This window comes from Drosophila hydei, unplaced genomic scaffold (assembly GCF_003285905.1).
Source record: "Drosophila hydei strain 15085-1641.00,03,60 unplaced genomic scaffold, DhydRS2 tig00008114-arrow-pilon, whole genome shotgun sequence".
NCBI classification, from domain to species: Eukaryota; Metazoa; Arthropoda; class Insecta; order Diptera; family Drosophilidae; genus Drosophila; species Drosophila hydei.
Window position 1 is genome coordinate 5,146,347 of NW_022045827.1, and position 143,151 is coordinate 5,289,497.

Sequence of the window (143,151 nt, forward strand, 5' to 3'; positions counted from 1 at the left end):
TCCCACATGGCCAGTGGGCAAATGCATTAACGAAAGTGCTTGGAGAGCAAGACGACGTAGCTGCTGCTGCAACATAGGCAAAGGTGATGGCTAAGTGCAGCAGCAGCAGTCCTGCCCTGGCCTTCCGTGCGGCATGGAGCCTGCCAGTGGCCTGGTATCAGCATTAAGAGATCATAATTCATATAGCTTGGCTAATAATTCAGTTAAGTTGAAATGCGCAATACAGCCGCAGCAACAGCACCTACACACACACACGCACGCATATACTCGTACACACACACACGCACACTCTCTCACATACTGACGTATAATTTGATTGCTCAACCCTTTATTGCTATTGTGCTGACATCGCACCTTGGAACCAGTTGGAACTAGTGGCAAATTGTTGAAACTAGTTGAATTACTCAACCACAATAGCAGTACTGATATTAGTAATATAAAAATTGTATATATATATGATTAAAATAATAAAATAAAGTTAATAAATATATTTAAAATATTTCCTAAAATAAAAGTTAAGAAACATATTAAAAATCTATTCAAAATTAAATTTAAATTAAATTTAAATTAAATAAAATAGAAAATCTATAAATTGTACAACAAATATATATTTTGGTATTTTTTAAATTCCTTTTTGTTTATATTTATGATTATAAATGTGCTCTCTTAAAAACCAACAAAAAACTTTTAAAAACTAGGAAAAATAAAATCATATATATATAAAATTAATTTAATTAAATGTTATATAAACATACAACTGTTATATGATATATATTATATTTTTTTAAATTTAACTGCTAAAAATTATATTTTAATATTATATATTATTATTATAAATTAAAGAAAACAGTTTAATATTTTCTTCACCATTTAACAAAATTTTGCTATAATAAATTTTATTTCATTTTTTATTGTAATGTATCATCATTCATCATTTGTTAAACATTTTCTCTATAAGCTTTTAAATGTCAAAGTCAAAATTTTTTTATTTAAATTCCAAATTAATACATATTAACATTTAGTTATTTAAAGCCTAGTTAAATTAAAATACTATAAATTATAACAGAAATTCTTAAAATAAAATTTTCTTTAATCAATTTTTTTGTTGAAAAATTAAACTAGTTCTAACATAACGAGTTCTAACAAGGAGGCAACAGAAAAATAGAAAATGGAAAATAGTTATTTTTGGCAGGTGTTTGGCATGGGGTCTGCTGTTAGTCCAAGGGGCTTAGCTTCATTACCCTACTCTCTCTCTCCCAGAGTCGGCTCTATGGCTGTGCCCTGTGCCCTGTGCCCTGCTGTGGTTTTGCCGTCGTTGCAGCAGTTTTAAAGGATTTTCAATGTTCTTGCAAATTAGTTTAATCCAGCGTGTGTGTGTGTGTGAAAAAGTTTATTGTTTTCAGCAGCAGAATTTGCTGCAGCTAAGGTTGATGCTGCTGCTGATGCTGATGCTGTTGTTTGTTGCTGTTTGTTGTTTGCTGTGGCTTGAGAGCATTTCCCCAGCTTAAACCATATGTGTGTGCGTGTGTGTGTGCATTTTAGCAAATTGCCAAAAACAAAAAACAACATTTCAATGCATAAAAGTTGAATTTTTAATATGTGAAGCACTTTTTGCAATTAGCTGGCATAATGAATGCTTAAAACTTGTGCGGCAAATGGCAGGAAATTTGATAGGAAATTGTCGAGGGGTCGTAAATATGGCAATAGGCTCGCCTCAATGAATCAATGAATGTGTCAATGATTAGCATAGAGGACGCACGCAGGACACACAGTGGACAATGGCCAATGATAGCGCAAATGTAAATATTGCACTTAGGCAGACGACCTGCTGCTGCTGCTGCTGCTGCTGCTGCTGCTGCTGCTGCTGCTGCTGCTGCTCCCAATGGACCAGCAATAACAAGCTAATGCAACTGCAATGTGTGGCCAAAAGGGGCGGAGGTTAAGCTGAAGTCCTGTTGTGCTATAATCAGGCGAATGGCTGCCAATGGACACACACAGCGCTCGCCCATTGCAGTTAATTTATTGTGACCAATATAACGCCCCAGTATCCGTGCAAGGAGCACAGAGACAATGATGCTGCCGCCGTTCCTCGGGGCTCCGCTCGGCGCATGTAAATTGAAAATTATGGCAATGCGCAACAAGATTAGCCCAGACAGAGTACAAATCCCCCATTCCCCCCGCCCAAATTCCCAGCATCTGTGCACATATCCAAAATGAATTTATTGACGCCTGCCCTCGCGAAGCACTCGCTGCGTAAACTGAACGAACGACTGACCGCGCCCCACACCCAGCCAAAGTTATGACTTAATGTATTCAGCTATGGACAGCACAAGATATGGCACATACACAACTCAGTGCAGTGCTATGACTGACATATGTACATATATATACAAGCATATATATACAAGCATATATATACAAGCATATATATACAAGCATATATAAATTATATGTTTTCCAGTCCTGTGGTGACTGAAAGTTAGGTTGAGAGGCGACTGTGCCTCTTATTGCTGGCCTCGGGCTCAGACAATGAAATAAGCCATTTAACGAGCAAATGACGGAGTGAATATTTATTTAAGCGGTTTACTGGAAGAACGCTTTTTAACCCTGCTTTTAATTGTTCTTTTTTGAATAATCGAAACAGTTAATTTTATTGGTTTTTCTTATTATATTCACTATTTTTAGTTTTACTTATATGACACCAATTTTTAGCATGTCCTATCAGTACGAGTTAAAACACGAGACTGATCTATATTTTTACAAATCATAGCCTCACCGGCGTAAGTAGAGTTGCCCTTGCCAGGGCTGTTCCTTAACTTGTCTAGCACCCGATAATAAGTGTTGAATAATACCTTACATTAAGTGTTATAAGCTAACTAAGTGTTATAAGTTAACTACCCCCCCCTCAAGTGTAAGGTCGTCCTCGACCGACCCAATTCCAGCGACGACTCCTCGCAAGTGCTTCGCGGACTTCTTTGCGTCGATGATCCACCAAAGAGTGAAGCCAATGCAGATTAAAGCACAGCATATGGCTCCTCTTTCGGAGTGCCGTACAACGACACATCATCAAAGTGCACCATTTCGGTTCCTTGGTCGCATATTAGCAGCGGTGACCAGCGAGTCGGTGCAGGTGTTCTCGAATGAAATCCGCAAGTCGTTCTCATTCACATTCAATACGGAGCAGTATGAGCAGCGTACTGATTCTTCGCTATCGCCGTTCAGCAGGCGCTTACTAAGCTTGCTCTTGCGCCTACGTATGTGGCGTCTGTTGAAGCTGTTGGTGCACGACGTGGACGTGGGCCTTGGCATCGGATGATGCATACCAAAGTTGTGCAGCTGCAGCGACTTGAGTGTGGCTGGCGCCGTCGATGACTGGCCGTGCACGTGCCCGTGATGGCCGTGATGACTGTGTCCCACCACTCCAGCGATGCTATGAGCCGTTACTGGACGAGTGATGTGTGTAGTCTGTCGGCGCGCTCAGCTGGCGATTGAATTCGGCCTTGCGGCGCGTCAAGTCCGTCAGGCAGTATTTGTTCAGATGGCCGTTGCTGGAGACAGGGCTCTTGGGCGATGATGCCAGATGCTGCGTATAGGCCGAAGGAGTTGCTGCTCACGCTTAGCTTATTGCCGGCGTTGTGCAGCAGATTGTTACAGTTCTTGCCGCTGATCTTGGCCGACTTTTGCCCGTCGTCGGTATCGTGTTGCTGCTGCTGCTAGCCGCCCTGTACTCCTTGTCGTCGCTCTCGCTGCGCACCGATGCTCGATACGCAGGAAATGTCTTCGTCTTGCTCTTCAGAGAGCCGTTCAGCAGTAGCTGCTGTTGCCGTGCGGCAACTGCCGACAATGCCGGCAGCTGCAGTTGACGTGACGCCGCTGCCGATGAGGATGAGGATGAGCCGGCAGCCGTGGCAGGTGTCGACAGAGATGGGCAGCGGTTGGAGCAACCTGTGGCTGTGAAACTTCTTGAATTAATGCAGTTGGCGGTGTTTTGGGGATTTCTTGACTTGGTTCTAGTATGGATGAAGAGTCGCTTGGCTCTGCCGCCGCGAAGAGTTCGTTAGTTGTTGCTGGCTGATGAGCTTCTACTGTTGGTGGTGGTGCCGTGAACAAGGGGGTTTCCTCAACGATTCCGCTTGTAGATTTGCATGCTGTGGTTCTGGCTTAGCATCCAACTATGGGGCGAATAGAGCTGTTGCTGGTTCTTGTGGACGACAGGATAAATCGTAATTTTTCTGCAGGCTTTTTTAATTTTTGGGAATTTGGTTATAAAATGTATAGTGTTGATGGATTCCTCTAGCCAAATTGATTTTAAATCTGAGGAGTCCAAAATGTTTGGGCTAACAATGAGCCTTCGCGAGAGTAATAGCAAGCATTAAACTTTGCAACTCCATCGTCCGCATTCTGTTTCTGGACAGTGTTTCAGTGTTTCAAATAAATAAATCAATAAAATCAATTTGTGAGTTTTGGCTATCCCGAGAACTCCACTGACAGCAAATGTTAACTGGTTAAGTTGGTCTTGAACCTCAGTGTTTACTTCTATCCGTCTACTGTTGGCATTCATTAGTCGCATTTCAGTGGACCTAGTCTGCTCTAAATCACCAGCATCGGGTGTACCCGCCACCAAAATGTTTTATAAAAACTATGCCAAGTGGCTAAAGGTAAATAGAAAACTATATCTAACTTATTCGAAATTGCCTAGCGGCTTAAAAAAAAGGTGTAATAAAAAAAAGCAAGGGAGTCATCTTAGGTTGTCCTTGTGGACCACCCTTCCTTTAATGAGGACCTCGGTCCCCAGGTCCGCTTCCACGGCCTTCTCGTCACATAAAGGTGCGAGTTTGTTTCCGAGCCGTCGGTTGGACTTGACCAAAACCTTGTCACCAACATCGAAGACTCTATTCTGCCGCTTTGCGTTCTCCCTAGCTCTGAGCGTCGTCTGAGCGTTTCTGATCTTTTCTTCTATCTTTTCTTGTGGCTCTTGCTTTTTGGGGTGTCTATCATACTTAGCCCTAGCACATGTTTTGCAGTTTTGTACTATTTCCTTGGCAATTTTTGCCATCCGTGGAAAGTAGTACTCCGAGAGTACCTGCTTAACATTTTCCTGTGCAGACCTATGGGCCCTATTATGCTCGACTGTGAGGATTTCCCTTCTTTCTCCAACCGCAAATATGTCCACTACGCGATTTTTGCAATGCCAGAACTTTGTGGCTGGGTATCTTCGCACCAATGCATCTTGTATCATTGCAAGCGTGTGTAAATTACAGTGGAGAGCATTTACGCATTTGGGTGAGACTACATCTTCGAGCTCGTCTAGCAGCGATTCGACGCATGTATAGCTGATCAAGTAGCGTTTCTTATTTCCAAAAAGAATAAAACTTCGTTTTAAGGGGAAACGCGCCTCTTCTAGCACTATCTGGTTTTGAAAACAGTTCAAGGGTTTGTCTGTCGTCTCAATGGTGTTGGTGAGAGATACCTCACTGTGGATCGTTGCTGCGCAGGACTCAATTTCTTGCTCATTTATAGCGTTGAGCTGCTGTCTTGACAAGGCATCCGCAACCAGATTGTCCTTGCCAGGTTTATAGAAGATACGTGCATTAGACTCGTCAATGCGCGCTTTCCACCTTTTGATTTTCGCATTTGGATTAGATTCCGAAACTGCGAAGGTCAAGGGTTGATGGTCAGTGAAGATATTAATGTCTTTCACCCCATACAAATAGTGCCTTAATTTGGCAAGTGACCATACAATGGCCAATAACTCTCTCTCATTGGTTGCATAGTTAACCTCACTGTCCTTCAATGTTCTTGAAATCATTGTTATAGGACGACCCTCTTGAGACAAAACTGCACCTATGCCGTGAGCCGAAGCGTCGGTCGTTAGATCGAATGGCTTCTTAAAATCGGGGTACCTGAGCATTACATTCTCGGATGACAAAATATCGCGCAACTTCTGAAATGCCCTCTGCTGCACTTCAGAGAATTGAACCTTTATATTTCTGGACCTATGCTTACTGACTGTTCCATTTTCACCCTTCAGGATATTCGAGATGGGTCTTGCTATTGCGGCGAAGTCCCTAATGAAACATCTGTAATAACTTGCGAGGCCTAGAAATGATCTAACCTCGAACAGCGTTTTTGGTTCTGGATACTCCTGTATTGCCCTAACCTTTTCAGGATCCGTCGTGGTGCCAGTGCTGGTGACTACGAAACCAAGAAAGTTCACGCTTTTCTTAAAAAAACGTGACTTTTTGACGGAGACCCTCATGTTTGCTTTGTGTAAGCTTTTTAGGACCCTATCCACGTGTTTAATGTGGGATTCCTCATCTTCTGAAAAGATGATTACGTCATTGACATCAACATAGCAAAATTTGCCAATCTGCTCTCGCAGTATGTCGTCGATGGTTCTTTGAAAGATGCTTGCTGCATTCTTTAATCCAAAGGGGAGTCTTTTGAACTCGTATTTCCCCCCGTTTACAGAGAAAGAGGTTTTTTCACGGTCGCGTTCAGCGAGTATGATCTGGTGATAACCAGACTTGAGGTCTAATGTTGAAAAGAATTTGGCTCTCCCCAAATTCCCCAATATCATTGATATATTTGGCATAGGGTATTTGTCCGGCACGGTTTTTTCGTTAAGTTTACGAAAGTCCATTACCAACCTCATTTTCCTATTGCCCGCTTCATCAGTGCCCTTCTTGTCTACTACCCATATTGGGTTATTGTAGGGAGAGACGGACTTTTGAATTATATCATTCTTTAGTAGATCTTTGATTTCTTTATTAACGAAATCAGCCGCTCCCATTGGATATGGGTAAAGCTTGGTATAGATCGGTTGCTCATCTATGGTCCTAATGGTAGCCACGACTGATGTGTTATACGGCAACGTCTCGTCTGGGTCTGCAAAGGCCTTTTGTCTGGTCTTCAGCATTTTCAAAAAAGAACTTCTAACTAATGGGGATGCATCTGCTATTTGTTCAGCTAACTCATTAATTTTTTGAGTCCATGCATGCTCCCTCTGCTGGTTTACAGCAGCCTGTTCGGCTAAAGCTTTGCTGATAGCCGTCCTTATTACTTCCGTAAGCTGATCTACATCCATTCTACCTGATGGTGGGAGAACTGCACAGTCGGAATCTGAGTCGCTAGACTGCCTGCGAGGGTTTCTCTATTGGTTGAACCGAGACATGCGCAGGTCAGTGGTCGCGAAAAATAAAACGGACCGTCAGAAGATGGGTCGAATTACGTCACAGCTCTGAACTACGAGAACTGCATGCACAACTTCAGACACACAGAAAGTAACACAATGTAATTTTATTGACGATCTGAATGATCAATTGCTGCCACTAAAATTCCCAAAGTAGTCACTCTCACTTGGTTCTGATCATTAATTTTTTTTTTTTTTTTTTTTACATGCAATTGCAATATAAAATACTCGCTAGTCCTAGGTATTTTTTTATAAAATAAATTTTAACACTTTTTGTGTTTGAAGAAAAATTTTGGCTAGAGTATCCACTTACAAGATTCAACTAACACAAAACAAAAAAAAAAATCCCTTTATAAGATCTGTCAATTGCAGCTCCCGCGCTGCTGTCTTAATTGTTGTTGGTTGTGGAGTCCGACCACTAGTTGGGCGCCAATTATATGGTTTCCAGTCCTGTGGTGACTGAAAGTTAGGTTGAGAGGCGACTGTGCCTCTTATTGCTGGCCTCGGGCTCAGACAATGAAATAAGCCATTTAACGAGCAAATGACGGAGTGAATATTTATTTAAGCGGTTTACTGGAAGAACGCTTTTTAACCCTGCTTTTAATTGTTCTTTTTTGAATAATCGAAACAGTTAATTTTATTGGTTTTTCTTATTATATTCACTATTTTTAGTTTTACTTATATGACACCAATTTTTAGCATGTCCTATCAGTACGAGTTAAAACACGAGACTGATCTATATTTTTACAAATCATAGCCTCACCGGCGTAAGTAGAGTTGCCCTTGCCAGGGCTGTTCCTTAACTTGTCTAGCACCCGATAATAAGTGTTGAATAATACCTTACATTAAGTGTTATAAGCTAACTAAGTGTTATAAGTTAACTTATATACAAGCATATATACACCCAAAAGTCTCAACTAGATGCGGCCAGCTTGATAAACATATGCAAAAGCTTGATAAAATGTGAACAAACCAATTGAATTTAAAATGTCTTTCCATTTAATTGAATTGTTGCTTATATTAATTAAAAAAACTTGAGTGCAAAATAGATTAAAAATTTTATGAGTTCAAGTCTTTTATATAAAATATATATATTTTCTTTTATATTTATTTTAAATCTAATACACTCCTTAATAAAATCTAAGCTGAGCATAAGGTAAATTTAGTTAAATTTGCCTTAAAAATAAATTCAAATTGAAGTAAATATTTGTAATATAGCAACAGACTCACAAAGTATATAAAATATAGTTTTCTACCCTTTCATGGCTAGAGCTTGAGAAGGCGCTGCTTCTTTATATTTAAAAAAAAAATATTTAAAACGTAAAGATGAAAAGAGCTTATTTATATAAATTAATAATTAAAAAATACAATATATTAATTTTAATAAATACAATTCCAAAAAGAAGAGGAGTCGGTATTTTTTTATATATATTTTTTTTAACTTAAAAGTCACTAAAAAAAAGTTGAAAATCTTTTTATAAATAAAACAAATGTAAATTGCTTAATGCAATAGTCAAATGTCTTCAGCAATTGCTCTCAATGTTTTCTGCGAGCAAACGAATGAATTAATTTTTACTCCAGAGTTCATAAATTTATATTCCAATTATAGAATTTTTAACTCTTTAAATAAAAAGTATTTGCCGACTCACCACGTCCCTACTTTAAGCACAGTCTAAAGTCTATAAGACTAGAGTATCAACAAATATTTCAGGACAATGCTAAAAACCAATAAACTCTTTTCAGTTTGTGAGCGAGTACAAAAATTAGAGTTTATGAATTAGAGTTTAGAGTATAAGAACTTATAACATTTAGCTTAATTTTTAAGCAGTTTTAAAATGTTCTATGGAGCAAGAACTAAAAATATGCGAGTTTTATACTGCTTGAATAAAAAACTTGGTTTTTCTGTTTATAATCTTTATTTAAAACAGAGCAAAAAATATAAGACGAAGGAGAAGAAGCAGGCAGAAGTTGAAGTCACACTTAACGTCCAACTACAGTGAAGACTTGACAGAGCAGATGCATAGATACCTGATATGTCAGCCCATATATCTGGGCAATGTCTGTTTGTCTATCTGTCAGTTGCAGCACTCGAACACTCGAAACTTTTACCAACAGTTGCCACTCTAGAAATTTTCTCTGCGCCGTTTTGACACAGAATCCGACACTCAAGTCAGGATGAGCAGAGAGCGGACTAGGATGTGGACAAGTACTTGGTGTTCATTGGCGCAGCGCACTCATACAGGGGCAGAGAGAGAGAGAGAGAGATAGTAAGAGGGGAGCTCAGAGCTGAGGCAGCCAAGTGCAGCCAACTTTTCAGCTTGCCTTATTATGCAAATGCCTCGACTGAGCAGCCAGCTCTATCTATATATACATATATACATATATATATACAGATATAGCTGCATGCGAACGTCATCGATTTATAAGTTATGCAAGCGCCGAACCAGAACCCACAATCACGCTCTAAGAATCTGTCTGTCGACTACTTTGTAAGCAATGGTTTACTGTTGTACTTCCTATGGGTGCTATAGGGATGCCCTGCAACACCCACCTACCACCGCCCACCGCCCACCGCAATCAGCAATTTTTTATCCAGCAAAAATCAATCTCTTGGCCCCGGCTCGCTCAGCTTCCAATTAGAATGCAGGTTTGTGTTCTTGTTTCTTTTTTGTTGCTGCCCCTTGCAGCTGCTGCTGATTGGTTGCACGCAAACAAAAAGAGGCAAAACTATAACAAACGAAAAACATATAACAAAAACAATAATAAAACGGCAAAAAGAATAACAACATTGTTGTACAATAGTTGCATAGATATACATACATATCTTTTTACAATGCGATTTTTAATCAAAGTTTTTGCCATCGCGGCAGCCGCAGTTAGACAAAAAAACAACAAAATATCTAACAAAAAATTCAAAAGAAAACGCAAAGAAATTAACAATAGAAGCGTAATTGACTCTGAGATACCCTGCACTATACGATATGCAATTTTTATATTTAAAGATATTATAATCTCTAAAATGAAAATAAGGATTTATGAAGAAACGATTTGTAATTCTTTGTTTTCTTACTTAATTAAAAATTTCTTGATTTTTGGCCAAAAGTTTACAGTTTCTTAGATATCAAATATTAATAATATTTAAAATTTTAATATTGTGTTTACTGTCTTGAGACATTTTTAAAATTTTTTAAATTATTTATTTATTACTATTTATTTGATTTATTTTACGATTATACTTAACTACTTCACTATCTACAGCTGTCACTCTTCTGCCCCTCTCTATCTCTCTCGCTCTTTCACCTCAAGCAGCATGGCAACGCCGCCGTGTGTCTGGCAACTCTTACTCTACCAAACTAGCGCTGTGGATCGTTAGCGAAAGATTTTTTCACACACCATATCGATAGCAGCAGCTCACAACTCACATGCAAAGCTGTCACCGCTTTAAAGCTTTCGGCAAAAGCTCAAGCGCGTGTGCTTGATCATTGGATCGACTTCCAAACGACTCATTGGAACTTTTCGAACTTCGAGCGACAAGTTTGCTCGCGCAGCTGCTCAGTCGGTTTTAGTTCTGTTGGAGTAAAGCAGCAACGTTCGCAAGTTGAACGTCGATACAGAAAAGTAAGCACAAAGCAAACAAGTAAAGAAAAAAATGAGAGAAAAAAAAGAAAACAGAAAAAACTAATTTAAATGCAATTCAAATACGTTTCGGCAATTATTTAACAAATGATATAAGGCTTATAACAATATTTCACGCAATTAATGATTAGAAGCGGGAAAAAGTGATAAAAAATGAGAGATACCAAAATGCAATTAGCATGAGTATTAGATAATAAATGCAGCCTGCAAGGCTGACCCAATCACAAAGCACACAAAACAAAACAGCATTAAAAACAAAGCAATACCCAAAGTGCGCACAAAATAATTGAATATGAACTATTTCATTTTGTGAAATGGAAAAATATTTGCCCAGTCAGCTGACCTCACACCCGTGCAACGACGGCCCCCGGGTCTTGTGATCGAAGCGGTTTCCAATTGGAGTTACGCCGCAGTCGCAGCGTAGCTTCACTTTTCCTAAAGAACGAAGGCAACTCCCATAAAATGAAATAGAAGCAGACGGCAAAAATTCAATATGGTGGCTCGACTGTAGCGCACTTGTAGAGCTCAGTCTGCATTTTTCCAGTAGTGCTGTCAGCTGACAGCATGACAGTAGTCTTGTGATCAACGTCAAAAGGCAATTGTCAAAAATTCGAACTCGAATGCGAGAGCCGAAGTTGTGAGCGCTCTCTCTTGCGCTCGCTCTCTCTCTCTCTCCCTCCTTCCCTCTCAATGGAACTCTAACTCTAATTGGTAGATAACACATCTGCCCGCATAGTTTTTTCTTTTCGTAAATCGAAAACGTAGCTGAGAAATACAGCCACAGCTGTATTTATTTTTCGGTTTAATTTTTAATTGGTTTGTCGTCTCAGCAGTTACTCGTGCTCTTCGAAAGTTACAAAGTTATCAATATCGTGGAAGTCGTTTTTCGAACTGCTGCGAAGCTTTGTCACGTGAAATAAAAGCTCTGCAAACTTTTATTCATTAGGAATTTTTTCATTACTAAAAAGTAGCGCTTAAAAGATCTTAAAAAAAAACAATATATTACTTGATAAAAATCCCATAAAAATATGTAAGTGAGATAAATATCAATATCTAGATAATTTTTTTGAGCTAGAATTACAATTTTTTTGGTAGTACGCCTCACATGCGCTCTTTATGTCAGCTGACAGCGATAAGAAAAATTTTTAACACTTATCTTGTATCGTGAGCGAAAAATAATAGTAGTTTTTCATATTTTTAATTTCTCTTGCTTATGCAGTTGTAGAGTCGAAAATAAACCAAAATGTCCAACTTGAAGCGTTTCGATGACGAGGAGCAAGAGTCCAAATATGGACGTGTCTTCGCTGTCTCTGGACCTGGTAAGCATTTCAAAGAAAAATCAAAAAAAAGATAATCATAATATTAAATCAATTTTAAAATGTGCCCTTCAGTCGTCACGGCGGAGTGCATGTCGGGCTCTGCTATGTACGAGCTGGTGCGTGTAGGCTACTATGAGCTGGTGGGAGAGATCATTCGTCTGGAGGGTGACATGGCCACCATTCAGGTGTACGAAGAAACTTCCGGCGTCACAGTCGGTGATCCCGTGCTCCGCACTGGCAAGCCCCTTTCCGTTGAATTGGGTCCCGGTATTATGGGCAGCATCTTTGACGGTATTCAACGTCCATTGAAGGACATTAACGAGCTCACCGAATCCATCTATATACCCAAGGGTGTCAACGTGCCTAGCTTGTCCCGCGTGGCCAGCTGGGAATTCAACCCCTTGAATGTGAAGGTCGGCTCTCACATCACCGGAGGTGATCTTTATGGTCTGGTCCATGAGAACACACTGGTCAAGCATAAGATGATTGTCAACCCACGTGCCAAGGGTACCGTGCGCTACATTGCCCCATCCGGAAACTACAAAGTCGATGATGTTGTATTGGAGACCGAATTCGATGGTGAGATCACGAAGCACACTATGTTGCAAGTGTGGCCCGTGCGTCAGCCCCGTCCCGTCACCGAGAAGCTGCCCGCCAACCATCCCCTGTTGACCGGCCAGCGTGTGCTCGACTCGCTCTTCCCCTGCGTCCAAGGCGGCACCACAGCCATTCCCGGTGCTTTCGGTTGCGGCAAGACTGTGATCTCACAGGTAAGGAAAGAGATTAGCTAGCTTATGGATCATAGCTCACTTTTATAAATTTCACAGGCCCTGTCCAAGTACTCCAACTCCGATGTCATTATCTACGTCGGTTGCGGTGAGCGTGGTAACGAGATGTCTGAAGTATTGCGTGATTTCCCCGAGCTGTCTGTTGAAATCGACGGCGTCACTGAGTCCATCATGAAGCGTACCGCCCTTGTGGCCAACACCTCCAACATGCCTGTCGCTGCTCGTGAAGCTTCCATCTATACTGGTATCACTCTATCTGAATACTTCCGTGATATGGGTTACAATGTGTCCATGATGGCTGATTCCACCTCCCGTTGGGCTGAGGCTCTGCGTGAGATCTCTGGTCGTCTGGCTGAGATGCCTGCCGATTCCGGCTATCCCGCCTATCTGGGTGCCCGTCTCGCCTCCTTCTACGAGCGTGCCGGTCGTGTCAAGTGTTTGGGTAATCCCGAGCGTGAGGGCTCCGTGTCTATTGTAGGCGCTGTCTCGCCACCTGGTGGTGATTTCTCCGATCCCGTTACTTCCGCCACTTTGGGTATTGTCCAGGTGTTCTGGGGTCTCGACAAGAAGCTGGCCCAGCGCAAACATTTCCCCTCCATCAACTGGCTCATTTCGTACTCGAAGTACATGCGTGCCCTGGATGACTTCTATGATAAGAACTTCCCCGAGTTCGTGCCACTGCGTACCAAGGTCAAGGAGATTCTGCAGGAGGAAGAGGATCTCTCTGAAATCGTGCAACTGGTCGGCAAGGCGTCTCTGGCCGAGACCGACAAGATCACCCTGGAAGTGGCCAAGCTGCTGAAGGACGATTTCTTGCAACAGAACTCCTACTCGTCATACGATCGTTTCTGCCCCTTCTACAAGACCGTCGGCATGCTAAAGAACATCATCGACTTCTACGATATGGCTCGTCACTCCGTGGAGTCGACAGCTCAGTCTGAGAACAAGATCACCTGGAACGTTATACGCGAGGCAATGGGCAACATTATGTACCAGTTGTCGTCAATGAAATTCAAGGTGAGTCCAATTAGCACGCGATATTTTAGACCCGAAATGTATATACTAATCAATGTTTTGCTTTGTAGGATCCCGTCAAGGATGGTGAGGCCAAGATCAAGGCTGACTTCGAGCAGCTGCATGAGGATTTGCAGCAGGCCTTCAGGAATCTGGAGGATTAAAGCACGTTGTCCGTACTTTACAAATCTAATCTAATATTGTTATGTAGTTAACTTTTAAAAAAACAATTTGCGTACAGTCCGTACCGAAGTACCGTCAAAAACAACTATTCCGTGCAACAACAAAAGATTCCAAGCGTCCAAAAAACTATTGTTAACATTCCTTTTTGTTAAAAGAAAAAAAAGAACAAAACAAAACAAAACAAATATAGCCAGCGAGATGAAAACATTCCGGCCTGCGGTTGCTTCTTCTTACCCCGCCTCTCGGCCTTCAACAACAACAACAACCACAGCAGCAACAACTAACTAACGTCCTTCTATGTACTTCCATTACCAATACATATAAACACACATACACACGCCAACAAGTCCATACACACACACACACACGCACACATACACACACGCAGATACAAATGCATGCATAGTATTATTGTTTAATGAATGGAAATTCTTTTGTTTATTTGTGAAAAAGTCATGTTTTCTCTTTGTTTGTTTGTTAAACTTATGTAAATATTAAAAGTATGAAATATTAAATGTACGAATAAAGTGCAAACAACAAATACATTTAATGTAATTGAAAGCAGACCTATCTCTCTCACTCTGTCACGCGCTCTCTCTCTCTCTCTCTCTCTCTCTCACTGTCTGGCTGTCGCTTTCAGATTGCATAACGATGTTGACCAAAGTAACTGTGTGTAGCTTTCAGTGGATATGTTGAATATTGACTAACTACGGCTTAAGTTAAGCAGCATAGTATACTCTATAAATATATCAATACGCGGGGTATACTGATATTTTACAGTTTGATAAATACCGGAATATATATTGATGTACTAGACTATCAATCGACTCTAGGCAGATAGACGAACATATAGATGACGCATAACCACTTTGTGAGTTGGGCAACTATAAGTAATTGTTACACATATATTAAATATTTTTAATAATATTTATTAACAAGAAACCCAGCAAAAATATTTCAAAATAGAAATATTTATTTTTATTTTAATGTGTGAACTTCGCTTAAAACTGTAAAGGAAATTTTACATTTCATTACAAATAAATACCTTTACCGTTATTTTCATTCATATCTTGGAGTGAGCTCTGCTACGAGCTATATATCTTATATACAAATAATAGCAATAACATAATTAACCCATTTATATTGTATTTTGAAGTCATAGTTTAATTCTTGAGAACTGCATAGAGAGGCAATATTTAAAAGCGCAAATTATCTTATGACTTTACCGCAGCAGCTACTATAGAGAAGAGCTAAACTGAGAGCACTTGCCCCAAGCTAAGCAGAAAGTTGCAATTGAATTTTGGTTATACTCATGAATGAAAATTTAACGCCCTCTTGTGGGCATGACATATCGAAAATATGCTTTAATTTTTTATAGTTTAACAGTTCAAATACAACAAAGTTACAGTTAACCTGCTCCATTGACTAACCAAAAATGATATATTTAAATATATATGTCACTTGAGGGCATGGCAAGCCGAAAATAGCTTATTTTCCGAGGTTTTTGAGCTATCAGCGCTTAGGCCCTGCCAGAGTATTATGCAGTCGGTAGCGCCCGACTGTGACATTCTTATTTGTTATTTTGCTCACTTTAACCAAGCAGTCAAACATTTTTGTTAAATTCAATTTAAAAAGCGTTCAACATTTCGTTTTCCCATACTCAAAAACATGCAAAAATAGCTAAAAACTTCTTGCAGTTTACGTTATTTTCATAAAATTTCTTGTTTTAATTCGTTTGATTTAATAAATTTCGCAATAGTCTGCTATCTAAAATGGATCTCCGAAAATGTCGCTGTCGTAAGATATTCCCGATTGTTAGGACACTAGAGGAGGGCACAAATACCTCGTTCATCAGCGATATGGTTCCACCGTCGCTGATAGAAATTCAGCAAGAGCCATCCGAACAGAAATCTGAAATACCTAATATTATACATGAGAAAAAGGATCCGAGACCTTCGCTTAAAGTACCTGATGAAGATACCGTACAAAAGGGATGCGTATTCGGGGTGTCCGGTCCGGTGGTCAATGCCGAGAAGATGTCCGGCTCGGCCATGTACGAGCTGGTGCGAGTGGGCCACTACCGACTGGTGGGCGAGATCATACGCTTGGAGGGCGATATGGCCACCATACAGGTGTACGAGGATACCTCGGGCGTCAGTGTCGGCGATCCCGTGTATCAGACCGGCAAGCCGCTATCTGTCGAGCTGGGCCCTGGCATAATGGGCTCCATTTTCGATGGCATTCAGCGACCATTGCGCGACATCAGTGAGCACATGAAGTCCATTTATGTGCCGAAAGGTGTCGATGTCTACAGCCTCTCGCGCTCCTTTGAATACGAGTTCATTCCGGAGAAGAGTATAAATGTGGGCGACCTCATCAGCAGCGGCGACATCTACGGCACCGTCCAGGAGAACAGCATGGTGGAGCATCGTCTAATGCTATCTCCGCGCTTTCTGGGCAAAGTCAACTATATCGCTCCCGCTGGCAACTACAGCTTAGAGGACACGGTCATCGAGACGGAGTACGATGGCAAGGTAACCCAGCACACGATGCTCCAGGTCTGGCCAGTGCGTGAAAATCGCCCGGTCATCGAAAAACTACCTGGCAATCATCCGCTGCTAACTGGGCAACGTGTGCTCGATGCCTTCTTCCCCTGCGTTCAAGGCGGCACCACAGCCATTCCCGGTGCCTTTGGCTGTGGCAAGACTGTGATCTCACAGGTAAGAGATTGACTGGCTCTTGGATCATAGTTGACTTTTATACATTTCACAGGCCCTGTCCAAGTACTCCAACTCGGATGTCATCATCTACGTCGGCTGCGGTGAGCGTGGCAATGAAATGTCCGAGGTATTGCGCGACTTTCCCGAGCTCACCGTCGAGGTTAACGGTGTCAAGGAATCTATAATGAAGCGCACAGCTCTGGTGGCCAACACCTCCAACATGCCCGTGGCAGCCCGGGAAGCCTCCATTTACACTGGCATCACTATATCTGAATACTTCCGTGATATGGGTTACAATGTGGCCATGATGGCCGATTCCACCTCCCGTTGGGCTGAGGCTTTGCGTGAGATCTCTGGCCGTCTGGCTGAGATGCCTGCTGATGCGGGCTATCCCGCCTATCTGGGCGCACGTCTCGCCTCCTTCTATGAGCGAGCCGGCCGCGCCTTGTGCCTGGGCAGTCCCGAGCGCGAGGGTTCCGTGTCCATTGTGGGCGCTGTCTCGCCACCTGGTGGTGATTTCTCCGATCCCGTTACCTCATCAACATTGAGCATTGTCCAGGTGTTCTGGGGTCTCGACAAGAAGCTGGCCCAGCGCAAGCATTTCCCCTCCGTCAATTGGCTGCAGTCGTATTCCAAGTATATACGAGCCCTCGACCAGTACTACGAGGATGAGAGTCCGGAGTTTGTGGACTTGCGTGCAACGGCTAAGCAAATACTGCAGGAAGAGGATGACCTGTCCGAAATTGTTCAGCTGGTGGGCAAAACGTCGCTGAACGAGTCGGACAAGATTACGCTGGAGGTGGCCAAAATGCTGAAGGATGACTTTCTGCAGCAGAACTCGTACAGTCCGTACGACTCCTACTGTCCCTTCTACAAGACGGTGGGCATGCTCAAGAACATGATAACCTTCTACAATCAGGCCATACTAGCGGTCTCAAATACATCTAGCCAAGAGATGCATGTCACATGGGGTCTGATACGAGAGCAATGCAACGAGTTGCTCTACGAATTGGGCACCATGAAGTTCATCGATCCCAAGTTGGGCCAGGAATCCGTGGAGGAGCAATTGGAGAAAACCTACAAAAATGTTCTCAAGACTTTGCAAGATTTGGAAGCCAATGTGTCGTCGTATATATAATGTAAGTTCCTAGACTAGAAATAACATAAATTAAGCTAAATAATTATAACAAAAGACTTTACTTCATTTCAGTATATCTTTAAAATATATTAGAAAATATTTTTAGGTACGTCGCCAAACTCCACTTCAGCTAATTTCAGCTTAAACCGCACTTTGGCTTATTGCATCCTGTAATTGTTTTTTTTTTGTTCGATTTCCACTCAACTCTATTACTCTATTTTTTTTGCATAAAAGTCAGCGTCAGACTCAGAATCAGAGTTAATCCTTTTACCCGTTTGCCATGTTCCTGTTTGGCGTTTTTGCTGGAAATGTTCGATAATTTGCGCAGCGGCATCCAAATGTCGACAAAATTCGTTGATTTATACGAAAAGTTTATTAATGCGCTGCAAGAGCGAGCGCTGCCAGCTGCGCCCACTGCACCCACTGCGCCCCGCCAGCGCACAAAAATTGCAAAGAGAGATCGATTTCGATTCAATTAGTGAAAATTAAATGTAAGTATATGTGTGTGTGTGTGCGCGCTCACACACATGCAACTGTGTGTGTGTGTGTGTGTGTGTTTGTACGTTTGACTTTGCCGATAAGCTGCGCCGCGTTGGGCGTAGGGCGGCTAGGCGTGGCAGGCATTGCGATGATTACATTTCCGCATTCGAGGCTCGGCACCGCAGCCAAGTAACCAAGTCAGCCATAAAATGAGCGCAGCAGAGTGCAGAAGAAGAAGAGCGCAAAAAACGTCGAAGCAAGCCAAAAATCAGTTCAATTGCAAATTGAAAATCCCCTTACAACTTCCGTTTCCGCTAGGCGAGCACAGCGAGAGAGAGAGAGAGAGAGCGAGCGAGCGAGCGAGTGAGTGTGTGGGTGTGTGTGTGTGAGATGGGCCGCTCGGCTGCCATGACAAACGTGGCGTATGAGCAATGCTCACTAATTGGCCGCCGTTCGTTGCCACAGTCTGTGGCACACTAGCCCGCCTCCTGCCAGCCAGTCAGCTACTCCTCTTCTTCTGCTCTTCTTCTTCTTCGTTGCCATTTTGAGTTTAAGCTGTACGCTTGAGCTGAACCTTAATGGACGCAGCTGCAGCATAGAGCTGCCCGCGTGCCTCAGTTGCTCTTCAGGCACGAATCACGCACGACTTCAAGCGCTATATGAAACGTCAGTCGAATCGAACGTATTTCAATATTAGTATTAATATTATATATATATATATTATTATTATATTAAATTTAAATTGTCATATCAGATATCAAGCCTTATCGGACGCACGCATTCGGCACGCGCTCAACACCCGCTGGGAAGCCGCGTCGCTTGGCTGCTGTAACGTTATTGCATAATTTGAAGGGGTTAAGCCATTGAGCTTTAATGCAAAATTTCAATTGAACGTCAAACAGTCAATTCTCTTTAGCGCCGATAATCGTAAAAGGATAATGGCGCTAAAAGCGCATAAAAAGGCGCCGAGCCAGCTTCAGACATAGCCGTGCCAAGGACCTGCTGCGCACCCTAGTGCTGCTTGCATCTGTATTTGTATGAGTGTGCATGTGTGTGTGAGCGAGTGTGCGTGTGTTGGACGCTGCTCGGCAGAAGTGTGCACTCAATTAAGGGATTTTTCGGGCGCAGGCTAACGGCCGTTGATGCTAGCTGCTAGATAAACCTAAAGCTGTGCAAACCTCCGACAATTTCCTTACACAAGCACACACAGACACACACACACACACACACACACACATACAACGAATGGTAAAGCAGCAATAAGCAGAAAAAAAATAAAGAAATTTCATCATAATATGAAAAAGTAAACAAACTGAAGCAAAAACAAATTTAATTCTTTGGTCTCGCTGATGTCTGCTGAGTGGATCAACATGATTTAAAGAAATGTAAGTCTACGATTTAGATGTGAAATGTGACTAGATAATTTAAAGAGAGGAGGAAGTGTAGAGAGGAGCGAAGAGAGAAGAGGCAAGAGTAAAGAGTGAACAGAGAAAAGTGAAGAGGAAGAAAGTTAAGAGAGAAGCCAAAAGTAAGAAGACAAAATGGAGATAAGTAAGATAGAAGAGTGGAGTGAGAGGGCAGAGTGAGAAGACTGGAGAGAGAAGAGAAAGGAGAGAAGAGAGAAGTGCGAAGTGAGAAGTGGAAAATTGGGAAGAGGAGTGAGAAGGGAGAAGTAAGAATATAGAAGTGAGAAGAGAGAAGTAAGAATATATAAGTAAGAAGTGGGAAGAGAAGCGAGAAGATAGAAGTGAGAAATGCGAAATGAGAAAAGACAAGAGAGAAGTAAAAAGTGAGAAGTGAGAAGAGAGAAGAGAGAAGAGAGATGCCAGAAGTGAGAAGGGAGAAGCCAGAAGTGAGAAGGGAGAAGTGAGAAGAGAGAAGTAAGAATTTAGAAGTGAGAAGTGGGAAGAGAAGCAAGAAATGAGAAGAGAGAAGTAAAAAGTGAGAAGAGAGAAGAGAGATGCCAGAAGTGAAAAGGGAAAAGTGGGAAGTGGAAGAGAAGTGAGAAGAGAGAAGTAAGAATTTAGAAGTGAGAAGTGGGGAGAGAAGGGAGAAGTGAGAAGTGAGAAGTGAAATGTGAGAAGAGACAAGAAAAAATAGGTGGCAGAAGAGATATGAGAAATCAGAGAAGTGCACAGAGAAATGTAAAGAGTGAAATCTGAAGAGTTAAGAGAGAATAGAGAAAAAAAAACCCACAGACAGAGAAAGAAGATAGCAGGACGAAGAAAGAAGAGAAAGAGTACGCAAAAAACAGTAAAGGAGAGAAGGAAAGAATAAAAAAAGAATAGAGAAACTAAAGAAGAAAAGAGTGAAGAAGTAAGAGTTAACTCCTTAGAGTTCAAATATATATAAATATAGTTTGGCGTACTCTCCTCCACTATCTCTCTGCTTTACTGTAATCCGCCTTTCTATGCGATTCACACAAACTAAAAACTAGCTTAAACCCTTTCATAAATAAGCAAGCAAAGTACTTTACGCTTTTCCTGTGTACACTTAGGCTTTCTCTATATACTCACACACATATGCATATATCCTTACACATATATAGCTGAAATATAGTGAAAATAAAAAATAACTGTTAACATTATTCATAGTTTACGCATGATATAAATGAAATGCTTTTAACTGTATGCCCAAGCAACGATGCGGCTCTTTGGCTTCCGCTTCTGCTTCTGCTTGTTGTTGTTGTTGTTGTTGTTATTGTTATTGTTGTCAAATGGCCAAAAAGAGGATATCATAAGCAGATGGCAAGTCCTTTAACTGGGGTGTTAGCGTCTTTAGCGACTGGGTTTTTGGTGACGGCAACTTAATTTGCAACTTATACGCAAAATCCTTTTGATTCTGTTATTTTTTGAAACAGGCGAGAGTCCTGTGTGCTGCTCTTGCTGTTGCTTTTGTTATGCTTGATGACGATATGTCCTTTTGCGCAGATTTACAACGCCTGCAGTTATTTGCCAAAGTTAAGCGAACCTTTTTGTTTTTTTTTTTGTGCTTTTCTCGTTTTGTTTTGGGCTTTGCTTGGGCTGCTTAGTTCTGCATGCCAAAAGGGTCCTGTCGCTCATTGTCCTTTTTAGCCGCTGCGGCTGTTGTTGTTGTTGTTTGATATGCTTCTGATTAAGGGAATTTAAATTAAGCCTATGCAAATGCGCCGCTGGCTGTTTTTTGGCTGCTGTCCTTTGGTATTGTTGCTGCAGCGCGTGTATCCTATTTCAAGTACTTGCCACACGCACACACACACACACACACCTCCCTTCGCTCGGCCCGCCGCTGTTGCAGTGCCCAAAAACTTGCCACGCCCCTCCATATATGTCATGCAAAAGTTTAACCATAAAAAATTTGCCAACTGGCAGCTCACAGCAGCCGTAGACAATTGGCCTATCGCTCCTTCATTCACTGAAGTTCTCGCTGACAAAGTCCTTGCCACGCAGATAATGAAATTGTTGTGCGAAGCGAAAAAAAAAAAAAAGAAAAAGCCGCAGCAACGTAGCGGAAGAGCGAAAAGTTTCGCTCTGTTCATCAGGCAAGGCAAACATTTTAAATACAAAAGGATATGCGTGGGCAGACGGCAAATCCTCCCGGCACAGCTCGAGCTCGATCCTTGGTCTACGCCAGCCGCAATGACATTGACGAAACGCTTGAAATTTACTGCGTTCCATTTGCGTTTCACCCAGGACCAAGACAGACTCCTGGCCCATGTTTCACTTGGTTTTTTTTTTTAATTCTTAACGTATTTCAAGAGAGTATAAACACTTTGGTATGAACTATGTGACGAAGTGCAGAAGTGAACTCCTAACTCTTATAATATGAGCATTCTTAAGAGATATGTTCATATTGATATCTTATATTAATTGCTGTGATTAGATTCAATATATCGAGAAGCGGTTAAAAGCTATTTTCTTATATAAACAACATTTTTGTTTGTTATGATGTTCATATTGTTCTTCTACTCAGCAGCCTTCATATTTACTCTCTTATATCCTGAATATACTAAAAATGAGAAATCACTGCTTTGCTCAAAATATCTTTGTCAGACTTGCTAATTAAGAGTCTTTCGTTTGGCAAACTACAAAATTATATAAGCACTGAAATACTTTATCTTTGAGTCGATGGCAAGTCAAAGTTAATTTATTTCTTCTACTCCCAACTTTCAACATGTCTCTAATGCAGCATCATATTCCATATAGCTTCTGTATCTTATGGAAAATGCTCGTATAGTCACAAATATTCTTAATATTCTTTTTTCCCCCTATATCATATGGCTACTGTATCATATGGCAGCCTTAACATAGAGCTACAATATCATATGGTTCCTTATCATATGTGATTGCTGTATCTTATACATCTCTAACTACTACTTATATTACGACTTCTACTACTAATATTACTCACAGCTAAAATGTGAGATGACCCTATATTTCTATCTCTATATCTATATCTTCTTTTGCATATTGTTCATATATCATATTTGCCAGCTCTATCTCATAATTCTCTGATAATCGAATACTACTGGTATGACTCTATATCTCCATATTGCTCTTTTACATATTGTTCATATGTCTATCTTATATTATACTTATATATACTTATACTAGTCCTACTAGTCACTATGTTCATTTTCATATTGTTCATATATCATATGCTTTATCTTATAGCTGCTATATTCTAAAATATCATAAGATTCTTATATGATCTCTTATACTACTTTTACTGCAACTTTATCATATCATATATGTATATCTCTATCTCATATTGTTCATAAAGCAGTCACATTATCTTATAATTCTCTTATACTACTTATACTCGCCTACTACTAATAATATATCAAAGTGCAGCAATAGGCAATATATAATATTGTTCATATATCATATATGAGTGAAATTTATCTTATAGCTGCTATATTCTACAATATGTTAAGACTCTTATATGATCTCTTATACTGCTACTACTACTATATTATCACATAATATGGTTCCATATAAAATATTGTACTGCATCATATATATTAGCTACTAAAGTCTACTAAATTCTTTTTCATTTCGTTTTTCTCCAGTGTCACATAACTCTTATATGATCTCTTATACTCAAGTTACTATATAACATAGTTACTATTTAGACTTATATATTTTTATTTTTATTTTCATCCAATTTCTCATGGCTCCTCCAGTCACAATCATCCTCAAGTGCAGCTATCTTATAAAACTGTTTGAAGTTAAATTTCTATGGATTCCCTAGTGTATTCAGGGTTCATTGTGTCGCATTGTGTTTTATTTTTGCTTTGCGGTTTGCTGCTGCCTCGACTACAGTGTCGCCCAGTCTCTGGCATTGTTGTGTTTACTTATCCCTGTCGAAAAATTGCCGAAAACTTGGGGCTTGGATTTTGCTGGGTGGCAGCAGCAACTCCCAGCAACGGCAGCAGCAGCAGCAGTCATTGCATTTAGTCAAAAGTGATTGAAAAGGCATTTTGTTATAATGCCAACTTAATGACAACGAAATTACAGCAAAAGCCACGCCACGCCACGCCAACCAGCATCAGCAGCACCAGCAATAACGACAGCATCAGCAGCAGCAGCAGCAGCCCACGCGACTTGCCAGCTAAATGAGTTTGAAATACTTTGAGACAAGCCAAAGTTGTTTCGACAACGCACATCAACACAATATATAAAAGCAAAAAGATACATAGATAGATGTATATATAGAAAATATATATAAAAATATGCAAATGCGAAAACAAAATTTCGATTCATAGCTATTTTTAAGGTTTAAGTAACCTACTTTAAGATACGCCCACGGGCGACTTAATGGATGAGAGGCAGCTCCAAAGCTGTAAGATAGCAATTAGCAAAATATGCTATTTCCAGCTGGCGACAAATTGTAAGTCCTTAAGCTCAATTTGGCTGGAAGGAATTGAGAGAGAGTCCTTATGTATGGAATAATCATATGAAAATAACATTTTTGAGAAAGAAGCGTAAGATAAGCTGGCACAAATAAGAGAAGAGGTAGAAGAGGGAGAAGAGAAACCTATTATAAAAAAGCAAATCTCATAAGAGAGAAACTTATGATAAGCCTGATACAGTGATAAGAAGCGTACAATAAGTTGGCAGAAAAAAGAGAGAAAAACTTTTGATTGACATGCTCAAATCAATCAGAAAGAATCTTTCAATAAGCAAATTATGTCAGAGAGAAATTTCTGATAAACATAAGCAAATCACACAAGATAGAAACTTATGAGGGAGAGAAACGTAATAGAATTAAATCATATCAGAAAGAAGCTTCAGATAAACATAAGCAAATCACACAAGAGAGAAACTTATGATAAGCCTGATACAGTGATAAGAAGCGTTGGAAGAAAAAAAGAGAGGAAAGCTTTTGATTGACATGCTCAAATCAATCAGAAAGAATCTTTCAATAAGCAAATTATGTCACAGAGAAATTTCTGATAAATATAAGCAAATCACACAAGAGAGAAACTTATAAGGGAGAGAAACGTAATAGAATTAAATCATATCAGAAAGAAGCTTCTGATAAACACATAAGAGAGAAACTTATGAAACAAACGTAAGAGAATATTTCGATAAGCATACACAACTTATGATAAACATAAGTTAAGTACAGCAGAGAGAAACTTCTGATAAGCTCACATACTTTACAGAAGACTACAATTTTTGTGAACATGACTAACTTATGTAAGAGAGAATCTTGCGAGTGGAGAATCTGCTGATCAGCAAATTGCTAGAGATTGAAACTTTGGATAAGTTAGTTAAGGATCACAAAACTTGTGATAAGTATGTATGAGAAACTTGTTCAAAAAGCATAGGCCGGAAATCAGCTCAAAAGGGAGAGAAACTATCTGTACTAGACAGAGAACTTTCGTACCTACGCCAGCAAACGCTAAGCAGCTCTAAGTCGCAGACAAAAACAGTTTATGATACAAAGAGTGAAGAGAGATATCGAAGCTTATAATCATCACATGAGTAAGAATCTTATGATAAGCAGTTGCAAATTACAAGACAAAGTACGTTGCAAAGAGAAAAAAACTTATGGAAAAGTTAAGTTGAAAAGAAGAAGAGAGCAACTCTTAATAAATATATATTTCATAATCGATTTTCGTGTTTTCACGCTAAAACTTCAATTAATTTACATTTTGATAGCTGCTTTAATGGAAAACTTTTATCTAGATTATAAAAGGCGCTTAAATCGAATTGTTAATCGTTTATCTAGCAGCTGCTTTGCACGCTCTAAAGACGCCAACAGCTAAAGTAAAGTAAAGAGCCATAAAGTAGATTAAATGTGGAATATCCAAAGCTGAATACCCCTTGTAAATGTGGCCTTTCACATAAATGAATGTAAACTGATAACCTAAATTTGTTGCAGACACCCACTTAATAGAGATATCTTAGAGAAGCGTTGTTTATCCACTCAACTGCTGTAATATGGAGCCAACTCAGCTGTGCGACAGATTTTGCATTTCAAGTCCAATATTACGGCCAATGTGTCTGCAAAATTGTTTCAATTATTTACATTAAATAAAAATGCAGCAGAGTATTTCGTTGCACAAAGAAGCAACAAGAGCAACAACAACCACAGCCGAGGCAGGACGCCAGCAACTGCGCTCAGTGCACGTAGCCGAAAAGTATGCTATTGAAATAGTTATGCATCGCTCGTTCACTCGTTTGCTTTGTTTGCCACACACAGTTGGGTGTGTGTGTGCGTGTGTGCTTGAGTGTGTGCGGCTGATTAAGCATTTGACATACATATTTCCTAACAGCGCCTGCGAGTTCAAAGCGTATTAGACATGCAAAAACAACTCGTGCCAACACCAGCTCTCTCTCTCGCTGTCTCGCTCTCTCCCGTTTGCTGTCTCTGTCGCTCTTTGGCAATGTCTGCTCGTTGTCTGTGTCGCATTTTCCTATTAGCAGCCAGTCGAGCAACAATTCGCAACAAAATATGCAAATGCAGCCAAGCGTATGAGCTATAGCCCCCCCTTCTACTTCCCCGTCTCTCTTTCGTATACATACAAAGTTAGAGAGAGCGAGAGAGCGAATGACAGCTCTCTTTCCATTTGCCGCATTGTTTTTCTGTCTGTTTGCTGTTGCCGCCTGAATGATTCGTAGCTGAGCATTTGCCAGCCAAATTTGCAGCACGTGCTTAAAACTTTTTTTTTCTCTTCTTTTGGTCTAAACTCGTTTCACCCTTATCCTTAGCTTTATCCTTATCTCGCCTGGTTCAGTCCGGGGAACTAACTTTCAGCATCAAACTGAATGCCCGAGTGTGTGGCAAGTTTTTGCTCATTCCATTCAACTAACAAGAGAAATGTTATGTTGTCTTTTAATTGAATTCTGGAGACCGCATAACTGAAATCGCAAAGCCAGCCAAATCTTGACCAAAACTCAGATCCAGACCGCAGACAATCGCCATTTGCCATTCGACAGCCAATAAAAATGTTGTAAAAATCGCCAAAACGTAATTTGAACAAGTTAACACAAATTGTTGCCAACTAACTGAATCTTAGATACTCTATCATTTTTTCTAGCCTATACTAAAACTTGATAATCATCGATTTGCTATAAATAGTTGAGAAATCTGATTGAAGACGACTTTCGTTTTCTTATTATTAGATCTATTTCTTAAAGCAGAGGTTTGAAACAGTTATGCCTAGATCTTTATTTAATATGACTGGATTTTCCTTTATGTATATCTATAATCAAAAATCTTTAATAATAATTTCCTATATATATAATACAAAATTAGTACCCAAATAAATTTCTAAAAATAAAATCAAGACGAAATGTTTTTGGAAACAATTTTAGTATATCTATTAGTATATCTATAAATATATATCTATAAGATATCTATAAAAAAAATAATTATTTATGATGATTTCTTTTACCTTAACCTATGTTTTTCCCCTCTAGTAAGTTCCAGAGAAATTCTAAAACAAGCTTTTGGCATATATAGAAAAAAAAATTTGATTGAGAACAATTTTTCGTAATGAACTATTTGAAAAAAAAAATTTATTTAAAAAAAAATTTTTGATTGAGAACAATTTTTCATAATGAACTATTTGAAAAAAAAAAATTATTTTGCAAATTACTGAAATTCTTGCAAGAATTGAATATGCAAAGCTTTCAAAGACTTGAAAAAAAAAAATGCTGAAAAAATTAATGATAATTTTTTATGCAGACCAAACTTATATTTTTTTGATAATCAGCTTAAAGGTTATTATTTTTCTATTTAATGTGAACGTTTTTCACCCATGTTCCACCCGTAGGGGTGATTACATATACATATTTATGCATGAAACTTATTAAGCCCAAAATGAATATTCAATTAATAATTGTAAATTCTGGCATGAAAAAAACTCTCTTATAGAAAGAGCCTTAAGCGGATTAGGCTAGATGCGTGCATAGCCAATAGAGTACGCAGTCCGCGGTCCGCTGTGCCATGTCCGATTGTCGGTTGCAAACTGTATGACAAAGTTATAATGCTCTGCGAGAGTGGGCCAGTGGCTCGTGAGTGAGCAGCAGATTACAAGAGATTGCCAGCTGACGATAAGAGGGCAGAGGTCAGGTCGCCAGCGCAGGTCGGTGCGCTGGGCAAGGAATCCGGAACCCGCATTCAGCAGAGGCAACAGCAACAGCAACAGCAACATGCTCCTTGCCCAATTAGTTAGCGCATTAAACTGGGGATCTCTGCAGCGGGCCAAGGAATTTATTGTGTTAGCCGGCCGAGTTGTGTTAGTGTTAGACGCTTATCGCTGCAACCAGGCACAGGATTCGACTCAACTCGTAATTGACTTGTTGCCAAGTAATCGTTGCCTGTTAACTGCTGTTGTCAGGGGATTATCTACAGTTCAGTTGAAATCGACTTGGCTTGCTCAGAAACCCAGCTCACAGCATCTGCTGGTCGCCTATCACAGCTATCAGTGCGCAGCACACGCTGAAGTTAGCAGCAGGAGCTGGAGCTGAGGCTGAGGCTGAGGCTGAAGCTGAAGCTGAAAGTCCAAGTTCAATGAAGTGAATGAAAAGTGAAAAACAATAAACATGCTTAGCACACATTTTTACTCCTGCTGGGCCTTCAATTCAAGAGCTTTGTTTTTGCTATCCCAAGCCAGTTGCTTGTTGCTCGTTGCTGCGTCTCTCGAGCAGCGTAGCCAGCTAATTGGTTTTTGCATGGCCCAAGTAACGTTACAGCCAATTCACCTGGTCCGCCCCCAAATGCTAGCTGCTACCTGCCTTTGCTCCTCGCTTCACCTATACGTTAACTGCTGTGGCTTTGGCTCGGCGCCCGGAAGCATGCAATAAGCGGTGTCCGCAGCAATCAACGTGCTATCCCTGCTCCTACTCCACCTGTCCCTTGCCCCTTGTGGGCTGCCCATTTTGAAGCATAGCCATAAATGTTACATTTGGCTTTTAGCGAACGTCGGATGCATGTGGATGGCTGGGCGGCGTTGGTGGCGTATATGACTTGGGTTGCCTTGGCTGAGGCGAACCGAACAATTTGGTTTGGCTTTTCTAAAAGTCAACGCCGTGGGGATTACGCAGCCGACTCAGCACAGCTTATGACAAGCCGTGTGCCTCGCCCTCAACCACACACAAACGCAGCTGTGCTGGGCACTGAGCGGCTGCTATCGTGTTTGTATACCCTGTAACCAAAAATAATAATCATTAGGAAAAGTGTGAAAAAGCTGTGAAAATGCCACAGACCAAAGCATTGTTGGCCAATTGCAGCAAACTGTTGCGGTCAACTCATTAAGCGCTATCAACAAATACTTATCCAATTTATGTAATTTTTTAAACTTTTTTATTTTTGCTTAAAATTTAGGCATAGACTTAACTACTAGTTAACTAATTGTCAAGTTTTTAGCTTGGCATGTTAAAGAAATCTAATTATTATATTTTATATTATTTATATTTTTTATTGAGCACTCATATTAGTTAAACCTTTATTATTATTATTATTATTTATTATTTAACTTTAAGATATATCTAAAATCCGTGCTTATATTCTTAGTTAAATATCCAATAAAAAATCTTAAAGTCTTCCCTACTTGATTGCAATTAATAGCTAAATAAATGAGTCTGTCCTGTCGCCTTTGTAACTGTTGTGGTTTGGTTAGTTTGTAGTTAAAATACACCTTTACACGCACGCATACAGCTGCATGCTGACAGCCTTTCGCTTTCGCATAGTCAATGCGCTTTTAAGCGCGCTAATTAAAAATGTGGCAACTGCACACGATGTGCCTTTGGTTTGTCTTGCAAGATGAAAGAGCGCTGCCAGACTACCCCGCCCGCCGTCTCTCTCCCACTCCCTCTCACACTCTGCTCTCTCCGTCTCCTTCCCGCTCATTGCATGTCATTTATCCATAATAGCGTTGCCATCACGTTTTCTATTGCGCGCACTTGCCAAGCGTTGCGTTGAGGCAGCGTAATTAACGCCATCACTTTTGGCATTGGCTGCAACTTAGAAGCAGCTGGCAAGGCCTTAACGGATTCCTCCTCTCCCTCTCTCTTACGCTCACTCACACTCTCTCGCTTGGTGGCTTTGTCGCTGACTGTGCTTGAGTCGTTGAGCTTTTTTTGTTCGGTTTTCTTTTACGCTTTACTTATATTTAGACTTATACTTTCTTCTTCTTCTTCTTTTTTTCTTTCTTATATTGCATATTTATTAAAATGCAGCTCGAGAGAAGCTGCTGCGTCAAGAGCTAAAATGTAATAACTCTTGTTGTGGCCACGCCCAATCCGTTGATGCTACGCTTTGTGCTGCTGCCGTTGATGCTTCTCCACCAAGTCCTCTTTCCACCTTGCTGGCTGCGCATTTGTTAAGCTGCTTTTGAACGCAGGTGTTGCTATTGTTGGCTTAACGCTTCTACGCGTTATTGTGGCGCACATTTTTTAGCCAAGGATTTGCAGCAGGCAAGTCCGAGCTGCTTATTAATTCAAAATTGAGCGCGGCTAATAAGCTTAAAGCAAAGCAAGCCGCCCACTTAAACAGCGCCCCAAAAGCCCACCACGCTCATTCCCCACCTGATGTGCTAATTGTGCGCTAATTCTAATTATCAGCAACACATTCGAGAGGTGAGTTTTGGGCGCTGCTGCTGCTGCAGCGGATGCTAACGAGTGTTTATTAATGGCGCTAATGGCGAGCTGCGCCTTTGATGAACGCCGCTTAAGCACACTCCGATTCTGGTCATGTCCTTTACACTGGTCCGACCCGGCGTTGCTTTCAAAATGCGCGCCACGCAATTAGCGCACAAATATTTCCGCATCTACATACATACACACATACATATATACATACATATACATATATATTTTTTCCACATTTTCATTTTTTTGCCAAGCGACCATAAAAATGCTCAACCGAATTGTAGTAATTACAACAATTTGCATAGGCGGCGAGTGGGCGTGGACAGGACTGGGCAGGGCAGAGCAGGCAGACGTGGCGTGGCGTGGCATGAGAACGGCACGAACGGAAATCAAAAAGCGCAAAGCACAAAGTGTGCTACGCATTTTGCAATTTATTCATGCAGAGACGGCCAAGGCGACTGCCATAAGGAGCAAAGCAAGCGCCAAGGCAGCAGCAGCAGCAGAAGCGAAGCCAACCCAAATGCCGCTAATTATGTAATATGAAAATGTGAGGACAACAACAACAGCAAGAAGGACATGAATCCGGGAAGGCGAATAAGGCCGATTTATTTGCATATGGTAAACAGGCAAAGCGGGCGCATAGCAGAGTCGGACCCTTTTTAGCAGATATACCCTGTGCCCATACATATAAAGAGCTAAGGTGGCTTATGGCCGTAAGTATAGATTTTCTGTGCGTGTTATATAAAGACGGCTGTAAGCCTCTTTGACTTACCAATTGAGCCCATTGCCGGCATTTAAATTCTGTGTGTCAAGTCAACTCTGACATTGGGTTAGCTAACAGGGTATAAGCTAGTCGAGCACTTTATGCTACTTCGTTTGCTCCGCTTTTTACTTGCTTCGCCCATTAACAAATTCAATTAACACTTTGCATTATTCAAGCGCATTCACATCTGTCCAAAAATTATACCGATTATAATCGGAAAATTCAACAAACCAAAAAAAAAAAAAGAGTTCCATCTTAATTACGGCAATATGAACTGATCTTCTATTCAACAACCTACCCTCCACAATTAATGTTTGTTTGCTTGAAAAAATAAAGTTTGGTAGAACTTTAAGTATTTGGAAAATGGAAAAAAAGTTAAGAAATAATCTATACTAGTTTGTATATAAAGATGGAAAATAGCAAATAGTTTCATTAGTATTTACGATTATAAAATATACTTGCAGTTGCTGAGTTGCGTTTAGTTTAGTTTGAGTTTAGATGCATTATATATTAAACATCTTGAGAATATAAATTGATAGTTAGAAATTCCATTCAGAAATGTGAAATAGTTAACGTCTTGGGGAACATTTGTAGAACTTTTTTCACCAATAATCATATCTGACACTTCATACCATCTTAAGAGCTTTAAAATTCGATAAGTATGGTATCGTAAAAATCTAAGTAGCTTCATTCCCAGACTACTATGATAAAGTGAAGAACATTTCAGGACAAACTCCATTTTAGTATGCTTAAGGAAACAGTTTAAGATCTTTATTAGGAGATAATTATGAAGTGAAAATCTTAGGAACTTCGCTCATAAACAATTGCGATACACTGGAGATCAGAAAAAAACTTGATTTTAGCATTACTATGTTATAGTAAATACCAGAAAAACGTAAGACTTAACTTAGATATATCGATACAGTTAAGCAAGATACGTACTTATAGACAATTCATTCCCTTGGCAGCTACAACGTATAGTAATCGATCCGTCATTGACAGAGACGTTCCGTTCCAAATTCTGAAAGATTAGCTTACCTAGAAATTCAAACTAACAGACAGATTTAGATATATAAATATAAAGTATTTATATATATACATCTATATCTTATTCATATCTTATTTGCCTATGTACCTTCATTCAAATGGAATGGAATCTTTTATAGAAATAAAAATATTTAATATCAGTAAAATGTATATAATTAAAATAAATCTTATAAGCAGGCATTACTTTCGAATCGAATTATAGCAGCAGTTGCAATTGAATCAATTGAAATGCAGCTTAAACTTGATTAAAATAAATGGAAAATTTTTAAAAGAATTCTGAAATGTGATAAGCGAATTATTAAAATCCATTAATGCATTTTGCATATTTATGGTAAGACTTTATTTCAACTATATATACAATTGGTATATAACGTGTATATGTGTATATGTGTATATGCATATAATATTTATACCCGAATTGTGGAACTCGATTTGTGATACATTTTTTATTGGCTCACATTAAATGTGAATTTATCAAAACCTTTTGTTTTTTTTTTTGTGTTTTTGTTTTTGCTGCACACTTTTAAAACTTCATTGAGCAGTCTGTGTGTCCTTTTGCCAGGATGTCAGCGAATTAAAATTTTAATATGTATAAAAGATGCCCTGCCGATCCGATAGCCCCGTCCATAATAAAACGAAAAAACCAATTACAATTTGTTAACAATTTCTCGTTTTTTTCTTTCTTCTCTTCTCTCTTTCTCGTTCTCTCAATCAAATTTATTACGAGAGTCCGTGTGCATGTTGTAAAAAAATGAAACGAGATGAAAAGCATATGGAAAAACAAATCTGCAATCGGCGCTTATATTCTTAAAATATTATCATGTCTATAGACTGTGTGTGTGTGTGAAAGAGTGTGTGTCTGTGTGGGACAATTAAAACCATGCCACAATATTGCAGTACACACAGACAAAAGCTGACACACACGCACACACAGACACACAGACGCACATACACGGTTGCCTTGGGGCGGCCTAGTAAATGGTAATCAACGCAAATCCTCCATAGAGCACCGCACACGGATAGGCAATCAGCAGCTGTTGATGGTCCATGGAGAACGCCGTGGCGAATAGTTTCGAGGCCGATATGGCGCACCAGAATATGGCGATGCCGCTCACAATTAGGCCGAGTGTGCCCCTGCAAAGCGCAAAGAGATTTAGATAGAGTGAGTGAGTGGTGAGTGAGTGAGTGAGTCGGTGTACAAAACAGGGGAGCGAAAGAGGAGCTGGAAAATTGAGAGAAATGCAAAGAGAAACATTGGCGGTAAAATCAATAAACAATGCATATGCATGAGCAGCGGGAAAGAGTATACGGCTGACTGAGTGTTTGCCATACAAAAAAAAAACTGTTCACTGCCTATGCGTGTGCATGTGTGTGTGTGTGTATTTTGTGAATGAATGAGCAGGGCAAACAAAGACAGCAGGCGCTGCGCAAAGGATGTGCAAACACAGTCCAACTACAAAGTCCTACGTGAAGAAAGAGAGAATGCAAATTTATATACACTTCATATATGAGCTAAGCCCACAAGAGCTTCAAGCTTCAGATGGCTTAGAGCATTCAACTAGCCCAACCACCCAATCATAGTTAAAGGAGATCAGGTTGAGCTATTAGTAATTGGTGAATTACACTGATAATGTTGATTGATCATCGATTGATTATATTGTCGATTCTTGAGACTCCAATACTATAAATTTATATTTTTATTATATTTATATATAATTGCAACTATATTGAAAACTTTAAATGAAACTTAAATAAAATACACTTTAACACACGATTTTATGAGAAACCTGACAGATTCACTCTAGCAATAGTTCCTGTAAATAATATATAATATAGTAGGCTGATATTTCGATATATTAATAGATACGAGACTTCTTTTATATAATTTCTAATCAATAACAATCTAGAACCTTCCCATACCAAGATGAGTAGACGATCGATAACTGATTCATTCTCATCTTAACCTGATAAGCTTCTTTAATTAGTATGTTAAATAACTGTCGCATATTCCTTAATCTTAAACTGAAATTCATTGCACAACAATAACTGCTATATAATTTATATGATATAGTAGTCATATTTGTGGATAAAAGTTTGCCTATAAGTCAACACTATATAGAACTCGATGCCAATATATGAATTGATTGAGACAGTAAAAGCAACCTTTGCCAACTGCTACAACAACTCATATTCAGCAGCTGAGTTCTCAGCATTTGCTGCCGGAAGACAACTTTGCTGACATGTCAAGCAGAATGTCCTGCAGACTGACAGAATCAGAAGGAAATACAATGCCATTTGAAGGCGCATATAAAAAGCTTTTCAAAAAGCTTTCAATTGATTGCTTTTCATTAAAAAATATATATATTTAAAGTAAATGTAATTTCTAAGAATAAACTGAATTAATTCATCACTTTGAATACTTTGCTTTCGCTTGACATTTAACTAAGTTAAAATTGATTTAGCTTTCAGCAGAAGTAACTTTTTTCCTCTTTTTTCTTTAGCATAATCTGGCCAACAAACTGTACAATCCGCATAACAATCTATAAATAATTGTCATGCGTTCAAAAGGCCCTGTGTGTGGGTGTGTGTTTGTGTGCGTGTGTGTGCGTGTGTGTGTGTGGGAAAGGTCTGACTGTTCCATTTAATGGATTGCCTTTTTTTCGCTTCATTTTCATTTTTATACTCGTTTTATTTTTTTTGCGGTCGCCTCGTCGCCTGGGGTCACCTGGTCCCACAAACTGTCGCAATTCGCTTTCATCTGACCATGTGTATATACATAACCTTAGCCACCTTAAGCCCCGACCTGTATATTGTTTAAATTTCTCTCTCTCTCTCGTTGTTGTCGATTGTGCCAAGTGATTTTTGGCTTAGCTTAAATGGATAGCACGCAGGGCCTGGCAACTAAAACCAATCAAACCAATGCGCTGTAAGAGCAGCCGCACACACGCCCACACACACACCCATGCACACACCCTTGGCAAACACGTCCACCAACTGCTGCCGTCTGTGTAATTTTTGTGCACTTTTGCATCACCAAACAAACTCAATTAAAAAGTCTGTCTAAAAAATCGCAAAAATATTTACTGTAAACTTGCTGGACGCTGCGCGCGGGCTGTCCAGTTGCGAGTAGAAGTATATGAACATCAACAACCACGCACACACCCCCACTCAGACACACACACACACACACACACAGGCACACAAAGTGCAGGCGTTTAAAACCAACAAATAAAAAATGCAAGCAAACGGCCAACCAAATGGCAATTGGGCAGCTACAGCAAAGAACTCGACGAAAAAAAAAGGCTAAAAAAATTAAAGCCCACTTCGAAATGGGGCGAAAGGGGAGACTGGGGCTTGGGCAGGCAGGCAGGCAGACAAAACGCTGCTGGTGTCGAGTAAGCTTGGGCAATAGTTGTTTTTCGTGCGAGCGCCAATTGAAATTATGACGTGCCAGAGTTCTGGCCAAAGGCTCGATAGGATTGCTGGCTGTTAGGGGGGGTAGTTGGAGCGCCGAGGGTCTCGCCACTGCATACGGGCTTTGGCACAGCGCACGCAACATTTGCGTGATGCTCTTCACAAGGGAAAATAACAAAAAAAGAGAGCAGACTAATAGTGTGCGTCTTTAAAGTGGCTAACCAGCAAATACCCTGTATAGCAAGGAAACGAGAATCATTTAAGACTTTAGTTATATCAAAAGTAACATATCCTACACATGTCTAAGCTATACGTGTGTGCATATAAATTTGATTACACTAGCTCTTATAATCCTCGAGATATGCTCTCGAAACTATATTCCAATATAAATAATTATAGATTTCTTAGAAATTTGTTAGCTTTAATGAAAGAAACTTGAGATGTGTAATAGGAGAAGTCACTATACAAATACAAAGTTTTTAATCCCTAGGGATTTTGACATAACAGAGACACAGACAGACAACAATTAGTCAGTTCATGGACATTATATAGTTAAGTCGAAGTCATTGAACTTAAGGTTTATCGAACAGTCTTTAAGATCTCATTTAACATCTTTATATTTATCTGTTCTACATCTAACTTTCATCTAGCTGTGTGACAGATGCAATACTACCCTGCTCTTCAATAACTACAGGGTATCAAAAGGCAAACTAGCGACTACACATACACCAAGTGCTGAACACATATTTGAAAAGGAAAATACGTGGCCAGCTCTGGATATCCGGACACGGCACATCACCCGCTTACTGTGTCTTTCACGCACACGCACACACACACACATGTAGCTCTCTTTGGCTCTCTTCTACTTTTTTTTGTGGCCTTCTCCACTTGCAAAAGTGGCGCGAAAATTAAACGGCGCAAAGCTGGGCGCTTGGTAGCAATTTTTTCATTTTCTTTTTTGAGGCCCCCAAAGTGCACTAAAAGCGCAAATTAAGTTGCCTGGTTTTTATGCAGCTACAGAATTAAAAACCTGTGTTCTACATACGCCACGATAATTAAGAAAAGTCAAGGAATGTAACAATGCATGTAACTGAAAACCATAAAATATGCAAGTTTATTAACATGTGTAATGCAAAATTATCCATTTGATAGCTCAAATGGTGTGGGCGGAGCGGGTGGAAGCTATGCATGTTATTGTATGTAAGTACATGAGTGTATGAGTGCAATGCATGCATGCTGTGCAAGCGTATGCGTGGTATCTATAGGTGTCTATCCACACACATGGATGAAGAAATGTGTATGTATGGGTCTGTGAACACGTATGTGAATGGGTGTGAATTTATACGACTTTATATGTACATATTAATACTTATATATGTATGTATGTATGTGTACACAACTCTGACTATGTATGGATGTATGTATTTACATATGCATGTTTAGGTATGTATTCCTAAATGCAAGTATGTATGTATTTATATATATATATATATGTATGGATGTATGCATGTATGTATGTAGGTATATAAGTATGTATTTGTTTATGTATGTATGTATGTATGTATGCATGTACGTATGTATGTATGTATGTATGTATGTATGTATGTATGTACGTACGTATGCTTGCATATGTATATATGAATATCTATTTATGTACGTATGTATAGACGTATGTATATAAGTATGCACACATACGTAAGTATGTTCTGTTACACTGACCAACATCACAGAGTTCTCAAACCCCGTAATGCAAACGGATGCGAGTTTAAACATCCTACTCTGTAATTCTCTTGGTAGAGCCAACAGAATTGCAATGTTTTAACTAAAACTATTTTACTTATTCAGAAGTTGTGTGGCAATTAAATTAACTTTATCTCTGCTAAAAACTATTACTCTAATTAACTTTTTTCCCTCTTTTTCATTCGTTTTCACTCCACTGCAGTTGCTTTAACTTGTTCTTCAACTTTATTTCCTATGTTGCTGAAAAGTCTGTCTGCTTCGTCTACTAATACATGCTAAAAAAGAGTCTCAATTCTAATCCTCAATATTAAATTGTATGATGAACTCTCTGGGAGTCAATGTGTAAACAATCGTTAAAGTAATCGTAATCAAACTAGAAATATTTCAAGTTTCAATAATCAAACAAGGCTAAGTAGTTGAACGTGCTGCAGTCGCAGCTGGGCTGACTTAACCAAAGTTTGTAATTACGGCCGGGCACACAATGCATTGGCAACTTTTCAATTAAAAACATAAATACAAATCGAGAAGGAGCAACTGGGCGGAGTTTGCCGATATGGCTGAATGGCCGACGAGTGGGTGGCTAGAAGGCTAGATGGCTGGATGGCTGAAAGCCAGCCAGTTGTGTCAACAATTACTTACTGAATGGTGATTAAAATGTTGATGCCCGACAGCACGACCATGGGCAGCAGACAATAGCCCAGCACGGAGGCAACCGCCCCAAAGGTCACTTGCGACCGTGTGACCATCAACGAGAGCAGACAGTAGAAAAATATGCAGCCCATGACGCCGATGCCGTATATATATGAGAAGGTAACCTTTCCGCTCTGTAATATAAAAAAAATGAAATGGGAAGGGCAAAAGCGTAATGAAAACATAGGCACTATGTAATTAGAGTATTTTTCGATTTACACACCAGCAGCAGAATGCCTCCGAGTGTCAAACAGAATACCAATGGCCCGGCCATGTCCGTGTCCTGGAGTATTTGTTGGTCTGTGCCGCGCAACGGGTTCAATACGGCCAGCGTCTAAAACGAAACGGAGAGCGAGTTATTGTGTAATTCGAAAGCAATGTTATTAAAATTAAAGCAAGTGAAGGATTTCGCAACAGTATACCGCCATCATCATTCACAAGCTGCGGCAGGACACGACACAATTCATTTGTTCGCACACACACACAGAGCACAGCCATAAAATGGAGCCTAAGTTCCGCTTTTTGAACAGTTGCTCTGTGTATATATGTATTTGTATATGGGTGTGTACACTCGCACAGTGAAATTTGAAAAATGGAAATTGATGATAAATGATATTGCTGACCAGTCAGCGAACCAGAGCACCGAACGACCCTGTCAACATGTTTGACGCACGAGAATTTAGACCACGAGCCCAGAAATAAATGAAACAACAGGCAACCAAAAACAATCGTTCTTTACTAGAGACAAAAACTCACACATACACACGAGCACACAGACACACACACACACATGTGACCCTGTGGCAGGTCAGTTGACTTTAACATGAAATCCTTGTAACCAATCCTCTTTTGTATCCTTTATTAGCTGAAAGCTAATTTATAGGCGATATTTTTGAATTTTTTTGTTTTTTATATATCACTATTAATATAAATAAACCTAACGTTTTCTTTGTTTTATACTATCTTATATTCTTTATTAAAAATCTGTTCAGCTTAATTTATTGGCCAGTGTTATACGGCCAACAGAGTTTATTAACCAAAAATATGACTAAGCTAGATTTTATTTTCTGATTGAAATTTACAAAGTCAAAAAATTTCGATACCTTAAAGTTTTTATTTTATAAGTTTTCTGACTTTTTTAAAATTTAAAAATAAATAAAAAAAACTTAAACGCTTTATTTTACGTTTTTAAAGTTTGCCTTAACAAATTTAATATATATTTCTAAAATATCTTCGGAATCTAAATTCTATTCAGAATTTATATATATCAACTAAATTACTGGGAAAATACCGTAATAAATGAATAAATGCATTCATTAAAATATTCACGCATTTAATTACATTTAAATTTGAAAACAATTTCGAGCATTAGAAATAAATCTAATTTTATTTCCAAAAGATTGGTTTAAAATTTATTTTAATTCCTTGTTTGGCCTCGTTCTGTACCCATTTGTCGTCGCTGTTGAATTCGGTTTTTTTCATGCAATTTAATTAGTATTTCACTTAATTTTTATTATGGCAACGGACTCATTAACATTTTCATTTTTCAATTAACACAAACGTAATAAATTCCGCAACAAACAAAATTAAAAAAAAAGAAGCAAACTACAACAACGCAAATTTTCCACAAAAGGCAAAAATGTGGAGAAAAGTTACATAGAGGAAAACGAAGGAAAAAGTTTAATTAAAAACACAAAAGTTGTTTTATTTATTTAAAACACACAACAAAACAAAACAAAACAGCAACAGAGCAATGAAAAAATATGTCTTCATTAACGACAAAACAAAAATAAAATTACATAAAAAAGCCAACAAGTGCAGGCCAACAACAATGCGAACGACCAAAGCGCAAAAAAAAACGGCATCATGCAAAAGCAGTGTGCAATAAATAAATACAAAAGCGAAATGCAAAAACATTTAAATTTCAATTAAAACTGAGCGCGGAATAGCGCGAAGTTGGTCGCGGTAGAAAGCTCGGCCTAGAGTGGACACACTCTCCCTTTCCTCCTCTCCCGCTAAGTCTCTTCAACTATCTTAACGGCTTTCCTCTCGTGCTCTAACTTCTTCCCTGTCTGGCACACACAATTTTAACTGCACAAATTAGAAAACTGAAAACAAAAGCGAAGTGCGTAAAAGCAAAACGAAGAATAATGCAGTAGGTGAAGTAATTGCGCATGCAAACAAAATGAGGCAGTGCGAAGCATCTCACCAAAGGAACGAAGCTCATTAAATATACAATTTACCGAGATGTGAAGTTCTCTTCAAACACACAAAACAAATTGCTAATAACTGGAAAAGCCCAGGCTTACCTTTTGGAATATATGATTCGGATTGATGCCCAGTTCTGAAATATACAATAATATATGCATATCATAAGCTTTGCTTACATATAAAACATGTGTTAAAACATCTTACCTTCTAAAAGCGGCGGTTCATCGTCAAATTCGTTGCCAGAAGACGCTCCGCCGGCTGCGCCGGCCTGCTTGAAGGATTTCTCCTGCGCAAAGCTGTTATCTGTGTAGGCGGTTGGATCGTAAAAGCCCCCAAGACCTTGGTTAGGTGCATTGGTATAGGCCACATCATAGTTTGGCGGCACCGTCGGCTGTGTGTTGTCGAAAGTTTGGAAATTGCTGTGACAATCAAAAAACAGATACAATTCTTAAGGAAATTGAAATGCGTTTGCGTGTCACACCAAGCTTACAGTTCCTGACCAAATTCTGGCACATCAAAATTGTAGCTGGCATCTGCTGATGGCCCGGAGGCGTAAAAATCATTCGGTCCACCAAACTGTGCCATGATATAAACACTAAACAATATTTAAAGTTATAGTTAATTTAGAAATACAGTGCAACACGTCACTGGGAACGGCTGATTGCCATTCACCGGTAACATTAACATCTATGTTAACGTAAAGCAAATTCTATGACTGTTAAATAAAGACCAGTGCTGTAAAGCGACAATGTGGCGCATAAATGTTAAAATTTAAATGTAAATTATGTAGGTCTTATTTTAAAACACTTTTAATAAAAAGACTTCGTGTAATATTAACATTCATAATACATTTTTATTTGCATAGCTCCATTTGTAACATGCACACAAGTTATTCCTCAATTGGGGCTACGTAATTATTGCATTTGTAAAGGTCTATAATATAGATAGTATTATAATTTCGTATTGTATTTAACTTGTTGTAACACGCAATGGCAAAAAACATTAAATAAATTGTTAGTAGTTTGTAGTTACAGTTACGTAGAGAACACAGTTAGATAACTTTACGAATTTGTTTTACTAACAATAAATAGCAGTGAATTATAATTATGTAGGTATACATATATCAACATAGATAATTTAATATATATATATATATATTATATACTCAAATATATATATATGCATATGTATGTGTATGTTATTTATATGGCTGGTTTAAGTGGACAACATCCTTTCCATTTTTCCTTTTTTTAGTTTTATATTTTGTTTTTGCGCTATCGGCTAATTATTGTTCGTCTTTCCTAACTCTTTGTTTTGTCATCTTCGTCGTCGTGTACATGGTTCAATGTTTCTTTTGTTTGTAAATCAAGTGAAACTCTAGTCCTAGCTGACGCAACCTTTTCTAAACTGTTTAACTTAATAATTAAATTGAATTCAAATATCTTATTACGCATTATGTATATATGACTAGCTTGATGGGGGAATTCGAATAATAACCTAAACTTTGGTTGCTTATTTCGTTTGGTTTTTTTTTCGGTATTTTTCCTTTTTGGTATTTTGCTTTTCTTTTTTTTTTTTGTTTCTTTTTGCCTTGTTCATGTTTCAAGTACACAGTCGCGTTAGTGCGATTAGTCCTCCAAATTTCGGAAGGCCTGCTGTAGATCCTCATACAGCTGATCGTAGTCTGCCTTAATCTTTTGCTCACCATCCTTCACGGGATCCTAGGGAGAGTAAGTGAGAGAGAAATTCATTATCTAGCACACTTTCTCGATCAATTGAATTGCTCACCTTGAATTTCATTGAAGACAACTGATACATAATACCGCCCATTGCCTCCCTGATCGTGTTCCATGTAATCTTATTGTCCGATTGGGCGGTCGACTCAACGGCATGACGCGCCGTCTCGTAGAAAGCTAGAATATTTCTCAACATGCCGACAGTTTTATAGAAGGGACACACTCGATCGTATGGCGAGTAGGAGTTCTGCTGCAAGAAATCGTCCTTCAGCAGCTTGGCCACCTCCAGGGTAACCTTATCGGTTTCGGCCAGCGACGCTTTGCCCACCAACTGCACGATTTCGGACAGATCCTCCTCCTCCTGCAGAATCTCCTTGACCTTGGTGCGCAACGGCACAAATTCTGGGAAGTTCTTGTCATAGTATTCGTCCAGAGCACGCATATATTTGGAATAGGAAATGAGCCAGTTGATGGAAGGGAAATGTTTGCGCTGGGCCAGCTTCTTATCAAGACCCCAGAAGACCTGGACAATACCCAAAGTGGCGGAGGTAACGGGATCGGAGAAATCACCACCAGGTGGCGAGACAGCGCCCACAATGGACACGGAGCCTTCGCGCTCGGGATTGCCTAAGCACTTAACGCGTCCAGCGCGTTCGTAGAAGGTGGCCAAACGAGCGCCCAAATACGCCGGATAACCCGAATCGGCAGGCATCTCAGCCAAACGTCCAGAAATCTCACGCAAAGCCTCGGCCCAACGAGAGGTCGAATCGGCCATCATAGCGACGTTGTAGCCCATATCACGGAAATATTCAGAAAGAGTGATGCCAGTGTAGATGGAAGCCTCACGAGCAGCTACGGGCATGTTGGAGGTGTTGGCCACCAGTGCTGTGCGCTTCATGATGGACTCTGTGACGCCGTCAATTTCGCAAGTCAGTTCTGGGAAGTCGCGCAATACCTCGGACATTTCATTGCCACGCTCGCCACAGCCGACGTAGATGATGACATCGGAATTGGAGTACTTGGACAGGGCCTGTGAATTGTGCAATAGTGATAAGGGATGCCAGGAGTTCGTCAATCTCTTTTAGCATACCTGCGAGATGACTGTCTTGCCGCAGCCGAAGGCTCCAGGAATGGCTGTTGTGCCGCCCTGGACGCAGGGGAACAGCGAATCGAGTACGCGCTGTCCAGTAAATAGAGGATGATTGGCCGGCAGCTTTTCGGTGCAGGGGCGTGGCTGACGCACGGGCCACACCTGCAGCATTGTATGTTTTGTGATCTCGCCATCGAATTCCGTCTCCAGCACAATGTCGTCCAGATTGTAGTTGCCCGCTGGGGCAATATAGCGTACGGTGCCCTTGGCACGGGGCGCCACAATCATGCGTTGCTTGACCAGTGTGTTCTCATGGACGACGCCGTACAGATCTCCACCCGTGATGTGGGAGCCAACGCGCACATTCAAGGGATTGAATTCCCACATTTCGGAACGGGACAAAGCGGGCGTGTTGACGCCCTTGGGTATATATATGGAGCTGGTCATGATGCCAATGTCTCTCAGCGGACGCTGAATACCATCGAAGATGCTGCCCATAATGCCAGGACCTAGCTCCACGGACAAGGGTTTACCCGTGCGCAGCACCGGATCACCGACTGTGACACCAGAGGTTTCTTCGTACACCTGAATGGTGGCCATGTCGCCCTCCAGGCGAATGATCTCGCCCACCAGCTCATAGTAGCCTACACGCACCAGCTCGTACATAGCAGAGCCAGACATGCACTCTGCTGTAACGACTGAAGGGTGGGTTGGGAGGAGAGAGTTATGTATGTAGGGGTCAGCAGGTGAAGGACAAAGGTGACGTCTTACCCGGACCAGAGACAGCGTACACGCGACCGTATTCGGATTCGCGGTCCTCGTCTTTGAATTTCCTCAGGTTAGACATGTTTGAGGTGAGTTCGGTTCAACAGCAACGGTCGAAATTCGTTTGCTAAGCAACAATAAAAAGAAAACAACAGTAAATGTATCTTTTTTTTTTTCATTATAAACAAACACACATTTTGCACGCTTGTTTTTGTGACAGAAATGATGAGAGGAAAAAAAACTAGATGGCGCTGCTGTGGGCAGTTGCCAAGCAGCCCCCAGTGAAAGCTTCAAACCCCCGCAGCAGCAGCAGCCAACGATCGATTTTTCCACACAAATTTCACGTTTGTCAGCCACAGTTTACATGAACAGTTTTTTTTTTAATTTAACTGTAACTATTATCACTTCATGAAGCCTTGCATATTTCTAGGCACTTCAAACTATTCATTACTTCTATTTTTTTAATGCAAGCTCATTAACTTCCTAGTTGGACAATCGCTTTTACTCACATTTGTTTTAGCTCTTATGAAAATTCTCAGCAGACTGAGTTTCTATTTTAATCTAGATTGGCAGCGCCTCAAATTTTCCAATACATTAGGAAAATTCTTATCGATTGTATCATATAACTTATAATCGATACTCGATAGTCATGCGCGTCCCTAACACAGAATGCTAGAAGCACTATGAATACAAAGTTTATTCAAATAAGATCTAATTATGTTATTTTTATTTGTTTATTTATTATTTAAAATACTGAAGTTTATGTATTTTAAATTTAACGCTTACTCATATAATTATATGTCTATAATATCCTTATGATACAATATAAATTTAGTTATATATTAAATTATATTATATGCGGGCTATTTACTTATCTTAGTTTATTTCAAGTATCGTTATGAATGCTTATTCATTTAAATATGTTTGCTAATAAATAATTATGGTTGCCTGACGCAGCTAATATTTGATATGTGCAGATGCACCCTAAATATGAACTGTTATCGAAAGAGCGAACCAAGCATTTAGCTATCGATATGTGGACTATCGTGCATTTGGAGCTAGTTAAACAGTGATTCACATCTCTACTACCTTCTCGGCTGCAAAACAAACTTCTCGCGAAAACAGGGGGTCAAGTGAATTTAAGAACGAGATATATCTTTAAAAGTACATCCATTAAGCTTGTCGCACTGCAACGCATAACACAAACATGTGAAAGTGTCGAACGCAAGCTGTGGAATATTGCGTGACGTGCCCAGACAGATTCAGACTCCGGGCAAGCAAATTATAACCTCAAAGTCTCGACTGGACGTGGGTGCACCTGCTTCGTACTGCAGGCGCTTGGGGAGTTCCCCAGACCCAAGAAACTATTGAACGTAAACATGTCAACATCTTCGATTGTGCAGCAGTTCGTCAACGGACTGAAGTCCCGCAATCGCAATGTCCAAAACAAGGCGGCACAGGACCTGTTCCTGTATGTTAAAACAGAGCTGCGCGAAATGTCACAGGAAGAGCTGGTACAGTTCTTCGATGACTTTGACCATCACATCTTCAACATGGTCAATGCAGCGGATATCAATGAGAAAAAGGGTGGTGCCCTGGCCATGAGTGAGTAAATAATTGCGGTGGCTCCCTTTGAGCTATGTGCTCAGTTAGTTAATGTTCTTTTATTGCTTTATAGAGTGTCTCATTAGTGGTGACGCTTTGATAACACGCAAAGGCATCTCACCCTACCTTAATCGTCTACGCGATCTACTGCTTATCAACGATGTCTCTGTTATGGAAATTGCGGCTCGTTCGCTCGTCAAGCTGGCCAATATGCCAGGGTCAAAGGGCGCGGAATCATTCGATTTTGATATAAAGAAGGCATTTGAAATGCTCAGCGGCGACCGACAGGAGGTGCGTAGCAATTAATATATGCGTACTATAACAATTATTAATCTAATGTTCTCTTATTTTCTATAGTATCGCCGTCATGCAGCCGTCTTTATTTTACGTGAGCTGGCGATTGCGTTGCCCACGTATTTCTATCAGCAAATTCTAACGTTTTTCGATCATATTTTCAATGCCATCTTTGATCCGAAGCCATCGATACGTGAATCTGCTGGCGAGGCATTACGGGCCGCACTTATCGTAACTGTCCAGCGAGAGAGCACAAAGCAATCGAGTGAGCCACAGTGGTATAAGATCTGCTACGAAGAGGCCAGCAACAGCTTCAACACTGATGTACTTCCTGGCAAGGAGCAAAAGGGCATGACACGCGACGATCGCATACACGGCGGCCTTATTGTCTTCAATGAGCTCTTTCGTTGTGCCAATGCGAACTGGGAGCGTCGATATACAACGCTAAAGAAACTGTTTCCCAAGTCGCATCACAACAAGTTCCTGGACACCACCAGCTCCTCATCAGTTGGCAGTCAACTGACCACAATTGTGCCACGCCTCAAGGTGCCTTTCGTTGACAAGCTGGGCAGCACTCATCTGCAGATGGATAGCGAGCAGCATAATGGCATTGGCAACAAGCTGACGAGTGTAAGAAATAAAACTATACCACATTAATCAAGTTACAAGTAACCAATTTAGGAGGTATTCTTTATTTATTAGTCATTGATGCCATTGTTATAAATATTTTAATTTATATAATAACATCTCTATATGATAAATATAATTAATTCTTTCTTTTTGTTTACAGCACAATGTGTTGGACTCAGCGTACGCCCACGAGATACTTAAGGAACACTTTATAACCATATGCGACAATGTGTTGGAGCAGCGTTCATCAAAGTCGCCGTATGTGCAACAGGCTCTGCTCCAGATTTTGCCACGTTTGGCTGCCTTTAATCGTGAAGTGTTTGTGGCACAGTATCTGAAGACATGTGTTGCTCATCTGATGGCCATATTGCGTGGCAAGGAGAAGGATCGCAATGTGGCCTACATTACCATTGGTTACATAGCCGTCGCTGTTGAGACCGATATAGATAAACATCTAAAGCATGTTATGGGTAGCATTAAACAGGCGCTGCCCGCAAAGGATTTGGCTAGCAAACGCAAATCGCCCGTTGATCCGTCTGTCTTTGCCTGTATTACGCTGTTGGCCCATGCTGTCAAATCGAAAATAGCTGAGGATGTCCATGAAATTCTGGAACAGATGTTCCACACGGGTCTGTCGCCAGCGCTGACTGTTTGTCTGCGCGAATTGGCCGAAAATGTGCCGCAATTGAAGTCGGCCATAACGAATGGTCTGATTGGCGTGCTCTTCCAGGTACTGATGAACAAGTCGGCGACCATACCATATGCCACAATGCCTCTGATTACAATTGATGCCTCGCTGATGCTGCAGACCGCCGACAGCGCCACAATTGTGTTGGCTCTCCGTACGCTGGGCACTTTTAATTTCGAGGAGCAGAATATGCTGGACTTCGTGCAGCGGTGAGTGCATTATTTAGTCTTTGGAGGTATTCATTAACTCACATAAAAATGTTTTAGCTGCGCGGACTTCTTCATAGTGCACGAGCAGCAGGAAATACGCCTGGAAGCAGTGCAAACGTGCACGCGCCTGCTCAAGCTTGCTGTACAGTCATCAGAGAGTATGGAGAACTCCAAGACGTTAAGCGACACTGTTTCACATGTGATTGAACGCCTGCTATCTGTGGCCATCACTGACATGGATTACAATGTACGCATCCGCATACTTCGCTCATTGGATGAGACTTTCGATGCTAAGCTAGCCCAGCCGGAATCACTAAATGCCCTGTTTATAACACTGCACGATGAAATCTTTGAGATACGCGAACTTGCCATGGTCACAATTGGACGGCTGTCCTCTATGAATCCTGCCTATGTGATGCCTAAACTTCGCACTACCATGATTGAGTTGCTCACGGACTTGAAGTACTCTGGCATGAGTCGCAATAAGGAGCAAAGCGCGCGTATGCTGGATCACCTAGTCATTAGCACACCGCGCCTTATATCATCCTACATGAATCCAATACTTAAAGCGCTAGTGCCTAAGCTGCATGAGCCAGAATCGAATCCTGGTGTAGTGCTCAATGTGCTGCGCACGATTGGAGATTTGGCCGAGGTCAATGGTGGTTCCAATGAAATGGAGCTATGGGCAGATGATCTTCTCTCCATATTGCTCGAGATGCTGGGCGATGCAGGTAGTCCGGACAAGCGCGGCGTTGCGCTCTGGACGCTAGGGCAGCTAATCAGTGCAACAGGTCGTGTGGTTAGCCCCTATCACAAATATCCGGTGTTGATTGATATACTGATTAACTTCCTCAAGACCGAACAGCGTCGCTCCATACGCCGCGAAACGATACGTGTGCTGGGCTTGCTTGGGGCTATGGATCCATACAAGCATAAGATGAACAAGGGCCTGATTGATAGCCAAAAGGATAACGTGCTTATTGCCTACTCGGATGGTAAGACAGACGAGAGCCAGGACATTTCCACAGCCGAGCTGCTTGTAAACATGGGCAATGCTCTAGATGAATACTATCCTGCAGTAGCCATTGCCGCACTAATGCGCATTCTACGTGATCCCACACTGAGCACGCGTCACACTAGCGTCGTTCAGGCAGTCACCTTCATCTTCCACACGCTGGGCATCAAGTGTGTGCCGTATCTGGCACAGGTGCTACCCAATCTATTGGACAATGTGCGCACCGCGGACAACAATCTGCGTGAGTTCCTCTTCCAGCAGTTGGCGATTCTGGTGGCCTTTGTTAAGCTGCACATCATTAGCTACATGGATGACATATTCAAGCTGATCAAGGAGTTCTGGACAATCAATACACCGCTGCACTCGACGCTGATCAATCTCATCGAACAGATTGCCGTTGCGTTGGGCTGCGAGTTTCGTGATTATTTGGCGCAGCTCATACCGCAAATTTTACGCGTGCTGCAGCATGACAATTCCAAGGATCGAATGGTCACGCGACGTCTGCTGCAGGCGCTGCAGAAATTTGGCAGCACTTTGGGCTATTATCTGCCACTGATTGTGCCGCCCATTGTGAAGTTCTTTGACTCGCCGTATGTGCCTCAGCAAGTGTCCTTGGTGGCGCTGGAGACGATAAACAGTTTGGCGTGTCAGCTGGATTTCACGGATTTCTCCTCGCGCATCATACATCCATTGGTACGTGTGCTGGACACGGAGCCGGAGCTGCGCGATCAGGCAATGACAACGCTGCGCTCCCTGGTCAAGCAGCTAGGCAAGAAATATCTGGTGTTTGTGCCCATGGTGGAGCGCACCATAATCAAACATCGCATCGTCGATAGCGAGTACAAAGAGCTACTCGACCGCATTCAATCCAATAGCACCTTGGCAGATGCCTCTGGCATTGGCTTTGGCATCGGCAGTGACTTTGGCCAGCGCCAGGCAAAGCCCAAGTACAACGAACCCTTTGTGCTGGACAGCAACAGCAGCAGCAAGAATCTGAAGGTGTCGACGAATGCGCTGCGCACCGCTTGGCAGGTGACGCGGCGTGTCTCCAAGGATGACTGGATGGAATGGCTCAAACGTTTGTCTATCGGTCTGCTAAAGGAGTCGCCCTCGCATGCGTTGCGCGCCTGTTGTGTCCTGGCCCAGGATTACGATACGTTGCTACGGGATTTGTTTAATGCGGCTTTCATATCTTGCTGGACGGAACTCTCGCCCGAGCATAGGTACGAGCTAACACAATCACTTATACAGGCGCTACAGGTCACGGACATGCCAGAGATCACACAGACCATACTCAATCTTGCCGAGTTTATGGAGCACTGTGATCGTGATCCCATACCCATAGAAACGCAGCTGTTGGGCACCCATGCCATGGCCTGTCGGGCATATGCCAAGGCTTTGCGCTACAAGGAGGAGGAGTTTGTGCCGCGCCAGGAGCCGCACGTCTTTGAGTCGCTCATCCATATCAACAACAAGCTGCAGCAGCGGGAGGCAGCCGAAGGTCTGCTAACCACCTATCGCAACTCGGCCAACGAGGGCAGCGTCCATGGGCGCTGGTATGAAAAGCTACACAATTGGGAGCAGGCGTTGCATCATTATCAGCTCAATCTGACAGCTGATCCCAACGATTTGGAGGCTCGTCTCGGCCATATGCGCTGCCTGGAGGCCCTTGGCGATTGGTCCCAGCTGAGCAACCGCTGCAAGGAGGAATGGCCCAACTTCAGTACGGAGGCCAAATCGCGTGCGAGTCCCTTGGCTGCTGTCGCCGCCTGGGGTCTGAAAGATTGGGAAGGCATGCAGGAATATGTACGCTGCATACCCGTGGATACGCAAGATGGCAGCTTCTATCGTGCTGTGCTCGCCGTGCATCACGATGATTTTGAGTCGGCCCAGCGGCTGATTGATGAGACGCGTGATCTGCTGGACACCGAACTGACCTCCATGGCTGGGGAGTCCTATGAGCGCGCCTACGGTGCGATGGTCTGTGTCCAAATGTTGGCCGAGCTGGAGGAGGTGATACAATACAAACTAATACCGGACCGACGCGAACCGCTCAAGTCCATGTGGTGGAAACGTCTGCAGGGCGGGCAGCGCTTGGTTGAGGACTGGCGTCGTATTATCCAGGTGCACTCGCTGGTCGTGAAGCCACATGAGGATATACACACCTGGCTAAAATATGCCAGCTTGTGTCGCAAGAGCGGCTCGTTGAACTTGTCGCACAAGACGCTAGTGATGCTGCTGGGCACTGATCCAGCACTGTCGCCCGATGACCCACTGCCTTACAACCAGCCCCAGGTTACCTATGCCTATACCAAATATCTGGCTGCCTCCTCTCAGCCACAGTTGGCGTACAAGCAGCTGCGTGACTTTGTCAATACGTACAGCGCTCAGTTGAATTGTCTGCCGGCTGAGGCACAGAAGCAGCAGGATCAGCGTCTGATGGCGCGCTGCTATTTGCGGCTGGCCACCTGGCAGAACAAGCTGCACGAGAATCGACCCAATCCGGAAGCGGTGCAAGGCGCATTAGAGTGCTTCGAGAAGGCTACCGACTATGATCCCAACTGGTACAAGGCCTGGCATCTGTGGGCCTACATGAACTTCAAGGTGGTACAATCCCAGAAGCAGGCACTTGAAAATCAACGACAGCAATCGCCAGCGTCCATGGGCTTGGGCCTGGACAGCGAACGTCTAATCATACAGCAGTATGCTGTGCCGGCGGTGCAGGGCTTCTTTCGCTCCATCAGCCTCATTCGTGGCAATTCGCTGCAGGACACGCTGCGTCTGCTGACGCTCTGGTTTGACTATGGCAACCATGCGGAGGTGTATGAAGCGCTCTTCTCCGGCATGAAACTGATCGAGATCAACACCTGGCTGCAGGTAATTCCACAGCTAATTGCACGCATCGACACACATCGCAAGCTAGTGGGCCAGCTCATTCATCAGTTGCTCATGGACATTGGTAAGAATCATCCGCAGGCGCTTGTCTATCCACTGACAGTGGCCTCCAAGTCCGCTTCGCTGGCGCGGAAAACGGCGGCCTTCAAGATACTCGACTCGATGCGGAAGCATTCGCCCACGCTCGTCGAGCAGGCGGTCATGTGCAGCGAGGAGCTGATTCGCGTGGCCATCCTCTGGCACGAGCAGTGGCACGAAGGATTGGAGGAAGCTAGTCGTCTCTACTTCGGAGATCGCAATGTAAAGGGCATGTTCGAAATTCTCGAGCCGTTGCACGCGATGCTGGATCGCGGACCACAGACACTCAAAGAGACGTCCTTCTCCCAGGCCTATGGCCGTGAACTGACCGAGGCGTATGAGTGGACGCAGCGCTATAAAACCTCGGCCGTTCTCATGGATTTGGATCGTGCATGGGATATCTATTATCATGTGTTCCAGAAGATCTCGCGCCAACTGCCGCAGCTGACGTCGCTGGAATTGCCTTATGTGTCGCCCAAGTTGATGACCTGCAAGAATCTGGAGCTAGCCGTGCCCGGTTCCTATAATCCAGGCCAGGAGCTGATACGCATCAATCACATCAAAACTAATCTGCAGGTGATCACATCCAAGCAGCGGCCAAGAAAACTTTGTATACGAGGCTCCAACGGCAAGGACTATATGTATTTGCTGAAGGGCCACGAGGATCTGAGGCAGGATGAGCGAGTGATGCAGCTCTTTTCACTGGTCAATACGCTCCTACTCGACGATCCAGACACGTTCCGTCGTAATCTGGCCATCCAGCGCTATGCCGTCATCCCGCTAAGCACAAACTCAGGATTGATTGGCTGGGTGCCGCACTGTGATACGCTACATACGCTGATCCGCGACTATCGCGACAAGAAGAAGGTGCCGCTCAATCAGGAGCATCGCACCATGCTGAACTATGCGCCCGACTATGACCATCTGACGCTCATGCAAAAGGTCGAGGTGTTCGAGTATGCTTTAGGTCAGACCCAGGGCGACGATCTGGCCAAGTTGCTGTGGCTTAAGTCCCCATCGTCGGAGCTGTGGTTCGAGCGGCGCAACAATTACACACGCTCATTGGCCGTAATGTCCATGGTGGGTTACATACTCGGTCTGGGTGATAGGCATCCTTCCAATCTGATGTTGGATCGCATGAGTGGCAAGATATTGCACATTGATTTTGGTGATTGCTTCGAAGTGGCCATGACACGTGAGAAGTTTCCCGAGAAGATACCCTTCCGGCTGACTCGAATGCTCATCAAGGCGATGGAGGTAACCGGCATTGAAGGCACCTATCGACGCACCTGTGAGAGTGTTATGTTAGTGCTGCGTCGCAACAAGGACTCGCTGATGGCTGTGCTGGAAGCCTTCGTCTACGATCCACTGCTCAACTGGCGTCTGCTCGATGTGGACAAAAAGGGTAACGATACAACAACCGCGGCTGGTGCCAGCGGCGGCAGTCCAAGCAACTCCATCGAGCAGGAGTCACTGCTGCAGGGCAATCCAGTTGCCAAATCCAAGACCTACGAGGCACAGCAGCTGCATGGCGGCTACACAAATGTAGCCGATGTGACCAACAGCAAGGCCAGCATGGTTATACAGCGTGTCAATCGCAAGCTAACTGGCACAGATTTCCAAATGCCTGAGATGACGGAGCAGCAGCAGGTGGAGCTGCTCATACAGCAGGCGACGAACAATGAGAACCTCTGTCAGTGCTATATTGGCTGGTGTCCCTTCTGGTAGTGCCGACGTGTCCAATCAATCTCCAGGCCATGCACCCATCTGAGACTGAGCGAATAAAACAAATATATGCAGTTACGATTATAAATACGAACACAAACAAACACACACACACAACTAAACACAAAACTATGTATATGTATAATTTATATTAGAAATACGCTTCATTAAAACTTTATTGTAAATTCCAGTTGCAATTAAATTCCAAATTTTGTTAAGCACGAGCCAAGCTGTGGCACCGAAGCAACATTTGGAGTAGTCGCAGCTCGCCCCGTAAGAAAGCAAGCCCAATTCGATGGTGAAACAACCAGCATGTTTGAATTGAAATTACAAAATATATATATATTTATTATAATAACTGAAGTATTTGTGAACGTGAATTTTTACAGAAACATTTTTCTTTTCTAAATGAAATTATACAAAAACAATCAATTAAGCAATATACAATATGTACTTAAATAATTAAAATTATTGCATTTCTCAACATTAACATAAGTTTTGAGAAATCTGAAAATCAACAAAATAATTATCTTTATAATATGATGGACTTGAGAATTTTTAGAAACAACTGCGACTACCCCAAATGGATACCGAAAAATAAGTGAAACTAAATTCTAGCTGCTGATAAATCGCATTTACATATAATAATAATTATAATATATATTTGTATAGAGATATAGGTAGACACTAAAACTGCACATTAAGCTAAGTAAGATTGTAGATTATTGTTTAAGATCTGGTTGCCTTAGCTATTGTTTCGCTTGCCCCGCTGCTCCTTGCGCCAGGCATCGATACGCTGCTTCAGTTCAATATTTGGAATCAGCATATCCTCAGTGAGGTGCTGTCGATTGAACGGATCAGTGCAGCTATTGAGCAGATGCCGCGTGATAATTGCACGATCCATCACCGTGCCAGAGGGCAGCACAACGGGGTCCGACATCAATGTGTCCATCAGCGGATCTTTAAACTCATCAGGCGCGTCGGCGCACTCATCCTCAGTCTGTTGATTAGAAACTGTAAATGGATATACATAAAGATAATCCAATTAATAAAACTCAGATGGAAAGTGTATTTCAAGAGACAAACCATATATTTCATGAGCCCGCTGCGTGAGCGCTTTGAAACGCTCCACCTCCACTCCAGAACGTATCGCAAGGCGTTTAATGCGTGCCGCTGCCTCATTGCAAATTTGCAGATCAAATGAGCGCTCGTCAGCGGCCAATGCCTGCGCAAATCTATCACAGTCCAAGTGGAGATATATATCAAAGATTTGGGCCAACAAACTGCGAGGCTCCCAACCATATTTGGTTGGGTTCTTCACCTTCAGATCGTTGCACTTGGGCCCAGCCAATTGTTTTAAATTAAAGTTAAGCATGGAGCTGAGACGATCGACCAGCTCGGCGCGCATGAACGGCTCCTTAATATCGCTCTACAATAATCAATCACAATGAATACCAAGTTAAATTAGCGACATTCTTAAAAACTCACGGTCAAGTAATGAAATAGATCAACAGTCTCGCGGGCTAATGTTAAATAGGAACGGCATTGACGCTCATCCGTTGCCAGCTGGGTGAGACGACTCTGCTGCTGCTCAGCGCTCATTCCGCTCCAATTCTGTACATCGGACATAAGCTGCTGTGTGAGATGTATGCGTTTAAGATTCTCGAGGCATTCGTCCAGCAAGAATGTCGTATCGTTCATCAACATGTTGACAAACTTAACAAACTGATTACCCTGTCGCGACTCACAGATGACAGCCTGACGGTGTATGGGATTCTCCCACATAGATTTAAATAGATGGCTAATGTGGTATCTGAAAGAAAAGATGTATTATATTTCAAGTAATACTCTCATAGAGACCTATTCAAACTTACCTTATAGTAAACTTATCGTAAAACTCAGTGCTTTGGCCAGTGGTCTCCACATCAACATAAAATCGCATTAGCGCGCTGACCAGCGCATTCTGTGCGAGCACATGGTTCCACATCTATATATATGGAACTTAAGTATTTACTTTTAGTATCTCTCGTATTTACTTACCGCTGTATTAACGGAATTGGCTGGCTTCAGGGAGAACACAAACATCACTTCTACCAGTTTGGCAGTTACATAGGGATTCTTGATGAGATGTGAGGCGCAAACGCAGGTCAACAACCATGTGATGATCGAATGATCGATGCCCTGCCTAATGTCCACATTGGCATGCTGCATGGCAAACAATATGAACTCTGCGATGTCATCGATGTACCACTCGGGCAGTGCGGAAAATGCGTCAGTCGGTTTTAGTTGCTGCACCGGCAGCTTCGAGATGAACGGACCCTCAATCGCACGTCCCTCGAATTGATAAAGCATAAACTCGCACACAGTCGAATAAAATTCAGTGCAGCGCTGCAGCAGCGCGGGATCCAGGAGCGTTATCTCGCTGCAAGTCTTGGAACTGTAAGGGAATACACATTGGTTATCTTACGTTCAGCAGAGGAAGGAAGCAACGAAAATATCATTTCATTTATAATTATATCTACAGTTCATACCGGTTAAGTTTGCGCAGCTGTTTTTCCCATCGCTCCTTGAACTGATTGTTGCGATTGGCATAGCGTGAGTTAACCCAGTGATGCTTGGTACGATCCAGCTCATCAATTAACTTTTGTAGTTCCTTGATGGCGCGCACCTTTTGACGATATCGTTGAATCGCTGGTAAGTAGCCAAGATGATGAGCCTGCAGCGTAAGGAACCAGCATTGCGTCTGGAAATTTACATTCACCGCTGGCGTTGCAAAATTGCGTGCCAAAAAGTTTTTATACTCCTCTTCGCTGTAACGGATTTTCGTGTCCTGCTCGATGTTGACCAGCGAATTGCTGTAGTAGTGGAAATTCGGCTCAATGCGATCTAACTTAATCTTCACCGACAGCTGCTGAAGTACACTCATCAGATTGATGACGAAGCCATCGCGGGCGAGGAGTTTTTCATCGCTGGCAAATTGCACACGACGATCGTTGTGACGCAGGATTTGAGACACGTACTCCAGAGTCTTGGGACGGCTGCTGGCATTGACGCAGAGCGAGTGGAAAACCGTGTGCATGTGAGTGCGCATTGAGTGGAGCTCCCAGCGTAGCCGCGATGTGGCAGTATCTTCAAGTTTGTTTTTGGTTGTGAACTCGGCAAATTTAACATTCTCTTCGGCAAAGAGGGAGACGGACAGAAAAGGGCCCAGAAAGCTGCACTTCACAATTTCTCGTCCCGGTATCTTTGTGCATATGGGCGGTATATAGTTTGGTTGGCGTGAAATCAAATCGGCAATGGGTCGCACATTGCCCACTTTAATAACCACCAACTTGGAAAGCCATTCTATTTGTTGTGTATTGATCTTCGAGCTGCAAATATTACGTTGCATGCCACTGAACAGACCGCGCAGCAATTGGCCGAATATGGTGTCGAAAATCTCACGCTGCTGATACGTTTCGGCCACCAGATCAATGAGGAAGGATTCGCTTACACGGTCCATATACATGAGCTCCAACAAGGTTGACTGGTCCAACTGATAGTTCAGGTTCTGTTGTATGCGATCCGTTAGAACAAGCACAGCAACCCGAATGATATTCGTAAATGCCAATGTCAACGTCTGCTGTGTGCTATCGTCGCCAGCTTGGCCTATTTCATTGGCTCTGCATCTGTTGGACTCGGTTTGATAGTTTTGATAGCAACGCAACAAATGGAGCATGGCATTGTGCTTGGAGGTAGTCACTATATTTAGGGGAGGAGGCACCACGCACGTAACACCAGCATCGCTGGATGTTATATCAGTCTGGCTAGGTGTTGCACTGGCGCTGGCACCTTGATCCTCTTCAGCGGCACTGCTAGAGGCGACTGCATTTGCCAGTATTTCCTGAACTTCGGTGTCGTCGCTTTTAATCTTTTTGGCTGAGGAGAATTCCTTGTCGTCGCCATTGGCGTCGCTCACACCGGTGGCAAGGGGCGTATCACCCTCCACTTTCAAGCTCTCGTCTACCTCATCGTTGTAGAACTTAAACGCCGTCTCTAGCAGCACACTCGTTATAATCGGTTCAAATTCAAAACGTAATTCAGGATAGAGCTCCAGAAAGCTGGCAGTTTGTGCACAAATGATGGAGCCACTACCGAATTCATTCCATGTGGCATTCAATAGTCTCGACAGCATCTGTTCGTTGCGCTCATCAGCGTTCTTAGCTACTGAGGAATTCGTATTGGACACTATTTTCTGGGACTTAGGCTCCGAGTTAAGCAGAACAGCGTTAGGTACGCAGATGGAATGTGCAGTTGTCATTTCAACGTCCTGAATGGGCGTCGATACCACCGATTTCATTTCAACATCCGTGTCCGGCTTGCTGTCCAGATCTGACCATATTATGGACTCTTTGTCGGCCAATGCGTTTGTTGTATCCGTGCTGCTGGAACCGGCAGACGCCTCGCGTACCAATCGCGATTCGCTGGGAACGTTCGCTTGAATGCGAGGTTGTTTCTCTGCTGCCAACGGGGCGACGACACTAGTAGTACTAAGGACGCCACTACGTGCGGCTAAAGTACGCAATCGTCGAGCACGCATCTGCAAATAGAAATTTGGCAACGTTAGACAAGCTTCAGATGATATTATAGAGATTTTATCTGCTTGCCTCTTCGGCGGATAGCTCAGTTACAACGTAGTCTGTAGACGTTTCATGTTGCGACAACGGCATCTGTTCCTCAACATTTGGTTCGCTGGCACTGGGTGACTGTGGTTGCTCTTGTTGTTCATCCATGGGTTTCTGTGATGGCTCCTCTTCCGGCATATCGCTTATTCAGTTGAGCACTTTGGCTGTGTAACCTGGCAGTTCCCGTATGTTTGCTTGTTGCGTAGTTCTTCTGCTGTCCGGGTTAACGAACCAAACAATGAAACGAACCAGAAAGAGAGATCGAGAGAGAGAGAGAAAAAAAGATCGTGAGAGAGTGACTGGCGATTGAGTGAATTGCCACGCGCATTTAACAAATAAACAAAAGTCCAGCGGTCAACGTCAAGTTCACGAAAAGACAATGATTCGTTGTCTGCGCAGCATCCAATTGCAAATGACAACAGTCAGCGAACTAATTTGTTCTTTGTGATATTAAGATTAACTACGCAGTCCATTTCTGACCTATGACAAAAGCCCAAAGGAAGACAACTATATCGAACATGCAGCAGCTATTTATAGTCTCGCAGCTAAGGCGAACGTTATCTGATTGTCAGGCAACACAGCGGACGGGCTACTAATAACAACAACTGCTTCTGCTGGTGCAAGTGCAGTGCACGATATCAAAACAAGTGACAAGTGTATATCGATAGCATTGATGTAGCAATATATAGATTTTTGCGGATTCCTTTCAATATCCATACGTAATTGAAATTGGTTAGATTTCAAGCATGTTGCGCAATTATATCTTTAAAAAGGCCAAGCAGCTGAATATTTTTGACAAGGGCTTTGTTGACAAGATGACATGACAAAATCCTATAATATATGCAAATATTTAAATGCCTAATTATAAAAAACAAATGTTGAGTTACTATTATCGCGACTCAGCAGTTCTCAATTGCTAAATAAATAACTAACAGAAGAACAGTTAAAATCAGCTACTTTATACCATAACCTAACATATTGTTTATAAATTTCTTGAATCGAATTCAAATGTTTTATAAAAAAAACACGTAAACAAGATGACGAATTATCTCTGGTGTCGAAAATCAAATTGACTCATAAACAGTTACTAATTTTGTTAGATATATTTAACAGTTATCGATAACTTTATCTGTGTATATCCTAGAAGCAGCCCACTCATTTGTTAAACATTGTTTGTTTTTAATTCCTTGTATGATTTTATTTTTGAAAGTCCATGCTATATGCGCATTTTGTGGCTAGCTCACTGAACAACAGATATAGGCTGAAAATACGCACTAGCTTGTGCTTACCTGTAATGGCACTTTCACCTGCCGTCACAATGAGAAATTCATGAAAATCGCAAAATGCGGGCAAAGTCTATTGCATTTCGTTGGGCCACTGGCAACGTTTACCGTTTGTGGCGTTGCCGATCGCAACGCTGGCCTTTGAGAGGGGGGAGGATGACGGACGGTGACACGCACAAAAATTTCTCTTTTGTTCTCGCAGAATACCTTTTTGGCCCCGCAGTGCCAATGTTTACACGTTTCTGCACAATTTAAACTATTTATGGCTTTACAATCACAATGCGTTATTAGATGCGCGTGTGCTGAGATTTTGCACACGTTTGCACACGGATTTTCTATAATTCTACTTTTAATTTTTAGACACTGCGTCCGTCAAACTAGAACTAGGATTGTTGATGTTGTATCGGCAGACAGACTAATCGATAGCACACAATAACTATCGATGTTTAACACGATATTACTTACGTTGACAGCCGAATGGCAATGTTAGAAAATATGAACCTATTTTCACACAAAGCAAACCAAGAGAAAATGAAAAAAAAATTAACTGCAAATTTGATATTAAATTTATCATTCACCAAATTAATACTGAGCTTTGCTGCTATTGACTTTAAAAGAAATCGATAGCGCATGCTATCGATACTTGCGCATTTGCGATGACAAGCAACTCGACAGTTTCGTTCAACAAAAGAAAATCATTTACTCCATATTACAAAAATGTTACAATTACTTGCGGAACCTAATTCGAATCCTAAAAGCTATATATATTTATGTTACTAGAAATCCGTATATCTCTGACGTAGGCTCTGACGCTTAGCAACATGATGCATCTGAAATATATAAATTTTTATTTATTTAGTTTACTTAATAATATTAAATTATGCTTGAGAACTTACTAGACGTTGTTGCCTTCGCTCCCGATTTTTCTCATAGGCCTTTAAAAGAGTTGGACACATGCGTCGTATAAAGTCCTCTGATTCCCAAAAGAGACCGCCTTGATTCTCGTATCGCAGCAGAAACTCAACCTAAAAATGAAAAAAATAATTACAAAAATTTAAATTTGAACTTTTTAATAGGTAGCTTGCCTTGCCCGCCTTTGTCTCCTTGCCCAATACTCGTTCTATACCGTTCTCCGGCTTACACTTTTTATAGAAATCATCTTCGTTGTTTTTATCAGCTTTCACCTCACGTTCCACCAGCTGTGGCATATCCTCAATGTTTAGCAGGCCATCGCGTAGTCGCTCGCCATTTTGTTCGACACGCCGCACAAATGTCAGCGGATGCTGCTTTAAGTAGTCATCCGCTTCGGCGATTGTCTTGGCCAAGTTGAATTCCTCCTCTTCCTCATCCTGGGGGTCTTCGTCGTCTTCGCACTCATCGTCATCATCATCCATGTCCATGCCATCACAGCTAAGATTTGCCTTATTGGCACTGTTACGCGTCGAGTGTTTTTTCTTTTTGACACGATTGCCACCATCGTTTGCTTTGACGTCTGGATGGAATCGTACTTTTTTGACACGATGGTCGCAGCTGTCTGTATTGTGTTGCTCCACCATATCATCTATCAGTTGACCATCAGCGATGTCGCTTGATGTGTTCGATGTTGACACCTCTGCCTCCGTTTCCGCCAGTGTTGTCTCTTTGAGGTTTTGGGAAATGAGTTTCACTTTCGTTTCAAATGCAGCACTGGCTGCCGTTGTATTGCTGCCGCTTTTAAGCGCTGTCGAACTTTCACCTATGTTCGACTCAGCACCGGACACATCAGTCTTTGGCTCGCCTGGTGGCGACTCTCTTAGTGCAGCGGAATCCCTGCTGCAGCTGTCTGTCTCCGCTGCGGGCTCCGTTGTTGTAGCGCTTGTCTCGACCATTACACACTTCCTTTGCATTGATTTGTCCAGGGAGTCACTGCCACCAGAGTCATCATTGGACTTCGTATCCATGTGCGGCAGGTGTAACGCGTCCTAACAAAATTTTTATTGCAAACAAATCAGTTGTGGAGCAAATCTGGCATTGCCATTCCGATAGACATATCGATTAATTGTATTATAAAACATAAATATATGGCGCTGCCAACCTGCTCGTAGTTTCTTGGTATATTATTTAAAAAACAGTCGATATACCCTATATATATATGTATATGTTCCAAAGGTGCAACTATATCTTTATTTGGTGTTATATTAAATCATTTCTATAGTGAATATTTTATAAATTTTAACAAATTCAGGTTATTAAAAAATTTCTTTGCCTCTATTAGTTTTTGACGAAAATAATATAAACATTCTGAATTTTGCAGTTTACCAGCCAAGCCAATGAGTAAATCGAAATGAGATTATCTTTATATTGTTTTATATTCTCAAAATAAAGTTATAAACATCAATGATATTGTGTACTAAGGTAACAGACGAGTTGATTTTGATTATTTTTTTGTTTTTCTGTCATTTTGATGTCCTTCATGGCATTTCAGACCTCATTTCCTTCTAAGCCTGTTGCTAGCAGGATCCGTACCGGGGACCACCACAGCAACCACGATATGGCGGACAGGGCGGCACGCAGCTCATACGAGTAACGGGAACTGAAGCGCAACCTGTCCAGTAGTTAAAACAAAAGTTGGTGCATTGAATTCCAGATGGTATGCCGCAGCAGCCACCCGGATTCCAGCACATGTTGCAAGCTTACGGAAATAGGTGAAAATTGGCCAAAAATCTGTTTATGTTTCCAACTTTGTGTCCCGCAGTGTTGCACCAGCGCCAGATTAAAAAACCAGAATTTATATTCTGCTTAAAAATAAAATGTTCTATTTCGAATATTTGGGAATCTACTAGCTTTACCTGAATCTCAACCCAACACACAACGAGCTCCAAAAAAGATGTAAAAATTTTGTGCTGTGCACACGACGGAGTACAAAACTGGAATGCGCTTTTCAGTTAGATGGGGCACCCAGAATATGTTGAAAACATTTTTTAAACAATTCAGAGCCAACTGTGTCGTTTAATCTTTGATGATTCATATTTAAATTAATGTCGACATGTTTTGAAGACTCTTTACACTTATTGCATAGACAGTGCCACCCGTTTCGTTGGTCAGCTAAAAACCACAAATGGACCAAAGCATTTTCTAGTGTTGCAAAATGGCAAACGCATTTGTCCGTTATAGTTTCAAATGCATTTAATATTAATTTTTCGCAGACTTTCAAATTGGGCACCAAAAACGTCTTTAAATGAATTCGAAAAGAAATACGTTTATTAATAAAATATTTTTTATATTCATTTAATATATTTATTTAAAGAAAAATATATTTGATGAATGCGCATTAAATGATTGAAAAGTATTTGTTTTGAATACAGCTCAAATTTAAATAAGAGAATTTTCTTATTATATAAATTGTTCTTGAAAATAAAAAATTAAATTGAAGCTGTAAAATTTGTTGTAAATGCAACTTGTGTTTTTTTATTATTTGATTTTCCTTTTTTTTTTATTAACAATTGTTTTTTTTTGTACATTTTCTTTGTTTAAATTTATGCCATAAATGTGTGTGTGTGTGTGTCTGTGCATAGTAAACAAAAACTAAGTTATTTACACTAAACTAATTAGAAGTATTTTATTGTTAAAGACTATTTCAAATATATATGTATATACATATATACATATATATACATACATATATATATATATATGTATATGTATATCAAAGGCGGTTTCATTTATATTCAATTAAGTTTCTGTATACTCTGCTTTTTCTCTTTTGTTTTTGCTTATATTTTCATGTTTTTTTCTTCTCTTGTTTTGTTTAAATATTTTATTTTTTTTTAAACTATTTAAATATGGCCCCGCTATTCCACATGTGTTCATTTCATTTCCTTAGATTTTATGATAACTTCTGCTGTGTTTTTAGTATATTTTTGTTCTTGTTGCACAGTGTACACTGCGCGACAGAAACAATGTTTGTATATATAGTTAAACAAAACCATTTGAAACTTTAAATTTTCACTATAAATTAATAGCTATAGTACTTATTTAATATGTGTATGTGTGTGTGTTGGCTGCAAAAATAAATTTCAATTGCAAATATTGCAAATTATTTAATTATTTAAAGTTCATCATTTTGAATTTGTTTCTCTTATTTTGTTTAGCAGCTCTGTTGTAAATATGTTTATACAGATATATATATAGTACCATATTCATTGAATGATATTTTGTATTTTATTTTGTTTTTTGTTTTTTTTTTTTTAAATTAAATTTCTCTCTTTTTTGTTGTTGTTTTTGTTTTTAATTTACAATATTCAATAATCACAGTTCCTATTCAAAAACAAATTGTTTAAAAGACGAATTTTGAATTTGTTTTTAGTTTTAAATTTAGTTTTAGTTTTTTTTCTTTTGATTTTGTCATGAACCAGTTTGGATTTCTTTGAAACGCGTTTGGATCTTGCCTTATAGCTAGGTTTGTTTTTAAAATATATTTTTTTGTTCACATATCAAGTGGAAATTTGAATAAACGTTTCGAAAAAAAGAAATTATAATAGCTAACATATTTAGCCACTGGTTAAATTAAATATTTCTTAGCAAATTAATTTTGTTTAGCTGAAACAACTTACAGTTAGATTTAAAAGTGCAGGAACTTGTCCATCTGTGTGTGTGTGTGTTGGCTTTTGTTAGTAACAATTAAACAATAATTGGTGCTTAAAACGACATTCGACAACTAAATACCCAATTAAAAACAAACAAAAAACATTAACAAGCCCCAAAGAATTCATTAAAATAATCAAAATAATAATAGTAATAATAATAATAATAATAATTATAATAATTATAATAATAATAACATAAACATTTATGCAATACGTCAAATACAATAATAATAATAGTTCAAGTTGGGTCCCGGCCACGCCTACTTGCGGTAAATGACTTTGCCCGTCTTGGCATTGACCAGTATCATTTTATCAGTTGCCTCCGCGCACGCCTCTGCCGTCGCTGTGGGCGTGGCGGCTGCTGCAGTGCCACGCAAGCTGCGTCGCCTCAGCCGATCGCTGATGTTCTCCACGCGCTGCTTCTCCTCCTCCACAATGGCCGGCTTGACGCTCAGCGCGCCATCGTTCTTGTAGAGAATGATCTTGGTGCTGGGCTTCGTTGCCGGCTGCAGTTGCTCTGGCTGCTCGCCATCAGGCTCCAGCTGCTCCAGCTGCTGCTGCTGCTGCACATTGGCATTGAGTACATTGTCCTGATTGTTATTATGCTCGGTTTGCTCTTTATCCGCCTGCGCTGACAGTTGGGCGTCCTGTTCCACGCTGATCTCCAGTTTGTCGTAGCAGGTGAAAAAGTCGACGGACTTCAGCTTTTCGCTGGCATTGAAATGCACCGCCGTGTGCTCCTCCAGCTCCGCCTCGTCCGCAGCATTGTAGTCACAGTGAGCGCACTGCAGCGCCTCCGTGCTGGGCTGATTGATGCAGGCATGCTTCTGCAGATGCTGTTGCAGTTCCTCGTGCTGCAGCGTCTCGTAGGGACAGTGCTGGCAGCGCAGCGGCGTTGGCGCCGACTGCGGCATGTCCAGGGAGCCGGCATCGCTGCTGGCATCGGCGGCCAGATCGCTGGTGGCCACCGAGGCGCTCGTTGAGGGCGTCGAGCTGCTGTGCCGCTCCTCGTCGGCATCCTCCTCGGTCTCCTTGGTCTTGGGTGGCGTCAGCTCACGCGCCACTGCACCGGGGCCACCCGACTCCAGTTGCTTCTTCAGCAGCGAGTTTTGGCCATCGTAGCTGCCGCTCATGGCGCTGGACGAGCTGATGGCACTCTGCCGCAGCAGCTGAGCTCCCAGCTCATTGTCCACCACCCAAATGGTCTCGGGTCCGCTGATTTGCAGCAACTTGGGCGCCGGATAGGCGACATCCTCTTTGCAATTCCTGTAGAGCTGCTGGCACTTCTCCTGGTAGTGCGACATGTGCACCGCACGATGCAGCTGCAGCAGCGTCTCTGCTCCTGTCCGATACTCACAATATGCGCACACATGCAGCTCCTCCGACTCCTGCTCGCTGGGCGTATGCGCCGCCAAGTGCTGCTCCAGCTCCAGCTTGGCATTGCGCTCATCATTGTGCTTCTGGGCGAAGCGAGCCGGACAGCGCGGACAGTAGCTGATCAGCTTGTATTGATATTCCGGCGGCAGCTGCTGGGCCTGCATCTCCCCTGCGCAGCTCTCCTCCAGCTGCATTTGACTCAGATCGATGGCCAGCGGCGCGGTGGCCGGCAGCTGTTGCACCTGCTTGGCAGCAGCCAACTGCAGTGCCACACTGAAATCCAGGCCAGCTCCAGCGGCGGCTGCTGCGCCCAGCTGCTGCTGATGGACGCTGCGCATGTGACTGCTCAGGTGTTGCTTCTTGGCGCAGACGAAGGTGCACAGCTGGCACTCGTACTGCGTGGGCTTGTGCAGCGAGACGTGGTAGTTCATCTGTGACTTGCTTTCCGAGATGTATGGACAGACGGGACACTTCTGCTGCTTGCTCTTCGTGTTGGTGGGCAACTCCTGTGAGCTGTTGATGGCAGCAGCTGCGGCTGCAGCTGAGGGCAGGCGCGTGATCTCGATTTGATCGTTCTGCTGCAGCTGAGCGAGCTCCTCGGCGCTGCTGCTGGCCATGGCATTGGCCGCCTTATAGGCGGCGGCCCAACAGGCAGCCGCCACCTCCAGATCCTGCTGCGTGTTCGCTGCATTCACCACGGCAGCGGTGCTGGCGGAGAGCGGCGAGTGGAGCAGCTGCTCCAGCTGCTTGCTGCTTAGCAGGCCGCTGATGCTGTTGTTGTTGTTGTTGTTGTTGTTGTTCTGGCTAGGCTTGTTGTTGTTGTTGCTGTTGCTGTTGTAGTTGTGTGCTTGGGACTCGTTGCTGGCGCCGGCGCCCTGTGGACGGTAAACGGGCGCAGCGCCGCTGCTGTTGCTGCTGCGCTCAAGGGTCTCGATCCGAATATCCCCGGAATGCTTTAAGCGACAATGCCGCTGTAAATGAGAAGAAGCAGAACACGCAATAGTTGCACAAATTAATAAATTGTTTTTGCTTATATTTATTTAAGTTTTTTTCCAGCGTATTTCTGTGTATGTGTGTGAGTATGTATGTGTATGTGTATGTGAGGATATTTAGTAGCTGGAGCAACAGGTATGGCAGAGCAGCGCAGCGAGCTCTAAAATAATGGGAACAATAGTAAGCCTTGAACATTTCCCTACTATATGTTTAGTGTGGGAAAACTGCAAGAGTTGAATAGTTCATTCATTTTGTAAAGGGCAATACTTAAAATACTGGGAATTTTATTTTTGCCTTTCGTAAGTTCCCAACTATATGTTAAGTGTTGCACAAGTGCAAGAGTTGATTAGTTCAACTAAGGAAATTCATTTTCTAAGTCTTCTTCATACACAGAGTACTTCAAATACTGGGAATAATATTTTTGGCCTCTCATAAGTTCCCAACTATATGCTTAGTGCTGCAAAGCTGTAAGAGTTGAAGAGTTCAACTGAGGAAATTACTGTAGTAAGAGCACTGAAAATGCTGAAAACATTATTTTTGGCTGCGAGAGTTGAAAATTTCAGATGTGGGAATTTATTTTCGAATAGCTGCCATAGCTACTGAAAATATTTTGTTTGCCTTTGAAATATTTCCAGCTACAGTGAGAGTTGCATCAGCTGCTTAATACCCTCTCTTAATATGTTTTTAATAATGTATTTTGTGTATATGTGTGTGTGTAATGTTTATGTGTATTTGGATGGGGAAACCCAAACGAAACACGCGCACCGTATGATTTCTTAACTATGCCCCCTGCATTTTGGGGGGGTTAGCTTGTTGCATGATATTTGTTTGTTTGTTTGTTTTTTTAGGATATGGTTTGAATTGAATCGGTAAATGTATTTTACATTAGTTGCGAAAGCAAGCAAAACTATCACCAATGAGTTCTTATAAGTAAACGTAAACGTATAGCTAAATCGTATATAAAAACATACAAAATTAACAAAAAAAATATAAAAAAATATGGAAAAATATAATAGAAGCAAGACCCAGACACCACACATTTAACATTTAGCATTAGCGTTTTTTCGTATAAAGGAAAATAATAACAAAAACATTTTTTGTTTGCATATTTACCAGCGTTACTTAGGGACTACAGACAGAGATGATTTGCTGAGCAGGGGGCGGGGAACAGATGCACAGATGTCACTAGCTAAATTTTGAATGCGGCTTCTCAAGTGACGGACAAGTTTAGGATATTCTCTTGAATTTTAAGTTAAGTCTTTGCAAATATCTAATAAAAATAACATTTAGCTTGAATATGTTGCTTGTCATAGTTCCGATTGTTAAATATCTTTATATTTTTTTTTTCAATTTTCTTTTTAATTAGCTTCAAATATCAGTCAGAGCAGAGCTGCCCATTTCGTAATCTAAAAAAGTACCAAATACTGGTTTTTAATTAAGTTAGCTAATTTCTAGTGTTGAGCAATTTCGGAATACATTTGAATTTTTGGGCGGACAAATCTCTCTACGTTGAGCTGTTTGGCGAATAGCGTTTGTTTATTGGGTTTTTTTTCGGTTTGTTTTGGGACTCGTTTCGTTTTGAATGGGACAAAACACAAACTGTAAAATGCATTTAAACAAATACCTGGATCACATGCTTCCAATTCGACACCTGATGGCAGTGGCCACAACGATATGGCGACGGATCGCGTCGATCTGTGTCGTTCATCGTTAACAGACTGGGACTACCTGGACTATGGCTATGGAAACGTGTCCCCTGGCCGGGCATGCTCTGTGGCATATACGCTGATGCTGAGGATGGCGGCGGCGACGAGTGCGGCGATGACGCAACAGACGCCGGCGATGCTGATGAGGACGATGCCGATGCCGATAGCGACGACGACGACGACGACGACATTGACATGGCTGGGTTGGATTTGAGATTAGTAGCGTGTATGTGGCCATGGGTTAGACCCGTTGCCTGTGTAAAATAACCATCACCAGCGATGATGAGTTGTTGGTTATGGGCATGTGATTGGTCAATGAGATTGGATGTGGTGCTATTATTATTATTATTATTATTACTGTTATTATTACTCAACATATGAACCAAGGACTTAGCACCAGTGGGAAATGATGTAGAAGTAGAAGTAGAAGTAGAAGAAGATATAGGAGTAGGAGTGGTAGTTACTGGCATAGGCGATGCATTGTTCGTGGTGGTTGAGTTGGTTGTGGTTGTGGTGGTGGGTGTATTGGATGATGCAACGTCGCTCGATGATTTCTTGTGGCCAGCCGCATCCAATCGGAATCCGATGCTGCCATTACCCATAACCATAATTGAGTTACTGTTAGCTGAGCTAGGATTAGTGGCCGTGGCAGTGGCCACTGTTGGCGAAGCACCCGCACCATAGTGTAGACCGTGTCGGGTACGTGGTGATGTGAGCAGATCTTGTAGCGATCTGGCTGTGCTACTACTGGTGATTGTGGGCGACGTCAGACTGTCGGCACTTGCCTCATTTTGACTCGCTTTCTGCTCACCGTGCTCTAATATGGAGGCGGCATTGGCTTTGGGTGTGCTCGTCTTGCCACTGGCTAGCGCCAGGGCCAGACCACTGAGCGCATTCGCATTTGGCGTGGGCGAATGCTGTGCCTTCTGTATGGCACGCTGCAGCAGTCCAGCCGAGATTAGGGAATGTTGCTGATGCTGCTGCTGCTGCTGCTGGTGCTGCTGCTGCTGCGACTGACCGCTGCCGGACGAGCCGTTGCCCGTGGTGGGCGACGTCTGCGACAGGCACATCGCGGCAAATACTTTGTTCATGTAGAGCTGCTGATTGGAGCTAACGGACACCTGCAACGGCGAGGTGCTGCTCACAGCAGCATTCGACTTGGGGTAGCTGGACTCCTGATAGTGTATCTTGACGTGAGCCAGCACAGCATCCCGATTGTGATGTCTGCATGAGGAGAACTGGCATTAGTCTCGGCTCTAGCTGAGGCGTCTTGGACACTCACCTAAAGTTGCACTTGCGGCATCTGTAGAAGGTCTTCTTCTCGCTGCCCTCTTGATGCACCTCGGTGATCAGGTCATCGGTGGGCTTGCCGGGCGGCGTTTGATGTGTGCGCTTCACTGGCGATATGGTCACCGAGGGTGTGATCATGGCCGAGTGGTGCTGCTGCTCCTGCTGCTGCTGCTGCTGCTGTTGCTGTTGCTGTTCGAGCTGCTGGTGCTGATGATGCTGCTGCGTGGCCATGGCCGCATTCATCATGGTCGCCAGCAGCGGCAAACGTATTAGATTGTCAGCCAGCGCTGCATCGTCCAGGGCACTCGATTTGCTGGGCGTCACTGGCTCCAGCGTGATGTCATGGCCAGTGCCAACGCCCACCTTCTGGTAGTCCTTGAGGAAGGCCAGCGATGCCACCTGATTGGGCGTCATTTCGCCCGACTTCATCAGCTTGGGATCGCCGTCCTCCTCGGTGACCTTCATCAAGGTGATGTACTTGTTGTACTTGGTATAGTTGCGTCGACCCGTCTCATCGTTCATCAGCACCTTGGCGGTCTTGTGCGAGGGATCGCGTATGGTCTTCAGGCGTATGTGCTTGGTAATATCCCAGCGCCAGTTGGAACGGTATGAGCATAGCGAGCACTCGAATGGTTTCTTGTTCAAGTGGCCAACGATGTGGACATGGAAACGCGATGCGGTCGATGCCCAGAAGCTGCAGTGCGGACACTTGTAGACCTTCTTCAGAGACGAGTTCGCTGCCTCCTCCTCGGGCGTCATCTTTTTGGTTACCTGCAGTGCATGAGAGAGTCAAATTTCATTTTGACGCATTTGTCGTGCGTGGGTTGCAAGGTCTCAATGTGTGTGTGTGTGTGTGTGTGTGTGTGTGTGTGTGTGTGTGTGTGTGTGTGTGTGTGTGTGTGTGTGTGTTTGTTTGAGTGTATGCACACTTACCTCACCATAACCTGGCGCCGTTTCGACACCATAATAGCTGTTCTCCTCGTTGCTAGTCGCCTGGCTGCCAGGTGACTTGCTCAAGAGATTCACCTTGTCCTGCTGCACCACGGCAGCGGCGATTTCCTTGGCCGCCTTGTTCCAAATGCAGACGCGTTGCTGCTGCACAGCTGCCTGCTGCTGCAGGGCATGCGGATCGGTGCGACGCTCGCAGCTTTCGCCGGAATTCGAGTCGTACATTTCGTTGGCACAGCGTATGACCTCGGCACATTGGGTCAGATGATGCAGCAGATCGGTGGAGGACTTGCAGCGATGGCGGCAGTGCTGGCAGCGTGTCGAGCCCGACACGCTCAAGTTGAGCGCCGAATGCGACTGACGATCGTCGTCGTCTTCATCGATCTCCAAACGATCATCGGCATCGTCCTCGTGCAGCGCCACATCGTCCTCGTCGATGACAACGGCCGAGGACTGACAGCTCTTGCCGTGTATTATCGATTCGGATAGACACTTGGCCACATGGCCACACTGACAGATCAGATTATCGTGCTGGGCGCCCGTCTTCAGCTTGTCGAAGAAGGAGCCGCCGCTCTTCTTGGCCAGCAGACTGCGCGAGGAGCCCATCGAGGCGATGGTCGTGGCGGGCGACAGCTGCGGCACATCCGACTTGTCCAGCATCTCCGAGATTTCCTTCTCATTGAAGAACTTTGAGGCGATCTCCGTGAGCGAGCTGCGCGAGGCATTCGTGTCCTTGGATAGGTTAAGCACGCTACAAGTTGAGAGCGAGAGACGGGTTAATGGGTTAAGTGGGGGATTTCCTCGTGCAGCTTAAATAGGTTTTTAGTATTAGAATGAACTAAAGTTTGTACTTACTCCTTGGGACTCTTCGTAATGGGTATGAGATTGGGCACCGGTCGCAGGGCACGAGGCGTGGCTGTGCCCACGCTGGAGGTGTCCGAGGAGCAGCCGCCCTTCTGCGAGAGATCCGTGGGCTCCTCGTCGTCCTCGTATTTGCTGCGCTTGCCGTAGTGCTCCTCGCCGCTCAAGGCGCCGCCGTCGACATCCTCCAGATCATCGTCCAGATTGTTGTTGTTATATTGATCCTCCAGCTCGGTGGAGTCGCTGAGAAAATAGTCGCACATCTCGCTGGCGCCCACCTTGTTCTGGCGACGCGGCCAAATGGAGCCCGCATTGCCCACGGGCGGCACATGGTGATTCATCTCGTGGACGGTCAGCGACTGTTTGATGTCGGCCGTAAAGTCGCAGGCGGCGCACTTGAAGGCGCCAGCGCCGCCATGGTTCTTCATATGCCTGTCCAGATTCCATTTGTAGGGCGTGCGGAAATCGCATGTGACGCACTTGATCATCGGCATCGAATGGTACTTGACGTGCTTGCTGAAGCGCGCCTTGATGTGCGTCACATAGCTGCACTTGTCGCAGCGGAAGAACTTGGTCTTGCCATGCTCGGCCAGCTCGTGGGCGCGCAGCTGGGTGCGATAGAGCGTGGTGAATTCGCAGGCGCTGCACTTGAGCAGACGATTCTGTGGCTCCTCGCCACCGGAGGACAGAGCCGGCGGCGGTGTGGCCGAGCCGCTGGGCGAGGGCGTTGGCGGCTCCGCTGGCGATGATTGATGGTCGAACGTTTCGTGCAAGTCCAGATCGCGCAGCGTCGCCTGCAACTGCCGACCGTAGCTGGACACCAGCTCCAATTGCTGCTCGCGTTGCTGTTGCTCCTCGCGCTGTCGCTGCTTGTAGGCCTCGATGTCGCGCTGCAGCTTCTGCTCTTGCAGCTGCAGCTCGCGCTTCACCTGCTCCAGCGTGGGCATGTCTGGCACTGACATGGCCAGCGACTGGCCACCCATGACGCCGACGCTCTCCTCCAGCCGGCGCTTGCGTGCCTCACGGCTCATGCCGCGCTTGCCACGCGCCTGGCCATGGCCGCTGGGTATGCCGTCGGTGCAGCCGTGCACCATCTTCATGTGGCGCACCAGCTTCTGGAAGTGGCGGGAGGCATACAGGCAGAGCTTGCACTTGTTTATCACAATCTTCTCGCCGTGCACGTCGCGCAGATGCGTCAAATGGTAGCGCGGATTCTGCGTGAAGTAGGCGCAATGGTTGCAGCTGTAGTTGCGCTTGATCTTGCACTGCGGCAGCCCCTCCTCCTTGGCATCCATGGAGAGCACTACGTGCTGCTGCTGTTGTTGCTGTTGTTGCTGTTGTTGCTGTTGCACGCTGTTAACCACAGCAGCTGCTGCAGCTGCTGCCTGCTGTTGCTGCTGTTGCTGCTGCTGCTGCTGCTGCTGCTGCTGCAACAGCTGCTGCAAGCGATATCTCTCCAGCTGCTGCTCTAGCGCACTCGCCTCTGCTGGCGTTGTGGTCGCGCCTGTGTCCAGCGGCGGCGTCGTGTTGCTGCTGCTGTGCGAATTGCCGCTGTTCCCACTGCCCTTGTGCCCCTGCTCCATGTACAACTGATTGCCGCTGACAACGCTGCGCACGATCAACGTATCGCCAGAGCGCTGCACCATCGACGGCAGATCCATGCTGCTGCACTCTGTCTGAGTGGCTGAGTGTGTGTGCGTGTGTGTGTGTGTTGTGATGTGTGTGTGCGTGTATAGATGTTTGCTTGGTTGTTCCTGATCAATCAGCTAATGTTTAACTGCAAGAGAAAAACATTTTTAATTTGATTAGTTTTAACAATTTTGGAGGCAGGCGTTTAAGCTAGAAGTTTATTTTGGCTTACTTTATTTTCTGTCTATTTTTTTATTTATTAATTATAATAATAGGTAATATATAGCTGTGTCTAAGCTCTTAGTTTTTTCCATTTTTTTTTTTTTTTTTTATTGACATTTAAAGGTATCACAGGCAAGAGCTGTCTCGACAGATCGTCTGTCTGTCTAAAGACTTTGATCTTAGCTTCTTTATGGCAGCACTAAATGCTTAAAACCTAGCCTCAATCAAACAAAATCATTTTAAAGATTAAATTGTTAATTGTTTTTAATATACACAGAAAACTCAGAAACACAGAAAATTCTTGAAATCTACAGCAGAAAGCAGATTAGAAAATCTTAAAAAAAATCTTCAAAAATTACTTGACTGTCAAGCTTTTCACCTTCGCTTCAGGCTCATGCAAAAATAAATTTCTCACATAACTAATTTATACTAATTTTAATTGGTAATTGCTCAAATTTATCAGTTCTTATTTATCAACAGCTTAAATTTATGTAAGCAAGCTGAGCTAGCAGTCAGAAGAGATGCAAACACAACAAAAGGTAGGGAAAATATGATAAATTATGCCAAAGTTTATGCTCAAATAAAATAAGTGAAATTATTTTTTAAAAATATCAGAGCATAAGAGTTAAATTATATATGTTATAATTTAGATTGTCAACAAACAGAATTTATAAAATTATAAAATTCTAATCAAATACTTTGCCAAAGACTTTGCATAAATATTATAAATATATATAAATATATATTATATAAATATATAAATATATTATATATATATATATATATATATTATATAAATATATATAAATATATTATATAAATATAAATATTATAGAACTTAAGCTATGACAACATAATACTCAATTTCTAGTTAATTTAATAATCATTCACACAATTTGCATTCACACTTTCAATTCATGAATAGAAAATGTTTAAGCAATTTTGCTTCAAATATTATAAACATATAATTCATAGGCAAATAAGATCTGCTCTGTTTGTTTAACTCTATTATAAAGTTCATATGTTGTTTACAACGCCTGGGACTAATGCTCTATATGCCATAACACAGCGAGCATAAAGAGCTTATCGTGTTATATATTTTGAGCACCTGAAGCGCAGCTGAAAAGTATGCTATAAAAATGTGAAAACGTATTTCAGGCTAAATGGTGTCTGCGAGTGCATTTGAAATGTGCCATTAAGACTTAAAGCCGTCTTAAATGCAGATTTTTTGGCACACTGCAAACACTCATTAAGGACACGCACACACACACATACAGACTCGTGTGTGCGTGTGTGTGCACAGCTCATAAATATTTCAACGCTTAATGTTCCGGCACATTGGAATAACAGAAGCAACAACAGCAAGAGCGACCCGCCCGAATGATCATCGCTTGGCAGCAGCAGCAGCAGCTGAGCCATGGAGTGGGATTTGCTTGGCTACTGCTGTTTGTGTCTCTCTCTGTGTGTGTGTGTGTGCGTCGCATTCGTTTCGAACGAATAAAGGATATTAAAATGAAATGTATGTGTCGCTGGCGGCCTGCGAGGCCTGCGACAACGCGACAATGGGCCTGCTGCTGAAGCTGTAACTGAATGGAATGTGGGCACAATAAATTCTGCAAGCAATGTAAATTTGAGAGCCAGCGAAGCGGGCGGCGTAAGAAGGTCCTGTTACAGCCACAAATCTCCAGGGCGAATGTATTGTAGTTGGGTTCGGGGTCCCAAATGTGTTACACAAATCCATTTAAGGGCTAATTGGAGCTGCTTGGCTGCCAGCCGGAAATGCCGATGTCTACACATAAAAAAACCAGCAAAAAACAGCAAAAGAGAAGGGCATAAAGCCCGGATTGGGGCATTGATGTGGTGGCCTTTTAAAGTTTATGCCGAGAAAGGTCACCAGCGTGGTTCATTCTGCATGGGCGCACAGCTAGGCAAAATGTGCTGACAATCAACTGGGCAGCAAGCCACTCGCATGTCAAGTGCGCATTATCCTTTTTGAACATCCTTTTAAATAATATTTATATTATTTTGTTTTTGCTGATGCTGTTTATATGCATAGTAAACGACGCTTGAAGTGCTCTCTATTGAATCAATTGTGCAGCTTTCGGCTCACAACTCAATTATTTTTGTTGGCTACGATTATTTTTAAGCTCAAGTTGAGGAGCTCATTAGTAGGGGAAGTGCTTGTATCAGGGATGCCAAAAAAGTCACTTGTGTTAGACTAAAATGTCACATTTTTAATTTCGATTGTGACAGCTTATATAGAATAAATACAAAAATAAAATTAAAAACTTAAAAATAAAATTTTAAATTAAAAAAAAAATTTATATTATTTTTTTAAATATGTATAAATATTTTTTTTTATTTTTTATCATTATTTATCTTTTATTCACACGTATGCGTATGCAAAAAACAATATATATTATATAAAATAATAATAAAATTTTTTAAAAAATATAAAAATATTTTTAAGAATTCTTTATTTTTTTTTTTATCATTATATATCTTTTATTCACGCGTATGCAACTGACATAGAGAGACCTCTCAAACCTTTGAATTTTTAGAAAAATTCTAAATCTTAACTTAGAAGGCATAAAGAGGGAGAGACAGAGAGAGAGAGAGAGAGAGCAATATATATATATATTTTAAGTATAAGTATATATATAAATTATAAGTAACTATGAGATATTTTCCAAGTCGTCCAGGATCTGGGTTCAAATCCTGGTTAAACTTTTGCGGAAATATTTATATATATGCTCCCACAATATCTGACAATAATAATTAAAATTCACATAAGTCGTGATCACAGTCACCGTTTGGCATTGCTGCAGTGCGTGAAAAGAGTTGCTGCTGCTGCGGCGGTTAGGGTAGGGGTAGTGGGCGCTAAGGGTGTCATATCCCTTAACATTGTTGACGCCTTGCGTTAGGCCCATTTAAAATATGCTTATTATGAGTAGGCAACGGCAAGGCTTCCTGCTTATTTGCCTTTGTTTATGTTTTGTTTGTTGTTGATGCTTTTTGTATTTCTTGCCCGAGTAAATACTTAACACACACACACGCACACACATAAGCACGCACACGTGCTGCAGCAGCCGCCGCAGTTTCTGTGGCGCTTTGAAATTTTAATTTTTTCACGCGACGCCTAAAAGTATGCAAAGAAAAGAGTACGAAACATTAACACGCACTTGGACGCGGACGTCGCAACATCCGCTGCCACAGTGACTGTTTGTTTATTTGTTTGTTTGTTCTTGTACCCTTTGCACATTAGAAAGGCACTAACAGCGAGGGTATATTGTGTGTGGATAGCAGCTGCGGTGAGTCCTTAAGAAATTTGCGTCTGTCAATTGCTCGATTCATTTGTCTGCAGAGACGTCTTAAGCCCGTTGTCAATGGCAGAGTTATTCACAGCTTAGCTATTTTATAGTATTATTTGTGGAGTTTATAGTATATATATGCTTATATGTATGCAGTGTATACTCTTTATCCTATCACTACATTAGCTTTTGCATTATATATAAACTAACATATCAATTCACAGCTCAAGTTTCTTCAGCTTGACTCTAGTAGATTCAATTATAATAGCAAATTGGTAAGCTGAATACCTGGTAATTGCGCGTTTCTATAAGAAATATAAGCCATATATTTATTGCAATTTATAATAGCAATATATCTAGAGACAGTTATCGTAGCTAGAGTCTAAGAGAAGAGCCAACCTAATCTCTGTCTATTTTCGTTCTCACTTGCTTAACTTTCGCATAATTAGAGGGTATTTCATAGTCGGGCACTCACACTCTAACTGTTGCATTGCTGTTGCTTCTGACGACGTTTTTTCTGCCTGCGCGGACTTAATTAATCTTGCCGAGGGCTTAGCACGTCGTCCTGTTTGTCCTGTTCCGCTTCGTGTTACTTCTACATCTTTTTCTACATCTTTTGCTTAATTTCTCCTTTTTTAGCGTTCCGCTTAGCCCCTTTTTAGCGTTTTCTTGCTGTGCTATGTTGACTGTTGCCTGCTGGCTTTTAATGAGTGAGAAAACGTTTCAGACTTAGCGTGCAAACGCCCGTTTGATTGATGGGCGAAACTGGCTTTTTCCTTGTGACTTTTGCATTTAATTAAAATTCAATTCGCACCGAAAGCATTGCCCAACTGCAAGAGATATAAATATGGAATTTCTGCTGGCCTTTAAGCCAAATTAGGCAACAAGGATGCACACGGACAAACTGCCACCACGTGTCCTGTGCGCCATTTCCGTGCATCCTCAATTGTTGTTTCGTTTTTTCTTTTACTCCGTGCTGCGGCTTTGCATCCGGTTGGCCCGTTGGCACCAAATTAAAAATGTGTTGGCTACAAATTAACAGCAATGGCAATGGGAACGGCAGTGGCATTGGCAACTGCGACTGCGACTGCAATAGGAAAACTCTTTTCGATTCAGTTGTCGACCCTCGGCGAAATGCTGTTCTCGCACTTGTTCGAGCAGCGCCACTGCTGCACTACAAAATGTTTTTATTCATCATCAATTTGTTTGTTGCTCTTTGTGCCTTAAGTAGTTAGTGTGCAAAAGTTTTTAAATAACTTTTCCAAATAGCCAGCGGCAGCAGCACCAGCACCAGCACCAGCAGCGTCAGCATCAGTTGTTAATTGGAAAATTTAATGCGCTGCAACAAAGCAAATTGCATTTTATACTTTGCTCGCCGAGCCGCGTAGCATTTGAAATTTGATTAAGTTTATCTTATTTCAAATTAACTTAAGCGCAAATGTATATATAAAGACTTTTTGGGATAAGTCACGCGAATATAGACTTATAGTTGAGTTTGTTAAGCGTAATTAACTAGCGACTAATCTAGAACTGGGCTTCATTTAGTTTTGCATTTTATTAGATTAACTTCGTTTGCTCTATCTATAAACTAAGACTTTGATTGAAGTCGAAGTCTTGGCTTGTTTTTTTTTAAATATATTTTCATATCTTTTGTATATAAGAGACAGCATCCAAGAGCAAGCCAATAATACTTATAGAGATTAGATCGTCACCTTGTCTAGGTACTGTAGCTCAAAGAGCTAGGAGAAGGCTCAAGCGCAAACATTCTCAAGGCGTATTTGACTGGGGTTTGACTTGAAATATATATGTATTATATATTTATCAAATTAAATATACATATTTTGAACTTACAGTATCTATAACTCCTTGTTCCCCTAAGCAATGTACTCTCTATGTATTATTTAATTTCTGTTTAAATTGCGTTGCCTCAAAGGCAGCAGAACACTGGCCTGTAACTAATAAATAATAATAATTAGAAAAGCAAAATATGTTTTATTTCAAAGCAGACAATCAGAAATTTTAAATCAATTCACTTTGCACCTTTTGCTTTGACTTTTGCCTTCCAGCAGTTAAAAAATCGAATTGCTGGTTGCCGCTCGGGAACAATGCTTTTATATCATTAATATTTCATAAATATTTGCATACATTTTAGGCATTTTGGGTTTAAGGAGTTTAAGAAGTTCGTTTCAACATATGCTCAGCAAATTGAAGCTGCGAGTTCAATTTGTTGTGTAAAACTTAAAGTTGAACTATGTTAAATATTAATATATTTATTAGATAAGCAGAATACAATGTATTTTGATTAGATATTGAGAAGTTAATGACTAAGTTTTGGCACAAAAAAACTTCATTTATATTTTCCTCTTTCAAGCTAAGCTTAACAGCAATTTTTAGGGCATTTTGAAAACAGTTTCAATGCATGACTTTAGCATCGAGATGCCAAAAGGACTTTAACAAAGTTAATAAAAATAAATAAACAACAACCTAACAGCTCTTCAGAGTTACGTATACGCATACGTATACTTAATATGCTCCAGTGCCTTTCACGTTTAAGTGTCTGCTGCCGACATACGCTCGAGACGTTGTAGTTTCTGCAGTGGAATAAATTTTGTGACTTTGCCATTTCGTATTATGCCTAATTTTATGTTCATACCGTGGCATAAATTAGTCAAAGATTTGCAAAACTAAATCGGGTGGCAGTCAAAAGTTTTCTTTTTGCCAGCCGTAGTCGTAAAACAATAGAATTTCATGAAATTTTAGTTGCCCTCTTTTTCACTTTTTCAACTTTTCGACACTTGGGCAGAACTTGAGCCTTGCCAGAGTTTATCAAATTATGTGGAAGGCGGAAGGCAGGCAGGCGGCAAACGGAATTGCGCTCGGCTATTGCCTGCGCATAAATCGCAACAAATGTCAAAGTTTATTTCCCATTTTTGGATATTAAATAAAGATTTGTCACGTAGACATCGAAGACGACGCAACCGTAAAATTTAAAGTGTTTTTTCGGTTTATTGTTGTTGCCGCTTTTCACTTATTTTCTTTGGCCATATGATAACTGTATTTTCTTCACATTTCTTTTCCCTAACGCTGACAGCCAAGACAGCAACTTATTTTTAAGAAATTCTTGAATGGCTTTGGCCCGCTTTGATTTTCCTATTTTTCGGCAGGCGCTTTTTTCCCCATTTGAAATACGCCTGGGAAATTGACATTTTTGCGTTGAGCTGGAAAACATTTTGGCATTTGGTTTCTAATCTACGCCTCGCGCCCTAAAACTGAATGGCATCACGTCCGTGCTAAGGACCTGCCCCAATTGTGCTGTCTTAAAAGTTGCCCGGAAGTTGTGCGCGCAACTTCCGTTTTAGAATTAAACTTGTATGGTCAAAAAACAAAAAACAAAAGCCCAACGAAAATTTAGACTTTTCCCACACATTGCAATTAGGAAAATACAGTTGCAAAAACTCCGTTACAAGCGTTTTGCCTCCCCTTTGTCCCACGCACACGCTGGCTGTCAGCATTAACATATGTTGGCATATGTTTGTCCAGGAGCTGCCATCGCAGCTCCATCCACCTGCTGTGCCATGTCCATGAATAACAATTCAAAGCCTGCCCGCCCACAGCTGTATGTGTGTGTGCGTACGTACAGCCGCCAATGTTGTCGTGGCCATTACTCATACGCCATGTTGGCAGGAGCTAAAAAAACGAGACAAGCAAAGACACACACACACACTTAATTACCACACGCACACATACGAACGTGCTGCGAGCATGTCAGCATACGTTGTCTGTTGTCTGGGCAGTTCGACAGTCTAGAAGCTGTTAAAAAACGTTTTGACTAACGGTTAAATCATAATAAAACAGCAACAGCAGAAGAAGAAGAAGAAGTAGAAAACCAACATGCAACCGCCAACAACAGCTCAGCAACAACAATGTCTGCACATGTCCGGCGGCAGCAGCAATTGTTGTTGCTCGCGGCCACAGGGTGCAGCCGCAGCAGTATTCTGCGCCCGCATGCACATTAACAGGCTGCCCATGGGCAGAGCTACTGATGCACCGCTCATGCATTGTCTGCACTCACACACACGCACACACATGTAAGTGCATATGGCAGCTAACAAAGCTTGCGGCAGTTCACTCACACATACACACACACATGCGCGCACTCGTGCTGACTGTCGCCGCTTTTAACATCCACGAGATGTGCCTTGTTTAAAATAAAAAAAAACTCATGCTAACGCTTGCCTGCTCTAGCCTCTGCTATGCACTATGTACAGCACTGTCTCTCTTTTACGCACGCTCTCTTTGCTCTGTTTTCCGTTCTGTTTCGGTTTTCTGTTTTCCGTTCTATCGCTGATAGCTCTCGCCGAATGCTTTCTACCGTCACACAACGAAACGCTCTTGCGGTTCAACAACAACTGAGCGCAGCAGACGCCAAGAAGTGGCCGCCATGGTGATTCTGCTGTTTGTTTATCGTGCTGCTGTTAGTTGGACCTCTTTGCCAGCCGTTGCTGTTGTGTTAAATTGCAGATGACGCTCGTTATGTTAACACTGCAAGCTCTCTTAAGAGAGTGACCGACCGCCATGCAACAGTTTCTGCTGCTGCTGTTGCTACCGTTGGTACTGCTGTTAACTAGCACTGTTAATTAACATTTGATGCTAAGAGCAGATGTTAAGGTTGTTAATAGGAACTTTTATTGAATACCAAACGTTAATAATTTTAAAATATTCATAGCAAATTAAAAAATACCGAAAAATATTAAATTGTGCTTGAATTGCAGTAATTATATAACAAATAATTAAATAATTATTGATAACATTTTTGTGCATATTTCGTTAGCGTAAACCCAAAAATAGCGTAAATCCGTTCGCTTAGCTTATGTTTAATTGAATATTCATTTTTTATGAGCTTAAGTTGTTTTTGTTTCCTATTTTTACTTATTTCAATAATTTCTCACTCAGCCGATTGCGAGTCAGATTTCGAAATTCCTCAAGTCGTTTATAGTACTTAATTTGTTAACCAAGCAGCAAAAAGAAAATCCACTTGATAAATGTTAAATTCAAGAACCCTTAAAAAAAGCCGCAGCATCGCAGCGGCGAGGTGAAGCGTGCGACGAGCAAGCGGGCATAAAGTTAAATTCGTGTCCTCTTTCAACGCAATCAACACAAATGCTACTTAAAAATTTATTTGCGACACGCACGAGACCAGCACAGCGCACGGCTGGCAGCTGGGTGGTTGGCGTGTACAGGAGGTAAAGGAGGTGCTCAGAGTGTCAGAGATACCCGTATATCCGAGTGTATCCGAGACTGAGGCGTTGCAAAGCACAAACACTTAGCCAGCCTACACACACACACACACACACACACACCCACACCCACACACACACACACACACACACACACACACACACACACACACACACACACACACACACACACACACACACACACACACACACACACACACACACACACACACACACACACACACACACACACACACACACACCCTGTTATAGAGGCACATTCATATGAAGGCAAAAAAAAGGACAATCAACATTTTAACACTTTAGAGGCAGAGCTCTGTGTGTGTGTGTATGCGCATGTGTATTGGTGTGTGCTGATGGAAGGGTTTACTGAATGGCCAGCTGAAAAATGTGTTGCGGTCATGCATTTTTATACGTTTTAGTCTGGAGCTGGAGCTAAACGTGCGGGCAAGGACAACGGGGCCACAGGGTCGGGCCATGGACCAGGACCACGGACATGCCACAGGAAGCAGGCAGAACGCACAGCGAGTGGCAGACACTGGCCGCCCATAGAAGCGCTTGACATGCTTCGACTCGAGCATTTTCACAAAATTGTCACAGAGCGGGCGAGCGTGTGAGTGTGTGTGTGTCTGTGTGTGTGTGTGTGTTTGGCTATATGATATATTTACTTGCTTTGCAAATATATATAGATATACAAATCGAAAATCAACACGCAAATAAATGCAGACAATTTAAATGGGTGCGAAAACGTGTCACTGATATAAATATAGATATAGATATATAAATGTATATATATATATATATATATATATATATAGCAGTTAGTCTAGTTGGATTTTAATAGCAATTAGGCAGCACACGTGAGAGTTGGCTGGACACGTAGCTTGTGCAAATATTGGGCTATAAAACCAAGGCAAGTTTTTAGCCAAATCTTGGCTGCAAGTTTTGGCGTAAACCCGAGAGCTGAAAACTTTTCTAATCAAACACTTGCCCAGTTGACGGCGCTGAAAACTATGCTACACTCAAGTGCGGTAACTGTGAGTGTATGTGTGTCTATGTGTGTGTGTGTGTGTGTGTATGTGTGTGTGTGGGTGCGGTGTGCATGTCCAACTACTGCCAAAGCTCAACTTGTTTGTTTGCTTGTTGCTTCGTTTGTGCAGCAGTCGCAACTGCCCCGCCTCCCGCCTCCTCTCTGTAGGGTAAATAAAGCCGCTCGATTTGGCCACAGCAAAGTTGTTCGAGTGCAACATGTGAGGCATGTGGCACACATTCAACTGAGCTGGGCCACTCACCAGCAACAGGAGCTGGCCAATGCTCAGAAGCTGTGTGTGTGTGTGTGTCGGAAATGCTGTTAGCCGGCGCATGTAAATGATTGCAGCGTAATGAAGCTGCACAAATGCACAGTAAAATTTGTTGCACTTGCACAGGATATTAATGCCGCACGGCCCCCGAGCGCGGTTGCATGCAGACAGATTGGTTACATAGTCAAGTGCCAAGTGGCAATTGCTTCATTGCTCGATTCATAAGATTATTATTAATTTAGAAGCAATTAATTGGCTATAGAACGCAGCGTGCATAAATTTATGTTTCTATACATGTGTGTGTTGACCTACTTCATTGATTCATGTGTGTGTGTGTGTGTTATTTGCATATGTGCGTAGCACTTTATTTATGCTAACACAATTTCAAATCAACATATGCTGCGCTGCTTCTGCTTCCGCTTCTGCTTTTATGCCCCTCTAAATATGCTACACAAACATAAACAACTTTGAAATGTTTGCTATATGCTGTTCACATTAAGTTTGAGGTGGATTGTAGAGAGAGCGAGAGAGAGAGGGTGAGAAATATGAAAATTAAATTAAGTTTGATATGTGAGCTTAATTGAGATGACAGCGTGGGCGGAGCTGGCTTTAGTGGGCATTAATGAGCGAAATATATAAGGAAATATTTAAAGGCCTACAGAACTAGATCTGTATGCCTCAAGCAGTGTCGCTAGTTCTAAAGAAATGGTTTAATCTTAGTGAATATATATATATATATAATCTTGAATATGTCTTTGAGCAGAAACTAGATTAGCTTAAATAAATTTTATATATATATATTAATAAAAATTTGCTTGCAGATGAATCAAGGTATTGTTTGATAGATTTTAGCTATTTACCCAATAAACATAAATTCATATATATATATACATATATTTATATATCTGCAAACACACAAAATTCAAAGAAAGGAAAGAGTTTAATAAGAGTTTGAAATTGTTGGAAAACCTTTGATCGTTAAGTGACGGAAATGTTTTAGTTTTCGCCTTTATATACGCTAAAGGCGTAAAATAAAATATTTTTTTTATTAATATTATTATTTATTAACATATTAATTCTTATTTGCATAACACTCAAAGGCTTTCCATTAATTCGAAACTCTAATTAAGCTCTTGCCTTTCTTTTGTACATTTAAAAAGACAATAATTTATTAATATATTTTTACAAATTATATAAAATTTTCTTTTGTCTGAGCAGCCAAAAATAAAACAACATGAACTAGATAAATTTGATTAATTTTTTGTTTTTTTTTTTCGTTGTGAGGTAATCAACGTTTGAAGTACGTCGCAGCCAAAGCCGCAAAGGCCCCTAAAAGACACTTCATCAGGCAAGCGAGTGAACAAGTTGCTGCTGCTAGGTAACGCCCAATATACACCTGCACAGCCACACATAAACGAATATAGCTACAGGTATATGTATACGTATATATTTATATATATATATTGGTTTTAGCTTTGGTTTGGTTGCTTGAAACAGTGCAAGGGGCGTCGGCAGCGGCCTTGTAAACACGTTCACAGTTATAAAAGCATATAAAATTTCCTATTTAACTTCCGGCATGTTTCACACACACAGAGAAAGGCAGAGAGAGAGAGGGAGAGGGGGGGGGGGGGTGAGGAGGCGCCTAACACACACTTAGAAAGCCCATGTCATGTGCGGCCGCTGACATGGAAAGTCTAAAGAAAACATATCCGTGACAAAGTAAAGTAAGCCAGCTGCAGGTGCAAGCAACAACAATAATGCCTCTGGTAGTTTTTGCTCCCGCTCTGACTCTCTGCTCCGCCTCCGTTCCTCTATCTCTCTCACACACTCTCGCTGTTGCCATGTCTATCTTGCACTTTCGCTCTGCTGCTTGCTGCTGGCTGCTTGTCGTCCTTCGCCAGGCTTTATTCCATTTGCGGCGCGCACAAAGCTAAAGCAAAGTTGGTAAGTAAGTTGCAAGCAGCACAAAAATTGAATTCAGCTGCAGGTGGCAGCAAGAGCAGCAGCAACGGCAGCCGCCACAGCCACCACAGCCACCAGCCGCACCTTGAGCAGCTGAGCTGGGCTGACAGGATGTGTGACAGTCTATTGAATTGAGTTTGCTGCGTGCCTTGACAGCCACAGGATTGAACGCTCCCCAGTCATACAGCGCTTTAATATTTAATAAGCTGACTTTGACTACCGGCAGAGACATTCAACTTGGCTAGAAACGGCATAATATATACGGGCTCTACGTGCTTTATGTCTCTATCTGCCGAGTTACGCAGGGGCAGCAGCAATGGCAGCTCGTGCATATTAAAGCAGCAACTTATATTTTATTTATGCTTCTTATAAACTGCAAATTTATCCAATTAGAAAAAATCAAGGTCTACCGAAATGCGCAGCTCTAAGTCACCTAGAGAAATGCTGCTTTGCTCATAAATTCTGTGATGTCTGTGACTCCTTCTTGTGGGTTTTTATGAATTGAAAGCTGTGACTGTGGCTTGTAATCAAAACTATGACAGAAAAGCTGTGACTTCTGTGGCCATGGCTCTAAATTGTGAACTTTTAATTGTGAGGAATATAGAACTGTAACTAAATAGCTGAGGTGACTGAGGCATTCACATAGAACTAGGACTAAGTAGGCTTATAACATGAGCAAAGGTTACAGATATAAAAATGTTTGCATAGGCAGCTGGAGCTGCTGCAAGTAGATCATTTGATTTGTGCAATAAAAAGAAATCAATTATGGGAATGCGTTAGTTTCAGTTGTGTCCAAACAGTATTTTTTGAACATTTATCAAACTAAAGTTTACTAAAGTACTTTTGACGTGTTAAATTTGAGCTTAAAATCAGAAAAGTCAAATCAAAGAATTGAGTTAAAGAGAGAGTAGTCAAATGCCAGACTTGCCAAAGATACGGATATTTGACAATTCAATTGAAAAATATCTTAAATAAAAAATAAAGATTTTTGTAATAGTTTAAACAGTGTTTTGCAAGAATGCAAAAGCATTTTAAGAAATTATAACTAAACCTTTAAAATAAAATAGTCTTTATTTTATGGTATATCAAGCATTTAAGCGCTTTCAAATGTCTCAAAGATCCCAAGATTTGGTACTAATTTAGCTGCTTAGAGACGGCTTTCACGCAGCAAAAATGTGTGTAAATTTGTATTTGAAATGTTCTTAAAAATTTAAAAGATTTGAGATTTATGATAATTTATTTTCAATTTAAGCAGATTTTAGTAATTTTTTATTTTCTTAAAAATTAATAAACTTTGCTTTGTGACTTTCAAGCTGTGTAAGTTTTTGTTATATATTTTTATTTGTGCTGGCATAAATAAATTTCTTTTAATAAATTTATAAGCTTAACTCAAGTATCTACAGCTTTAGAAATGTGCAGAAATGGGCGCCTCACAATAATTTAACACGTTGCAGACACAGCCTTCAGCTTTAAGAGCGCATAAATGTTTTAATTATCTGCAAAAACAGCAATACACACACATATATACATATATATATATATATATATACATGTAAACAGATATATCAGCTCAGCACTTTTTTTTTTTGCAATTCATCTTGAACTATTTGGCAAGATTCATTGTCAAAAGATTCCCATTGCTGAACTCGAGCAAGCTGTGGGCATGTTGCAAGGACTGCTCAGCCTCATCGGCTGCTACAGCAACAACAAAAACTGTATGCCGACATTTGTCGGGGCACGTTCGTTGGGCTTTTTTTGCGTTTGTCGGCTGGCTGCCAAAATTGTCGGCACATTAATCATAATTTAATGATTAGCGCAAGTTTTGTTTATTAAATATTCCAGCGGTTGAATCTTGTTGCTGTTTTTGTTGTTGTTGCTGCTGCTGTTGTTGTTGTTATTTACGAGTGCCGATGCCACGCGTCGATTGCTGGCAAACTTCAACCTCATAAATTGCAATTATTTCAGCAACGTAATAAACCAAATATTCAACCAATTTTTTATGGCCAACGCCTTTGGCCAGACTCCAATTTGTGGCGCAACTGCAACGACTGCAAACAGCTGTCAGCAAAAATCTGCCAGGCGACAGTTTTCTAAGAATCTTACAACAACGAAAAAGAAGGAATATGTTAAAGAATTTGTAGGGTGGCACGTGCCTGCCACTGATTGTGTCCTTTGAGCAGTGACTCCTTTGAATATTTTTTCTCCTTATTTCATAGCCAGAGCAAGACAGAAAAAAGCTGGATTCTAGATGTATATAAATATATATATATATAAAGAAATTGAACTTGTGGAATGATTCCAAAACTCTTTAAGATGTCTTTGAGTTTTAATATCTGAGCATGCATTTCTTTATGAATTTTAAGAACTGAATCGTGTGCTGAATAAAACTTGTAATAAATCTAACTTAAGAATCTGCTGGCTTTTTATATAAAATAACAAATTTTAAGTCTTTATGCATTATTAAGCTATTTTTTAAAGAATAATAATAATAATATAGTTAGCTTTTTCACATACTTTTCCCTTAGTAAGTTATGCGAACACATTGTTTACTGCATTTTCCAAGCTCTGGCACATTAAAGATTAATATTTATTATTAGCACAGAGCCTTACTCTGAATTGCTTGAATACGTCATCTCTTGGACGCAGCAGAGACTTTTTACAGTGAATCAGCAAGAGGGAAGAATTCTTATTTATATATTAGAACTTTGTTTAAACAGATGATTTTTATGGCAGCTCGAAGATCCAAGCCAAAGAAAATATGTATAAGGAAAGGAATGGATATATATATAAGATATTAATACTGTATATAAAAAGTGACAGACTGACAGACGTCTTTAACAATTCGCACAGCACTGTTGAAACTGCTGAAGAGGCTTAACTCTAGGCATATATTAGTTACCTAACTAATAAGCCTTCTGCAGGACGATCAAAAGATTGTTTTAAAACAAGGAAATCTTTTCATCAATCTCTTATAATTTATAATTAGCAACAATTAATATTGTGTTAACACCAAATTAACTCATTTAACAAAGTACCTGCTGTGCAGAAATTTATTATGCTATATATAAAAGTTATATGACTAAGCGCTACTATATAAAGAGTAAGAGTACATACAAAGCATTTACTACAAGCTGCAGGCAGCGCGATAAAAATCCACACAAAGAGAGCGAGAGAACATGAAAAAAGAGAACAAGAATTTGCTGTTTGCTCAACAGATGCAAAAGTCACGAATGTCGCATGACATAAAGCAAATGTGTGCGTGTGTGTGTGTGTGAGTGTTTGTTTGACATTGGCTTGATTTGTCGCAATACGGGCGTATAGTGTGTGATAGCAACTTGGGGCAGCTGGGGGCTGCGAGGGGGGCAGCCAGGGGTCGCTGGGAACGCGCATCATTCGCGACGCTTTGCCAACGGCCAGTTAGCTAATTGATAATCAAACAGTAAGCCGAGAAGTCGACTGTACTTGAGCGGACTGGCTGGCCAGGTCTAATTAGGCGCGCTTGTAAGGTCAGCGCACAACGTTGCGTATGCGCAATGTGCAAATAAGGCAAAGTGTGAGCGCAATATTGCGCATACGCCGCATGGCCAGCGCCTGCAACCGACAAATGCAGCTGCGAGCCGCAAGTTCAAGTGCATTGCGCATACGCATACGCATTCTACATTAATTGAGGGCAAACGTTGATCGGATCAATGTCATGGCATGGCATGGCATGGCTCTATGGCTACAGCCTATCTATATAAACTATATATATATTTATATCTTTGGCTGGCTGCTGTGACCGTGGCAACATTTAACAAATTGCAATTGGTTCAAGATCAGCGGCGCAACGTTTTGTTTTTGGTTTTCGGTTGACGGTTTGTTTTTCTTATTTCTCTGTCCATTGCTAACCTTGTGACAATTGATTTTTGCTGCTCAGCGAGCGCAGCGCAGCAAGTATCGAAGTAATTTTGTGGTGTGACTGAGTCACAGTTTATTCTTGCAAGCTGTGTCGGCTTATCAGAGCAGCGTAATCCACTGCTGTCGCCGCCCCGCATCTAAGTCATTCGAGTCGCTGCTTGGCATTGTTTTTGGAAATGCGGTTGCACTTGGCTATTAATGTGCCGCAGTCACAGCCACAGCAGCAGAGCCAGGGCCCATCGAAGACAGCAGCAGTGAGCTGTCGATGCGCATCGAGGCTGTCAAGCTGTGCGCTCTCTCCCTCTCTCTCTCTCTCTCCTTGTCAGCTACTCTAACTTTATAGCCAGCTCTTTCATTCATTGCATTTTCAGGGTCGTCACAGCTACAATGCATCTAAGTCAACAGATGTGTGCTAGACAGCTTACTCTATACTAGAAAAACCAGACTGCTGTGCGTACAGGGTATGTATATATATATATAGCACATAGACTACTGCCATGCACATGGCCAAATGGGGTGCTCGGCTGACTTTGAAAAGCGCTTTGAGTGACAGCCGCTTTGTTGACGCGCTATAAATATATGAATAATAGCATTTTTAACTGCCTGAAGTAAGCGAAATTCATATATATTGGCAAGCTAAATTGGCATGAAAATGGCCAGAAAAGTTAATTAAAGCTATTGGTTTTATATAACAACCTAAAGGAAACAAAGAGCTTTTACTTGATTTAAGTTAAAAATTTAAGCTGCATTTAAATACGAAATGCCAAATGCATTTTTTGCCTGCAACATTTTTACTTCGACTACTTTGATTTAGTTGCACAATTTCATGCTTGAATAATAAATGTAATTTTATAATATTTCACGAACCTGAATGATAAATTGCACTGCAAAAAAAGACCAAGGAAAATAAAGAATTTCAATTAAATGAAAATTGTTTTTTATGCAGCTCTCAGTGCTTTTGTATGTTGCACATGCAAATTAATGGCAAAGCATAATAAATGTATATAAATAGCTTTATTTATATATCACTGATTTATATATAGATGCATTTATATATGTATGTGCATGTGGGCCATCAGTGGCAATCGAGTTGGACTTTTAATTTCATTTTATGGCCATGCACAGCGCTTGATTAATGACTGCAGACGCAGCTCTTATAGCAGAGACTTTAAGAGAAATGCTATATTAATATAGATAAGCGAATGGCTATAGAAGTGCACAGATCTAGGTGCTTGAATCTATATAGCTTAGCTTAAGTATCATTAGGTAATATCTGCTCGAACATGTTGCCTGCTTATCGAACATGTTCGCTGTCCGGCGTCCAGCTATGAAAGCCTCAAGCTGCCTTTTGTCCAATGCCAATCAAACATGTGCACGAACTTGACTTTCAATGTAAAGCGAACAAGGCGAAAGCGATGTCGACGTCGCCGCTAGCTGTGATCGTTGCGACGGCGCTGCCGCTGCAGCAACCTTGACCCGGTTCTTGAAACTGCAATGGCAACAGCAGCGGCAGCAGCTGCCGTCACTTGTGCAACATTGAGAGAGGCTGCCAAACGGGTTTGCCTTAGCCGGCGCAGAGAGTGACTGCGCCACGGACCGGCAAAGAGCGCGACAGATCGTACGATGCGTCGACGCGTCGACGCTGCGCATGCGCAAAATTTACAATTCACTGTGACGCTTCGCGCCCGCCTATCGCCTGCCCGCTTGCACTTGCACGGCCAATTGGTCGCTTTAGTGAATTGGCAATTAGCGCAGCGCAGCGCAGCGCGCAGTCATTTTTTATGCTCATATTTACATTGCACGCACACGCATTATTAACTATTTTTTTTTGTTTTTTATTTTATTATTATTGATGTCTTAATGTGGCTGCGGCGATGGTCATCCAGTTGACCAGGCCTGGAGAGGCAGCGGCATTGAACGTGGCTTGTTTGGCAAAACGGGGGCCGCGACTGTGACTGCGACGGGGTCTGACGTCAGCGCGCATGGGCCGCCTGGCCGCGAAGGTCGAGGTTAATTAAGTTGTCTTTGGCCGTGCATGGCGACCTTGTTGCCTTGTCTCGTTTGCTTTGCGCTGCGGCTGCTGCTGCAGTTTGCAATCTTGACATTTTGGCTCAAGTCGCTCCTGTCACACACACTCTCTCGCGCTCTCTCTGCGCCTTAATGCATTATTAATTGTTGCAAATGAATGCAAACTCTGCTGCAGCAGACCAGACAAGCGCTCGCACTCACAAGTTAATTGGTTTACAATTTTATTAAAACTCAATTACATTGCGGCTCCGGCTACGTGGGGGGCAAAGGTTATAACTGGAGCAACGCAGCCTGCACTCGACCGTGGCATTTGGTTAAGCTGAAATGCCTGTACGTGGAAACGTTTGCCGTGGCGTTGCGACTCCTTGGCTGCTTCTTCGCTTTTCCAGTTCTCTGCAATTCGCCAATTCTCAATTCCCAGTTGTCACGTCGCACCGTAGCATATTTCGTATTAAATTGTTGCTGGCAACGTGAGTCAGTTTATTTGCAGCAGTTGCTTTTGTTGTTGGTTGCACGAATGACAGCTTTGCAATTTAGTTGCAAATTGGCAGTGAGTGCTGAGTGGAAGGCGACAAGTTGCCGAAGGTAGCACCAAAAGAAAGAAATCAATGTGCAACAGCGAATGTGCATAAGAGTTGCCTCACAGCCAGCTGCCAGGGCGCCTGTGTGTGTGAGTGGGGCATGCAACTAAGTGGAAGGCTGCACACTTTGTCTGTGTGCGCTGCGTTCAAATGGAACAGCAAAATTGTCAAGCAAACAATATCAAAACTCTCCTGGGCCAAATACCTAAGGACCCAAGCGGCTCAAACAAGGTTAAGCTGTTTAGAAAACATATTGATTACAAGTAAAAGAAAACAGTCTGAGTTTAACTGAGCAATTTAGCATATATATATATATCTTATAGTGTTATATGTAGTATTTTAGATGTTCGCACAGTTAGAGTTTGCTTAACTTTCTATAGGCTTATGCAAAAGCAAAGTCTTTGCTTTCATTCAGTTTATTTCGCAGTAAATAGCGTGAAACATGAGTGAGAATTTATAGCCATCGTCAGCTTATGCCTAAGTGGAATTTATAATGAAGCAGAGAATAAGTTTAAGCAGCCTTTGCCTCAGCTAAAAACCAACTTCAAAACGTGAAAGAAGTGCCAGAAACAAGCGCAAGCAGAGCTGACGAAATCTAGCTAAATCTAGCTTTTTTAAAGCTAACATTCTATATGAATTGGATTGAAAATAGTTTTAAATTTACTTATGTTTTTCGCTTGACGCGCAACGAAATTAATTTATCAAAGAAAAACGAAGCAGCGCACAAAAATCGCCGCAAAAACGTGCCACAAAATGGGCAGCAAAATGGGGCAACAAGTGCGAAACCCCAAAGAATAGGCATCAAAGAGGCAGCGCATGAAAAAGCCAAAAAGCAAAAAAAAAAAGACAAAAAAAGGGAAGGAATAAAAAAGCCAAAAAAAAAAGACGAGAAAGAAGAAAAGAAAAGCAGAAGAAAATGCCGAGCTCAGCTGCTGCTGCTGCTATTTGCTTAATTAAATGCGCAATAAGTGGGCGTGGCTGTTAGGCGTAATGAAAAAAAGAAGAAAATTCAACGGTCAAATAGCGTGAGCTAAGCAGCAAAAAGACGAAGCGAACAAAAATTAAAATAAAAGAAAACTTTCGCTGCGCGTATTTGATTACAAAGCATTTATAAGCGGAGAGGATAGCGGCAAGGATAACAGGCTGGCCGCAGTCGAGCCAACACACTTAGCGCAATGAAATCAAGAAATAATAAAACGCAAAAAAACTTGCAACATTCACAACAACAACAACAACAACATCTGCAGGTAAATCATTAGGGCACCGACTTAGCTATAATTAATGAGCAAGTGGAACAACATCGCTGAGCAAATTAACCTGAACTGCTTAGGGTCGAGCCGTGGGCTCGTTCAGGCTATGGCCAGGGTTCGCTGATTGTCCAACTCCAGGTGGAGTTCAAGTGCAATTAAAACAGCGCTACATTTCGCTTGTAATCGTTTCGCTATTTGCCACATCCGCCAGCTATTGCGTAGCCCAACCTCAATTCGTTTGGAAAACTTTACTCTTTGTGGCCAGTTGTCAGGAAGATCTTTAGTCTTTAAGTTTGGATTGTGTCAACATGAACTGCCTAGCAAAATAGAGACAATACTTTATATAACAGACTCTGGTCAGCTCTACTTTGCCATGCCCCAAATGTCTATTGTCAGCTCTACCCCGAACTCTGTTAACAACTCTGCTTCAAACTTCTCCTTAGGCATTTTAGGAATTTTCTAGTCCAGATATTTTTAAGCTGTCGATAATAAATATCGATAGTTTTTTGTATAGAACTGCAACTTTAATACATAGTTTTCAGTTTGCCAAGTTATCGATAAGCGATAACCATTCAACTTCAACTAGTTCAAGTATACAATTCATTTCTTTGGCTAAAGAATATTTTAGAATTTACAAAATTTCAATTAACACGTCAGATACCGATCATATGTCATCGATAAAGTTCGTATTTTATTATTTCAGAAGATGTTTTCATGGGCTATCGATAGCATGTTATCGATAAAAAATGGTTGCTTTTTTATGTCTGTTGTTGTTTGCCTATCCTTTGCTTTTTATACAACCTAAGCTCAAAGATATGCCTTGTTATCGATAACTCAATGAACTTGCTATCGATTACTCCGAATAACTTATAGAACAACAGCTTAACAGACAAAGAAACCACCTTCAGCTAAGCCAACTCAACTGTGCATTGAAGTTGTTCTTTGATAATGCTCATTTCATAATCTGCCAGCACGATAACTGAACTATTGTGACTAGATTTATCGCGTCAAAGAGCCCCCTTTTGTGCGCAAATGCAAGCTCTGTCACTGGCTGCTGTCTGGGCTCATATTGTTATAGGGCTGCCTATGGGCTCTTTTGTTGTGGTGCCAAAAACTTTTGCCAGTTAATTATTAAGTAGATACACGAATTTATTGCGACTTCAGCCGCAGGCACGCCCCCGCACCCAGCCGCCCCTTGCGTTGTCTACTTTGTGTGTGTGCGTTGAGGTGTAAACGTGCGGATTAAGTGTCTTGCTGTCAGAACAAAGTCGAGGCAGAGAGAGGCAGAGAGGGAGAGAGGGAGAGAGGGAGAGAGGGATGTATATCAATGTATTTTGGAGGCTGGATGAAATTTACGCTTCGCTTGGAAGTTGGCCAGAAAACTTGGCTAATTTTGTTGCTGCTACCGTGTTGTTGTTTGGCTCTAGCGCTCTCAGGTGTGCATTGAAAAATTGATGAGATTTTGTGAGCTTTGGTTTTTTGTTCGCCCAGAACTTTGCGCCCCAAAATACTTGAACTTTAAAGCCAAACGAGTTGAGTGAGCCAAAGCAGACAGATATAAAACATTATTTCCGTCAAGAGTTTGCCAACTGCAGCACGGAAAAACGAAGAAGCAGAACAGCAAATGAATAGAAAATGCCAAACAGCTGGCGCAAAAAAACAGAACTTGCAGCCAAGAAGATGCACGCGCCCATTCATATGCATGGAAAATGGAGAAAATGGAAAAAAATTGATTCTGGGTACACAAAATGAAGGAAAGTATGGATGCCGGACATGAATCTATAACGAATCTGGTGGCCATATTGATTGTGTGGCCAGAGGAAGCGCTGCAAAGCGCAGCAAAGTATGCAATAAAAAGTATGCAAAAGAGTGCGAGCACGGCGCAGGAAATCAAACTTGTGATTGACTTTGCCAGCTGCTGGCACTTGAGCACATTGCTATGGACAGAGCAGCCAGTCGACGTAAGCCGATTTGTGGGCACGCACACACTGGCACACACATATATATGCATTGGTCGCTCTCAGTGTCATTTGCGATTTTTAATTGAATTTCCTGGGCGGCTCACTGCTGTTGTCTAGCAACCACATTGAAGGCAATTTAAGCGGCAGTCAAGTGGGACACAAAAGGGTTAAGCGCACGCACACACATACACGTATCCGAATGAATATCAATGAACTGTCATAAAACAGGCGCCCCCATATGTGGCAACTGCCACTGACAGCAGCCTGACACGTAGGCAAACATTTAAGCGCCCAACGAACAAACAAACAACAGAAACAACAATAGTTCACACTTGGAACAAAGCGCCTGACATATATACACACACACACGCACACAGATACATATACATATGCATATAAACATTTATATGGAGAGCAGCATACACTCAGCGAATTAAGGTTTGACATGGAATACAGCAAGTTTTCTAGATATAAATTTCATAAATATTTTGTGTGGAATAAATTTGAAATTTATTTATATTTTTATTTTGTTATTATTTTATAATCATATTTATATTTTATTATATTTTTGTAAATGATTTTTATGCACTTTTATTAACAAAATTTAATTTAAAAATTAAGCTTAAATTTTACAAAAATTACTGAATAGCTTAACAAATGTCCAAACTCTCAAAACCTATATAATATTTCTAAAGCAATTAACTGTCCTTTTCTTTCAGTGTATGCATACCTTTTGACTCTCATATGCATTCGCTCACATATTTCTATATACCCTTCGTATTAAGTTGTGCAGACCCTGTTTGTGTTGGAGGTCAATTTGAACTGTCAATGACATGTGATTTCAACTAATGACAGCTTAGGCGCGTGTCCCTGCTCTTAACAAGATCAACAAGAGCAGCCAGCCAAGCTCTTAAAGTTCTTCCAAAAAGGTCGAAAATTCAATGAAATTTTCCTGTGAACCGTAAATAATTTGATATACATAAAAGCATATATGTCGCCTGACATGGCGTATGATTAATTTAAGAGCTCGGGCTACGCTCGGTTTCCGTGTCTAATAAACTTTATCAAATTAATACGCACACACACACATATATATATATATATACACACATATATAGCTGCTAAAGCGCTTGCCAAATTGTATTTGCTTCGACAGCAGAAAACCTTGCGAGTTCTATGTGCATACGAATTTTCCTCATTTTCCTCGCTCTGCCACACTGCCAGCGAGTCCTGCATGGTGTCTGTGTATGTATTTTTGATTAGCTATTTAAGAGTTTTGTAACTGCCTCTGTCTGTGGCACAGTCGCAAACATTTACGAGCTCTCGGCTGAGTCGCGCCTTTTGACTGTCGCAAAAGTTTAAATTGTTTGGGCACATTCCGCTTTTAACGACTTTCCCTGCTTATTTATTTATTTATTCAATATCTATCGGACTGCACTTACCGAAAACATAAAGTGCTCGACTCTGCGCTGGCCTTGAACATGTCAGCTGGAAAGATAGTAAGCGGATAAAAGTTTGTATTTAGTGAAAAGTTTATAGAAAAGGCAAGTTTTTATTTGATGAAATGTTAATTTCAATTTATGGCACATTTTCATATTAATATTTGTTAAAACTTATAGTAAAAGCTAATGTAAAAAGTGTTATATTATATAGTATTTATATGTCGAGGAAACTTTTTTAACTTTTGTTTATTTTGGCTTAGTTTTTCGGTCTGTTTAAACTTCTTAGTTTTCATTTATGAAATATTTTTTATTTGTAATAAATAATATAGTTCATATTTAAGCATATTCTGAATATATCATAGGAATTGCAGTATTATCTTTGAGCTATTCCACACAGCTCTCTTAGAGCTATGACGTGACGACAGAAACTCTGCAGACTTAAGATGGGTTATAGTATAAAAGACAGACTGAACTTTCGGAATACTCTTTGCAGATATTATTCAATATATCAGGTAATCTAATAAAATATAAAAAAATGTATTTTACAAATTTATTAACAGAAATGCTTTGTAGCCGTAGCAACTCTGCCTCTTACTTCATTTGCATCCACTCTGATTCTATTACATTTATATTTTTATATATATTTATATTTAAATGACATATCTATTAAAGCTAGTGTATATCTTATTATATCATATTACACTACTACATGTGCTTCAACATATTCAAGCGATTTTATATGCATCTTTTGTATAATCAAAAAAGAGTGTCAAATCAATGCAAATTGACAAGCACTTAATGCCAATGGCCCAGATATGCATGTTGTCATGTATTCGTATCCTTGCTTATTGCCGCATTAAGTGCTCTGTACACACACACACACAAATACACACACAGACGTTTATAGACAGTCAGTGCAGCGTCGCTCGTTTGACAAACTCTTTTGACCCGAATACAGCGACGGCGCAATCGTTGTATTGATTGATGATGAATAGCATCATCCAGTAGAGTCCATTAAGCAGGACACAAGCAGACACACACACACAAACACACATATATATACATATATTTAGTGCTTTATGGCGCTTTAAATGTGACTGTGAAAACTAATTGGGTGGGCAAGCGATTTGCATGTGGCACAACAACAGACAATAATAACAGACATGACAATAATGTTCGTTTTCATGATGATAATATTCTGAGTGTTTTTTTCTTTTGGCTAGCGCCCAGAAACAGATTCTGCAAATTCAGTCAACAGCTGCAAAGGAAAGTTATGTGCAGCATTAGACAACGAGTCAAGGCAACACACAAGTGCCCTGACTTTTGTCTGACTGCCAGGCTGCTGGCTGTAACGATAATGGATCCTGTCTTGGCAAACAATTGTCATTGGCAGCGGATGCACAACTCTCATCGTGTGCTCCAATTTTTTTTTTTTTTTTTTTTTTTTTTTTTTTTTTTTTTTCTTTATTTTGTTGCAGCTTATTGTCTTAGACTCTATAGCGCATTTAGCTCTAAACCTTAACTAATGGGAGGGCAGATATGCCAATTATTCTGCACTTGTAGCTACTATCTTAATTAGTTCTTATATTGTCTAGAGGATGCAATCTCTTCAGTCTTCGCCTATTGTTGTTTATAGCCAGGTTGCTTGCGAGATGGTTAGGATGCGCTGCAAGTCTGTCCGCGTATCTTGAACTGTGTCGCCCAATGAGTTCAGCAACTGTGGGAATTGCTAAATCCCTATGTAAGACTGAGTTTCTTACAAACCAGCTGGCTCCAGTCCATCTGCGTAGTGCTTTATTCTGCAGGGTCTGAATTTTGTTCCTTGTAGTCTTCGCCGAGGAGCCCCATAGAGAGATACCATATACGAAGGTTGGGACAACTATTGCCTTGTAGATGGCGGCCTTGCTGCTGTAAGACAACTTGCTTGAAGCTCTCAGCATCCAGTCGAGGGTTTTTAGCTTGCTTTTGCATTTTGAGGTTACTTGACTTATGTGCGCTTTAAAAGTCAGCCTTCTGTCAAGAGTGATACCAAGGTACTTTACTTTTGAGGCTTTGGGAATAGTGGGCCCCAATGCAACGCTTGGGCAATCTCCTCTTCTAGTGGCGAAGGTAGTATGTACAGACTTTTGTGCATTAATGGTGATACACCACCGTTTTGCCCAGCGTCCGAAAGAGTCCAGATATTTTTGTAGTGAGTCTGAAGCTTCTTGCGCAGATACGTGACGTGATAAGATGGCGGTGTCATCTGCATAGGTCGCTATGAGTACTGCATCTGTACTTCCTATATTTGGCTCGGGAGTTGGCATATCTCCTGTGAATAAAGTATAAAGTGTTGGGCCTAGAACACTACCCTGTGGTACTCCAGCCATAATTGGTCTAGTCAAGGATACTGCTTGCCCCCTTGACACTTGGAAGGTTCTTCCAATAAGGTATGAGGATAGCAACGCGAAAAATGGGGCTGGAAGGGTGGTCCTCACTTTCTGCAGCAGTCCCAGGTGCCAAACTCGATCAAACGCCTGTTTGATGTCTAAAAAGACGGCAGAGCAGTACATCTTTTCTTCAAAGGCTCCAAGGATATGGTGCACAACTCTGTGAACCTGTTCCGGTGTTCCATGCTGTCTCCTGAAGCCAAACTGATGGTTTGGAATGGCCTCCTGGCGTCCCAGATGTGTCAGTACTCGTTCCAGAAATATTCTTTCGAATATTTTGGAGAGTACTGGCAACAGGCTAATTGGTCTGTACGACTCAATTTCTCCCACGGGTTTGCCAGGCTTAGGAATCATCACAATCACGGCGCGCTTCCAGCAGGCTGGAAAGTGCCGGATGCGGAGCATGGCGTTGTACACCATAGTTATGTAGTCTATGGTGGAGTCAGGCAGTGCTCTAAGGACTCTGCCGTTTATTAGATCATATCCAGGGGATTTTTTTGCCTTCACTCTTCTGATGTGTTCAAGAACCTCTTCTTTTGTACATCCAGTTATCTGGTCTTCAGCTGGGAGGGGCGAGAGAACGATGTCTTCTGTTGCTTCGATTTCTGAGGCCTCTGCGGTAATCACCGGCGTGAATTGGTCTTGAAGGTGGTTTGCAAAAGCCTCAGCTTGAGCTTCGTCACCAATGTGCCAGGAACCAGAAATGCTCCGAATGGGATGTCGACGTATTGGCTGCCGTTTGAGCTTTCTTGTAAATTTCCATAATTGAAACTCTGCGTCAGTGGGCGATTCAGCTCGTACCAGCGCATCGCTGATACACCTCTTTTGAAGCAGGGCGAGAGCAGCTTTAAGATGCCTCGTGGCTTCGTTGTACGTGGATTTGGCATCAGGCGTGCGTAATCTTAACCAGCGTCTCCTGGCCCATCTTTTGTGTATTAGTAGGTGTTGGGCCTCCAAGGTGAGGGGGATGTTGTACGGAGACTGTTGTCTTGTTTGGCAAGATGGTGGGGCGGCTTGGTGCGCAGCTTTGACTATTTCTTCCTGCAGTTTGTTTGCTGCGTAGTCCACGTCTTCAGGAGTGTTAAGTTCCATTTCTATGTGCAAAGAGTAATGGAGCTCGCGCCTAAAGACTCCTAAATCTGATCCTGCTGGCAGTAGTTGTTTCCTAATGGGCAAGGGCTGTGGCTGCGCGTGGATTGTGACTATTAGTGGCAGGTGGTCAGAGGATAGGTCCAAGGATTCTTCAATGGTCAATTGCCGGTCACAGATGCCTTTGTAGACAGCGAAGTCGATTGCCGAGGGCCTGTGTCCATTAATTGGGTAACGGGTGGGGGCTCCAGTCGCCAATATGCTGAATTGTAAGTTTTGAATCGCCTCAAATATGACTTCTCCGCGACGATTCGCACTATTGCTTCCCCAAAATGGGTGCCATCCATTCCAGTCGCCGCCGATGAGGGTCTTATTCAACCTTTGGCCTAGAACCTGTTCCATGTGATGATCACACAGACCAGTGTTTGGCGGAAGATAAATTGACGCAACTTCGATCGCTCCAATAGACGTAGGCAGGGTGATGGCTGAGACCTGCATTGTTGCGTTGCAAATTGACAGTAAAGGTGTATGCGGTATTGTTGCTCGTATGAGGATTGAGGATCCACCAAAGCAGTTTGCTCCTTCACCATGAGCCTGATAGTGTTCGTATCCGAAAATTTGTGTAGTGGGGCACTCATGAGTTTCTGTTATTAACATTATATCTATGTTTTCTTGTGAGAGAAACGCAGCCAGTTCCTGAGTCTTGTTTCTCAGGCCATTGGCGTTCCAGATACCCACACGTAAAGCCATTATTTGTAGGCAAGCTTGGTTATGATGGCCATTAAACTGTTTAGCATGGTTGCTTGTTGGGATTGTACTTCTCGCATCGCTTTGAGCTCGGCATTAATTGCGTCAAACTGACGTTGTTGTTGCTGAAGCATTTCAGTGAACAAAGTGTCACTTGTGGTATTCTTATTTGACGGTCCACCTCTAGCGGCCTGTGCGTAAGAAACACCACTAATAGGCGTTGCAAAGCTCGTGGCTTGGGTAATGCTCCGGGGCCTTGTAATTTCGGAAGCAGTACTCGGACCCGTAGACGGTGTTTGTGTGGGACTCCTTTTTTGTGCTGGGGATTGCAATTTGCGCAACCGCTTGTATACTTGGCAGCCCTTATAGTTGGCTGGGTGCTGTAACTCACAGTGCACACAAGTTGGTGCCTGGTCCTTTTCGCGGGTGCAGTCTTTGGATGCGTGTTTCCCGGCGCAACGCACACACCTGGGAGCTTTGTGGCAGTAGCGTTGTGTGTGTCCAAATTCTTGACAGCGATGGCATTGTGTCAGGTCGTTGTATCTTCTTGGCAGTTCCACTGTGCAGCGTTGCCTGCAGACAACTCGAATGTCCAAAATTTCTTTGTTGTTGGGGGCCTGAGCCACGTCAACAAAAAATATATTTAGCGGTGTTTTGTCCATACGGCTCAGTGGGTTGTGCACATTTGTAATTGTGTGGCCTTTGGTTTCCAATTCCTTTTTAATTAGTGTTGTATCAGTGCTGGAGTGAAGCCCTTTGAACACGACTCTATATGGTTTGTCCTCCTTAAGCTGGTAGCAGTGGAACTCCAATTCCAGCTTAGTAAAGTGGTCTATAACTCTGCGATAGTCCTCACTGCATTGGGTTAATACACCTATGTTATTCTTCTTTGGCTTAATTACGTATGATTTAGCATCAATTACTTTATCTATTATCTGTTGAAGTAGGGCCACAGACTTGATGTTTGGACACCATATGGGGGGCGGACGAGGTTTCGGTGTAGTTTGCTGGTCGGTCAATACTGGGGCTTCTGGAGCTACAGGTGATTCGCTGTAGTCTTCATCTTCTTCTACGAGCAGTGAAAATCGATTTTCTGATATTAATGCTGCATTGCTGGTGCTTGGTTCGTCGAAGATGAGCCTTTTCTTGATGGTTTTTGGTGAATTTGGCTGTTTACGTTTCGTGTTTTTGTTGTTAGTGATGCCTTGCACGGAGGCGATATCTATTTTTGAGTTTATTGGCATGATGGAGGCTTGCCTATTTGCCATCACAACGTTAAGCTGGGCTTGCATTTCTGCATTTACCTTTACAGCTGTAGCGCGGTCATTGACATTAGATGTCATCGCGGATTGTGCTTTTGAGTGCAGGCGCACTCGCGCCAAGCGACGAAATTTCGTAAATTACAATTAAAGCAATTGAGTTACGCGGAAGCAAGCGATAAGAAAACGCTGCGTGTGCGGTTTTTGTTGCTGTTGCGTTGAAGAATGCACCGCAAAGTTCTATTTTTAGAACTCTGCAGCAGTAGAGCTTAAGCGAAGGCTGTTCGAATTCACGTCTTTACAGGTCGAACGACTGATCGCGATTGTGTGCTCCAATTAGCTGGCAGGCACAAAACTCTCCAACTCTCTCTCCCTCTCTCATGTTGCTAGCTGTAAATGTCTAAACATGCCGCATTAGGGATAAAGCGAAAGCGACTTGAATTTATCACGCATACGACGCGTTGCCAAAAAGCCGCTTAGATTGCCCAACAAAATGTAAAGAAGCCGCATGCCAAATGGCGGCCGCAAGACACCCACACGAAGGCGCAGCCAAGAACGATAACTAAAAATGTAATTTGGGCATTAAGAACGCGCTTGGCAGGCATAAAATAACCTTGATTAGAAACTCAAATGCGCGCCTGCCAAAATAACAAGGTGGCTAGCAGCCGTGGTTGCTGCTGCGGCTGCGGCGGCAGTGTGTGGTCTTGCTCCGATGGTATCTCGGCTGTAACATGCCAGCACGGCCTGCCACGTGGCCAACATATATCAGAGGACCCCAGCTCGAAACGACTTTGGCCCGTGCCATATATCAGTCTGCACCTGTGCCAAAAAAGGTGCCCAGCAGCCCGAAAAGAAGGTTGCGAAGCTGCCAGCACACACACACACACACACTAATAAACCTGTGCGTGGGTGTGTGTGCATTAAAGCCTGTTTAGTAATCATAAAAGCCAGCAGCCAGCCGCACATACGCAGCGAACAGTCAAAAGTATGCGAAATATGAATGCGCTTTAACTTTCATGAGTTGCTCATAAAAGTTATGAACTTTACTTCTCCAAAAAATATCAAGATACAAAAGTATTCTAATTTTCATTTTGAGCGGGCAAAGTTTCATATGAATATGCAAAATACTCATTCAACTTTCATCATTTGTGCTAAAAAATTAAATATTTTTTATTTGAGAAGTGAAAATATATAACTAAAGCAATGAAATAAAGCTGAAGAAGTATAAAAACTCTTCGTGTGTACACGACATTTGGGGTCTCTTTCAGCATCTATTAAGCTTTGTATGCTTTTCAAATCTCTATATCAAAATAAAATGATTGATTGATTGATAAATAACAAGCTGTGTCCAGCATAAGAAACAAGCGAGACTTCGTTTTAGACTCACAAAAATGATTTTCAATAAATTTATAGAATGTTCCGGGAGCTGTTACTTAATCGATTTTAAATGTTTATTCAATATGCATGTCAAACTAATTTTGGTAAAATTTTTTTATTTTCATAGATTTTTTATTGATGCACTCAAAGTTTTTGACAGCGAGAGAAATTTAAAAAAAAATAAAAATATAAAATAAAATTTATTTTTAATAAAATAATATATAAAAATATAATAAAATTAATTTTAAAAAAATATATATATAATATAAATAGAAATATATATAACTAATATTAAAAGAAAACCCAAACAAAGCCTGCCAAATAGCTAAGATATTTGTTCAGTGTATAAAAAAAAGAGATTTGCAAAGCGAGAAAAACTTTGTAAGCGTCGTTTGCTGTTACTGTGACATGAGTATGTGTATGTGCGTGTACCAATTATGTGTATGTGTGTGTGTGTGTAGGGCGTTTAGTTTTTATGCATGGCAATAGCCAGCAGCGAGACAGAGACGCAGAGATGCAGAGAAGTTTGGCAAGAAACGAAACGAAACGAAGCGAAATTCCCGCAGACACCGGACTAATCAACTAAATTGCAGCAGCCTTTTAGGCGCACGGCGTACATATGGCGGCCATAACCTTAGATGGGGCTGTCCTTTTAGCATATGTTGTTGCTCGACACATTTGCTGTTTTGATTGGAACATCAGGTTGGGCGATTGGGCGATTGGGCGGTTCGTTGCCAGATGATTGATGGCAGCCACTGAATAGCGTTCGAGGGCTGATAAAATGTACTCGCTGTACAAATGAGGCGAGTTTTGCCATAAAGAAGAAGAAAACAAAGTGCCAAGGGCACATTGAATGCCAATTCATGAATGCAAAATTTCCAATAGGAGAGTGAAATGTAAGTTTAAAGCCTAAATTACTTAGACAGCTTCAGCTAATCTTGGTGCAAGTTATAAGAAATTGAGCTTCAATTGTTGCTTCTGCTTCTTTCCCTTCCATTTTTCCTTTTTGTGAAGTGACACTTGCGTTGACAAATAACCCCGCCAAGTATTACATTATATCACATCATAATCAAGCCACAGCTTGAGAAGTTCACCAGCCTTGTCATTAGAAGGGCGTGTGCTCCATACAAGCCTTGTCTGACAATCTGAGTGTGCGTGTATGAGTGTGTAAGTGGGCTCAAGTACCCTAGTCCTATATTCAAAACACGCAACACTTGTCATCAGCAGGCGCCGACAATCATTTACGCAGTAACACATACTCTCACACACGCACACACACACAACACGGGCGCGCGCTCACACACCACAATAAGCAGCTGTCTACGACTTTGCGCTGTGCCGCCCCCTTGAGATATTTGTTTGCCGCTTTTATTAAATTATCCCACAGTTGTTGTTGGCTCAAAATACCCTGTAATCAGCAAGTGACAGGGTGGGCGCAAGCTAATTGCAGTTCGTTTGCGTTGAGTGAACAAATACTTTGCCCTGAGCTTTGCTTCTGAAATCAGGTTTGTCATAGTAATAAGGCCGGCCTTTTGCTTCAAGTCTTTCTTATTAATTTTTAAATAAAATTTAGCGTTTATAATTGTAAGTTAAACGTACTAACATATTTATATTTAATATTTCATATATTTTTGTTATTTTTTTCCTTTTTCGTATTTTATATTTATTTTTCATATGATAATATTAAATATTTGATATTTTTATATTTATGTTTATATTTTATTATTAATTTTTGATATATTTTATATTTTTCAAATTTCATATTTTTTATATTTTATATTTAATTTTTTTATATTTTATATTTAACTTTTCATTAATATTTTTCATGTTTAAAAATGTATATAAAAATATAGTTTAATTTTTATTTCATGTTTATTCTCTTATTTAATTTTATTCATATTTTATATTTCATAAATTTTAAATTTTATATTTTATATTTATTACATTTTTTAAATTTGATATTTTATGTTTCGTATATGTAATTTAATATTTTAAATATTTTTTTTATATTTTTTATGTATTATAATTTTTTTATTTGATATTTCATATATAATTTCTTTTCTTTCATTATTAATAATTCACATTTAATTGCTACTCCCATTTCTAACTCTCGTATTTATTAAGTTTCATTTTACTTTCTAGGGTATCTCTTGGCCATGCTCTTGCAACTTGAGCATTTTTAATTGTTGTTTTACATTGTTTGTTTGTTGACATTTATTTTGTGACAGGTTTTGATTTTCCGTTGCCTACTTAGCTGGCATTTGGCACGTATTCCTTGGCAGACTTTTTATCGTCCCGTCGTGCCCTTGCGGCATTGCGTGCTTTGGTCTGTACCTGAGAACAGGTGTTTCAAAATGAACGCAATTGAAACTGAAGCAAGTGAGTTTTAGACTGACATTTAATGCTGCGCGTCTGTGTGTTGCTGTGTGTGCTGCACTTGACTTAATTGAATCACTGATTGACATCTCATTGTTTATTTTTGGCTGATCTCTGAGCATTTGTCATGCAAATAAACAAATGCCCAAAGCAAAACTGGAATACAGCTATGAAAAGTGGAGTCCTCTTTGTTATATATGTGCTACATGTGTGTGTGTGTGTATGTGAGTGCGCATGCAGCACTCACAACATTCATCAATTATCAAGTGAAAAGAGCCCCGAGAATAAAACGAAAAAGCAATAAATCTAAACAAGGCCCCCAGGGACCTCCAGCCAGATCCAGCGAAAATAGGACTGAGAGATGGCTAGATGCACAAAGAGAAATAGAGAGAGACGGAGAGAGATGGGGCTATAGATTATGCGTATATGCATCAGCATCAAGATTCATTTCACACGGCCGTTGCATAAGCAAAGCTCTGGATGCCGCAGCTAGACAAAAGCCTTATAAGCGAAGTACATAAAGAAGGAGTGGAAAAATAGCTCTTGAAAAAGTTCGGGCAACTTGTTAAGGCCAACACAATGAAACTAAGAAATAACTAGACTTTTAACGGGCTGGCAGGTTGGATAAGTAAGTTGGGCTTATAAAATTGTGCAATGTAAGGACGGAATGCGGGAGGGGAGGGGAGGTTGCCTGCAACACGTACGTGGCAAATACAAATTTAAGTAAAACAAGCTGGCAACAAAGTTTGCACAGCGAACATTTTTCTTTGCACTTTTAGCCAGGATGCAGGCAACACATGTGTGTGTGTGTGTGAGTGAGTGAGTGTCCGTGTGTGTGTGAGCGTGAGTGACGTCTGTGGCATGGAACTAGTGGCAGAGACAAAGGCAACGTTGTGACTGAACAGACGAGGGCAAGGAAAAGCCATTGATTTCACAGAAAATGTAAGAGAACCGAGTGTAAAGCAGACCCAAAGGACTAAAAGGACTAGAGGATATGCAGTACGGGCAACAGCAAATAAGGCCAAGAGCGGAGTGTGCTGTGGGGAGTCGAAGCTGAAAGGCGTTCAGCTGGCAAACATAAGTCGCACACTCAAATCAATGGCATTGACAGTCGGCTGGTAAGGCGTGCCAGGGGGTGGGGGTGTGGCAGAACAAATGGCATAAAGCTGTATGAGGAGAGGGGGTTGGGCATGGCAATTGTATTCATTTGACTTGGCAACCAATTGTTGCAAGTGGCAATTGTTGTAATGGAAATTCGCAGCAGGCATCTTCAAATAAAACCAGAGCAAAGCGCCATCAAAAATTTAAATGGGCAACATTTTCAATTTACAATTTTCAATTTACAATTTTCAATTGGAATCTTTGAAATTGAATTAATATTCAATGTGTAAATATTTTAAATGCATACATAGACATCAAAGGCTAACTAATTGTCTGCCAGGAGCTGTGCCAAAGATCCATACTCATTTCATATTTATTGCATAGTTAACAAAGGCAGCAAATAAAGGTCTTAGAAGGTTTTTTTAAATAATAATTGCGCAGAGTGCAGCTAGTGTAAAAAGCACATTCAAGAAAAATATTTAAGTTTTGCTTTAATTTAAAAATAATTAAAAATAAATTCATGTTTCGAGTAAAACTTTTTAAATGAAGAAATTTTTTTAAAATTCATTTTAAGACTTTGAATAAATTGTGTTTTAATTTGTCTGAGACTTTTTGCTGGATATTTATTTAATTATTTATGTTTTTAAGAAACTTATGGCCAAATGAAGTTTTAAGCTAAAAATGTTTAGCAATTAAATAAGTTCTAAAAAAAACGAGATTTTTGTAAAACTGAATTTAAGATTTTTAATATATTTTGCCTTCATTTTTACAACATTTTTCACTGAATATTTATTTAAATGAAACTAATGTACATTAAGCATAATATATTGTTTATTTTTTTTAAACTTCATGTGGCACAAAAGTTTTATATAATATTTTATATTCTCTCTTTACTCTCTTTACTTCTCAGCAAACCCTACGTTTATATTCTAATATATTTTTGCGTTTATTAAGAAATCATAAATGGAAGTCACTAATTGCTTATATAAGAATTGTCTATATACACACATATATATCTAGTATCATATAGCAATGAAAACTAACTGTAAACAGTTCTGCATGATATCATATGTGCTGTAAAGTACACATCTTATAAGTAGATATTATTGAGCCCACAAATGCAGCTGGTGCGTATGTGTGTGAGTGAGTGTGTGCATTTTACATATACTACATATGTATATATATATGTATATATATATATATATATCATCTGTATACACATTCCATTTGTGGGTGTGCTTTTTTTCGTAAACAGAAAGCGCCGAAAAAAATGTGACTAATAGAGAAGAAACGTGCAGATAAAAGCAACAATAATAAATAAAAACGAAAACGAAAATTAAATAAATAAATGCGAAAAAGAACAACAGCAACAACAACAGGGGAAGGGAGGCAGGGAGATGGAGGTCGACTTTCTGAGCGTTGCAGGCGGATGAAGACGTGACAGCATAAATGGCGGTCAAAAATGTGCCCATTGCCTTATTTGCGTTTGTAATTGCGTGCGTGTGCGAGTGTGTGTGTGTGTGTGAGAAAACACAATTTCAAGGATTGCAATTACAACAACAATAACAAATAAGCAAGCAAACAAGACAACAGCAGCAACAACCACAGCGAGCAGCGAAAAGAGTAGAAAGATAAAAACTACCTTGGCCCAGAATTGAGGCGCATAAATACAACGCACCTACATTGTCTGCCTGCGTGTGTGTGTGTGTGGGTGTGTCCATCTATGTGTGTATTGGCAGCAGATATCGAGCGCATTGAGCTCACTGCAATAACAACAACAGCAGCGGCAGCAGCAGCAATGAGAGCCGCAATAACAAGCAACAATAAATGCCGACGACGCTGTCACTTCTGTCGCGCTAGCAGTGAGGGAGTGAGAGGGCAAACAAGGGCAAGGGGTAGGCAGCGGGAGAGGGAGAGAGCAGACGTTGTGCGTTGCAAGGGCAAGAGAAAAGCGCCTTCAAGTGCCTATAAAACGAACTCTGGTGCAAAAATGCATTTTGCAACCGTTTTCAGTCAGTAATATAATGAGCCATAATTTTATACACTAAATGTTATTTAATTAAAATCAATATTAACTAATATTATCACTAAATATGTAAAAAGTCGAATATAAATTATTATTTGACATTTTTATGATATAAAATTAATGCTAACGAATTTTTCGCTCTATGAAAGTATCACGATTCAAGTTCTATGTTAATTAACTTATTGTTAATTTAAAAATAGATTTATATTGCCTAAATAATCATTTTTATTATGTTTATTAATGCAGTAGATGGACCAGTGTATAAAGCTATAAAATTGTATCTAATTGACTTTAAGAATTATTCAAAAATAACTTTTTGGCTATAATCATTATTATTCTTATTCATTAATAAAAGTTATTTTTAAAAGCAATTCATTGCTTATGACTGTTATAAGTCTAATTATTACTGTCAATAAAATTTGTTATAAAATATTGTTGTCATTATAATTAATTATATAATAATTATTTATTCTTATAATATTATTATCTTTATTTTATAGTTACATATAATATATATATATATATATATATATATAAATTATATATATAATAATATATAATATATATGATAATAATAATTATATAATATATGTATTATAATTATTAATAATTTTATTATTATTTTTATTTTTAATGAAATATTAAATAAAAGTTTATTTTAATTTATTTATTTATTTTATTTAATTTTTTACTCAATTTATTTATTTTTAATTTATTTTTTACTCAATTTATTGTTTATTTATTTAATAATCCAACTATAATTATTATGTCATCAAATATTTCTTGTAGTCTGGCTGCACTTTGCACTCGCATTAAACCTGAGCTATGCAGCTACTCAGGTAAGAGGAGCACAGTATATACATATATATATATGTATATATATATAAGCTTGTCTGACATATTGTTAAATGCACATTTGAAATCAGAACGCCTCACTTAGCGCTGCTTAGTAAATAGTTTCGCTTAGTTTTTGTGCCCGATTCGCACGTCCCAATGCAATGTGCAGCAGCAGCAGCAGTGGCACTGGCAGTAGCTGAGGCAGCAGCAAATGGGGCAAATGCAAGCACAAAGTGCATGCTAAAGACGTGACCAAGACGGCAGAAAGCAGAAATGCAGGCGACGTTTAACGAGGCGTATGCGCAATATGCTAGCAATTGGTCAGCAACAGCGTTCATATCTCTATGACAGCATAACAGGTAGACAGACAGAGGCGCGGGCTTTATATTCAAGACGTGTTCGATGACTCAAACAACCTGTCGGACAAAGCGACAGACATAGGACCGAAGACTCGTCATAGCTGGCTTATCAGCAAACCAAAAAGTTTGCCCTGTAAACATGAGCATAACTGCAAAAGCAAAAGCAAAAGCAAGAGCCAAGAGAAACTGAAACTGAAACCCCAAATGGCAATTGCCAATTGGCAACTGGAGGGCTTGAGCCACGTCAGAGACCGATAACACACACACATAGGTTGGGGCCCAATTGGTCGTTGAACACGTTTTTCAATTTGCAGCTAAAATAAGTGTGTGTGTGTGCGTGTGTGTGTTAAAGTAAAATAATGAGAATTTGTTGAAATTGTTGTTGCTGGCGGTATCTTTGGCATATTCTTGACCGCCTTTTGTGCAATAAAGTGGAGCAACAACAACAATATCAACGGCAGCAAATGTGTATACAATTAAAATTATTTATTAGTGCGGCTGCTGCTGCTGCTGCTGCTACTCGAGGATCCCATCTTCAAGTACAGCGGCAGCGCAATTGGCCTCAACAGTAGCCAAGACTGAAAACAAATTCAAAGATGGCAACAGCAGCAGCAGCAGCAGCGGCGGCACATTTGGCCATGCCTTTTTGGCCATTTGCCAGCTACTTTTGGTGGCTGCCACCCAACAGCAGAAGAAGAACAAGCAGCAGCGGCAGCAAAAGAATAACAACATCACGTTGTATCCATCTACAACAACCTCGGCCAAGTTGGCTTTGGACTAAAGCTTATTTATGTGCGTTGGCTGCGAAATATGGCGCACAATTTTTGCTTTTTGCTTATTTACTGCAGTCTACAAAAAGAGCAGCCAAAAAGCTAATTGGGTGGGCGGCCCAAGTGCCGCCAGCAGCAGCAGCAGCAGCGACAACAACAACAACAGCAGCAACCGCAGAACAGCCAAAAGATGCAATATTTTCTGCATATTTAAGATAAAAATATTTCTTTATGCTAACAAGCTCTCGCTCTGACCCCCGCTCTCCCTCACGCTCTCCCTCGCTTTTTTCTTCTGTCTTTTATGTGATCAATTTTATTTCATTTGGGCCTTACAACAGTCCACAATATATAGAATATATATGACTTAACATGCGTTATGCCATTCTCAATTGTTGAGCTTTACTAAATGCTGTTATCTACATAATTATTATTTATTTCTTGAGGAATAATCGATAAATATCGAAGCTCTAAGCATATTTTGTTGATATGAGGAATTAAGAATTTGGAATTATATAGAACTGATATTATATATACATATAACTTTTATAGATGATCAACAAATATTGATTTATGCTTTTAATGCTGTAATCGATAAATATCGAAAGGGTAAGTCAAGATAATAAGAAGAAAGTAAAGAGTAAAATAATGACAGAAATTTTGAGTAATTTTAGATTATCTTAGATAAAGAATTAGTTTATTTTTTCGTCAAAGGGCGATATCGATTTACATCGATTGATATTTATGTATATCTTTCATTTTGTGTAAACTCAAAAGTTACTTAAGCTAGATCAGCTTAATATAGAAGTCTACCTAGTGAGTATTATCGATAATCAATAAATATCAACCATGAAATCATATTGCATAGCATTTAGATGATATTTCTGACTGATACTTTCTGCTGCCTCTGTCATGCTAGCCATTTGCATTGAACTTGTTACAACATCTGATCTCTTAGTTCAACTGCACTGGCATGATTTCGTCCGACAACCACCTGCAACTGCATTGCGCTACATGTTTACTTAGCCCAATTGAAGGCAGGCCAAATGGAGAGCGGAGCAAACAAAGCGAGAGGCGAAGATACTGAGGAAATCTCCACATTCCTGTCGCTCAACCTAACTGCCATAATAAAGATTGCAAATGCTTCTGATTTGTAGGAGGTTTGCTTTCTTATTTTCGTCTTATGCTTATCAAAAGCTCAGCAAAGAGCGCAGCCTGAAAAGGCAGAGTGTTGAGCCAAATGTTTGAACATTCAGCAGAGCGCAATGATAAAGGTAAAGTCAGTGAACTCTCTACATATACACACAGAAATTTATTGTTTACATGCTTATCAGTGAATTCTGTAGCTTCAACTGATAATTGCCAAAAATTTTAGCTAATTTGGCGTGGGAAAATCACTAAATTCTATGTGTATATATGGCAGTGTGTCTAGTCAGGGGAATGCCCCTAATGAATGTGAATAAACTGCCGCATTTACCATTAAATGAAAAGAATTTACTTTGATGTATTACCCTTAAGAGAGAGATTTTCGTACAGCTGTTGATCTGCTTATTAAGTACGTTCGGAGCGCATCTTCGCTTCCGAAATTAATTAAGGAATTGTCACATCAATCAGGCGCCCACTTGCCGACTGGCATTGTACTTGTTTCACAGGCATTTCGCTTGTTGCTGTTTTTGTTTTCAAATAAACAAATAAAATGCAGAAAATAGATTTACGAGTGTCGCGCAATTTATGACAGATGTAAAAATTGTCAGCGCTTTTTATGGCCCACGTTTTTGACGCTTGACTGAAGTCTGAAGAGCTGACTGACCAGCTGGCCATATCCATGGCCCTGACGGACTGCCCAATGACAGGCCGGAGACTGAGAGACTGAGCGAGACTGAGACAGAGGTAGAATGAGCTCATCACCCCCACACGCTGCTGCTCCTGCCATCCATTCTCAAGGCAACAAAGTTTAAAACACTTGCTTCTTGATAATGAGAAAAAGTTTTTTTTATATATTTCTCATTTCTTTTTTCTTTGTGTTGCATTCGAGACAAAAGTCTTGATGATGATTACAATGATCCTTGGGCTTGTAATGAGATATGGCCAAAGCACTTTGCTAAGCAGCATTATATTTATACACAGTCACCCACACACACACACACACGAGCGTGCATGCACATACGTGTTTCTTGCAGCTTTCTTTGTTACGTGCACAGGTCTGCCCCCCTCTCCCCTTTTCATCGTCTTTCTTTCTTTTCTGCGCAAGCCTTTGTTGCTATAAGTTCTTCACTGGAATAGCTACTTCTAAGAAGTACTTCAAATAATATTAATTAGCTTTAAATGTTTTCTTACAGGGCTAGAATAACATATTTATAATTAATTTACTTGACTTGGAAATTTCACTATTTCACCATGCGTATACGTTATATTTTGTTACATATGAGCAAAAACTTAGTTTTCTAGATATATTTAAAAACATAATTTAATTTATTTGAGAGGCATTTTTTTAGTATAACAAGAAAAATATATTAGTTAAGTTGTCAAAAGTTTTCTTTTCCAAAATTAAAATTAAATTTTAGTGCAGTTTTAATTTTCATTTATTTCCACTAAAATAAAACATATATAAAAAATAATTTTGCATCTTTACAAATTTTTTTTATTAAAAGTTTTTTGAGTATATTATAAAAAAAACTTAGAGCCGTCAAAAATTAAATGAGAAATCAAACAAATTTTAGCAATAGGAAAATTAAAATTTTCTTTTAGCTTTAAAGAACAAATTTTTTAAAACTATATTATTACTATGCAAAAAATTGATTTGCAAATTTAATAAACAATATTTTTGTAGTAAGATTGTTTATTCAAAGAAAATTAAAAAAAACCTTTTTAGTAAAATCCCATTCATTAAATAAAAAAGGGCAAATAAAACAGATTGTGGATAAGCTGCTACATTTTCTGCTGTTGCAAATTACAATAGAATAAACAATTCAAATTTTTGCCATTGACAAAGTATCCAACTCTGCGTATGCGTCGCGACGTATACGTAATTTATGCCTTGTTTGCCACGCAGAACTTAAAATTTAAATAAATGACACTGAAGACCATAAATTACGCGCCTTCTTAAGCAGCTCTAACAAAAGGTTCTTACCCTTCAACTGCCACGGGAAATGTATCCAAAATATTCCGCATTACAATAAAAAAGAGCAGAAGAAGAAGCAGAAGAAGAAACGCAGAAGCAGAAAAGTTTGATTTTTTTTTGTTCGTCTATGCAAAAGAATCCAAGAAGTTGTCACACGCTGCAGTTTAATGTGAAACTAATGCTGAAAACTGTCAGCAATTGGATATATATATATATATATATATTGTATATATATTTGTGTGCTTGTGTGTGTGTATCCAAGAGATGCCTTCCAAAGTAACCGAAAGCCGAAAGGTTGCACGAAAGTAGAAGATGAAAATTAAAAGAAATTTTTCCCTTGCAGCCGAAAATTTTCAATTGCAATTTTTTTTCAATTCGATTTGCAATTTGCAATTCTTTTGTTTATGTTTTTCTTTAACGCATTTGTGTTAGTAAAATTTGGATATTTCTTTTATTTATGCCAAATTTTGTGTTGTTGATCAATTTACATTTTGCACTTCACTTTGACACATTCAACATTTTGTTTGTTGATTATTTCCAATTGTGGTGTAAAATATTTGATTTTTATTAACATTTATTTTTCATTTAAAGTCTTTAAAAAATTCTAGCAAAAATGTTTGCTGAGTTATTTTTAGCGTCGGGCAATGAAACTACAAAAATTTTTTCACTCACATGTGGAAAATGCCGCTGCACGCACTTTTCATTTTATTTTCCGATATGTTGTTGTTGTCGGTGTTGTTGTTGCAGTTGTTGTTGTTTGTCACTTTCGAGTTTTTACCCTTTGCATTTGTGGGTATTTTTATAGAGAGAGAGCGAGCGAGAGAGAGCGAGTGAGTGCCCAAAGGAAGAACTCGACGCGTTGCGATAATATTTTTATTTTGATTTTTTTTTCTTGTATTTTGCTTGCTTTTATTTTGTATTTGTTATTTGTTATTTTCTGTTATTTTTATTTTTTGGTCTGTTTTATTTTTAGCGTTAAATTTTCTGCGGTCAGCGATTTAAAAATAACAACAGCAGCTCCGCATGGATTGCACTTTAGTTGGACATGGACTTTAAAGCTGATGCTGATGCTGATGCTGTTGATAATTTCTTGCTTGAAATTCTTGAGAAACTCGCGCCACAAATTTTGAATCGTAATAATAATTTTTTGATTTTGGAACTTGGAACTTGGTTCTGATTTAGCATGTGCTCTGCGTACTTTGTAGTTGTATTTGTATTTGTATAATTTTGTTTTTATTTTTGATCAGCGTTCACTTTTGTTGTTTCTTGTTTCAGTCTGAAATTGTGTTTCAGTTTTCAGTTACAGTTCAACCACATGCGATATCTTTGACGGCGGTTGACTTTTGTTACTTTTTGTTTTTTGTCCAATTCACCGCTCCGGCGTTCTGCTCACTTCGATGAACATCTTGTAACTATTTTCAAAAAGCGCACGAACGCAGCTGCAGAGCAACAATGACGCCGACGGCAGCGACGGCGACGACAACGACGACGCTGCGGAGCGCACAAAAATCAAACCAGCAGCAGCAGGCAGACAAACGAAACCGAAACCGAAACAGAGACCGAGACCGAGACCACCGCACAACAACAACAGCAATAACAGCGCCAACTCAAGAACACACAACAGCAGCAGAAGCAGCCAACAGCAGCAGCAGCAGTCGTCGTCGCAGTGCATATGTGTGTGTGTGTGTTCTGTGAGAGCGTCAGAGAGTGTAATTTAAAGTTAAAGAGCCAAAAGCAAAAGAGAGCGCACTGTTGCTGCTGCTGCTTGTGCTTTTGTAAACGCAGGCCACAAGAAAAAAACGAAGCGTAGCATCCGCGTGCTGCGCTGTTGGCTACTGAAGAACTGAAGCACTGGCCGGCTAGTCAGCCGAACCAGCCATGCCAGCCGAACCACAGCAACAGCAGCCGAAACCGAAGTCGAACGATATGTAATACGGTTCGTGAGCGACTGCGACGGCGACGGCGACGTCGAGACAGCTTCGTGTGCTGCCAAAGAGCGCCATGATGATTACTTAAGCAGTGACTAACTAAACCAGCGCTAACAGTGTGCGGAGCGCACGAGCCAAACGAAGCAGCGAAGTAAAGCCAGAGGCTAAGCCGCCGTCGTCGTCGTCACATAACAACTTATTGCATTGTATATTTAGCTGATTCGGCTGCTGTGTCTGTTAGATAGCGCACTGTTAACAGTTGCTCTGTTGCTTTGCCCTAACCTTATGTTATGACCATATGAAGCGCTCATGCATTTGATTAGCTACATCGATTTTAATGTCTCATTTAATTAGCTGGAATTGTCAGAGCTAATGGCCTGGCAGTTATAATTAGTTGCACTTTGTGACAACTTTATCACTAGGTTTGACGGCCGCAAGCGAATTTGCTCATTAAAGCCAGATGGGAGACGCGAGAGCGGCAACTATTGCAGCGGAGGCAGCAGCACAACAAAAAGCCAGCCGAAGCCAGTGACAGGCAACAATGGCAGATGAAGTACAGTAAGCGCTTATTAAATGCGCTGAATGCAAATAAAACTTTTAAGCTTAATAGAAAATGGCGACTGAGGACTATGGACGAGCATCTGGGAGCATCGAGAAACAATGGCCGGAAATTCGCGCTGCGGAAGCCAACAACAGCAACAACAACAGCAACAACGCCACTTGGGAGCTCGTCAGGCAGCCACAAAAAGCAGCTGTGTCCCGTCCTTGCCCCACTCAAAGGAATTCGCCTAGCGCGGCACAAAACAAAGCGAGCGTATAATGTTGCGCCATAGACCAGAATCGGGGGAGTGAGGGTGCAATAGTGAAAGGGCTGATTGGGTTGCCCTCCCTTTAACTGACTGCAAGTTTTACCCCAAAAAAGTTATGAAACATTCGAGCAGATTTTCATATTATTTTCTTTTTTTTTTGGCTAATATAAAAGTCGAGTGCATAAATCAAAAGCTCTGCATGTCCATCTACTTCACAAACACTTGCCGTCCCTTTCATGCAGTGTCACTTGGCATATTGATTAATGAGCCATGAGCAACTGCACATAGCTTGGCACTTAGCACGTGCTGGCCGGGTCCAAAGTCAGGTACAAGGACAACGGCAACAGCAAGAGCAACAGCGGCTACAAATGTTATTTATGGGCGCCTCAGAATGCAATTTGTTGTGGTCAACAAATCGCCATACAAATCGCGAACGAGAGATCATTAGAGAATCAGAGACAGCCAGAGGGGGAGCAAGAGGCAGAGAGTGAGGGAAGAGATGGGCGAGTGTTTTGCCCAAAAAAGAAGGACGGTAAGTAAGTTGATTAGTCACGTCCGAGGAATGCCGAAAATAAAAGATGCTCAGCACCCAAAAGGTGAGGTTCCATCCAAAAATCAAATGCGCTAAAAGCGGCCAAGAAATCAGCTTAAGCCAAATGGCGTTAATCCATGAATTATTGCCTAAAAGCATGCCAAAGCGCATTAAGTTTTTGACTCTTCGTTCTTACCCGAGCAGGTAAACAGACGAACTGATGGACAGACGAGCAAGTGGACAGACGAACGCAGAGACAGCCGCAGGACAACAGCGACAACAACAGCAACAACAACAACAGGTAGTTGTTGCTAGCTTTTATTGAAGCAAACGAACATTTGATACCCTTGCTAAGGGTTGGGAATTCATTAATTGTAGCATAATAAGCTCTAGATAAATTCCTTTGAGAACTAGTTAAATAAAACGCATGTTTTTATAAGACAGATTAAAGAGAGACAGAGAAAATGAATTGGGCAGGGTTACAGAGAGAAAGAGAGCGAGAGAGAGAGAGAGAGAGAATGAGATAGAGTGAGAGAGCTAAAGATAGCGAAAATAATGAGGGGGATGGAGCGCACGTAGAGAGAGAGCGGATTAGATAGAGAGAGATAGACAGATAGTAGAGTTAGGCACACGCCCACAGGCAGAGCAAGCGCGAGTTCGAAAGACCCATTCAAACAAAAGAGTGAGAGCCACATGCAAACTGTAGAGAGAGACAGACAGATAGCGATGCTGAAAGAAACGCTCAAAGACATTGACCAAATTAAGATGTCCTTGAGAGTCTAAAGTCTAAACTATAAATAGCAAGATTCCCAGTTTATAAGAGCACGTAGAACTGAATAGATTATCTTATCAATACATGAATTTCGTAGTCCAATATTTAGTGCCAGATCGCACTATTATTTCAATGAAACCTGCTGCTGTATGCCATCACTATATACATAATCTGCATATGCATATAATATATATACTAAAAAACAATTACTTAATCTCATAAGTGTCTGGGGTTTTTCATGAAATGGTCAGCACTGCAAAAAAATCAGCTTTTTGAAAAACCCCCTTCATAATATTGAAAATCCCATCAAATTAAATTATATATAAAGACAAAAAGAAAACATTTCTCAGCAATACACAGAAAGGTATTATAAATGGAAGTCGTTTTGGGCATGGCTCATCTATTGGCTGCCTTATCAGCCTGCCCCAAATCAATATACCCTTTGTTAGGGCAACAACAAGCCAGCCAAAATAGCAACAAGCAGCAACAACAATAAGTAAAGAAAACATTAGTAATGTCCATGAAAGTGCCAATGAATAACATGGAACATACTTTTGCTTTGCATTTGTATCTGTATCTCAACGAACCAAAACAAAAAAAGAACGTAAAAAACGCAAGCAAGCAAAACAAAATAAGCCCAATTTTGACCGCACCCAAGAGTCGAGAGAGATCCAGCTCTATAAGGCAGATATTTTTGCCTGTCAGTCTTCCACTCTCCGGCTGTGTGTGTGTCGCGAGCTGTTTTTTTTTTTTTTATGAGTATTGACATTATAATCAACGCCGTTTTCAATTTCAACAAACCTCCTCCCAACAACAACAAAAAAGGTGCATCCCAAAACAAAAGCTAAAAAAGTTCTGTTTGCTTTTTTGTTGTTCAATTTTTTTTATCTTTCTTCATTTTCATTTTTTTCGTTGTTCAGACTACTTTTCAGGGCAAAAAATATGTAAATTATGGCTGCAAAAAAACTACATGTGTGTGTGTGTGTGGCATGCGTCAGTCACCTGCGGTATTTCATTTTTGGCCGCTCGGTCTCGTTTTTATTGCTTCGATTGTGTCTCTGCGGCCCCGTTTTTCCATTCAATACGCTGCATAGTTTTTGAACTTGAGCTGCAGCTCCCCAAGGATTGTGGCGCCCGTTAAAACATATTACACGCTTAAGTTCGTTTACCCTTTGCAAGCGGCCAGCATATTGAACGCCGAGTTGTGTGTGGGGCGCTTGCTGTGTGCCTGTTGCAACTGCCACTTGTGGCATTTGCTTTGCTCAAGAGCATTATGTAAATTGAAATTTTCTATTTTCAAATTTTTAAAAATAAAAAAAAAAAATTTCTAAAATAGAAAAATATATGATTACAAAAATTGTTAAAAAAAATTTAAAAATATTTAAATACAATTTTATTTTATTTAGAGGCTGCAAAAAAATTTCAAAATAATTTATTTTTAAAAACTGAATTGTTTAAAATAATTTTTTTGCGTACTAATTAATTTTGTATAATTAATTCTACAATATTAAAATTTATATTTATTCTTATTATAATATATAATTATTTATGTATGATTCCTTGTATTTCTTGCTATGCATCAGTAAAATATGACGAGCATCTTGAGCTCGTATGTTATCACTTATTTCCATAGCATGTGATTTGATATATGATTTGATCTGTTACGTAATATACATTGAGAAAACAATATTTCGTCTTACTATATCTTTGAACAGTTTCCACCTATTGATAATTATACCTATCTAAGCCATAAGAAATTTTAGTCAGAAATTGATCAATTTCTTTCTTGATCATGTGTCAAGCTTTGGAGTTTTAGTACAAGGTACAATATTAGTACAAGAATTTCCGTACAAGAAGAGGCTTAGTTCAAGAGTTATGGTAGAAGAGTTTTAGTATAAGTAAAAGAGCATTATTATAAGAGTTTTTAGTACAAAAATGTTACCATGAAAGTTTTAGAAAATGAGCTTTAGTACAAGAATCTCAGCTAAAGAGTTATAGTGCAATAGTTTTAGTACAATACTTTAAGTACAATAGTTTTAGAACATGAGATGTAATACAGCAGTTTCAGTACTAGAGTTGAAGTACGAGAGTTCAAGTACACGTGTCTAAGAGTAAAAACTTTAATTTAACAGTCTCTGTAAGAGAATTTTAGAACAACACTTTTCATACAAAAGTTGATGGGGATTTAGTACATCCAATTTAGTACATTATTAGTTTTAGTACATAAGTTTTAGTATATAAGTTTTATTACGTCAGTTTCAGTATACCAGTTTTAGCACATCAGTTTTGGTACATCAGTTTTAGTACATCATTTTTGGGACATCATTTGTGGTACATCATTTTTGGTACAGCATTTTGGTACAGCATTTTGGTACAGCATTTTGGTACAGCATTTTGGTACAGCATTTTTGGTACATCATTTTTGGTACATCATTTTTGGTACATCATTTTTGGTACATCTTTTTTGGTACATCATTTTTGGTACATAATTTTTGGTACATCTTTTTTGGTACATCAGTTTTAGTACATCAGTTTTAGTACATCATTTTTGGTACATCATTTTTGGGACATCATTTTGGTACATCATTTTAGTACATCGTTTTTAGTACATCATTTTTAGTACATGCTTTTAGTATATAATTTTTAGTACATCATTTTAGTACAAAATTAAAGTACAAGAGTACAATTACCAAAGATGTAGTACAAATGTTTTAGTACAAGACCTTAAGTACACAACTTTTAGCACAAGAGTCTTGGTACAAGCGTCTTATTACCAAATTTGATCACGTTTTAGTACCACAATTTTAGTATAAGTAGAAGAGATGTTCCCAACGACTGAAAATATGAGTGAAAACCACTACGAACCACCGAGAGCTAAGCTTTTGACTAATGCAAGTTAATTTATCTATGCTCCCAGATATCTATTATAATATATGCAAGATGAATCTATGAAGAGTATTAAGAAGGAATATGTCTATCATGAACTGACTATAGGCACTCAGTAATAAGCCACATTTATGCATAGACTTCATGAAAATCATGAATCAATATTCAAATACCTTCGAACAATGTTATAGTCTCATTAGCTATTTCTGCTGTTCAAAGTTCAATACATAGTTAACAAAATTGACATTCTATGCATACGTTTTGCTTGTTATTGCACACGTTTGAAGAATTTCTTGAATTCATAATTCGACCAGTCTTCGGTTGCCTTAATTGAATACCTATGGCTATACAAAGAAAAAAACAAATCACAAGCCTCGTGCTTGAGTATCTTCTGTCTCTTCTGTTAGTGGAGCTGCTCGAATACGCTCAAATGCAGCTGTGCTGAAATGCAGAGAGTTGGATTACAGCAGCAATCGTATACAAATACGTAAGAGAATACAATTACCTGCAGATAGCCAGGTGTCGTGTGTGTGTGTGCGTGTGTGTGAGTGTTGCTGCTCTACACTCCACAGTCCACACTTAAACAACCCAACCCCAAGCCCAATCCAAACCCCTTTTCTGGCTTCTGACAACTCTCATCTGTCAGTGGCAACGCTCCAGTTTGATTCGGACTCGGATTCGGATTCCAAATGTGATTCTAAGCTTGAGCCAATGTGTGCATTAAATGTCAATAACCATAACTTAATTCATTTGGATTTGGTTTGTCTTTCACATGGCTGAACGTTCATCGCCCCACTATCGCACTCGAGCTGTTTGCATCGGCCACAAAGGTCAGCTCTCTCGCTATGTGTGTGTGTGTGTTTATGATTCACTCCCCCCTCCACTTGAGATAGAGGTATCGTTCGCTGGCTGCTCTCCAGGCACATTGAAATTGAATAAGCACACTGCAGTGGACTAAAATATTGACTCGACTGCAGTTTTGGGGTGAACCATAAATCACACTGACTGTCAGCACAACTGGGTTGGGGCATACATATATGAAAGGGGCCAACGGGCCCCCACTATCATAATATTCGACTGCAGCTATTTGATAACATTTTAGGCTAATTGCCGATTGCTAAAAGCTAAGGATTACAAAGCGATTGAACAAGTTCAGAACTAATTTGCGAGCAATTAAAATGCATTTTGTGCAATCTGTCTTCGAAGTTCGAATAAACTTTAAAGAAGCTGCGGAGAGATGATTTAGTTTAGTCAAATAATAGAAAGTTTAAGTATAATATATTTCAGGTTAAGCTGGCTGAACTTAAATATGGGTAACATCATTTTATTGAGCTGTATATGAAATAGAAAGTTTGCTTAATAGCACTCTTCTATGTGATTCTCATGCAATGTTCATAGCTGTATATGAAATAGAAAGTTTGCTTAATGGCGCTCTTCTATGTAATTCTCATATAATGCTCTTCTATGTGATTCTCATATAATGCTTGTTAGTTTTACGCTATTTCTCTCTATGTATCCATGTTTCTCTTTTCCTCTCGCTCCATTTGTCTCTCTCTCTCTCTTTTTTTCTCTCTTCCCTGCCTCTCTGTTTTTTATATCTCTATATTCTTTCTGATACTATAACCCACATCTCCCAAATTTATAAAATCTTTGTCTTAAGTCTGCAAGGTATTTCCGAGTCGAGCACTGCTTACTATTGCACTCGCACTCATATTAATATTAATTATATATTTCTCTCTCTCTCTCACTTTGTTGATAGATTAAGTCTAATAACTGGTTCTCTAAACTTATAAATTTTGAATAAAACTAAGTATTCTTAGACCGATATTTGTTATTTGCATAGATTTAAATATTGTTCTTTGGCTGTGAACCTTTTCAAATAGTAGCACAATGAACACGGAAGTTATGCAAGAATGAATTTAGCATAGACTGAAGTTAAAATACAAGAACACAGCACGTGTGAGTATATGTTTCAGCAAATATGTGTGTGTGTGTGTGTGTGTGAGTATAAGTGTAATTAAAGGCAAGGCAATGAGGTTGACAGGGCATCTAGCAGACATGCAAGTAAAACTAAGCCACAATTCTCATTGAATCGAATTTAAGTTCAAGTTTAGTTTATAAATTTACTTTATTTGTATATATACAGCAGTGTTCGTGAAGAATCAGTTTTATATATTATTTAATTAATTAAATTTACTGTGGCTATTATATTATTTTGAAATTTATTATAATTAAATTTTTTTTCAGTGCCTATTTTTTTCGCCAAATTTAAATGCAGCTAAAATTGTTAAAAACAAATTAATTCTAAGCGAAAGTGATGCGATTGTTGCACAATTCTCCTCTTTGTATTCTATTCTAAACATATTTTAATTCTTCAACAAAGAAAAACAACTTTTTATATGGCTTATATTTTCTGTAGTGCCGCACTACTATTTTTATGAACACAACTGGAAATCCGGCTTTGTTTCTCCTTCTTGACTAACTAAAGATACAAATTAGAAATATTCTTGATTATTTTTATATATTCTAAAATGCAACAACTGTTGGCTGATTGTTTGGCAGTGTTTAGCAATAATCGTTTGGCATTTAAGCCATACACAATTCCCTCTCCGGCTGTGGCCATCAAAGTACTTATTTAATTAGGCACGATTTGGCTGGGATAGCCATGGGCAGAGCCCATTGTTTCAAGTCTCAGCAAGTCTGACTGTCCGCCCACCAATTGTCCAGGCTCCCATTGTTAGAATTGCTGTTGTTGTTTTGGCGTCTTCTGCTGTCGTTGCGGTCGCTCGTTCAGCAATTAGTCTGCGCGCATGCGTCGCTGGCTTCATTGTCAACTTCAGCTTTGCCGTCGTCGTCGTCGCTGTCGTTGTCGTTGTCGCTTTCCCATATTCAAAGTATCGGGCGTAGTAAAAAGTTAATTAAATTCAATTAAAATGCGTCGCGAGTCTTCGATAAAATGTTATTCGCATTTCAAGGTTAATTTGACAGACGCTTTGACGCTTTGAAGAAGTGCCAACTTGTTCAAGGTTATCTCATTGGATGGGGGCGTAGGGCGCGGGGGGAGGCACTGCTCTGTCGATGCAAAGTTCATTTGTTCCGCAACATTAATGCCGTATCTAAGCCTTAGTCTATCAGCCGGGACAAGGTGAAGTGCTCGGCCAGCCCGAGGCCCAGCAGCTGGCCCAAATGTGAGCCGCCACTTCGATTTGGCTGCATGTTGCATAAATATGAAATTAATACTAGACCAAAAAATAATAATCATAAAAGCCGCAACGAATGTAATAAAAATTATGTTGCTGCCACAAAATGTCCAGACAGCTGCCACTTCATAGTGAGGGGACACCCACTCTGGCTTCTTGCCACGCGAGTGGGGCTCATGCGGCGTCAGCTGCTATGGCTGCCGCTTAATGAGTGAATAAATGAATGGCCAGAACGTTGCACGCTCCGCCATGGCGTGGCAGCGTGGCGAGGTGTCTGTGTGTGCCTGTGGCATGGGCCACGCGGCCATGAAGCCACTAACAAAGCATTTAATGCTTTTATTTGCGGGTGGCAGGCCTGAAACTGACGACGTGGTTAAGTCCCTCGCCTTGCCCGTGCAACATGTTGCTGCTTCAATTATGGCTTGACGCAGGCTCGCAAAGCTACATGTTGGAAAAAACGAACAAACACCAACAACATGACAAAGAATTTAATTAAATTAAAGTTTCTCTGATTGAAAAGCCTTTACATGGTAAAAGGCTTCTGATTAAGTTAAAATCAATTTGTTGATAGAAATAATAAAAATAAATATAAGTTAAATGTATTAAAAAGTGATTGCAAAAAAAGTAAATAAAAATAGTTTTTTTAATGTAAGAAAATTACATTCGAATTAAATTAAAATAACAATAAAGAAAAATATTAATAAAAATAAAATAAGATTTCAATAATCTAATTTAATTTTAATTAAATCAATAATAATTTAATATGAAATTTGCATGTAGTAAAATACAAATAAGTTTTTAATGCAACATTAAATTAAAATGAAAAAATTTATAAACAGAAAATGTAAATATATATATATACATATAAAATAATTAAAGAAGAAGCATACAAGCAGCTTTTTTCGTTTGTGCTTAGGCGCTTATGCAATTTATTTAATTAATTAAGTTTACTTTTTATTTGTTCATTCGAATCATTCAAATCAGCTATGAAAATTAGCTTTCTTTATGAAAATGATGCCATTGTCATTTTAAACAATTTATATTTATGAAAAATTCCAATTAATTGCAAATGACAGTCTCAAATTTGTATTGATAATAGCTTGACATAAAAAGTGAGTAAATATGTAATAAAAATTTCAGCAAAGTATTGGATTACATATGAAAAAGTTTTGAAAAATATAAAAAATGTAAACAAAAAAAGAATTTAAAAACATATATGAATATTATACATACATATAGTTAAAAAAAAGTAGGAAAATATAAGTAGGTTAAATATATATTAAATTGTGCACATACAAAAAAATTCAGTGGAAAATGGATAAAATAATATGAATATAATATAATTAGATCTCATATAAAATTATGTAAAAAAGATAATAGCATTTATATCTATATATATTCATAATTATACAATATATGCATTAGAGTCCAATTTCATATGACTCACAGCTTTAATATAAATTAGACAACAACTTTATAAATTCTTGATGAGTTTTGCAATGCTTAACTTATATGTATGTGTATGCATATATATGATATATATCTCTGTCAGATATCATGCGACTTTCAGTTCTTAGCACGCTGATCGCTGCTCGCATAGCCACATTCAATTGTGTGTTCATTATGAGAGAGTGCATCAGCTTTATTAGTTGGCCTGCTTTTTGTGCGTTGTAGAAGACTGCCACAGCGAGTGGCACGAATGGGCAACAGGCGGGCGCAGCAGCAGCAGCAGCAAGCAGCAAGCAATCAGAAACTGCCTCTCAAGAAACTACAGAAGAAGACCAGATGATGATGATGTGCATGGGCATGGGGATGATGATGATGATGATGCCACAGAAATAGAAGTTGCGGCTATGGCCAGCGATGTGGGCAGCAGGGATTGAAGCACTTCAAGGCGCTGTCTGACTTGTTGGCTTTGTTTTATGTCTGCCCAACGTTTGTTTAATTTGTCTACTTTGGCTCGTTTTCTTTTTGGGTCATGCAAAAAGGCATTCTTCAGCATACACTCTGCATACATACATATATATGGGTATATATAGTATATAGTCAAGATTCTCTAGACAGTTTCATAAACGGTCGAGGCGCTACAATTTGATACAATATTTGCATTGTGTATCTGTGTGGCTGCTATGCGATAAGAAACGCCACCAGACCCGGCCAGACCAGAGCAGCGACTTATCAAAGCCTCTGGTGCCGGCTGCAAATCTAAAACCCGAAAAGAAAACAAAAAACAAGAAGAAGAAGAAGCAGAAGCAGCAGCAGAAAAAACAAATGTAGATAGCAGCAGTCATTTGGCACTCTTGCACGAAGCTCTGGCAGGTCCATAGGCAAAAGGGCCGTCTGCTATTAGCCATAAATTTGTTTTGTGGTCCAAATATAGTAAAGAGGCCTTGCCTCAAACACAGCCCAGAACCTTGTCTATCACGAGCACCTGGAGTGCAGATAACAACGGCAGCTACTAATCAGCTAGTTGGCTCAGTGCATATATACAAATAGGTTTGCTTAGCGAGAAGTTAAAAAGATTTGTAAGACTTATAGAACGAAATTAAATTGAATAATAGGATACATATATATATTAATATCTATGATAAATCTTATATGAGAATACTAAAAATTTCCTAAAATATAATATGAAATGTTTTCATATAGTTAGTATTATATATATATATATATATAAACTATTTGAAAGTCTGTAGACAAGATTTATATCAGATATATTAAAATATATATAAGTCTGCAGCATATATATATATTTCGTATTCATATATATTTTTTAGAATGAATCGATATATATCTTCTTTTATATGTATATTCTTAAGGTTTAACTAAATATTTTAACAGACATTTAAGTCGCTAAGGATTTGCTTTATTACTCATCATTTTTAGACTGTGATAGAGCTGTATTTAATATAAGAATCAGGAATGTATACTAATCTTGACATTCAGCAAGGCAACATTCGTGGATAATATATGAATCAGGTATATATATACTCAAAATTTGGCCAATGTTTTATATGTAAGTCTTGATTGGATTCAAGCAAAAATTATTTACATTTATGAAAACTATAATACAAATCCCTTCAAATATATCTTAGTAAAAGTAAAAACTTGATAACTTAGCAGACATCTCTGAGCCATAGATTTTCAGCAGAGTCGCAAAAGTATATAAGTTATCTATCTCTATATGCCAGCAGACAAATATGAAACTAAGCAATTTATGTGTTTATATATTAGTAGAAATACCTACAGACCTACAGCTGTTCTTTGATCCTATGCTTTGTAAGCTTAGTGATCTTCTGCTTTTTATATAATATTTTATATTATTTTATATATTATATATGCATTTTCATTTAATTTTTATTAATTGCAAACTAATCATTGGTAAGCAGACCCGTTATTCCGAGCCACTGCCCACTAAGTGATTGGCTCACTTTAGCAACTCATCTAGCCAGCATTACAAACTATTAAACTAGACTGTTTCAATTATTGTAAGCATTTTCCAAATTGAGCTTGCTTTCTTGGAGAACTGCAGTTCATAGAGAGACACACTCAGGGACTACATAAAAATTCCTTTATGGCTATTGATTCAAGTTGCTGGCGCTGTGCACCACAGCTAGCTAGTTAGCTGCCTAATGTCGCTTGAGTGCTTATGTTACGTCGTCCCGCTTAAATGTCTGTCGCATGCTCATGCTCAGTGGTGGAGATGGTGCAACTTCCTTTTGGCCACACAAATCGTTGGCCATTTACAATGGCGTCCACCACTTGATGTTACAGTTACACAATTCCTGAGCGCGCTGCTTGCCCCAGCTACACATGTATGCCAGCTAAATAAATAGTAACGAGTACGTTCGCTGTGTGAGTGAGAGAGAGACAGAGAGAGTGTGTGCATCTGTGTGCGTGTAAGCACTCTCTACAGTGGCTGTCGGCGGCTACTTCATGTCGCGCACAATTGCCACTAATTTAACGCTGGTTTTTTCTTGCGCCTCTTTGCGCTGAGCTGCTTTCTTAAATCTCAAAGCTGACACTTTTATGCTGCTACTTACACACACATTACAGTACACACATACACATACTAATGCACACACTTAGATGTGGACTCTTGAGGGCATTACTAATCTGCGTCTTTTATAAAACCCAAGTCAAAGCGAGGTCAGGCCATCATAGCGACTCGGACGCGGACTCAGAGTCAGACTCGGACTCGGACTCTGGAGTCGAACCGGCTTGACACTAAAGTATCTCTAATGAGACTTAAGCACTGTGCACTTCAGACTCTCCCCTCTATAGTTGGACTTCTTTTTATATTCTTTTTTTTTGCGAGCAAGAACGATTTATGTGGCCAAATCTAATACCCCCTGGCGGCGCGTAGCTCAAATAGAACTGTTCTTGAAAAACAATCATCGAAGCAGCAGCAGCAGCAACAACAACAACAACAAGAACAACAGCAGCGACCACAACAAAGACTCTGAAAGTTAAATGCTATCGCAACTATTATTCGTAAGTATGAGAGGAAGAGCAAGTGTCATATATATATATGTATATTTGTATGTATATGTGCGTGCTCTCGCTCCCTCTTATTTCAATTCCCATTCACATTCTCTGTTTCGTCTATCGCACTCTCTGTTTGCATAATGCATTGTAAAGATCAAAATCAACTTGGGCCAGCAACGATAAGAATCTCAAGTGCAAAGCAGCCAGCGAAGCGTTCGACAAAAACCAACACAAATGTATCTGTGAGATTGTTATTATTGTTGTTGTTGTATCTGCTGCTTGTGTTAGCTCGTTTACAGCCTTCTTTGCTGCCTCAGTAGTCGCTGCTGCCATTTGAATAAGTATTTTTCATTGAATTTTGTTGGGCTGTGGAAATTTTCAGCAGTCGCAAACACACAAAACAGCATGAAATAGAGAGACGGAGAGAGAGAAGAGCATGAGAGAGAAGTAGTAGTGAGAGCATCAGAGGAAAGAAGAAGAGGAAGAAAAAACAAAAGTAATTAAGATGCACGAGGCAAACGGCGGAAGCAAAAAGATGGCGGACTTAAATGTGGGCGGCTTGGTGCTGACTAGCCATTGAGGCGGGGCAATAGTTGGAGGTAGGGAGTGGGGCTAGTTGTTGCGGTGTGCAGAGCCATATTGTCTCATACAGTTGTTATTGTCAGATCTACCCCTGGACGGTCGCTGGAAAAGCTCGGCATGTTGTTGCTATTGCTGTTGTTTCTGCTGCTGCTGCCGTTTCACATGAACAATTCGTGGCGATAATTTATAAAATAAATGAAATGCACTTCATGGCGACTTGACTGTCGACCTCCCCGGCAGATCCAAGTCTGTCCCAAAGCTGTTGCCGTAATTAATCTGTGTGCGCTGTGCGGTTTTGACGTGCTTTGAATAGTCATAGAACCAGCAGCAGACATTGAAGGAGAGTGAGAGAGAGAGAGAGAGAGCTGAATATAGAGAACCGCCAACAATAATGGCTGGATGATCATCATCATCATCAACAGCAGCCGCAACAGCAGCAGCAATGTCTTTGTGTGGGCTGAGAATTGTGTGTGCCCCCCGACACAAAAGGCCAAACACACGAATCATCCTCCCAAACCCCCGCCTCTTATGCAAATGATTAGCAATAACTGATGCTACCTTCTCTTATATTTGCTTCTTATTCTTTATTCTTTTTTTTTTTTGACAGACCGAATAAAATGAGTGGCTCGCAGAATGCACAGCGACAAGTCAAACAAAAGTGAAGAAAATAACAAATGAGCCACAACAACAACAACAGGAGAAACATCAATAAAAGCAAAAGCGAAAACGAACAACTTCAAATGAAATCAAAAGTGCAAATGACAACAAAAGCCAAAGCTGCGCTCAGGTTTACCGAATACCAAAGCCCAGCCGAAGAGAGGCAGAACAAGAAGTACACGAAGAGTAGAAGACAAGAAGCGGAATAACAAGAACAACTATGTGAAGCACGAAATGTAAATCATTTGCACAAAAGCACCAACAGCAAAAACCAACAGCGGACAATAATCAATTGAAGTGTCTGTCTCTCTATACGCTATACACTAACAAGTGAAGCGGACAGCACAGTAAAATAATGTATTTTGTGACAAGTAGATGACAGATAAGAAGAGCTGATAATAATATTTTTAGTATATAATAATCTTGAAATCTTAAACCAATTTAAGTTCGAAAACCTAAAAATAATCAAAAATATTTATTTGTAAAGATATATTTACAAATAAAAGTGTAAGCAAGAGTGTCGAGGGTTCAATGTGGTGATAAAATAGGGCGCTACATGCTGTTTGCCTTTTTTCGGGGTGTTCGTCAGTTGAAGAAGGAGTATAAAGGGAAGGGTGACTGAGGTGTTTGGTTAGTTACCAGTCAATGAGGGCGGCGCCAGCGGCATGGCAGAGGCAGCGGCAGCAGCACCAGCAGCAGCGTCAACCACATAAAGTGGAAGACAAGTGGCAGCATGGACAAGTGCCATAGAAATTACGTTTGTATTTGTTGCTGTGTGTTTGTATATCTATATATATATATATATATATATATATATATATATATATATATATATATATATATATGAGTAAATGTGTGTATGTGAGGGTGTGCGTGTGTATTGCACAAGCAAAAATGAAAGAACGTAACGCAAAATGCAAGAGACCAAAGCAAATCGGCAACCAAAGAAGCCAACGAAGACGGCAAAGGCATTGGCAACGCAAAACGAAGACGAAGAAGCAGAAGAAGTATGAGCATACCAAAGCAAAGGCAAAAAACCAAACTCAAGCACGCACTTCAGACGAAGAATAGTCGGGACGGACAGATAGACAGATGGACAAACCATTTTGTTGTTGCTGCCGACGCGTTGCTGTTGCTGCTCTGGCTCTACTGCTGTCGTCAGCCATTGGGGGGACGTCAGGTGCGGAAATGCCATAACCATTGAGCTGATGACGTCCATTTTTTAGTTGTTGTGCACGTTCCGGCAGCGAGCACAACAACGGCGGCAACTGTCCAAAGTGGAGCTGCCCAAGAAGAAATAGTCGCAGTTGAAAGCAGTCCGTTTGGCTGTCTGTCTGTCTGTCAGTCCGTTCGTCAGTTGGCAGTTGGCGTTGACAGTTCAAGTGTTTACTAGAAGCAACAGCAGCACCACCAGCAGCTGCGAGTCAATTTTAATTCAATAATAAACTACGTAATTGGGATTTTAGTTATTTAAAATGTTTGACTAGCTTATAAACGAATGAACTCAATTAAAATGGAATTTTAAATAAAACTTAAGCATATTTAAAATTCTGTTTATTGAAAGAACTGCAATAAGTTATTGTTTACTCTTATTAAGGTAACAATTGCCAATAAGTTAAAGATGAAAAGATATATAATATATTAAGTTAAGTTTGCTTCCAACAAACTTTCAAAAGTGTTCCGATATTCGAATTTTAAGTTCAAGTTTCTTATTTTGCTAAGGCAAAATAATATTAAATACAGATATTTAAAAAGATATATAGAATAATATCTAATAACATAGAGAGATATCCCCATATATAGAGAGATATTAAGATAATAAGATAAACAACACTGGAAACTTAGACAACACTGTTTGCAACACTAAATATACTTGCCTTTGTTCCGCCCACCAATTAATGTCTAAAACTGAATCTGAATGTTCGACAAATGAAATTATTCTAATATCAATTTAATAAGCGATTTAATTAAAAGCATAAATAAAATAGTTTTGCAAAACTATATTCGCATTGCATTTACAACTGGCCACGCTAATGAAGTGGCTATAATGGCGTTAATTGTGCGAGGGTATTAAAAATTGGTTATTAAGCTGCCACTCAGATGGCAAATAAATAGCATTTGAAAAATGAACAATAAAACAATTAGCAATTGTAGTTTTTGAATATCAATAAAACATAACAGCAATTAAAATGTCACTGGCGAAAAATCACTCGACTCACACACACAGTGAGAGAGAGAGAGAGAGAGACAGAGAGAGATACACAGATACATTTGCTTGCACACTTCAAGATACGCATAGTAGTTGTAGATACTTATGTAGCGCACAGCGCTTGACATTGTAAAATCTATCAGTGTGTATGTATGTGTGAGCTTCTGTGTGCTTGTTTGTTTGTATTTGTGGCTGTGTATATGTTTAATTTAATTGCCAATGATACGCGTCATTCAAAGCGCAAAGCGATACATTACGATGCTATCTATGACGGAGTCACAGGCAGGGTTTACTTATATATATACATATATAGATATATATATATATATATCTAAATGAAGTACCTTTAGTAATACTCTATGCTTAAGTCAAAGATCTGTATTACATTGCTTAAATTAGCTTAGTTTAATTACATCAACATTTTCTTCTCTTAATTTGTTTATTTCATTTTAATATTTATATAGCTACAGCTGATAAGCTCGCAAATAGTTTAAAAATGTTAACTAAAGTTTCGTAAGTGCATTTGCAACTCGTTTTCATCTTTGTGGCATTTTCTTTATATTTATATATTTATTAATTTCAACGCGCTTAGCGCAAAATGATATTTCGATTGGGGGGCACTCTTGATGGACTTTCCTTGAACGTAGAACAACGCCATGCGCTGACTGGCTGACTGAGTGGCAGAGAAGCAAACAGACAGACTGAATGATTGGCTGACAGAATGACTGACTGACAGAGTAAGACTAACTACTTCCCCGACTGGCTACTGTCTTTGCTTAGCTGCTAATAGATATTTTACAACTGGTTTGTTTTGTTTAACTAAAGAGAAATTGTAAAAAAATATTTGACTGGAAAATATATCTATCTATCTATATATCTAGTATAATTAATTTTGATATATATAAAATACATTTACTTATCTAAAGTATATATTTATTTATTATAAATATTTATAATATTTATTGAGTTCATATTCAATTTATATATTACAAATGGCAAAATTTTAAAAATATTTTTTTTGCTGATTTTTTACTTTTGAAACGGATTTTGTTTAAATACAAATTACATTTAGTTGCAGAATAAATGTAGAAAAAAACTTGAATATTTCAAAACTTCAAACTGTTTTAATAATATATAATTTTAATAATTATATATAGTCCAATCTAAACTGAACGAAAGAACATTTATTATAAGCCCAAAATTCCCTTAGCATTGCTTAAAAAGTATTAACTGCTTGCCTCTGTCTAGGGTATTTCCAGGTCATGTGCACCCTATTAGATGACTTTTACTTAGATTTTCTATACTTTTACCGTTGCAAATTGCTTGTGCATTGTTTTTCACCTTGCGAAATGAACAAATGAATCATTGTCTGCAGCACAGATTGCGAAATAAGCTTTTAATGTGCGCATCTGTAGAGCAGAGCAACATTTAATTAAAGCTGCCAGCTTTGGATTGGATTGGACTGGGATTGTGCTACGGATTGGGGAATTGGGTAGGTAGCTAGATAGCTAGATAGGTAGATAGATTGGTTGGCTGGCTGGATGGCTGGCTGGCTGGTTGCAGTGAAGCGTTAAGTTTCGCATTGTTGATTGCTGTTTTGTGTGAGCTTCACTTGCCATTAGAAATGTGTCGCCATGGAGAGGAAGCGCTGCGCTGCTATCGTTGCCAGCCGATCTGGTGTTAAATTTAATTTATGGCAACGCTGCATGCTCTACATATTTTGCCATCGCTCTCCGTGTGTGTGTCGTCAATAGTCGAAGGTGTGCCCCCTGTTGAACGCTTGGGTCAAACCGTTGGCGTAGCTCCCAATCGCTAATTGTCATCGACACGGGCCTTTGTTGTTAACTGGAATATGGGAATGGCACTTGGAATTGTTGACTATGCCTATGACTGAGCTGAGGGCAGCTGTTGCTGCTGCTGCTGCTGCTGCTTCTTCTGATCTCCAGTTGTCTGAGCTGCGTGTTCCATGCTATCTGACCAAAATTATCAGCGGCGACGACCTCGTTTCTCACAGCTTCTTCTGCGTACTCAACTAGACTCATCTTTGCTACTGCTGCTGCTGTTGCTGCTGTGCAGCGCGCATTTATTCAATTTATTTCTATTGCCTGGACGGTCTTCGTCTTTGGGCTTTGGCCAATTGTCATTGTACTAATTCCATTAAATGATGGCAGCGCCGACGCTTGCGTGCTTGTGTAATTGAAGAGCTCATCATAGAAAAGCAGCAGCAGCAGCAGCAACAACTCGATGGATTGCTCGTTCCATGCTTCATTGAATGTACTACATAAGTACTAAGCACACATACACACTCACACACATACATGCTCGTTCGCTTGCTTTGCGTGCTCGAGTGTCAGTTTGTCTATTGAGACATTTGACGCCTTCGCTCGCTGTTATCAGAGTATTTGAAATTCTTTCAAATAGCTACGCCTGCTGCTGCTGCTGCGCTTTGCTGCTTGCCCAGCGATTGCCATACACCGCCTCGACTATGCACACACACACACACATGGACACACATACATATATATAGTTTTTTTTCAGTGCTTATCGTGGCGAGGGCAACTGCGAAGCAGCCGAAACGAGGTCGTCGTCGTCGAATGCAATTTTCTAATAATTTTTTGCCATTGTATATGTGTGTGTGCGTGTGTGTGCGGCACTTGTAATCACCATTAAAACGCTTCAGAGTTCAGCTGCTTGCAGCTTCCTTTGAGTAGCACTGCTGCCCCTTGGCACCATATTCACATTTGCCACTCTTGGCCCCCTGCTCGGCACGCCTCTGCCATCGACTTCTAATGCATAAACTTATATACATACATACATACATATATATATAAATATATATATATATATATATATATATATGTTAAATCTGACCTAATTTGTGTGCACAAAACTGTGCGCTTAAATGAATTCGCATAATTAGATGCAGCAGCAGCAGCAGCTACAGTGGCAGCAGAAGATGCAACAGCAGCTGCTGCGAGTTCTGTTATGTAATTGCCAGTGCGTACGAAGCAGCCATAAAACTTCTTTCCCAACTATTTTCCATATGAAATGCGTTAATTACAACACTTTTTCTCTTCTCTCTTTTTATGGAAATGTTTTTTGGCTGCCTGAAAATTATTCTTATTAGATTTCGCTTAAGTTCGGAAAGCCTTTCAGAGGCAAGAGGCATTGTTTGGTAGCTGTTTAATATTCTTAACTTTATTAAGCTCTCACTTAACTATATTTTATGTTCATATTTTATTCTATATACATTTAACCTAGTTCAAGGAAAGCCTCTATATCTTCGTACAAAATGTGAGTGCAATGCTCACTTTAAGTGGAGCATGATTAGTCCTAAGCTGCCCACAAGTCACACAGCTAGTCTACAGAGTCCACTTATACTCTCATTTCCACATTATCCATAGGCTGATTGTATGGCTTCTCAAACACCATCAATACAAATGCCACTTCTCTATTCTCGGCCAAATTTCGATGCTCCAGGTTCAATGCAATTTATAATATTTGTATACAACTCTAAGCCAGTTGAGCTTAAGTGCTGCTGCCGCCCCTCAAAGAGCTGCGAGTGCCCAACCCAAGTGGGGCTAAGTGATTTGACTAGAGATTAATTTGGGCTGAATTAAAAATTCATTACTTTGGCTTACGGCTAAAAGCCAGAGGCAGCAACATTTAATAGGAGCGTAGGTGCAGGAATGCTCTACAAATTTACATATTAAATGGGAGAGAGGGAGAGAGAGAGCAAGAGAGAGAGAGAGAAAGAGAGAAAGAGAGAAAGAGAGAAAGAGAGAGAGAGAGAAAGAGAGAGAGAGAAAGAGAGAGCAGAGCATGAGAGGGAGGGAAAGACCGAAAAAGATAGGGAGGGGATAAGAGGGAGAGAGAGAGAGGGGAAGAGAGAGAGGAAGAGAGAGAGAGAATCAGAGATAGAGAGGAAGAAAGAGAGAGAGAGAGTCAGAGATACAGAAGGAGAGAGAGGAAAACACCGAGACAGAGAGAGAGAGTCAGTAACAGAGAGGGAGAAACAGTAGTATAACAGGCTAGTATAACAGCCTATTAACAGTCTAGTATAACAGCCTAGTATAATAGCCTAGGATAACTGGCTAGTATAACAGTCTAATATAACAGTCTAGTATAAAAGCCTAGTATAACAGCCTAGTATAATAGCCTAGTATAACAGGCAGTATAACAGCCTAGTACAACATTCTAGTATAACAGTCTAGTATAACAGCCTAGTATAACAGGCTAGCAAATCAGTTTATAAAAGGAAATGATACGAAATTTGTTGCCTTTTAAAGCCAAACCCTGACAGCTGTAAGAACTCTTCAGAAAATAGCCAACTTAAATACGAAATAATCGAATCCATTTACAGCTTAATTCGAGCTCCACCTGCCGCTGTTTGCTTGGCCCAATGTGTGTCCAGTTGAAGCATGGCATAAATTCCACAAATGGAATGTAATACAGATAACTCACATGAGGCATATTTTAGCAGACACCACAAAAATGGATGCCGCCAACGTTGCCGCCACAGAAATTCGAGTGGCAAATGGCTTTTGGGTGACACAAATGTCAACATCAGTGGGGCGGGGTGGTGCGGGTGCGGTGCGGGTCAGCTATTCGGCAGAGTGACCACAAAAGCGTTGACCACTTTTGTTCATTTGTGCGGCTCATTGGAGTTGGCTTTATTGGCCGGCAATGCCTTGGCCAGGCCACGGTCCCGCTCGTTAGCAGTTCTTAAAAGAAGGAAAAACTTTGTGAAAATTGCCTGTCATGCGTTTTATTTTCACTAAGTACAGAACGACGAGCGGCCCAATTCGCCTCGAGCAACAAGAAAAATTAAGACACTTAACGCTTTTTTCATTACGCTATTGTCAAGGTCCCACTCGCCCTGCCGCTGCCACTGCCACTCCCACACTCCCACACACTCTCTGTTTCTGTTTCTGGGAAAACTGTGGCAAAGTCACGGCTTGTGGCAAGTACAGCTTTGTTTGTCCAGACGCTAGCGACACACGTTTCAACAAATCTTCGTCTGTTGTTGTTGTTGTTGCTTTGTGGGTTTTTCGAAAGTCTTTTGCCAACTCCGCCCGCCCTCAATTGGCCAGGCCAGCTTCCTATGTGCGTGGAAATTTGATAAACTGCTTTTCGACTTTATTGCTGTTTTGGCAGAAATATAAAGAAATGCGCCTTTTTTATTTGCTATTGCCAATTGGGGGTATTCCTGCTTCGTTCTTTTTTTTTATTAGTATTTTTTATTTACTTTTATGTGTTTATTATTTGACGCTGGCTTTGCTGCTATCCCAAGCGCAAAATTGAGACATTTTCTGTTGCGAAAAGGTTTTTGGCTGCAGCGGGGGCAGCCTTGGGACATTTTTCTTCTTTTTTTTCATTTTAATTTCTTGATGTGAGTTTTTGTGGTTTTATATTTATTTATTTGTGTTTTCTTTTAAGTAAATTATATTGACCAGCCTCAGCTCTGGGAATAGCCAAGCGACGGAAATCATTTTCATGGGAATTACAAGTGGACACGTGGATTATGTGTGGCTATATATACACATATATAATATAATATAATAATAATATATATATATATATATATATATACTATATATATATATACTATACTATATATATATATATATATATATATAAAAGAGAAAGGCTTTGAAAGTCTAATGTGAAATATATGTTGAAATTGGTTGGAATGGCAGGGTCTGATTTTTGGATGTGGCTCATAATCATTCACAATGACTAACTTAAGCAGACCCTACTCCAGTCAAGTTTATGGGCTAAAGAGGAAATCGGGGAATTCTTCTTTCATATTTAAATAAATAAATAAGATTTTTCTGGAATGAATATTTTGAGATCTTTGAACTAAATGCTTAGAAGCACCAGAAATGTGACAAGTGTTTAGCTTTATTTATCAATCAAATTGTACTTTAATCAGTCAATCATTTGAAATCATCAACTAAATGCATTGAGCTTGAAGAATATGTCAATTAAGTGCCTCAAAATAGTTCTATATTGCATAACATAACTATATAGCCTTGTAGCTTAAGCACTATTACATCAATCATGATTGAACCAACATAATATGGCATTATTTGCAGTTAGCAACGAAGGCCTTAAGATGTCTTTTAAAATACATATGATTATTTTTTTTGCATTTACTAAATGTCCATCATCAAGCACAATCTCATAATTTGCATCAATCATGATTGAAAGGTTTCAAATAATTGCATCACAATATCATTTAAGTAATAAGTGTTTTCTTCAATATTTTAAGTAAATAAGAAAAGAATAATTTGCTTCAATCATGATTGAAAGATTTTAATATATAAAATATTTTGTATTTTTTTAAATAAAGCAAAGTTGAAATAAGTATAATTGGCATCAACACTGACTGAATGACTTATACATTATTTGAATTCTATAGTACGTATAAATAAATTTACTTCAGTCTTGATTGAAAGACTTTAAAATTTTAATTATGAAAAAATAGTCTTTTTATACTTATAAATTTCATGAATACTAAAAGAAATGCTGACCTTATTTTACTTAATAGCATTCTATAGTTAAAAAAACTAAAGCTAAATTTGCCTCAATCATGATTGAGTCGACGCTGCATTCCTTTAGAACCGCCTTAAAGGCACTCCCTAGAGATGTGAACTCCAATATTTGCTAATATTTTTAATTATTTTAATGATATACTCAAATAAGCTCTAACAAACTTAAAGGTAAATAATTTTATGAGCTTACCGCGAATTTGTGGCAGGTACTTGGAGTGTGGCCTCTGTGCACAGAAAATGACTTCATTCGCTTATTTTATATTTTTTTTAGGCTCGTCTGCAAGTACTTGGCTAACTTTCTGTTGCTGTAACAGTTACTGCCGATGTTGTTGTTGTTGTTGTTGTTGCTGTTGATGTTTCGGCTTGAGACGCGCCCAGTTGTTAACAATTGGTTTGAAGGCAGAGCAGAGGGGGCGGGCGGGCTGAGGCGGGTTGCTTTTGTTATGCCAACAGCTGCAGTTGCAGCGGGCCACAATAATAAATAAACAGCGAAGCCACTTGAAATTGGATCGCCAAAAAAGAAAAATAAACAAAAAGCAGGCGACGCGTCGCATCGCGTCGCGTCGCGTCTCGTCGCGACGCCAGCAGCCACAATAAACACACAGTTTTCACTTTTCTGACACTTGACTTGGCTGCCGGCAGAGTCCAGAAGTCAGCTACCGGACCTCAAATGGCAGGCGCAATGATGATGATGTCACACACACACGCACACACACACACACGCACACACACATCCGCACTTGGACAATAAGTCATAAATGAAAAGTGAAAAGTAGAAAGTTGCGCAAATTCTCTTTGGCCCTACGACATAACGGATTGCGACGCATCCGAGAGTTCGTCCAATCTGGAGATACACTTAAATATTTGCTCAAGTGTCACGCTTCTTGCATCATCATCGGCATCATTATCATCTTATTATATTATCAGTCATTATCATTGTCATCGGCCGTGGCGCGCGCATCCTGCGTACGTTTTTGAGGACAACTGGGTGAAATCGCAAGTATCTTTTGGATGCGCGCTTCTCGTTCATTGGATTTACGTGCTGCTCACGCCCAGTCGCCTGTTGCCAGCCGCCAACTGGCAGTTGCAGCTCTTAATTTGCGTGCCGCGACAATTACAAGCATCGCATCAGATGGACCAAGACCGCGGCGATGACGACTGCAGTTGACATTGATAAAATCATTGGGCGCGTGCTGTGGCCCAGACGCGGCCAGACAAACAGACAGATCGCACAGATACTTGTATCTGACAGATACGCAACGGCATGTCACAGATACATACGTATATATATACATGTGTATAGGGTAGCTATGTTAAGGCATGCCTTTAAACTTTTGACTTTTGCTGTTGCTGCTGCTGCTGCTGCTGCTGCTTCTGCTTTTGCTTTCAATTTCATTTTTATTTTTCATTGCCTACCCTGTGCCAATGAGTACTGGGTTAGCATGGGGTATATGGCTTGAGACAGCGCACGCTTTTGATGAAGTATAAGTTTTTGCTTGACGGAGCATCAATTACTGAGTTCTTCTAGATAAATAAGTCTTACTAGTCTGCCTGAACTTCTAACTTTCTGTGCCTTTTTTCTTGAGTGCTTGTCTGTCCTTATATGCTCTCGTCTCTCAATATATCTTTCTTTAGCTCTCGATCTTTCTCTTTCACAGTCTATCTTGTGCACTGTCTCTCTCTCTCTATGCTCTCAGCAGCTTTCATTCTCGCTTTCTTTTACCTGCTTTCTTACCCTTTTTTCTCTCGCTTTCTCTCGGAGCATCTTTCATTCTCGCTTTCCTTATCTAACTTTTTATTTATCTCTCTTTCTTTTATATGTTTCTTTTAAGGGAGGAAAGAGGGGGGACTCGGAGGCTCCCTTCTCTCAAGGCCGAGAGAGAGAAAGAGGGAGAATGAGGAGAGAGGAGGCGAAGAGAAGGAGAGAGGAGAGGGGAGAGGAGGGGAGAGAGCGGAGGGAGGCGAGAGGGGCGCGATCGAGGGAGGGGAGGCTCTATCTCTCTCTCTGGTCTCTCTTTCTCTCACTGTCTCTCTCTCTCTTTCTCTCTCTCTCTCTATCTCTCTCTCTCTCTCTCTCTCTCTCTCTCTCTCCTCTCTCTCTCCCCCTCTCTCTTTACCTCCCTCTCTCGCGTATCTTTCTCAGTCTATCTCTCTGTGTATTCAATATTTTCTCTCTCTCCCTTTCTGTTTCTCTCCGATTCTCTTTCTCTCTCAATAAATTATAGTATATCAGAGAAATCGATAACAATCGATATTTCTATTTGAGTGTTTAAGTGCTTCTTAGAGCTCCTAGCTCTTAGCTCTTAGCTCTTATATCTAAGCTCATGAAACTCAGCAACATATTTCGCATAAATATTGTTGCTTCCCTCGAGCTCAGCTCTGTCGTACTTAAGCCTTAAGTTTTCACTATGTAAACATATTGCTACTGTCTTCAGGATTAGTTACATTCAGCTTATTCTAGAACTCATTACACTCTTAGATAGCTTATAGGGTATCGCCGTCGTCGACACTCTCTCATACTCTTAAATCACGCTAGTTGCTGCTGCTGCTGTTGTTGTTGCTGTTGCTGTTGCTGTTGCTGTCGTTTCTTTTATCTTCAGTGTCGGTCGCCCCGGTGAGTTCTTGGAAAATGTATCCGCGCCCGTCCGTCTATCTATCGCCGCTTGCGTTAGCGACGCCTTGGCGGCACAACTTGTGGGCCGATTGCATTTGCTTAGCATAAATTTAGAGCCATTTCAGCTGCTGCCGCTGCTGATGTTGTCGCCGCTGTAGTAGCAGTAGATGGCATTCACTTTCAGTTCTTTGTAATTTATGCTGCCAGCTCTCCTGAGGTCAAAACTCAACCAGAACGAACCGAAGAATGCCAAAGCAGGCAAAGCTGCAGCTGAAATAATTGAGACAGCTTTTCAGAGCTAAAGAGCAACCGCAAGTCGCTAGGCGACTTCTCTGGCATGTGCCACCGGCAAGAAGTAGAGCAAATATTTCGTGAATGCGGAAGATCAAAGTGAGTATAAGCAGACTGAATATAGCTTGTCTAATTACTTTTCGCCCCATGCATAAGGCACAATAGACCCACCGAATACACTCAAGATAAGAATCAATTGGCTGTAGTTGCCTTATGCTTGAAGCTTTGTAGTCTGCTCAAGCCATTGCTGCTTCCTGAACTCAACTAGTGGCTGAAACAATTTCTTTTTAATTACATTTTGGGCTGCCATTGCTATTGACTTTATTTGCTGCATAGATTTGGCTATCAAGTGTTTGTTTTAATTTCAATATTTCATTTTATTTTAACTTTTTTTAATATTTTTATTTTTATTTTATTTTAATTTTTTATTATTTATTTTTATGTTTTATGACATCAAATCTTTGAATCATGTAATCTTTGAAGTAGATGTTTTTATTCGATTTTCTTTCAGCTTTGATTTGTAATAAGAAATCAAGGCAAGGCAGCTTGTTATCCCAGGTAATTGGTTATAAAGAGACTTGGTCAAATGTTTTTAGCTAAATGAGAAGTAGACTCTGTAATGTATAAGTATATATTCTTTATCTAGATCTTTCATTGTCTTTTTTTTTGTATTTGTTTTTCTGTTTCGCTCTGTTTATCCCTTTGTTAGCACGCTTAAATCCTTAATTCGATCTTGCTTTAGCAGACATGCTTCAAACGTGTTTCGAATTATCAATAAGATTTAATGTGTATCTGTCTATATATCTATATGTTTATATGTCCGTCTGCCTGTCTGTCTCGCATTTATGATTGCACAGAACCTCGAGATTATATTTTAGCAGACGAAGCTCAAGCTTGCTTCAACTCATCAATAACTTTTTACACTTTTATATTAGCCATCAATTCAGTTGTCTGCTTCAGTTATTTGGCAGCTAATTTTGATGTTGGCTAAGTATATCAAGTGTGGCATATAAATAAAGTACAATATTCGACTATTCCTTCGCTCATATGCCCTGCTTCATTCCCGCTCATTTGCACAGACAAAGTTATCTCTAGGTTGTAGACTAAGGTTTAGCTTTACATCTTTATACTAGTAATATATACACTTCTACATATCATGTATCAATAATATATATACACATAAATTCATTTAAATTAAAATAAAAATTATGCCTTTCAAGTTCAGTCAAAAAGCAATCGAGTTGCCATTTCCCTTTGCCAACTCTAGGCAAATATAACTCTCGCTTCGCTCTTAAATAACTTCAATTGCAAGTTCCACAGCTGAGCTATGAAATATTTATTTAGACAAGAATTGTATCTACAAGAAGTGTTGAATAACTGGCCTGTTGTCATGTGAAGATGTTTGGGCACTCAGCTTTGGCTTTATATGTGCACTCGCTGCAATGGGCACAACAACAGCCTACGTGAATTTATGGCCAAGTTCATGATAAATTTACTATACGAACTTCCTTGGGGGCTATAAACCGAGAGCACCGGCGCCAGGCGAAGAGGCTGTGCTGAGCTCCAGCCGAGGGGCAGCTGAGACAGAGTTTTCGGGAGTTTCACGTGCTGCGGGCGGCATTTAAATAAACCATGTGCAGAGCTTTAAATTTATGCGCATATCAAGCTGACAAGGTTATGAAAATGCTAAAACAGGCCCAGGACCGTAGTCCTCTATCCGCATCTTCTGCTTCGGCACCAGCTAAGGCGCAGCTGGCTGCTGAAATTTTCCGACTGTGTGTCATGTGTTTGTCTTGGGCTCTAAGTTGTATATATTTCGGTAAGCATAATTGAAATGTAAATTTTGCTACGGTTTGTGTAGACAAAAGGTGACGTAGCTTGAAATTAATATTTAACCATTTCTGGCTGACAAAATAAGCAAAACGCCAAGCAGCCAAAGAAATTAGATCGACCAAATTGAAGACTTGCAAATACATAACTTTGTTATTTCATGTGTATATATTACTGTCTAGCCAGAAGGCAGTTTGTTTTGCCTCAGAACTGAATCAGAAATTCTGTAAAATAATTCTAATTTATTGTCGCTCTGATTTGACTAAGATAAAGCAAAAATGTTGTGCACTTTGGCTAATCTTGCGAGCAGAAAATAAAAGGAAATTTATTTTGTACTTATTCAAGTTTTAACTTGAATTTTTGACAGCAAAATAAAAGTTGTATGTATATAAAATAATGTATATAAATAACTTAATAATCATAATAACTTAAAAAGTTATAAGAGCAGCAACAACTTCACAGCTGACTTAGATATTAAGTAAAGCAAATCAAGCAATGTGAGTTCTAAGTTCTAAGACCAGTCACAATTTAATTTAAACTTCAAGCTCTATAATCACAGTTAGAAATT

General features: G+C 40.4%; 9 protein-coding genes and 1 long non-coding RNA gene across 18 annotated transcripts; 4 read left to right on the plus strand and 6 right to left on the minus strand.

The window, feature by feature from the left end:
- Positions 1 to 10,720: 10,720 nt before the first annotated feature.
- LOC111592899 (V-type proton ATPase catalytic subunit A) lies at positions 10,721 to 14,317 on the plus strand. Its single transcript, XM_023305345.2, has 5 exons — positions 10,721 to 10,810; positions 12,048 to 12,147; positions 12,220 to 12,917; positions 12,975 to 13,952; positions 14,021 to 14,317. Exons 2-5 carry the CDS (start codon positions 12,072 to 12,074, stop codon positions 14,111 to 14,113), a joined length of 1,845 nt encoding a protein of 614 aa, XP_023161113.1. The 5' UTR covers positions 10,721 to 10,810; positions 12,048 to 12,071; the 3' UTR covers positions 14,114 to 14,317.
- A 1,446-nt stretch (positions 14,318 to 15,763) lies between these two features.
- Positions 15,764 to 18,033, plus strand: LOC111592909 (V-type proton ATPase catalytic subunit A-like). The gene is made up of 2 exons (XM_023305358.2): positions 15,764 to 16,852; positions 16,905 to 18,033. The coding sequence occupies exons 1-2, from the start codon at positions 15,905 to 15,907 to the stop codon at positions 17,988 to 17,990; spliced, it is 2,034 nt and encodes a 677-aa protein (XP_023161126.2). The 5' UTR covers positions 15,764 to 15,904; the 3' UTR covers positions 17,991 to 18,033.
- A 14,733-nt stretch (positions 18,034 to 32,766) lies between these two features.
- Positions 32,767 to 41,100, minus strand: LOC111592913 (protein YIPF5 homolog). The gene is made up of 6 exons (XM_023305362.2): positions 40,912 to 41,100; positions 40,626 to 40,840; positions 40,520 to 40,554; positions 38,434 to 38,544; positions 38,160 to 38,344; positions 32,767 to 33,500 (listed from the first exon to the last, which is right to left on the minus strand). Exons 1-6 carry the CDS (start codon positions 41,004 to 41,006, stop codon positions 33,338 to 33,340), a joined length of 804 nt encoding a protein of 267 aa, XP_023161130.1. The 5' UTR covers positions 41,007 to 41,100; the 3' UTR covers positions 32,767 to 33,337.
- Positions 41,101 to 41,608: 508 nt separating this feature from the next.
- LOC111592910 (V-type proton ATPase catalytic subunit A) lies at positions 41,609 to 44,563 on the minus strand. Its single transcript, XM_023305359.2, has 5 exons — positions 44,522 to 44,563; positions 44,019 to 44,139; positions 43,248 to 43,945; positions 42,210 to 43,187; positions 41,609 to 42,142 (listed from the first exon to the last, which is right to left on the minus strand). The coding sequence occupies exons 2-5, from the start codon at positions 44,092 to 44,094 to the stop codon at positions 42,050 to 42,052; spliced, it is 1,845 nt and encodes a 614-aa protein (XP_023161127.1). The 5' UTR covers positions 44,095 to 44,139; positions 44,522 to 44,563; the 3' UTR covers positions 41,609 to 42,049.
- A 361-nt stretch (positions 44,564 to 44,924) lies between these two features.
- Positions 44,925 to 53,603, plus strand: LOC111592907 (serine/threonine-protein kinase Tor). Its single transcript, XM_023305354.2, has 5 exons — positions 44,925 to 45,617; positions 45,691 to 45,908; positions 45,975 to 46,541; positions 46,702 to 47,438; positions 47,496 to 53,603. The coding sequence occupies exons 1-5, from the start codon at positions 45,392 to 45,394 to the stop codon at positions 53,152 to 53,154; spliced, it is 7,407 nt and encodes a 2,468-aa protein (XP_023161122.1). The 5' UTR covers positions 44,925 to 45,391; the 3' UTR covers positions 53,155 to 53,603.
- Positions 53,604 to 53,751: 148 nt separating this feature from the next.
- LOC111592908 (ubiquitin conjugation factor E4 B) lies at positions 53,752 to 59,579 on the minus strand. Of its 3 annotated transcripts, none has more exons than XM_023305357.2 (8): positions 59,564 to 59,579; positions 57,798 to 58,029; positions 55,683 to 57,730; positions 55,192 to 55,588; positions 55,026 to 55,138; positions 54,640 to 54,964; positions 54,238 to 54,580; positions 53,752 to 54,165 (listed from the first exon to the last, which is right to left on the minus strand). In XM_023305357.2, the coding sequence occupies exons 2-8, from the start codon at positions 57,951 to 57,953 to the stop codon at positions 53,897 to 53,899; spliced, it is 3,651 nt and encodes a 1,216-aa protein (XP_023161125.2). In that variant the 5' UTR covers positions 57,954 to 58,029; positions 59,564 to 59,579; the 3' UTR covers positions 53,752 to 53,896. The 3 variants fall into 3 exon arrangements, with proteins under 3 accessions (XP_023161125.2, XP_023161124.2, XP_023161123.2); XM_023305356.2 differs by lacking the exon at positions 59,564 to 59,579 and adding an exon at positions 59,105 to 59,502 and having other exon boundaries at positions 57,798 to 58,026; XM_023305355.2 differs by lacking the exon at positions 59,564 to 59,579 and adding an exon at positions 59,105 to 59,501.
- A 194-nt stretch (positions 59,580 to 59,773) lies between these two features.
- On the minus strand, positions 59,774 to 61,152 carry LOC111592912. The gene is made up of 3 exons (XM_023305360.2): positions 60,184 to 61,152; positions 59,995 to 60,123; positions 59,774 to 59,928 (listed from the first exon to the last, which is right to left on the minus strand). Exons 1-3 carry the CDS (start codon positions 61,036 to 61,038, stop codon positions 59,875 to 59,877), a joined length of 1,038 nt encoding a protein of 345 aa, XP_023161128.1. The 5' UTR covers positions 61,039 to 61,152; the 3' UTR covers positions 59,774 to 59,874.
- A 275-nt stretch (positions 61,153 to 61,427) lies between these two features.
- Positions 61,428 to 62,024, minus strand: LOC111592914. 2 transcript variants are annotated; one of them, XM_023305363.2, is made up of 2 exons: positions 61,927 to 62,024; positions 61,428 to 61,872 (listed from the first exon to the last, which is right to left on the minus strand). In XM_023305363.2, exon 2 carries the CDS (start codon positions 61,759 to 61,761, stop codon positions 61,588 to 61,590), a length of 174 nt encoding a protein of 57 aa, XP_023161131.1. In that variant the 5' UTR covers positions 61,762 to 61,872; positions 61,927 to 62,024; the 3' UTR covers positions 61,428 to 61,587. The 2 variants fall into 2 exon arrangements, with proteins under 2 accessions (XP_023161131.1, XP_023161133.1); XM_023305365.2 differs by having other exon boundaries at positions 61,428 to 61,817; positions 61,927 to 61,991.
- A 1,919-nt stretch (positions 62,025 to 63,943) lies between these two features.
- Positions 63,944 to 114,805, minus strand: LOC111592925. 6 transcript variants are annotated; one of them, XM_030224482.1, is made up of 7 exons: positions 113,901 to 114,805; positions 95,741 to 95,786; positions 70,893 to 72,675; positions 70,023 to 70,788; positions 69,082 to 69,848; positions 68,264 to 69,023; positions 63,944 to 66,071 (listed from the first exon to the last, which is right to left on the minus strand). In XM_030224482.1, exons 3-7 carry the CDS (start codon positions 72,557 to 72,559, stop codon positions 63,984 to 63,986), a joined length of 6,048 nt encoding a protein of 2,015 aa, XP_030080342.1. In that variant the 5' UTR covers positions 72,560 to 72,675; positions 95,741 to 95,786; positions 113,901 to 114,805; the 3' UTR covers positions 63,944 to 63,983. The 6 variants fall into 6 exon arrangements, with proteins under 6 accessions (XP_030080342.1, XP_030080341.1, XP_030080343.1 ...); XM_030224481.1 differs by having other exon boundaries at positions 67,718 to 69,023; XM_030224483.1 differs by having other exon boundaries at positions 68,585 to 69,023; positions 69,082 to 69,860.
- A 50-nt stretch (positions 114,806 to 114,855) lies between these two features.
- Positions 114,856 to 116,933, plus strand: LOC111605511. The gene is made up of 3 exons (XR_002751802.2): positions 114,856 to 116,497; positions 116,552 to 116,561; positions 116,702 to 116,933. It is a non-coding gene; the product is annotated as an uncharacterized LOC111605511 (long non-coding RNA).
- Positions 116,934 to 143,151: the final 26,218 nt, after the last annotated feature.

Bases quoted from the DNA above. Each gene is read 5' to 3' on its own strand.
- LOC111592910 (XM_023305359.2), bottom strand. From the start codon at position 44,094: ATGTCTAACCTGAGGAAATTCAAAGACGAGGACCGCGAATCCGAATAC. The intron at 43,946-44,018 runs GTAAGACGTCAC...CCCACCCTTCAG, and splicing joins GTACGCTGTCTCTGGTCCGG to TCGTTACAGCAGAGTGCATG. The intron at 43,188-43,247 runs GTATGCTAAAAG...CACAATTCACAG, and splicing joins GCAAGACAGTCATCTCGCAG to GCCCTGTCCAAGTACTCCAA.
- LOC111592909 (XM_023305358.2), top strand. From the start codon at position 15,905: ATGGATCTCCGAAAATGTCGCTGTCGTAAGATATTCCCGATTGTTAGG. The intron at 16,853-16,904 runs GTAAGAGATTGA...TACATTTCACAG, and splicing joins GCAAGACTGTGATCTCACAG to GCCCTGTCCAAGTACTCCAA.
- LOC111592914 (XM_023305363.2), bottom strand. From the start codon at position 61,761: ATGTGCTGGAATCCGGGTGGCTGCTGCGGCATACCATCTGGAATTCAA.
- LOC111592925 (XM_030224479.1), bottom strand. From the start codon at position 72,559: ATGGATCTGCCGTCGATGGTGCAGCGCTCTGGCGATACGTTGATCGTG. The intron at 70,789-70,892 runs GTAAGTACAAAC...CTCAACTTGTAG, and splicing joins ATTACGAAGAGTCCCAAGGA to CGTGCTTAACCTATCCAAGG. The intron at 69,024-69,081 runs GTGAGTGTCCAA...CTCCTCATGCAG, and splicing joins TGCCGCAAGTGCAACTTTAG to ACATCACAATCGGGATGCTG.
- LOC111592912 (XM_023305360.2), bottom strand. From the start codon at position 61,038: ATGGATACGAAGTCCAATGATGACTCTGGTGGCAGTGACTCCCTGGAC. The intron at 60,124-60,183 runs GCAAGCTACCTA...TTTCATTTTTAG, and splicing joins AGGAGACAAAGGCGGGCAAG to GTTGAGTTTCTGCTGCGATA. The intron at 59,929-59,994 runs GTAAGTTCTCAA...TATATATTTCAG, and splicing joins AGCGAAGGCAACAACGTCTA to ATGCATCATGTTGCTAAGCG.
- LOC111592907 (XM_023305354.2), top strand. From the start codon at position 45,392: ATGTCAACATCTTCGATTGTGCAGCAGTTCGTCAACGGACTGAAGTCC. The intron at 45,618-45,690 runs GTGAGTAAATAA...ATTGCTTTATAG, and splicing joins GGGTGGTGCCCTGGCCATGA to AGTGTCTCATTAGTGGTGAC. The intron at 45,909-45,974 runs GTGCGTAGCAAT...TATTTTCTATAG, and splicing joins TCAGCGGCGACCGACAGGAG to TATCGCCGTCATGCAGCCGT.
- LOC111592908 (XM_023305357.2), bottom strand. From the start codon at position 57,953: ATGCCGGAAGAGGAGCCATCACAGAAACCCATGGATGAACAACAAGAG. The intron at 57,731-57,797 runs GCAAGCAGATAA...TTCTATTTGCAG, and splicing joins CTGAGCTATCCGCCGAAGAG to ATGCGTGCTCGACGATTGCG. The intron at 54,965-55,025 runs GTAAGTTTGAAT...CTTTTCTTTCAG, and splicing joins TACGATAAGTTTACTATAAG to ATACCACATTAGCCATCTAT.
- LOC111592913 (XM_023305362.2), bottom strand. From the start codon at position 41,006: ATGGCACAGTTTGGTGGACCGAATGATTTTTACGCCTCCGGGCCATCA. The intron at 38,545-40,519 runs GTAAGCCTGGGC...GTTTCGTTTTAG, and splicing joins CGAATCATATATTCCAAAAG to ACGCTGGCCGTATTGAACCC. The intron at 38,345-38,433 runs GTGTGTAAATCG...TTTATATTACAG, and splicing joins TCGGAGGCATTCTGCTGCTG to AGCGGAAAGGTTACCTTCTC.
- LOC111592899 (XM_023305345.2), top strand. From the start codon at position 12,072: ATGTCCAACTTGAAGCGTTTCGATGACGAGGAGCAAGAGTCCAAATAT. The intron at 12,148-12,219 runs GTAAGCATTTCA...TGTGCCCTTCAG, and splicing joins CTTCGCTGTCTCTGGACCTG to TCGTCACGGCGGAGTGCATG. The intron at 13,953-14,020 runs GTGAGTCCAATT...TTTGCTTTGTAG, and splicing joins TGTCGTCAATGAAATTCAAG to GATCCCGTCAAGGATGGTGA.